This window comes from Tinamus guttatus, unplaced genomic scaffold, assembly GCF_059628265.1.
Source record: "Tinamus guttatus ecotype Peru unplaced genomic scaffold, ASM5962826v1 Tinamus_guttatus_pri_ptg000298l, whole genome shotgun sequence".
In the NCBI taxonomy this organism is placed as follows: Eukaryota; Metazoa; Chordata; class Aves; order Tinamiformes; family Tinamidae; genus Tinamus; species Tinamus guttatus.
The window spans coordinates 405,520-549,698 of record NW_028288832.1 but is presented as its reverse complement, the minus strand read 5'-3'; positions in this window follow the sequence as shown (position 1 = coordinate 549,698).

The window sequence follows — 144,179 nt, the reverse complement described above, 5'->3', positions numbered from 1 at the left end:
ACTACAAATAGAGAAGCTGCACTTTGGGAGCGCTCACTAGAAAGAGAAACAGCCCTGAAGACCCAGGAGCCGTAGGAAGCGCATACTCAAAAGATGCTGCTCTAGCAATGAGGGAGGATTCCAGTCTTCCACAAAACCAAGGGCAGATTTCATGTTTTCATTGCTGTTTTCCCCATGCCAACAAAAATGTGTCATAAATGCAAATATCAATAATATAACACATTTCTTTTGGTGTTTCTAGTAGCATGACTCTCTCTTGCAGAATGGATCGCTGTTTTGCTAGTACTTCTTGGTCTTCAAAAATATCACTTCCAAGATGCAATGATGCAATTGTACAATGTGAATGCACTGCTAGTACAATCACATTTTATTAGTCATATATGACTAGGCTTGACACAGGAATTACTGGGAAGAATTCCACAACCTGCGTCAGGCCAAAGGTCAGATCAGCTGACCATAATGGTCTATCCTGGCTTCAGAATATATTAATCAATGTTCTCATAGTACTTAGGCAATAAGAACAACAGTAGCCAAACTGCCTAAGTTTAACATTACATTCACAGCAATGCCAGAACTAGCTTTACCGCAAAATAGTACACAAATCAAATATCAAAAAAAAGTACAGAAGGTAGGGGCGCCAAAAGGCTTGTGGTGAGTCTGACACTAGTACTTCTCTCTCCCTTTATAAAAAGCTCTGGAAGGAAGGCAAAAATATTTTAAGCATCAAAGAGACTGATGAATAGAGGTGCCAGGATATTCAAATACACTTAGAGACAGTATTGTCAAGACTTGTTTTCTGAGCTACGATACTAAAGACAGTAGGAACCAGCAAAGAAAAGAACACTGTAAAAATGCAAATCTGCTAAATGTTGAATCTATTAATCCATAGCACACTTTCTTCTGAATCATACTTAGATGTACAGGCAACAAAAATTATTTATAATATTTGCATAATTTCAAACAGTCACTTCATAAATTATTTATTGGTTGTGGTCAAATGAATGTTAGTGCTTTCACAATTATCTTTTGTGTGAAAGGTTGAACAGTTTACAGAGGCATTTCAATGGCAACTGAAGATCTGTGAGTTTCATATAATATTATAGAGAAGAAATGGCAGGTAATTGTAGAGTTGTTATACATTGGCTCTTGAAAAGTGACAAAGCCAAAAGGATTATATTTAATTTGAAGTTATTTTTAAAATAATACTTACTTTAAAGTAGAATCTTAGTAACTCACATAAGGCCTCTGTGCTGGATGTTCAAGTACAATCAAAAAAAGGAGAATAAACTCGAAAGAATAAATCTTTACAGCAGGCCTGCTGTAAGTTTTTCAGTGAAAAGAGGCCAGATGTTTGTCACTTACTGTAAGATTATCAATCCTTTAGGCTGAATTATAGATAAATGAAATATTCACTATATTACTCTGTCTGAAAACTGTTGCAGTTCAAACGGCGCAGTGACCTGGTTCAGGGACGGCACAGCGACCACCCCCAAGCCACTCAGGCCATCAGCTAGTTGACACCAATGTGGTGGACGGCAAAATGGTGTTTATTGATGGGTAACAAGGTGTTATATAGCTAGGTTTACAACGTCACATCCGTCTGCTTACATCATAAACTAAACACTATTGGCTATTAGGGGCCCTATCTTTCCGTACAGCACGATATCTTCCGGCCGCCGGACCATAACTATCTGCAACAACTTCCCCCCTCCCTATGCATAACAAAACTAGCTAAAATACAACTATCTTATTCTTACTTATTCTTATTACTATCTTATTCTATTCTTATAGTTATACCAATCTTAAAATTACATATCATAAACTTGACATAAAACATAAGGCACAAAGAAGAAGGCGTGTAGAAGGTAGGGGATGACAGGTAATACCAGGGTGTAGGAATAGGGTGTACCTTGGGATAACTTGGGGGTAATACTGAGTGGATATATTCTTAAAGCCGTTGTCGGTGTTCTACTAACATGATGTTAATCTTCTCTAGCCGATTCTTGACAAACGGCATGAGCTTATTCAATATACAGGGTCCAAAGATTAGCGTCATCATGATCATTGTGATCGGCCCTATCAAGGTGGATATCAGGGTGGTTAACCACGGCAAACCAGTGAACAAATTTTCGTACCAGCTGCGTTTGGAACAGGGTTCAATGGGTGCTAGTTGGCAAGGCGTGGCACTGAAAACTGGTGGCCCTGTAGTTATTTTTGTACTAATTGCTCGAGATTGTTCGATCTGTTCAAGTACCCCATTTAAAGGGCTGGTGTGACTCTACCTGTCCTATAGTGACAAGCTGCAAAATTAAGATAACGCAAAGGCATCGTGGCCCCCTCTTGCGGAGGCTGTTTTGTTGTTTTCTGGATTCGGTCAGCGTGGAACTCACAGGCTCGGGCGGGACGCTTGTCACCGGGGCGTACGGGTTATGGGGGTGTCCGATGATCCGGTCCTGCGAACAGAAACTCACAATTTTCATTAGTTTTATTTTGAAGGTAACAGCCACCTGAATTGGGGTCAGATGCTCTTCCTTTGCAACATGCTTTATCATGTCTGCCCCCGCCGGTTTTTCTTTAATTCAGATGGGAATATTTTGGCTCTTAGTTCTGTTTACCTTCTTTTTCTCCTTCCTTAAGTTTTTGAAATGACCGCTCTGATCGGTTCTCGGCCCCTCACTCGGGCTTCCTCTTGGCCCCTCCCTCGGGCTTCTCTGATTAGTTCTCGGCCCCTCACTCGGGCTTCCCTGATTAGTTCTCAGCCCCTCACTCGGGCCTTCTCTCGGCCCCTCCCTCTGGCCTGCTCTCCGCCCCTCCCTCGGGCTTGCTCCCGGCCCCTCCCTCGGGCCTCCCTCAGCTGTCCGGTCAGGCTCATTGGTTCTCAGTGCCTCACTCGCGCGTCCCTCACCTGTCCGGTCACTCCCATTGGTTCTCGGCGCCTCACTCGCGCCGGGGGCACCCTCGCCCCGCCCTACCCCTTGCGGCTCGGCGCCATTTTGAGGGGCATAGGGTGGTGGCCTGGCCCAGACGTCACCATGCTCTGACTTCTTTTCAATGTTCCTAGCTTCCTCAGCTAGCTCGCTCCAAACAGATTTCGGCTGTTTCTGCTCCTCTGTAAGCGGGACGGGGTTCGGGGATGGAGGGGATGTATCACCCTCTTGCTGACCTTTAGGCTCAGCAGAATTGCCATCATCTGGGGGGTGCAAAGTCTGTGCGGCTGCCCCGACTCCCATTTTCGGGGTGGCTAACAAACAGTCCCTTATTGCCACCCAGGTCTCCTGCTCTTTTCTAGCTTTCTGCAAGGCTTGTACAACTTTTCCCCAAGCCTTAAGGTTTTTCCCACAACCTGAAGACATCATCTCCTCAGCTAACGCCTTAGTACATTTGTCCCACACTTCAGGGACACGCTTCAGGGACTTCAGAATATCCACCGGCTGGTCTATAACCTTAATTTTTAAAAGCCTCGCAACTGCGAGAGTAAAATCTTTTGGCTTACAATCAATCCCCCAATGCTTATGTAATTGCGATACGACCTTCACGAGGGCTTCCATCCTCCTTGTTGCTCTGGTAGCGTCCTCTTCACCGGGTTGGTCCACTTGCTCCGTCTGCCGTTCACCCGTCCAGGCGATGACTTCCCGGGTTTCGGCACCACTTGTTGCAGTTCAAACGGCGCAGCGACCTGGTTCAGGGACAGCACGGCGACCACCCCCAAGCCACTCGGGCCATCAGCTAGTTGACACCAATGTGGTGGACGGCAAAATGGCGTTTATTGATGGGTAACAAGGTGTTATATAGCTAGGTTTACAACGTCACATCCGTCTGCTTACATCATAGACTAAACACTATTGGCGATTAGGGGCCCTATCTTTCCGTACAGCACGATATCTTCCGGCCGCCGGACCATAACTATCTGCAACAGAAAACAGGACTTATATTTGCTTTATAAGAAGGAAAGAAAAGTTACTATTAGTTTATAGACCTCCTGCTGTGCAAATTCACCAGAGACCCTTAAGATTTTTGCATTCATGTGAGCTGGGCTCCAAATACAAAGGGGCATGACATGAGACGACTGCAGGTCTTGTTCGAGGTCACTGCTGCACCAGAGCTGCAGAGCTAGCAGCAGTCAGTCTCTTAGTGTCCCTAGGAATAATGGGGACACTTTTCCTTGCAAAGGGGACAGATTTGCTGCAAGACAGCTGGATGGAAGAGCACTGTACGCATCCAGAGTGCACCAGGGCAGAGAAACGGCTCACTGCTAAGCAGCTATATGCACAGGGCATGGGTCTGGTGGGTGCCTCCAACACTGCTACCCAACGACTATCTCACGGAGATACCCAGACTGGTAACACCTCTCACGCAATCTGTTTGTTACTGCCATTTGCTGATGCAGGTAAACATGCCCATACAAAATCAACTGATATATTTTTTTCAATATGTTTTGAAGTTACGAAGTTACGTTTACAGTTACGATGGTATAACAAAGGTATAAAATGCAGAGACTTACTTTCTTGTCTTCCTCTGTTGAGATTCCGATCTAATCAAATATGCAGTGAAAATCTTCTGTCTCCCTCTTATTCTGAAAAGAGGAAAAAAATGCTGAAATTTGCTAATGAGCGATTAAAATGGTTAATTTAATACACTAATGACTAACGATCACTGTAAGAAAGAGTATTTCGATTATACAATGCAGAAGATCCCTGCCCACATAAAGAAACTGTAAATGAGTATGAAGTAGGAATGAGCCTTAATTTCCCAGTACAGTAAAATGAAAGCAAGACACTCCATATATTGCTAATGAGCAGGCGACAGTTCATTTCAGTTACTCTCTTTTCATTAAAAACACTGCTTAAATCCTTCATAACCCATCCCATCTCACCACTACAAGCCAAAGAGGAACGACAAAACCTGATGACCACTTGGGGAGTGCTCCAGAGGGAAACTCAGCCCAACTCCAATTTTAAGTAACTCACAAAAGTCAACGGGAATAAGGTCCTAATTCTACTGCCTGTTGGAATAATATATCCAGATGCCTGTGAGCCTTCACAGCAAATGGCCTGGGAGCCAATACGCAAGTATAAAATATAAAGACGGGCAGAAATCTGAATAAGATATATGAATTCCAGTACATAGACAGGGAATATGCTTTTCCACTTCAGTTTTTATGGTGAATTTCCTAACTAACTATATCAGATTTGTGGAGCTGACTCATAATATCATGTGCTGTGGTAAGTTAGACACAGTTAGCTTGTTTAATAAGAAAGCTTACTTACTGCCAGCACATTAGATGTTGAGTTTATTCTAGGAGGAAAGCTCTGCTTCTAGTTAGATGATAAATTTTTAAAAAATTTTCTTTAACAAGATTATGTAGAGTTCTTGTTTAAAGCATTCTGTTTCTCTAAAAAAGTTCAAGATTAAGATATAATTTCATGAAAATGATTCCAAAAATGTTGAAAATGTATTTAGTATTAGAATACACATGCCATGTGTCCTTTTATGTGCAATAGATTTTATGTACTTTACACCAAATTGTACAATTAATTTGGACACATTTGGCAGGAAATAATGTTTTGTGTGTATGGGAATTAAGTAATGCAATGAATGTGGCAGCTGAGTCAGACCTTTGTAAATGAATTAGGAATGTTCCCTTTACTTTCCAGCAGGAGAAAGCAAAGATGTTTAATATTTTATGAGCATGAGTGTTTTAAACAGTTTGGAATGGTGAAACCAGTGATCAGAGCCTTTGTGAACATTGCGGCGCATCATAGCGATGGATTTGCTGTCAAAAAGGAATTGAACACAAGTTTTTCTTTGCTACCACTTGCTCTTAAGAGCGTAATGACTCATGCAACTGGCTTAACCAGATTTGTAAATCTTCATGGGTAGCAATTCTGCAATATTTATTTCAACTCCTAGCATCAATACATGAATCTCTCCTTTCCTCTATGTGTGTATGGGAAGACTTACTAATTGGGTGATCCTAACACATCTGGAGGAAAGACTCCATATTTTCTTTTCCTCAGCTGAAAACATCAGGGACAGACTGACTAGAAGTAACTAGTTTTCCAGTCCTAAAAGGCTCCAGAATCCAGTGAATATGGGGAGAAAGGAAGCTTTGCGAGGATACAAAGACACCAAGGTTGGCTGGAAAAATTCTATTTAAGATTCCATTTTCACTTCTGATTGAGCAGGTTATTCCAACTAATGGAATAACCTAGACCTAGGTTATTAATAGAATAACCTAGGACCAAGAGAAGGAAAATTATCTCCTATGAAAGAAAGAGTATATTATTCAAAATTTCCTTTTATTAGGTCATTTTATTAACTGTGAGGAAACAGAACTCCTTAATAAGGAGGAACAATGGGAGATATTAAGTACAACAGCATCAGTGTAGAGAGGATCAGGATATGGAGAAGTCAAGGAAGGAAATGCTGCAATCCTAAATAGCCACAGAATAGGCTGCTCTCTGGATTGTTTGAGAAAACAATCAGAATGACCATCTGTACATTTCCTTGCTCAAACACAAGTAAAGCTCCCGGACTTTTAAAAAATAAAACAGAAAAATAGTTATTTTAGAGTTTTTGAGAGTTTTTTTTTAAGGAAAGAGATGGCCTTTGATTTACAACAGACTAAAATTTTCCTTAAAATTACCAGAACTTTAACGTGGAAAGAAAAAAGTCTATGCCCATAAGTGCTTTTAAAATGGTTTATGTGTTTGTCCAAATATCTTGGAATAAAACCTAGAAATACTGCTCAGCTTCGTTCTCCACTGCCATGCAAATGCTACCAACTGTCTTTACTTGGCATTTTCCCAGCAAAAGACACATACTCCTCTGAACGCATTAGAATGAAAAAGAAGAAGCCGTAGTTGAAAGCTCATTACATCTTGCGAGATCTTCTTTTCTCAGTCATTCATTTCTGCTCACACGTGCTCCTGCTTAGCAGTCCACATTGTTCTCGACCTTGAGCAGAACCATCCTGATCTTTTTCTGCAGTTAGCTTGCACCATAAAAATACACACAAGCAAAAAACAGCAATTAACAACTTAAAATTTTCTTTACAGCACAAATCAATCAATAATGGCTGACATAACTGGCAGCATAAAATATGTTCTTCATGCAGCCTTTGAAATGAAAACTATTTTCTTCAGAAACTTCCAGCTTTAGTATAGTAGATTAGAGAGGCAAAACAGATTAAAGAGTGCAAAAGTCTAGTTCAGATCGCAGTATATGGCAACATATTATGCTTCCACTAGACTGATTCAGAGTGGTTTAGGTGGTTGATCTGGCAATCAGAAGCACTGTAGTCCTGGAAAAAAACCATATGCCTGTGGGTGATTTCATTTTTCCTTTTCATATAAAAAGCTGTATTGACTTATGTTTCTAGCAGACCACAGCATCTTCTGAGTCCTGAATAATACTGTACCATTAAATGTCCTTCTGTGACTACCCACATCACAGTCTCTAAAGGGAGGAATCATACTTGGCTGGTAACCCCTCAAGTGCTTTATTGGAGATGAAAATTTCTGTGATCTGTAGAGTCATAACAATCTCCCATGGGAAGCAGAGGTCAGACCTTGAGAAAAAAGGATGTTTGCCTGCCTAGGCTGAGCGATAAGGTGGCTGCTCAGCCCAGTTCACAGGCAGCCACCCCCGGAAACATGTTGAAGCCGGCTGCTTGGCTGGGCTTGTAGCCAGCTTAACCGCAGACGTCCTCCAAACTAGCTTTGGAGGTCAAACACCTGGAAATGAGGAAGAAGAGGAGGAAGGCAGGACCCTCGAATTGAGGGCTGGGACCCCCGACTGGTGTGCGCGCCTGTGCACCCGGGGGGGAGAAGAAACTCCTGACTTTGAGGCCTACACTGTCTCCATGGGAGCCGGTCAGCAACTCTCTCTCTCTGATCTGCCAGCTCGAGAGGATGTTCAGGTCCAGATCGGTAGGTATCACCTCGTGAGTAGTTATCCATACTTTGCTTCTTTTATGTGCTTTCACCTGAATAAATGCTCGATGTAGTCACCTCATTCTGGCGTGATTATTGCCGAATCCCGAGCCCATCTGGAACAAGCGCTCATCAATTTTCTGCAGTTAAGATTTGATATAGTTAAGATGCCTATTGAAAATCTCCCCACAGCAGCAGGGTGTGTAATATAGGCAGAGGGGAATATGTGTGTTCATATTTCATGTATATTTTCAGCTTGCTTTAGTTACCCGGTGGTTACTGGTCACTGAAAAGGCACCATACAGATTACTCACTTGATCTGACCACGTGAGCAATTCCAAAGTATCCCTTTTCTCTGCAACCAATTATTTAATTTTCATACTCTAAAGTTACTGCAAAGCAGACCTCCAAAGCCTCCTGTAAAATTGGTCAATGTGTTCCAATGATGTTGAGTCTCATGTAGTCAGAGATAATGATGCCACAGCAGTGTTGATGCTGTCCTACAGGTTTGCATATTTTTTTCATTGCTTTTACTGTCTTTCCACCTGTTTGTCAGGCCTACATGATGGTGGGGTGCTACATTAATAGTATTTTTCTGAAACACTGAGTTATAATACAAGTAGGGCAGGAACATCTGGTATTTGAACAGCATTTCCAAGATGCACATTCCTGGGCTTTACTACTATTCATGACAAACCAAAAGAAGAACCTGATGAAGACAGGAGAAAAAGGGAAGCTGAATGTGGAATTAGAAGGTGGTGAATTGTTACACACATGCATTACTCGTCTTTCCAGCGTTTTAGTGGGTTTGGGGTCAAGTCCTTTGTTAAGTAAGAGAGCAGAGAGATGAATTTGAGGAAAGGTGTACTCATCTGCATATCAGATCAATTGAAATAAAATTGTTTTCGTTCTTACAATGTTTTTTTTCCCATAAATCTCCATTTTCTTCTAATTCCTTAAGTCCACTGAGATACTGCTTTAATTATTCTGCCCTTTGCCATTACTGATCCATTAAACAGTGCCTAACTGGTTTTATAGATTATATAATATTGTGGTTTCTTAAATAGGATATATTCATTCTCAGTCTGATCCGAATTGCAGTGAAGCTGACAGAAAGACTCTCATTAGCTTCAGTGGACTTTCAACAGGGCACCATGCTTGACAGGAACTAAAAGCTGAACTGTAAATACTAGGTCTGGTCTGCAAAATGTGTTATGGCTTCTAAGTGTTCAAAATGTTCATGTTACAAAACCTGTGAGACAGGGGAACCTATGACAGCCTTAACAGTCACCAACTCTTTAGAGAAATAAGAAGAAACTGTAAGAAGAGAGGAAACTAAGAAATGATAGTGCATAAACGAATACCATGCTTCTTTTATGTTAATTTATGTAACTGATGTCTTTTAACTGCACTGACTTCCAAAAATAAATGAGAAAAGGATAAAAAACTGCTGCTATCAAAGTTGAATAACCTTGGTCCTTGATAAGCTAATGTCCAAATTGGCCCTAGTAAAATTTATAGCATTGCTGTATTAGTATAAGTATGCAGCTCCTGAGTGCGCATTTGAATATCTGACTGAGCGCTTGCTATTTCCTTCTCCATCAGCACATTCCCATCTCCAGACTGCATCACCTTCTGGCTGAAGATGCTCTGGTGCCCTTTGTTACAAGGTGGGATATAAATGTACGTCCATGAAAAGGTAAAAATATCACTGCGGATCATGTAGACATCCCCGAGCTAGCTTGCCTGAGTGCAACAGCAACGTAGCCATGGCAACATGTTTCTTCAGGTTTGTCATCTGAGGATTCACCAGCATCTTGGGCAAGTTTTGAAGCTCACGCTGAGCTTCGTGCTACCACCCAGTACACCATTGTCAGTCTCTGAGAAACTACCTGATAGTTAAACATATTAGCGCTGTTTGGACTATAATGTTCAGATACTCCATTTCTTACTGCATAGAAACAGAGAAGGCAGAATCTGTGCCTTTCCTGAGTGAAGCACACTTGTATTTTATTGTTAGTTTTATCTCATGAGAACTGTTTAATCCATAATCCATTTAGCATTGCAGAGTAGCAAGAGAAATTTTTTCAGTGACAGTTTGAAAGCACAATATTACCATAGACTGTTATCCCTGCTTTCTATGAAAATGATTATAGCTGATAGATCAAAATTGTTTGGATTCAAATTTCTCTCCTAACAGAATAAACCTTTTCTAATGGCTGAAAATAACTGGATCTCTGGTTTGTGAGTTGTCAACTCCCAAGTCAGGCAAGAAGTTCTCAGGCCATATCAGAGTATGGCAAAAGACATCTCTGTATCAGGAAGACCTCAGAGCATGATAGCAACTGCCATTCCTTCCTGTGTCAGCTGTGTTCTATCTCGTGCTTAACCATTAATGTTCCTCTTAAAGAGACACATCTTGGAAAAGGTCAGGGTGCCTAAGGATTATCTAAGCACTGATAATCTCAAACCATGCTGTAACTAGTTTACTGAATTACTTTCTTATCCAACTGAAGGACACCTGGAATTTCAAACCATGTTCTAGGGACATTTCCATCAGTTATATAAATTGTTCGGTACCACAGAGGAAAGCTCTGATAGAACAGAAACAGGAAATTTCTTGTCTCTAAAAAAACTGTAGCATGGAAACCTCTTTCATACTAACAGAGATTTTCTTTACTGTAAATAGCCAACAAGTAAACCCAAAATATAGAGTTATTTCAATTAATTATTTGGGAGTTATACAGGAATTATTTGATAAAATTCTGTAATGATCTTACACATACAATCATAATAGTCCATTTTTGGCTTTAAATTTAGGAATCTATAAATCTGCCATAGGCCAGTACCAGACCAACAGGCAGGTATGAAATCCAAGTGTAGTTCTACTCCTGTCCAGCTCGAGCGCGTCTCGCGCTGCAGCCTGGAGCTCTCCAGACCCCCCTTCTTGTGCTGTAGGCAGTGACAAAGGCTGTTTTAAGAGATGCAACATCAAGCCAAAGGAGTTCAGTGTCAGTTACTGAGTGATGTTTTCACGCTTCCTGTAGCATGTGTACGGTCTGAATATCATTATTGAAAATAACACGTTTACATGTTTTATTAGATTAACTGAGCCCCCTGAAATATTCAAATGACAGATTTAGGACTTTGTAGTTCTGAAACTGATGGGCTGCTTCTTCACTATAGTTATAGTTATAGTTATAGTGAGGAGGATGCACAGTCTAACAGTTATGTTATCCTTAATTTATAATTACTTTATTATGATAATTCAGTCCCTCATTTCTACGAAATGTCTTATATAGTCAGACATGAAGAGAGCTGAACACTATTTCTAGAGGCTAAAAAAAATAATTTCAACATTTTTTTAGCTCTAAAATGACTACATGTCTGTACTTGTGGAAAATATGATGCTCTTAAATGCGGATGCTTTATGGTCTGATTAAATTGCATCTAAGATACATCTTTTTCCTACAACTAACTTGATCCTGCTGTCCTTAGCAATACATACTGACAAAGAAATCAAAGCTAGTCTTCACCATTATATTGCCTTTTATGAAGCTGCTTTTTGTTCCAGGCGGTCCCATGCCACCTTATGAAGTCAGGAGTATAACCTCCTGAAAAACTATGTATTCTGCATGAAAAAAAAAATGAACAAGATAGAGTTACTAAAAAGGAGGTGTTAGCTGCAAATACGGATTTCAAGCACTTGGATTTGGTGTTCAACTTTGGTGTCATCTCTACTCAGAAATGAATCATTCACCCTCAGAAATGCCTATAGACTCTGAAAGCATTTTGAGATCTGTATTGTTGCTTAATGATTTTGCAAGACATTTTCACATTGTCTAGGGATTTTTTTTTCTTGTCCTTTAATACTGTATTGGAGATAGAAATTTCTGTGATCTGTAGAGTCATAAAAATCTCCCATGGGAAGCAGAGGCCAGACCTTGAGAAAAAAGATGTTTGCCTGCCTAGGCTGAGCAATAAGGAGCATGGATGCAGCTGCTCAGCCTGGTTCACAGGCAGCTCCCCCCAGAAACGTGTTGAAGCCGGACGCTTGGCTGGGCTTGTAGCCAACTTAACCGCAGATGTCCTCCAAACTAGCTTTGGAGGTCAAACACCCAGAAATGAGGAAGAAGAGGAGGAAGGCAGGACCCTCGAATTGAGGGCTGGGACCCCCGACTGGTATGCGCGCCTGCGCACCCAGAGGGGAGAGTTGCGCAACTAGAGGCGGAGTTCATCCGCCCTCCCCGGCCTTCCTCCTGGGTCATACTGACCCTACATGCTAGGATGCACCGGGCATAGAGAGGACAGTGTGGAGAGAGCGGGGTGGGGGGGGAAGGAGAAACTCCTAACTCTGAGGCCTACGCTGTCTCCGTGGGAGCTGGTCAGCAACTCTCTCTGATATGCCAGCTCGAGAGGATAGAGGTAGGTATCGCCTCGTGAGTAGTTATCCATACTTTGCTTCTTTAATGTGCTTTCACCTGAATAAATGCTCGATGTAGTCACCTCGTTCTGGCGTGATTATTGCCGAATCCCAAGCCCATCCGGAACAAATACTACAAGTAATAGCAGCATTAATAGTGGCTTAATATGTTATAAATCTTAAATTGTAAAAACATTCTCATACACCAATCAGGCAGGGTTCAAGCACATGTTATACATGATCAAAGCTCTCAAATATGTATATGTCTTTGCTTCTTTGCTTGGCTTTTGCTCATCAGAAAATGCAGAAGAGAATTTGTGGAGAGACAGATGAATACAAAATGTCATGTTTTTGGAAGGCATGAATCTGACTCTATTAAAACTTTTGATGATATACAGCAGTCTAGATCTTACTAGTGGAATTAAGAAGCTAAAGATATTTTCATTACTGTATTTCATCTCACTGCCAGTTCTGGAAAAGGTGATAATGGCACAAAGTAGGAAGCTATATGAAGGTTCATATGATACTTTTATCTGTAATTAACTTAAAATATATAGATTGAGCCAGGAATACATAAATTAAAACCAACGATGGTTTCTTTTACTGAAGAAAAAAATAATTTATTGGCTTCTCAAATGTGTCAGAAATGCATCTTGTGCATCTGCAGTAGAAAAAAAAAAGGAGGGAGAGCCAACTAAAGGGAAAAAAAAGAACTCCTCCAACAAGAACAAATATCAGAATAAATCTCTAGAAGAGAACAAATCTGGAGCAGCTTCAGTGCTGCTCTAACTCACGTCACCTGAAATAGTCCACCTGATGGGCTCGGTAACACTTCAGGCCTGCAAATCCTGAAGCATGGCCCGGCCCACAGGCAAGGGAACGGCACTGGCCCGCCCTGAGCTGGTCTTGCTAGCTCTATGCCGCTTTAAATCTACCTCCTGCACCCGCTTCATGAAAACCTGAAGCCGTCGTCAACTCTGAGGCACTTCTTCTCTGCGCGGCTTTACGTGCTTGAGGCAAAGCAGGAGGTGGCTTGTCCCGCATGGGCCCCCTGTCAGACTGCTCCACGCTGCCCCGCTCCATGCAGGTTCCGCGTCCCTTGGGCTGCACGGAGTCATGCGTGAGTGCGAGGCAGCCCTGCACCAAGGGGGACCGTGGGGAGCACTGCCGCCACCAGAGCAGCCTTCTTCCGCCCCGGATTTAACACAGTGATTAATCTAGAAAACAAAATGGGCTTAACAGATGGACATCCTCATTTTTGCTCTAATATGTCTCTCTATTAACTGTGAAAAACAGTCGGGAGATTTTAAAAATTAAGCACTCTTTATAACTGGAATATTAAATAAGTCTAATCATACTTTTTAGATGTGTTTATTTTCCCTAATACCTCTTTTTTTTTTCCCCTAGGAATGCTAATTTTCAGATTTAAAATGATTCTGGACCAGACCCAAATTATTTGGAGTATTTGCTACTGCAGTCATGTGCTATTTACTTTCTCAGATGTTATAGCTTGCTATTGTTTTCATGTATTGTTTCTTAAAAGATGCTCTCCCTCACTACATTTTGGTTCTGGGTACAGGCTGTGCTGACTATCTCCAACACTGAGGTCAGCTTTAGGTCAATGCAAATGTAATGATTTAAGCTGGACTCAGCCAAACTCTACAGTAGTTTCTCTTCCCACCTCTTTTCTGGAAAAATATAGGCTGAAAAATGTCTCTCTCCCCACTTATTACTTAAGTCCTTTGTTGAGGCTGACAAGATACTGCTATTTCTGACTGAATCATTTTTGAAGTGATACTTGGTTTTAAATCATTGTTTAAGAAAAAGAAAAAAAAAAAAAAAGAAAAGCACAATAACAAACACTTTCAGTCCTGTCACTTTAAACTAGTGGTGCTAGATATTTTGGGCTTATGGGCTTTCCTTGAATTCTTTGTCCAGCCCAGAGCTCCCATTTGCCTTAGCAAGAAGTCTGGATGCTAAATTGCCATTGCAAGGATGGCACCAGACTCACTGCTGCAAGAGTTGTATCAATACGGGTGTACTCCTGTATATATGAGACTGTAACGACAGATCCCTGTGACATCTAAGACTATTTTGACTGATTAGTGAGTACTTCCCAGGACCTGATCCAGGGGAAGTTTGCTAAGTTTCTGTATCCTTTAAGCAAAACAAACAAGCAAACAATATGCAAACACATAAGCAGCAAAGCTTAATAGCAGATGACATAACTAAAAATGCCCAACTTGCCTCTTCACTGCGTAGCATTGCAACAGCCTGAGCAAGGAGCATCACTACTTCTTGCTGCCTGCACAGCAAGGGGCATCTGGAGGAACTGCAATAAACTCAATCTCTTCTATTTTTATCCACAGTATTTGTGGTTATTTTGCATGAATTTTCATTTCTATGGGGTACTTAAGAGTGTCCAGTAAACATTCAAATTTCTAGTGTAAATGTTGGGGATTATTAAAGAATTTACAATACAAGAAATATTTCATGAATGCCAACTCTCTTTTTATGCTAATAGTTTAATGTGACGTCCTTCACTAATTATCTCTTTAATGTGTCAGATGAATGGCAAATGGATCTTTCTGCACATTCTGAGATCCCTGAATAGTATTGGTTAGTTGTAGTCAGCAGCTAAGTCTCACAGCATAGTTTCTGTCTCTTACTGGATAAAGTTGCTTTCTACATAAGTAATTTTACGTACAATTTTGATGCTCAGATTCAACAATCATATTCATTTGACTGTAAATACCTTTTTTGGAATAAATTTGATTGGTATACAGCATATATATTCAAAGGCGGAAAACTCACATTAAAAGCACTATTGCTATCACTTATTTGTATTAATACAAGCAAAACACACTTCTGGGCAGCCTTCCCCAAAGCTAGAGTCCTTCTCAGTTAACTGTAGCTCCACAGTTCAGAACATTAGTATTCCATGAGAGCTGCGTGATCCAGATGATACATTCATACTCATTTGGGTAAAATTTTTAATACCACTTCTACCTTTTCAATGATGAGCTTTTTCAAGCCTTGTTTAAAAGAATGAAAGTTACAGTATATGGCAAATATCATATTTTAGCTGAGGGCAAGAGAATGGTTCCATCCAAGTCTAGTAAGGGCTATACACAGCTGCTGGTTTTATTAGCATACTAAATTTGCAATTCATTGATAGAAGTTCAAGTTGCCTGTTGCACAGATAACAATAATATTTACCAAACTCTCCTTCATCACTTTCCAACTGAATTAAAATTCTTATTTTAGTTTCATGCTACTTGATCCGTAGTAACTGATTTAGAGTAAGGTTTCTATTTGAGAAAAAATTAAACATGATGTTTAGTTTAATGTAAAGTTAAATTATGCTTTAACTGCATTACTATATATGGGAAAAACATACATTACCTCTGGCTGTAACAGTTCCTGCCAGATTATTTTTCTTTACATTTCCTGTCAGTCCTGCCTACAATTGTGTCGAATATGAAGTAGATAGTTACATAGATAGAGAGCAGGATTTTTGTGAATGATATTTGGACTGCAGTTTTCTGAGGAGGAAAAGAGGACTTCTGCAAGTTAAAAATTGATATTCTTTCCATATAGCAAGATAGAATCTCTGGGGGGGAATTTTGGAGGGAAGTGGTGGTGTACATATTTATGTATCTATAAATAAAAGACTCTATGTACAATACAGCAAGTACAAAAAAAAAGGCTAAAGACCTTGAAATGACAAAATAATAGAGAACAGGAAGAGAAAAGGGAGAGGGAGGGGAAAAGAAGAGAACTTTTAAGGCTCCTTAGGAGGTTTGTGTTCTGTTTAGTGTTTTCGATAGGAGGGTGCTGCAGAGGTGAGCCTGACTGGGAGCAGCCCAGGCTGAGGTTGGTTTGACCATGATAAACTAGGGGTGAGATGACTGCAGTGGGAATTATCCAATGACAGCTACGTAGGATGCTAAAGTGGGAATGATTGTGCCTTATTTTTCACAACCTGCCTGTCCTTTGCAAATACAAAGTATAAAACAGAAGTACTGAAAAAGAGCCATTTTCCGTGGAAGAGGTATAAATTTTTTATGGAATAAGATTTGTAGTTGAAAAAAAATGTCATTGAAAAACACAGTAGGATGTATTTCAGCAACTCCATTTTTTTCCTTGTTTTTGGAAAATTTTTAATGTGCTTTTGACAGAGATTTAAAAACAAGGATCTTTTCCCAAACTGGTCTCTCTTTGTATAAAAGATATATAAAAAGATAGTATTGTACCTTAAAGATAAGGTACAATCTTTGAGAAAAATACTACTTTTGTTAGGGGAAGTGTAGCAAATAGAAAAGTGAGTAAAATTAACCCTGTGAAAAGAAATCAATCACAGGTTTGTGAAATTATTTGCTATGTATTTCTAATGTTGCTGATTTTAAAACAGATAATATCTTAATCTTCAAATAAAATCTTCTAATCTTTGGTGGGGGGGAACCATTAACTAGGACCTTGAAAACTTCAGGAAGTTTTAATTGACATCTTAATCTGGGCATTTCAGATATCTCTATAAATCTCGGTGAAAAAGTTATCCATGACCTTAACAATCATATTATTTTACTCTGCTGATGACCTTACTTAAATGAAACAAGTCTAACCACTAATTCTGATCAAACTCATTCAAAATCATTCTAGATTCCCATCTGCAAATGCAGTTAATGGGTTGCTGACAAATCTCAGCAATCTACATTATGGAAAACAATGTTGTTTGAGGTGTTATTTATTTTGTACAGTGAACAAATTGACAGTTTTGGCTGTTCAGGTAACTACAGATTAAAATTCCTTTACCGAGGGGAAAAAAAAAGCAGAACTGGAAGAAATAAAGAAATAAAGTGGCAATTCTATCTTTTAGCAACAACATGCAATATATTGCTTTGGCTCAACTTAAAGAATTATTAGATGCAGTGAATTCTTTCAGTTAATTCGCAAGATACTCTTAACAGACAAAGAACAATCAGAAAATATGATGAATTATTTTTTTTTATTCAAATTTGATGTTATACTGTCACAGACATTAAGTCAACAAGGAAGACTGGATATTTATATCTTCCTATGACTACAAGAAAGGATTTTATCAAGCCAGAGCTTTTGGGTTTGGTGGTGATACCTAAGTAAGTGCTCTAGATTATTCACTTTGTGGATGTGAGCATCAGTACTGAACAAACCAATAGGCAGTGACTGGGGTTGGATCCTGAAGATGTGGGATGTTTAACTAACTTCAAGCAGATCCAAACACAAGCATAACAGGCCCTTTATTTTAGGGTATCATATCCAGAGCGCTGAAAATTACCGGGTCTTGAATCAGGCTAGGACTGAACTGCTAAATATTTTTTCACAAACTCTTTGTGAAGTGTCTCATCTATCTATCCATCCATCCATCTATCTATCTAAATATCTAAATATGTATCTATCTAAATATCTATGTGAAACTGAGAGCTGGCTTTTCAAATTAGAGCCTAGCACTTTCCAAATGGCTATTGAAGAGGTAAACATGTCACGTGATCCTTTCTGGAATAGCCAGAGTAATCTGTGAAACCACCAGATTCTGCAGTGATTTGATGATTAGCAACTTTGCTGTCCCCCATCATCTGGGCTGGAGAAATTCATTAAGCCTTTGGGGTAATAAATAATAGGCTTTACTTGAGACCTCCCACAAACCACAATAAAAAAAGACAATTAAATCTCCAGTTCCACATTTTGCTTTGTTTACTGGGCCAGACCTTAACTGCTTAGTATTTTAGTAAGGTAAAGTGATAAAAAGAATTAGTCTTTCCTGGATATACGGGCAAAGACCTAAAAATGACCCTAGATGTACACACATCTAAATTCTCACTTATCGTTTGACCACAAAGCAACATGGTCTGAAAGGGAAAACACGATACAGCTACTAAAATGCATAAAGGGAAGAGCATAAATTGTACATTATTCTACATTAAATATTCATCAAAATACAGCAATACATTCAGCAAGAAAAGATGCTTAAATACTTTTGTTGCAGTAGAAAATTAGATAAAAATGGACCATTTGCATTTGCTTTTAACAAGAAATATCAAGGCTTTTCCTTTAAAAGGCCACTGACTTCTAAACAGCCCAGTGTGTCCTCTGGAAAGCAGAGGAGAAAGTCTCCTTACTGTAACTGTTTAAACTCTAGGGTCAGATGACTGATAGAGCACATTGTCTAGAGACTTTCACAATTCAGGTTAATGCTATCAAACCCTTTAATTACACCAATATACAGCTGATAAGGGGCCCTAATGGCCCTTTCATATCTGTATGGTAACAAGGACATACACCATATATGGGTGTAAGATTGATACCTATATGGCTTCCTTCAGATAACTTGACTTCCTGTCAAATGATGCATTGCAGAAGCTGCATCCAGCTCTTCATCTTCTTTCATTCAAGTGTTTCATGCTGCTCAGAAAAGTTCCAGCTATTTAGGAGTGTCTACAAACACAAAACTATAGCAAACTGACATTGTCAGGGAATTAAGAAATATGGCTTACTGAAGTGTATTTTTTTCAGCAATATACTAATCTTAAATCCTTTCTCAAAGTGTTAGCCAGTCTGCATGGGCTTTTGTTTCAGCTTTTCCAATTAGTTTCAAACTGGGGTAGAGAAAATAATGTTTCTAAGAATGTTAGCAGAAACAAGCGGCGGCTCCAATAGTGTAACATTAGCTGCACTGGTTACGTGGTCATGTAGTTCCTTAATGCACTATGTACTTATGTCAGCTCTGTTCTAATTCCATTCAGACAAACTCACAAAAGCAGTTTCAATCTGCTCTTCAGAACCATTTGGGGGAAAAAAATGGAAAGAACATGCACAGGATTAAAATACACCACATGAACATAAAGATAATAGTAGTATCTCCTACTTAGCATCTCCTACTCCTCCTGGGTGACAGGCATGCCACACGCCACTGGATATATTGATCACTGCTGATGCTTCCTTTTGCACCTCACTCAACAAAACTGGTGTGAAAAATGGCACGTCCTGGATCTTTAGACTTTAATCCAGCAAAACATGCTCAGCCTCAGCTCAATGGAGCTGTTTATGTTATTTTAATGAGCAACACTGATATGCTTAAAGTTAAATGTGTGCTAGAGTGCTCTACCGGTTGGGATCTTCAACAAGTGTAAAAGCAGACCTGACTCTGTGTACTGTTGTCATTGTGCAAATGCAACCATTTAGAGAAAATATCTGCAAAGATACGCGAAATGGAAGATCTCAGCCCCAGCTGAATGATTGTAAAGCTTCTTGCTGGTTGGGGAAGTAGCTGATGGCATGCACATGTAAAGTGAATTATTACTGTATTAAAAACTAATTTCCCCAAAACATTTGTTTCTCATCTGGCATCAAATAGAGTTTAATTGCAAGTTGTTTTATCTCATTTTCAAAAAGATGCACAGGAGGTTCCTAAACTTCCCATGTATACACATCTCATTATATCTCAGTAGGGTTCGTGTTTGTACTGCCTGCTCACAATTGGGAACACTTATTCTAATGTCTTTGTAACAAATTTTAGCACTGGACTTCTTTTGACAATAGAGTTGTAATCTTCATTACTTTGTTATGTAGGGCACTTCCAGAGGGTTATGTTAGGAAGAAAGATGTGAATTTCAGTATTTTCTTTGATTTAAGAAAATACAGCCCAACAATTTTGCTATTTTTACCTAATAAGCGAGAGAAACGAAGTTATCGGGTTCAAATCTTTCATTTCAGGTTCAATTACGGTTGGCTAACACCTGTTTACAGAACTGAACAGCAGAAGCATAAAATACAGATTATATATATGGATAAAAATTCAGCCTTCATGGGCTAGTTGCGTCTTTTTATGAATATTTTCTACTGCTAATATGAGAGGGGTATAGGCTTTATTTTTTAAGACAGTTTTGGATAGTATGCATGTTAATAATTTCAGGATTTGTGTCTGTTTAGCCCATTTACAGTGTCTTGCCAGGATTACTTATTTGCCTGTGGACCAGAATCATGAATTAAATCCCACATCAGGATTTGGGCTCCGATCCAACACTAATATTGCAATGTATTACAAGGAGAGCTGCACTGTTAGCAGAGCTGTGCTTTGGCTAAGATGATGAACTAAGGCATCTTCTGCTTGGCTCCGATGGCCAACCAAGGGGCAGTTAAAGACGTCAGAGCACTTTTCAGGAGGGCTGTGAGACAGATCCAGGGACACTGAACAGTGTCAGACTGACAGGAAACTCTGCCACATCAGTTCTGCCTCTTCCTGCATTGAATGCGGATGGTGCCTTGTGGAAAAGTACAGCAATATTGTACAACCGAAGCCCATACTGTAATGCACAGGCATCATCTGGAAGAATCTGATACTTTCCTTCCTTCCATCTCGAATTTCTCATAATAGGGAGCCTCAGCAGTGAGTGTTTCTCCTTCCCAAAGTCAGAGGTAGCAGCAGCCCAGACAGGCGAGTGTTGACTCCAGATGGGTTTCTGAGATATGTCTATGCAGAGCACAAGTGCTCCCTGACTTACTCTCAATTCCAGCACAGCATTCAATAGAAGGTGTTTGTTTAACAGAAGCTGAGGAGCCTTGGATCTGTTTGCTCTTGATTTCCTACCCCTGCTAGAGCATCCAGCCCGTATCTAGGCTTTTCCATTGCAGCGTGTAGTGCTGCTGCTACCGCTCTGGCGGCAGCAGAGGTCTGGGCTTTGCTGAGAATATTCTCATGCAGTTATGCTTTTCACAGGCTGCCCAAATTTTCTTGAGGAAGACAAACCGCAGCAGATATTTATATCTCAGATATTTATATCTGGGACAAAGGCTCTCCTCCAGCCCAAATGCTTTCTCCTCACCAAAATCAAAATGTTTGTTTCCAAAAGAGGTGTTAAAACTCCCCAAACTTCTCAAGAAAACTCACAAGTGTCTTGTATAATGGGAAGCACTAAACAGCCAAAGTGCAGGAACTAGGACTGACTGACTGCCCCAATAGCAGGCCCATTAGTCACCCAACTTATCCCAGACAAACCACTCCCTAGTCTCCAAACAAAAGGCTCCTAAGGAAGCTTCCAGAAAATTCCTACAGAAGGCAGTTTTGTTACCATGCTCCTATGGTTTGGAGATATAGACCTACTGAATACGAAACATGCAGTTTTCAATATATCCATTATCCTGAAAATCATTCATTTTCAGAATACTGCAGCAACTCAAAACCAGAGTTGCCATCCAGTGCTCTCCAAACAGCACTAAGTGCTTCATGAGTCACCAGGTGGTTCACAAACTGGTGCTGTGCTGCGTCAGGAAAACACCACAAAACCCACTCTAGGAAGGTCTTGTACTATCTAGGCTTTTCTTGAACTTTCCCGGAAAAACCCTTCTTTAACAGAAAACTGTGCAGGCCCCATGAAAGAAAATTCACTGGATCACGACTGTGAAAAAAAGAATTTGCCAAAGTTCCTTGAAATGAATGTATACTTTTTTTGTGTCACATTATCAATCCTCCTTATTACTGTCACCAGAGTTATCTGCACAGCCCATACATTTATTTTTTTTTCCTCCCTCATCCACTTGATACTGGAGCTGTTACCTATCACCCTTCTTCAAGTGAGGAGTAAGTGGCTGCCATTCTAGAGCCAGCTGGCAGCGATCAGGAGGAAAGGGCACTAGTCTTCCCCGTGGAAACTCCTCAGGCCATCCCATCTCAGAGGTGCGGTTTGAATTAAAGTTGTATGTTTGCTGTCATGTGTCAAAAATGATGGTGACATAAGACCATGTTGCTAATTAATTGCAGTCTGAAACACGTGTCAATCAAATGCATTTGAGGCTAGTAATCTTCTTGCTAGTCACTTTTTCAAACAACACCATGGTCCATCTGAATTATGTCTAAATTAACCTAAGCAAATCTGCATATAATTTTCTTCTAATCTAAGATAATAGTATTCTGTGTTCATCTATGCACAGCCCGATAACCTGCCCTAGTAACTAAAGAATCTTTTGAGCTTTCTCTTGGACTTCAGACTGAACCTAAATTAAACCTTAGGGTTTTGAAAAAGTTTAGATAATTCTCTTACCATAATTTTTTTTTATTCATGTATTTCTGTATATACCTGTCTGGAAAAAAACACAAAATTACCATTATAAAGGGTGATCTTTGTGCCTCTCCATACCCCGAAGGACACAGGAAGTTTTCAAATTTGCATGAAAAAGCACATGTTGGTGACTACTGAAATGGAAACTAAAGAACTTTTAGACTAATAAGATTTATTGTTCTGTGAGCTCTGCTATATTTCAACATAGAAATTATGAATTCTTATCCAAATTCTGCTTCTGGCTATTTAAGATTCACGCTTTACTAACAATGGAGGCCTCAGATGATCTATGAAGGAACCACGGGCCAAAATCTGAATACTTAGCTAGTTGCTATTAATGCATCTGGAAATAACTAAAAAAATAATGATTAGAAGGACATTAATTTGACAATATGCTGAGAAACACATGCAACTATGTCACTTTGATATCATTCTCAAAGTTCAATCAAGTTAATAAATATAGTACTTTACTAAAATTAATAAATACTTCTTTATGCTTCCTGTTAAACCTTCCCTTTTGTCAAAAGTAAAACATCTCCTACACAATACTGTTCCTACAGAACTACTGAAGTTTGACCTCTGAATCAGTGAAAAGAAAAACTGAAGAAATTAGATCTCTTTAAGTATGGCAAATACAGTAAGTACAGGCAAAGAGAATACAACCAGCACACCAACATTACAGGTAGAGATTCCTTTAGCTTTTCAATCAATCAATCAGAGCTATGAGTCAAACTCGGCTTAAGATGTGCTCCTTGCCTCCCATGGCCAAGATGGGCTCAAGACTTACCAATGGGTTTCTGAAGATATCAGACAGCATTTAGGCTCTGAAGTTAAATATTCTTCACTTCAGGATCTAGTTTATCCAAGCTAGAAAGACAAGTTGTATTTGACTTCAGGACCAATATGGCAGAAATCCCAGAGCTCTCCACCCATATGCTAGGAACATATGTGTTCACTCCAGCTACCCTCCCTTATTCTGATTCCATTCGGAAACAACTCCCTATTCCCCACTTACTCTCCCCAGGACTGAGCCAAAATCTATTAAAGTCTTCAGGAATGTTTTCACTGATTTCAACAAGCTTTGAATAGTGCCTTCCAGCTTCCAATCACTTCTGTCATCATTTCTTTACTGACCAGCAGCAGCTTGGTATTTGTTACACTGGCATCTTCAGGAAAGCTACTCCAGCTTGTCCAGCCCCCTAAAACAGATTTCTAGAGCACATGTCAACTTACAGATATTCTTGCTCATGACAACGAAACCTCGTAGTGGGTTATTTTGTTTATAAATTGAAGAGTGGGTCTGTTGGGCGGAGCAGGACATAACTCCACAGCATAGACATAATCACAGGGAGGTAACATCTGGTGCTTCAGAACAATAGTTCAAAAACTCTGCGACCTACCAATGGAGTAATTTCCAACATAGTTGAACATGTTTCCAACATTTCAATATTTATTTCCACAGCATCTCACTCACTGCACATGACTGTCCAATGAATACTTTGGTGTCCTGTGTTATACCATGGACCAAAGCAGAAAAATGACACTGATGCTGAAGACTAATACTGACTGAACATGGCTAAAATACGAGGGTCACACACTATGTAGAGGAAGGAGTTCCTAGAACTGTAAGACTCTCAGTAAAGACCCCATCCTGGTCCTAGAAACTTCAGCATGAGGAACTTTTGCAAGATCTCAGCTGCCTTGTTGGCAGTTTTACAGAATTATGTTGTGTTTACTGAGTAGCCTTTCCTACCCACACAAAAAATAGGATTTTGTCCATATTTTGTGACTAGACTCTGGAGTTGGATTGCAACATGCCCTGACAAACTAGTAAATGGCACATTTCACTAAGAACTGTGTTCAAAGTTATTGTATTCTCTTTTTCTGCTTAAAAAGGTGATACTAGTGAGTTTTTCTCCACAGTCCTTTCCAATGATTTGATAATTTACCATAACAGATAAACAAAGAAATTTTATTCCTCTTCATCCCTCAGAAATGTCTTCCCAGTACTCTAATATAATGGTTACTTTTGCAACAGCACTTGCTTTTCCCTGGCTAACAATGTCCAATAGTCCAGCTCACCTCTGTAGAGATGCTCCCCTGCAGTAGGAATGTGGGCGGCAGTTGCAACACAAGTCATGGCTAGCAGTGACAAGGTACTAAGCTTATGAAACCACACTGCAACAAGAGGAAACTTCCCTGTAACATTTACAGCAATGCTATTAAATCAGTTTCTGTTTCAAGAAGGGGCAGAATCTGTGAAGGTGATTAAAAATATTTTTTCCATGATGTGTATTTCAAAGATTTGGTACCTAGGCTTTAAAATTATCTTTATTAATAAGAAGCATAATATTTCCATAACTTACACTTGGAATCATTCCTGGGTTTTGGAAGCAAATTATTAAAATTGAGCATATGGAGGTCTTAAAGTAGAACCTTATGGGAGGGGGAAAAAAAAGAGTTGATCAAGTCTATTTTGTAGCATCTTAAAATAAAATGAATGCTGCAAACTCCTGGTGAAATAGGATTTGTTCTCCATGGAGTTCATTTCTATCCTCCATTTTCAAGTTTCTCTCATGGACTAAGTTGAAGACTGCATTGGAACTAAATTCTTTCACCTTTAAACAAGCATTTTTATTACATTTGCTGCTTTTTGTTTCATGTTGTTATTAGATTACTTCAGAGTATGGAAGATCTAGTTATTTTTATATGATGTTCAGGGAAGCACACAATGATGGTGCTATACACATTATTTTTATATCTTTTACCTACCCATAAGACAGAGGACATGATGTTGAGCATTCATCGCCAAACAGTTGGCTGTCTGGGCCATACCTCAGCCCATAAGCGACAGTTACTAATTTTAAGAGTTGTGAATTTGAAACCAGCATGAAGGCGTCAATGTGAGGCATCAGGTCCAGTTCCTCAAGCTATTGAGACACGCTCAGGTCCTAGTGTGTTCTGAGGATAATTGCATTACAAATGCTTCCTCTAAGCATATGTTCTAGGGTTTTTGTGTCTTTTTTTTTTTTTACAAGCTGTGAACATGTACTGATCTAATGCTGTATGATAATATCAATATTGCTAAGCACAGGCAAAAACTCAATAGTCTCCAAGGTTTGAATAAACACCTTCTTCTTCCCAAGCCCAGCTTATGTTCAGTCTGAGTCTTCCCTGTAAATGTTAATTAGACGTGCCTCCAGTGCAGGTTAGTCTACTCCAAGCAAACAGCTTCAAAGCCACCATGTTTTTCACTGTATAGCTTGTTTTACCTGTACTTCAACAAGGTAATATGTGATTTATTAAACGTGAGCAGTGTTTTCAATGAGAAAAAGGATTCCAAGGAAAGAAGGAAAGGGTAAGTACATTGCCAATAGTTTTACTAGCTCTGGCCTTTATTTTTATCTATGTACAGAGTCTTCAATAAGGCAATACATATCACATCTAACTTCTTTGAGTTAACACCTGCTCTATCAGTGATCCTGATGTATAATGGAAAACTTTGCACTTGACTGCTGTTATCTGACTAATGTGGCAAAATGCTTTTATGAGAGGCAGCAACTTGTGGGCTATGGCTTAAGCTTCTTCAAATAGGTGTGACTCCTTTGACTTCATTGAATCTACACAAGCCTACAACAACAGAAAACCCTGATAGTTTCTTTGCTTATTTTGAAAAAACTCCATAATCCGTTAGAAAATGGAGAATCCTGAATTCTTTATCCCTCTTAAAATCCTTATGAAGTCCACAGCAATTTAAAGAATACAGGGAGAGGCCTCTAACGTGCTTTAAGTGAACATTTATTTTACGAGAGCAAGATTGCAGTATGTGTTTTTGCCATACATTTCCCATTTCCTTAAAAAAGGCTCACATAAAAGGAAAAAAAGAAATTGGCAAATCAGCATGTCAGTATTTGATTGTTCACCTATGTTCATTTATATAACTGAAGCAAATCTTTATAGCATTTTTAAGGGTTCAGTTGTCAGTTACACAACTGTCAGTATATAAGTCTTGGTTGAATTTCAGTTGCGAATTTGCAATCCTGTGCATAATCAGATGTGCACAAACATTTGTGTTGTAGGACATAAATGAAATCCCCCCCGAAGCGGTTCTTTGTGTCATCTTTCCAATTTTAATTGATATCACAGCAATCTAAGAAAGACCACAGTGAATCAGCAGTGTTGACAACGTGCCAGGGTGTTTAGAAAATAGGCATAGCTAGGGAAGAAAACATGTCAAAATACATTTTGAACATATTGGAATATGTTATGAAATAAAATGTGTTTACCTTTTTGAATGACGGTGTTGGGTAGTGCTGGCAAGGCTGAGGAAGAGGAGGGGGTGGTGATGGAACCTTCGAACCGGACCAAGTTCCCATTATGTTATGCAAGGTGCAAATATGCAGCCAAGCAATGTGACACTATATGACAAATCACTTCTCTAATTCATTGGACTTGCCAAACAAATTAACTTCAGCAGATCTACTCTGGTGGTAGCAGCGGTGGGAACATTAGTGCAGTCAAAATGCCGGTGGCTGCTAAAGTTCTGCCATCACATAATTTAACCAGGCTTAGACGAGTTTAGACATCCAAGTGCTAAAGATACAGAAAGATAGTAACATCTGCTCCAAAGCAAAACACTCAATGATGTTACCACTGGTAGCAATGAACTAAGACATTTGGTGCGGTAAGAGAAAAAGCATTCTAGGTCTACATTTAAACATCTGAATACAGATATAAAAGAAGCCCATCCCGAGAAGTTCCACAAACTGATGAAAGGAATGATGTCCTGAAATACTTTCCAAAGAAAACACAGTTCTATCATTGCTGAGAACATTCTCCTCACACATGGTGTCTTCAAAAACATCCGAAGCATCACAGCTATTAAGCAAGTTGCTTGATTGTAGGAATAAACCATTCTGCTGATATTCTACTCATCTATAGTAAGATGCTACATTTACCATCAAAGCCAACACAGAATGAACAAGTTCATAAAATTCTTCTGTTTCAGGGTCTCTTTAAATAATTAACAATGTCAGCCATTTTATTGCCCAGATGACATTTTTTTTCTTTCTTTTAGATTAAGTAAACAATGAAAATATTTTAAGATTTTCTCATATTTTCCTGCAGCTTCCTCATGCGTTCATGGGCATAATTTGTCTAGACTGAATCTGGTATTGAAAGCTCCTAACCTTTTAATAAACTTTTGTCTTGTTATCTTCCCAGGTTCCTAATTCATCATCTGTCATATTCTGTAATCTGTTCCCTAATTTGGAGGGAACAATGTGAACAATGAAAGAAAAAATATCACTTTGATCTGAGAAACAGGCCCACACAGGGACTAAAAGATGACTCTGAGCAGCCAACAGAGAGAAGGACCAGTGGGTCCATCTTCAACATCAGATCTATGGCCAGGGGGCTCCACAAAATTCACTTTTACACATGTGAAAATCCTGAGTACTCCACTTATTTCATTGAATTTAAATATGGGCATGTATCATTGAAACCTGGGACCAAATGGGACCATTATCTGTATGATGGTGCATTACGGCTGTAGACTACAGGTATCAGTGGCCAACTTGCCCTATCTCTGACCAAGCACTCATTTAAATATTGAAGTACAAATAACCCAAGTAAGTAATGATATAATTATTCTAGATAAATTAAAAATGTTGCCTTCCCCCTTAGAGTAGCCTGAAAAGAGGACGATTCATTGGTTAAATTTAAATGGCACAATCAAAGAGTAGTTAATTCCCCAGCATGAGGTGCCTGGCGTGGACAATTACAGGGTTAGGACTGTTCAGTCTCTGCGCTGGCCCGACGGGTCCCAAGTCCCTCGATGGCTCGCAGTGTTTGTTGAATTGGCTATAGTCTGTACGTGGATATACCCTATTAGCCAAAAATAAGAGAGGGCTTCGTTGCCAGTTTTAATGTTCATATGTTGCAATCAGCAGGGTTTTTTTTTTCCTTTTTATATCAGTGTTTTGGAGGTTAATCTCCATTATCATCCTCTTAAACTCACTCTTATTCTTATCAGTTATATTTAGTGGCAGATTGCAAGCTTTCCTTATTATCTTGTTAAATCAGTAGGTGAAAGCCTTTCAAGGCATTTATTTTTAAACATCTTTTATTAATGTTAATATGCCAGATGGGACAAATTAAAATGGTTCTATTCTTCATGCTGCCACTACCCACAATTTTACCACATCATTTGCTGGTTAAGGAAGCCTATGAAAATGATAGATACAGAACTCCTGTAATAAAAGTTCAGAAAATGATAGCATACCCTGTCTAGATTTTTTTTTTCCTGTTAGATTTATATATAAAAAAGATTTCTACCATGCCTGTGCATAAAGCAACTTTGATTTTACCAGAGCTGAGAAGTCCAAAATTGTTTTGGTCAGAACATTTTGGCCATGTACCTTTTCTGTGCTCACGCTGGGGTCAACAGAAAGCTTAGGTACCTTTAATGTATGATTAAATTTCCTCACAGGGCAGCCTCGGTGAATTTGCTTGCTTGAGGGGCTGAGACTGTCTGTGATATGTTTTTTTATACTCAATCTCTAATGAAAGCCTTTACAGAAATGCTTGTAGTATTTTTAATGATGGTGGTTATGGGGCTATTTATTTATACACACCAAATCAGCTCACTAGCTCACTGATAGTGAGATTTTACTATTTTTCCTTCTGCTAAAATGTCCTTACACTGTGAACAGGCCTCCTCTAGGATTTCAGTGAGACTACTTTTACCATGAGGGATCATTTATCCCAACAATAGAGCAGACAAGTCCTTATATTTATGCTTTTCACTATCATTACTTCTTCCGAAATACTACTCTCTTTGCTATAAGACCGCAAACCTGGGTCTGGATACAGTCAAATCCATGTGATACAGATGTTTGGGTATTCTCTGTCAATAGTCAATTCATGATATTTCCTGCACTTGATCAAATTTTGCTTAGACAGAGACTGATAAGTTGAGGAGACACTTTAAATGAACATATGCCAAAACCACAGAGAAAAGAGCTCTTTCTGTGAATGGAGTGTGGATATTGTCTAGGGATTAAACAGTCATCTAATTTTACCATAAATCTACTTCTAATATTAAAAACAACTCAGTCTCTTTATCTCTCAGTACCAGCTAGAAGGATTTTAGTTTTCTCTATCCACTGCTACTTCAGCCTGCATACTGAATCTGATGTGCATGAAAATCACTTAGCATGAATATAATAGAAAATTAAAGTATTGCTGAATTATACTTAGCTGCTCGAATTCAAGAAGGCAATGTTAAAATTTGCCCATTTAAAACTTATCTGCATATTATAAATTGCTGTAAACAATTTATATTTTTATAACAAAACATAGCGTTGTTTAACTTATGTCCCGGCGATTTTAGGGCTGTTTTCCCCTCTAGTCTTCTTTGTAAGCAACAGTATGAAAAACAAAAGCTGCAACATTTGTTATCACTGGAAATAAACACACACTGTACATTTGCATATGCATGCATGTATACAGATAATTTTATATATATATATATATATGCATCATCTTCCTTTTGAGTGGTGAGGATTCTGACTAAACATAGGGAACAAATCAAAGTTGCAGAAAGCCACATATACAACAGCGTGACCTGAGTTTTGAATACCGAAGAGAGTGATTGTGCAAGATTCTGCATAGGGTTTGTATTTGCCATTAGGGCTGAAGATTGAAGCATGGAGAGCTGACTAGAAAATCAAAAGGTCCAGTCCTGGAAATGCCATCTATACTTACTACGATGCCATTAGCCAGAAGACACAGTGGCCTTCTCTGTCTTACAAGACAGAAGAAGAACTAATGGGGAGATACGCACTTATCCGGGTTAACCCAGTGAATGTTTTCAGAGCAGAGCATATCCCATTATTAAGTAAGAGAACAAAAAAAAAGAACTGCTATGAATAAAATAAAATAAAATAAAATAAAATAAAATAAAATAAAATAAAGTTTCTCTAGTATATCCAAATAAATGTTTCCCCACAATGCTTCTTTTAGTGTCAGGAAAGCCAATTTTGCTTTCCTTATTATTTTCTACTGTTTTCTTTCCATATTATTTCTTCCCATAAGAAACAGAAGGAGAACTAGGAGAGTATTCCAAAGTTATTTCTTTATGGCAGGGTAAAACTCACAAGTTCAGAAATGTTCACAATTATGCAGGAAGGCCACTCTAACCCTACCAGTTCCACAGGTCGGTCTGATTCATCTCAAAGCAACTATAGGAGGAAATGGAGTTTCTGCAGCTTCTAAAATTTGCTTGACAGGGCCAGATACTCTAACCCTACCAGTTCCACAGGTCGGTCTGATTCATCTCAAAGCAACTATAGGAGGAAATGGAGTTTCTGCAGCTTCTAAAATTTGCTTGACAGGGCCAGATAAACAGTTTTACATTTAACACTGGCTTATGCTCTCATTCATAGTCTATGGAGATGTTACTAGGTGCATCAATATCCAAAGTACATTTTGTTTAATTTAAAAAAAAAAAAAGTATAGTTCTTGTTAGGCTGCTAATTTTATACTTCTATGAGCAGGTAATATATGAATATGCATAATTTTACTTGCCTATTCCATCATTAGAGAACAAAATGATCTTGAAAGGTAAGCTATTGAACTTGTTTTTCCCTACTCTTTTATCCAGATTATGTATGAAATCTGCAAATATTTCTCACAGAGCATAGACAACTTCTTTAGGAATCATGGCATTTGTATATTAAATACATATATGATTTGATCCTGCAAATATATATGTGGCTACATAGAGCTTTCAGGTGGGAGGGGACCATTATGATCATCTAATCTGCCTACAGGTCATGATGTTTCACTTCTGGGTCCAACCACAAAACATAGACATTACCTGGTAAATATCTTTTCAAATACATCTGTTTTGGCTGAGAAACTTCACGTGATACTCAACATTTCATTTGCTATTCCAATGGAAAAGTAACTGAAAAAAAAAGCGCATCTTCTGTTCCAAACAGCTTGTAGTGCTACTGTGCCTCCGGGTGCTAGATTAAGGGGGCCCTCCTCCATTCCCTTTGGATGGACCTTACTTCTTGGCCTTCGATTTGTTAAACAAAGTAGACAAAGCTTCTTCAATCTTTTCACTGTAAGGCAGGTTGACGTACATTTATTTCTAAATGACAGCAGCAGAAATTAATGTTTCTTCTAGGAACCCTCCCACTGAGGCAGACACATCTCGGAATTCAGAGCCTCGGTGACTTGACTACTATGACAGTACAGATGACTTAGCTTGTTGCTGGCTGAGAAGATCTATCTTAATTAAGATAAAAATAGTAAATTGCCTAAATATTGAGCACATGTAGGAGAATATATGTCAATGACTAATACGTGCTTTTGAAAGACTGGATAAATGTTTAAAATGTTTCTTCAATTAAAATCAGCCCAAAGTCTTGAACCTATAAATAACATGATTAGGATGGGCTTTTGTTTTCTTTCTTTCCCCCCCCCCCCCCCCCAGTTGTGGATCTGCTTTATTTGGTGTGCTAATGTTTTCCTCTGACAAGTAGAAGTTTTGGACACCCAGCACAAGGCTGAATTGTAGGACTAGAGGAGACGAGCATTTACTGGAGACATTTTGTCTGTTTAAAAGCTTGAGGAGACAAACTATCCCTAGTGGTACCAATCCTGCAGGTTTATAGAGGAAAGACACCCTTGCAGGCCACAACATGAGAAACCCAATCCTACTCTCACATCAACAGAGCCTGGCACAATCCTTTTCATCCATTTAAGTCCATGTCTTACTTCATGCTTCACTGATATTAAAACCTCTTCTTCCCTTATCGCAGCAGGAGTCACACCATGTTCTCTGGTCAGACCACGTCAGCGCTGAGAAGCCCTGGTCTAGAGGAGAGGGCACCGTGATTTGGACGCGGGGTCCTATTCACCCTACGTACAATATAAATTCTGTGGGTAGGAGTCACAGTGTCATTTTTCAAGTGACTACAAGAGATAGAGCATTTCAGCTGACGTAGGGTTTACCTAGTGCAAACCTTTGTGGGGCTTCATAGAGCTATTCTAACACATATGATAATAAAATAGGAAATCAGTAGGAGGGCTATGAGTAGCTAATGTCTTCACTAGTGAGAGAATTAAGGAGAGAGATAGAGGTGGATGGAGTAGCGAGAATTATTATTATAAACATTCACCCACTTTTTCACATGTCCACTAATAATATATCAGAGAAATTCTTTCTAAATGTACTTGAAAGTGTGTGTAAGAAAAGAAGCTTGCACTGTTAAGTAGCATATTGCTCCCAAGCTTGTGAAACTCTTAGCTTCACAGCATGGCAGAGTTGTTTCCCTTATGTATAAATCCCACAGATATATTCAGTAGATGTCCACAATTTATACTCAAGAGATAAATGGGATTCTACCTAACGTTTGCATAGGAGTCCATTAAAACACAAAGGAACCGGGATAATCTTTGCTATTTGTACATGTATGTCATGAAAACCAAAGCGCTGCCCTGCATGCTTGTGATGACACAGTTGCTCTGCAAGTAACACACTGTCTAAAGCTGTGTTCATTTTTTTTCCCAGTTTCAGTTCGCACAATCATGAGTTTCATTTTGAGTTTCATATGAACTAAGAAACTCAAAGCAAAACTCAGCTGGAACAGTCTTTTCTTGGTTTATGGTGGAAGGTATGCAAAAACAGACACAGACATTTCCACTTGAAACTAACTTGTTCCAGGCTTGAATTAAATTTAGTTTAGATTGAAATGTAGCACTGAGGTTCAACGTAGCTTCTCAGTGAATCTAATCTTATTTTTTTCCTTTAATGAGGGCACTTCACTGATGACCTGGTAACACCCATATAAGGGCAAAATTCACTTGCGTAGCTTTGGAGTGTTTATTTAATATGACTGCTAGATAAAACAATAGATATGTGACAGAATTTTCCTATGTGCACATGGAGAAAAACCATGTCTGCTGTAAATGTATTGACTCTAGTTCCTCGTGTTCACTTTGAGAAATTGTGCCTTTTCCTGCACAATTCTGACTTCTGCCCTATGAAGTACTTGATCTCCACATGCAGAAAACCCAGAAAGAAAAAACACTAAATTTCATCAGCTCATTGTGCAAAAAGGATTTTCAAGTCATGACTGTGGCACAATGTTATGCTGCCAGCCCTCAGGATCCACACAGTAAACAAAGGAACAGAAGGTTGCTGTGCTACTGCTACCTTAATAAATTTGAGAAGCTGCCTAATTGTTTTATTACTTACTGCAGAGTATAATGACAAGTAATTATATTAGGTAGACATAATATATATCCTAAACACCAGTGCTCTCCAACTTATACTGTTACAAACATTAATGAAGAACTGCTAGCCTTTGTGTATTCAAATTCCAATTACAGGAGCACGTAATGCGACATTCAAACTTCACCCTTTACTGAAATGATATTCAAGGTCTCAGCTAGGAAGTAATTCTTGTAAGTAATTTTTTCCATAATATTTCTGATTTGCAATTACTTCATAAAACTGTGAGGCTTTTCCAATATATAGAATCAATACTCTAGATTCCGATCTAGATCTCAGCGCTATCAGTGCAATTACTCTCATTTTAGACCCATGCAAAATTCAGTGAAACACAAATCCTGCCTGCTAAGTGTATACATAGCAGCCAGGTAGAGATGTTAAGTGGGGAATAAAAACAACACATAGTCTAGATTTAATTACAATGTAAAGACAAGAAAATGCCTTAAAACCACAGACACATTTATGGCTTCCTGATTGCCATTGCTTTTTCTAGCTTTCCTCATTCCTCCATTCTGTTAGATTCTTTTACCCAAAAACTTTAAGCAGCGCTTTATATAGCCTGTATCTCAGCTTACTTTTAAGAACAAAAATAAATAAAATTTACAGAATAACCAGTCAAATTCAAGAAGAAAAGAATACTTGCTTCCTTTACTGTTTTCTTGGGACGACATCAAAGTTGATCTTTGTTTCTATGTTCGTTTTAACTTTCATCATATTCATATTCATTTTTTCACATTTGCAACTATAAAATATCAGGGTGCCACAAATGGCAACCCAGGGAGCAAGAGATTTAACACCGAATTTCCAGAGGAAAGGGGATGCCACCAAGGTCAGATGAAGACTCACATGTTAAGGCTCCTCCTGAAGAACTTGGCTCCTGGCATTGTAACTCTGAATCCAAATCACAGCTGTACCTAGTGATTACAACCATGCAAAAGAGGCATAGAAGGCATGGGGCTACTGCTCCTCAAACAAAGAGAACATCCACCTTTCCAGGCTAATGCATGTATCAGTTACTAAGAAACAGAAACAAAACAAAACAGAAAGAGGCTGTGCTCATAGGTATTGTGACAATGACACCAGTGACGAGAGCTGAGGTCAGGGGCCTGAACTGCAAGCAAGCGGAGGCTGGAAGTCGGTGGGGAGAGCACTGAGCATCTGACCGACGATTTAGCAACAGTTGGAGCAGGACAGCAGGATGAGCGATGGGCCAGGTACAACCGGGCAGATCGCCTGGGTGCATAAGCATGTACCAGAATGATGAGCTCCAATAAACCCTAAATAAACAATATCCATTAATCTTTAATTATCTTCTCTTGCTGATATAGTAAGAGAGATATATCAAGAAACTGCCTTTCACATGCATGCATTCATTAGGAATTCAAAGATTTAGTAGCTGGTGGTGATGTTAGGATAATTAGCAGGAAAAAAAATGGAAAAAATGAAGGTTGCTATAGCAACACATCCATCATGATCTACAGCATAAACACCCAGATTAATTTACAAGATGCCAGGTAGATATCTGCTTGGGTAACTGGGGCACAAACAGACACCACCTTATTTGCTTTTATTAAGGCTTAATCATCAACATTAGAGCTTTCAAAGAACATATGCTATCACTGACAATCACAGAGATGCTAGGTGCTTTTAGGGGCAAATCCACCAGCACAGGCTCTGTGCTTCTCTAGCTACTCTGCAGGGAAAGTGGGGGAAGAAGAATAGCTGCAGTAGCTAATATGGGTTCTCCAAGCAGTATGGGTCATATATTCTGCCTCGGTAGGAAGCAGCAGTTGCCCCGTGGATCTTGACTGCCTTTTGCCTTGACAAGCTGTTTGGAAAAGGGTGCCCTTTGGTGGCATTGGGTGACACAAAGAACCCCACAGAAAAACAAAGGTGGGAGATCTGGCATATGTTTTGTTGCCAAAGTAGAGCTGTCCCTCTAAAGAATCAGTTCAACAGAGTCAAGGCTTATGCACAAAATGTGAAGAAAACAGGCAAAACCAAATACTAGGGTGTCTCTGTCACTGTCAACGCTCGTGTCCCAACCTCTTGTTACCACTTGACAGCAAAGCCCTTCTGTTCCCATGGTGCATTTCCTGCGTTAGTCTATCCCCTTCTCAGAGAAAAGTGCATGATGGAGGACAGATTTTGATGAGTGTCAGACCTTCCTGAAGTAGCAACACCAAACGTGCCGAGCCATTCCCATGGTTCTGCACTTGCTAGAGAGAAGCTGATAAGACCAAGAGACAGATGATAATTAAATGTATTGCCTCAGGAAAGAATTATGTGTAAAGTTCCCCAGGACGGGTGTTTGGCAACAAACTGTATGTGCACTAGGGCCTGTAGATCATGTTCATCCCTCGTTTCATGCTCGGTTGCATGTTGGATCAATTACCCTCCTTCTAAATAAGGATGTGTGTTATTTCAAGAGTAGTCAGCATGGATTCACCAAGGGGAAATCTTGCTTGACTAACCTGATAGCCTTCTATGATGGAATGACCGGCTGGATAGATGAGGGGAGAGCGGTGGATGTCGTCTATCTTGACTTCACCAAGGCTTTTGACACCGTCCCTCACAACATCCTCCTGGGCAAGCTCCGGAAGTGTGGGATAGATGAGTGCACAGTGAGGTGGATTAGGAACTGGCTGGATGGCAGAGCTCAGAGGGTGGTGATCAGCGGTGCCGAGTCTAGTTGGAGGCCTGTAGCTAGCGGGGTCCCCCAGGGGCCAGTCCTCGGTCCAGTCCTGTTCAATTTATTCATCAATGACCTGGATGAAGGCATGGAGTGCTCTCTCAGCAAGTTTGCTGATGATACCAAACTGGGAGGAGTAGCCGATACCCCAGAGGGCTGCGCTGCCATCCAGAGGGACCTGGACAGACTGGACAACTGGGTGGTGAAAAACCTCATGTAATTCAACAAGGCCAAGTGCAAGGTCCTGCACCTGGGGAGGAATAACCCCAGACACCAGTACAGGCTGGGGACTGACCTTCTGGAGAGCAGCTCTGCAGAGAGGGACCTGGGTGTCATGGTGGATGACAAGGTGACCATAAGGCAGCAGTGTGCTCTTGTGGCCAAGAAGGCCAATGGGATCCTGGGGTGCATTAAGAAGAGCGTCTGCAGCAGGTCGAGGGAGGTGATCCTGCCCCTCTACTCAGCCCTGGTGAGGCCACATCTGGAGTATTGTGTCCAGTTCTGGGCCCCACAGTACAAGAGGGATGTGGAGCTGCTGGAGAGAGTCCAGCTCAGGGCTACAAGGATGATCAGGGGCCTGGAACATCTGCCGTATGAGGAGAGGCTGAGGGAGCTGGGCCTGTTCAGCCTGGAGAAGAGAAGGCTGAGAGGGGACCTGATCAGTGTCTATAAGCACCTCAAGGGAGGGAGTGAGGAGGATGGTGCTGGCCTCTTTTCAGTGGTGGCCACCGACAGAACTAGAGGTAATGGCCACAAACTGAAACACCAAAAGTTCCACAGGAACTTAAGGAAAAAATTCTTAACAGTGAGGGTGACAGAGCACTGGAACAGGCTGCCCAGAGAGGTTGTGGAGTCTCCTTCTCTGGAAATCTTCCAAACCTGCGTGGGCACAGTCCTGTGCCACGTGCTCTAGGTGACCCTGCGTGTGCAGGGGGGTTGGACTAGATGACCTCTAGAGGTCCCTCCCAACCTTAAGCATTCTATGATTCTATGATTTGCTAGCAGTCCCCACCACCATCCCACGCTGCCCCACGTCACTGCTTCCCCCATGCCCATGCAGCTGCTTGTGCAGCTGCGTGGCAAAGCAGATTGCAGAAGTGACACAGGTGCGCGTCTGGGGCTGCACAGAGCCGCCTGTGAGGCCAATGGCGGCGGTGGCACACGCAGGGCAACACACAGGCCTACACCTGCCCCCAGCACTACTGCCCTGGCTAACTCCAGCCGGGCCCGAGAGAGATGGGGCAAGACGCACACTATTCACAAATGGATCCAAGAAGGATAATTCCACCCAGCTTTACGCTTGTCCATTGTTCTGGTCACAACACCGAGCAAGGAACATGCACAGTCCTACCTTCAAGGGCTGGTGTTCTGAACACACACTCTCAAAAATTCTGGCTTTCCAGCCCACTAAAAGGCACCAGGGAATACTCCTGACCAGATAGGAAAGACATGGGGAAATGTACAAAGCAAGGACACTCCTTGAACAAATGAAAAATAAAATATCAGCTAGTAGAACATTGGTTTGATAAACATCATGTATCATGCTGAAAGACCTGAGAAGAATAAAACCCTACTACTCAGTCACTCAGTCAACACTGATACAGAGCACACAATTCTCCCTGTACTGACCCCACGCTCAGCACCACCAGGACAACTCGACCATATGGAACGAAACAGAATTTTAGTTCAATGGGCAAGGACTTGGCTCTGGTGAGAGCATCTCTGCTAGCTAGGACCCATCACTGCAATGCAACAGCTCCAAACATCAGACAACACATCCTCACCTGTGCTGCTGAAAAAACCCGACATGCACACAAGCCTCTTTTATAGAAATCTATAAACATCTCTATCTCTGGAGCATAAGCAGCTCACTGTATTATGCTGACCACAGTTTACTTTGACTGTCAATATATTGTATAGTACCTACTGGGTCTCTTTCTTCTGGCTATTCCAAATTAAATAAACCAAGACTCAACACGTCTTAAAACCACAATAGTTTATTTATAAGGAGAAAGACAAGCCATCAAACTTTCCACAGGAATTCAAAAAATTCATCAGGGAGTCAAAGTCTTTACTTTCTTTCCATTCATTTAATTTTGGTTTTGGCTTAACACTTAACAAAATATTCACTTCAAAAGAATATCCTTTGCATTTAAAGTAAACAATAGTTGTCATACAAAGACTTTTAATTTTTCTTCTCCTGCCCTTTACCATTTTCTTTCCTCATTCCAAAGCTCTGCTCAACTATCATGATGCCCATTCCAGGCCAGAAACAGAATCTGCTTTTCTAATTCAGCCTTTTTCATAACAACCAGTTCAAATCATTCCATTGCAACTACTTAACCTCTAAAGTTTCCTAAATGCTTTACTTTTTTAAATGAAATTTTCAATTAGGAAAAATTGAGGAATAGGAGAAAAACTAAATATAATTAAAATCTGATATGTTCTGGTCTGAAAAACAAAATGAATACAGCTCACAAAATAAACGAGTGCTTCTGAAGTCCTTGTTTTAATCTAAGTCTGGATAATAATATAAAAGTGTATTTGATAGTTTCTGTCTAATTAATAGGAGAACTTAGCCCACAAGACATCCCTACATCTCATTAGGAAACATTTTACTTAGCTCTTATTTATCATTTCACAAACACTGGGCCAATTTCATCTTTGGGGTAACTTTACTGAAGTCAATGAAGACAGCCAAATATCTAATTCACTGTAACAATTTGGCAAGTATACAAGTATTTGGCAAGAAAATATATATTCATCAAACAGTGCTATGTATATGATGAATTACAGAATTATGTGATGAACTGCCTTTATTATGCCAATAAAACTTTTAGAAATAACTTTTCTCTAAAACAAATTACACTTTTGGAGAATAAATGATATAGCTGTCTGGTAAAAAGGTATTTCTGACATCTGGTTCAAGGGACCTGTTTTATTATGGCTTTGGCATGCACATGAGCATGGCAATTTCAAAGTCATCTGGCAGAATATTTCCATCCTATGAAAGCAATTTAACTCCAAGTACACCAACAATTCGAATTCAACCCTTATAAAAGTCAGTAAAAGGCCTTAGGATTTCTCTGTTTGTGGTGTAGATGCCTAGGAATGCAACAGACTTCTGATACATCGTTTTTTTGCAATACTATTACAACTAACTGAGCACTGGATATTACAGCACTGATTGAAAGGATGTTACTTTCAAGTAAAGAATATAACAAAGTCAGTTTGGCTGAGCTATGCTATGCCACTGTAGGTTGAACTACTGCATTTTCTACGAGAAAATTAGGTCCTTAACATGTCTGTCACTATTCTTCAGAATCCAGATCTTGAACAGACTTCTTAGGCGTGAGTGAAAAAGCTGCTCTGAACTGAGAATGTACATGGAAAACTACCGACTGGGTTGTGGGGAAGGTCTTGCAAAGTTGCCATTCCTCCACCCTACACAAAACTGCACCACTATTGAAAACAGAGAAACTGTGGGCAAAGATATTTGCCTTTCCTGAAAGCTGACCTGTAGAACAGCAGCCTTCAAAAACTAAATGCACTAGTAAATACAGCAATAGAAACCTCTTCACATTTCTAAGTACTGTACTAATAAATCTTCTGTATCCAGAGAGATTACAAAATCTGTGGTTACTATTTTTAAAGAAGACACTAGTGAAAAGAAAACATATACATTATAAAGTATTAGAAGAGGTTTTCCTTCTTTAAGCACTTGACATAAATATTTGACAATATTTAATTCCATATCTCATGCTTTTAAATAGAATACCGTAATGCTCATTTGGTAAGCATGTAGGGACAAACTAATAATTTATTGTTTCAGCTTAATTTCATATCATAATTTGGGCTTTATTATGGGCTATATTTACTTAGTTTTAAATATTACATATTTAAATGTATTAGCATTATCTTGTATTCCTGAAAGGAGCAACTCACATATAAATGAAATGATGGACATTCCTGCCCTGGAACTAAGTCGGGTCCCAGTGAGTCTTTCCATTGACTTCTGAAGTCTTCTGGTGAGACCCTTCATGTCCCAACAGACAAAAACTTCATTTCCAGCCTCCACAGAGACAAATAATGGGTAACTGCAAAGCTCTATGCACAATAAATACATAAGAGATTTTCAGTAGAGTAACAAGACATTCCCTGGGACTATGAGTGCCAGATGAGTGCAGAATACACTATTTCCCATGAGGTATCATGCAACTCTTCAGAGAGACTGAGAATGACTTGCAGAGTGCTCATGGCTGGTGTGCAGGAGCCTGAGCAATGGGGTTTAGTTTGTGCGCCTGCTTGCAGGCCCTTCTGCTTTGCTTCTACAAGGCACAGCTAGCACAGAGCCTCCTTGGTGCCTGTCAACGCCATGGGCTCCAGTGAAGCAGGGAGCTGCGAACGCCTCCAGCAGAGAGGGAGGCTGTGAAATGTTGCAGTTTGAAAGCCGTAGTGGTAGTGGTGGTGGTGGGGGGGAAGGAGATATCAAATCAGTATCGGATTCACAAACAGTCTGTGGACTGTAGGTCCGATGGCCTTCCTAGGAGCGAATCGAGTTCCCAAATAGGGTGATCAACTATAAGCTCGACTCTGGCAGTATCGGATTCACGAACAGTCTGGGGACCGTAGGTCCGATGGCCTTCCTAGGAGCAAATCGAGTTCCCAAGTAGTGTGATCAACTATAAGCTCGACTCTGGCAGTATCAGATTCACGAACAGTCTGTCAACTGTAGGTCCGATCGCCTCCCCCCAAACAAGTAGTCATGTTCACAAACAGTATGATTTATTCAAATGCAACATTTACAAAGCAGGTTTCGGATGTCAGTACAGGAAATTCTCTACTACAGTGTGGGGTTTTTAGCTAGCTCTGATGTACAAATGTGCAATCATCACTCACCCCAGAAGATGGGAGAGGGCTCTTGGTCTCGAGTCTCCTCAGGCGGCGTCCCGATACAAGGGGAGGAAAGGGGGATCAGCGCATCGACTGATCCAGAATTTATGATGGATTCTTCCCTCTCACTTCTCAGTCTCCTCAGACAGCGTCCCAGCGGGAGGGGAGGGAAGGGGGCTCAGCCTGTCAACTGACCAAGGAGTTACGATGGATTCTTCCCCCTCTCCTTTACATCCTTAGTTCACCTTTTATACTTTTCTTTACATTCAGGTGGAGCTTGAGTGACTAGAGTCATACTTAATATTGTTATTGATTGGTGAAAAAGTTTCTCGCTTTCATTTAAAGGTACAGTCAACCGAAAATCTAGAGCGCATGCTCAGTGAGGGGTGGTCGTACCTCGGAGGCGGGTAACTTTTGGGATGGAGGTGTGTTTTGACATTATAACGAGCAAAGTTCAAGCAAAGTTCATCCAAAAGGAGTGATTTGTCACCTTTGCTGGCTCAGCACCGGACATGTTATTGTATATCTCCCATTAGACAGCCACTGTGCGGCTTAGCAGCAGCCCAGCACAGGGACTACAACAGAGTTTGGCCGCGGTGTCTTCACTCCTCTCCATCCTCCATTATTCCCCTTTGCAGCTGCGAGGAGGGCAGATTGTGTTGCCCAGGGAACCGTGGAGGAGCAGAGTCTGTGCGTACCAACCATCCTGGAAGTGGCAACTGTGTATCACCCCAAGCAAGCTTTGTAATGCCAAAACTTCTGTTAGTCCCTAGTTTTCCTCTCACTTCCTGCTTTCAAACAATTCTTCCACAGAGGCCACGCTTCACCTCTGGGCATGGGATTTGGGCTGCCGCTGTTTAAAGCCTGCCTTCAGGAAAACGGGGCTAGCTGCTACACAGATTACACAGAGATCTCCCTACCTAGCCCTCAGAGAGGTATGCATGAAAGCTACAGTGTCACAGCAACTTCTTATAGGAACTTCTGTTACAAAAGGTATTAAGATGCAATGTTCTCATCATGCTCAGGAAGTGATGTGGCTGTAGCTATGCAAACTCCTCCTAAAATTCCTGGATTAGAAAAGAAGCTACAAGGGTGCTGCTTGAGTAGAAGTAGCTTTTGTCCTCTCAGACCTTGCTCCTCAAAAGGCAGTTGATTCTTTTGGTTTTCCACAATGATTAGTTTAGTTTCTGTTATGTATTTTTGCTAGTGCAATCTAAAGCCCAAGTTCGCATAGTAAACAACTACTATAGCAAAATTCTTTACAAAACCAATATTCCCATATCAAGTGTATACAGCAAAGAAGTGCAGGTAGTTAAAAAGTAAAATGGCAGTAACTTAAACTGTCAGCCAGTAAACTTGATTTCAGCTTTAGAAGATATGGCTTGGGGTGAGATTTTTTTTTTATTTTTATTTTTATGAGAGGGTCCTGTTCTGGGGATAATAAGAAAGTAATAATAGTATTTTGTTGTGAGTATAATGTCTTTTAAATAGGTTGAAAATAAATGACTATTGTTTAAACATCATAAACTATGCTGACAATGCATAGAAAAGGAGAAGAAAAAAACAGAACCCCCCTAAAAGGGATAAAATTATTAGAATAAACAGGTCTCCCCCTAAATAGATCCTAACAGCAGGTTTGCTTGACAGAGCATGCGCCTGTGTTTGTACATTTTGTGGAGCCAGAACTCATGTACTGGGGTGTGATGCTGTTTCTAGGGCTGAACTGCAGCTTTACTAGGAGTCAAAATCAAAGGGCTCTACTTAGCTCTGTTGTTGAAAGACCCAGCAGAAGCCAGGCTGCAACCTGGCTCCTGGTTGTAAGACATAACCCAGGTGGTGGCTGCTCTTGGCTGGGAGCTGACCAGAAACAAACTGGAACAGCTCTATGAAGCTCTATCGACAGAGATCAGTGCTTCCCTCTCTCCTCACCCTGTTTGCTGACTCCTTTTTTTTGTCCTTTGGGGAGGAAGGACTAGTGTCTACACATTTGCAGCCCTTCTTTAGCACCTGCTAAACGCTGGACACCTTCCCAGCCCCAAGGGAGCGCTGGACACAGCCAAACTTCCTGCTCTACACAATCGAATCGAGCAAGGATTCCCCTCACTCTTAAAGATCGACACTTTTAAAAATTCAGCTTGAACACTACATTTTATGTACAAGTGATTAAATGTTAAATCTAGTTTGGAGCGCTTTGTTCTTTCCTCTAACTGCTAATTATTAAGATGTTTATCTGTAAGGAGACAAACAGCTTCTGACTCAGTCATACCTCATCTTTTTCTTCTTGCTGACTGAAATCTTAATTCCATGTTTATGATGTTTGAAATTTTAGCTAATGGCATACTGTAACTGCAGACTATGACTCTGTGGAATAATTTGAAAAATAATAACAGAGAAGAAAAATTGCATGTTATCTAGGGCAGATAATATGCATTTCACCCACTTGTAAAGTACCTAGCAAGTTACTGAGGTATTCAAATAAATAAATGATAATAATAATAATAATGATAATAATAATGTCAATAATGAGATACGAGTTTCTTTAAGCATGGATATATATATATTGAATTGAGATAGGATGCAAATGACATTCTTTTGCAGTTTGCAATTTTGGTATTTTACGTATGCAGTCCCTCTTTTCAGCAATAGTGCTTTTACAATAGTGGTTCTATAGTCCCCTTGTCAATAGGTGACTCACGGTGTCTTCTTTATTTTCTTTGACATTTAACTACTGCTTTACAGTTTCCTACTGAAAGGATTTCCTGCTCTAACGAAGGACATACAAGTAATGACGTTCTGGCACTTGATACTGGCAAAAAGTTAAAAAACAAAATCTACATATTAGACACTCAGACCCAAGGATGCAGGAAGGCCCAAGGACTTGGTTTACTTTAGCTGGTCTTCCCTTGCAAGGATTCTGCTCTTTATAGACATGCGCTGGGTATGTGAAGGTGCCAGTAGTATTTGCAATTTGTAATTCCATGTGCTATATATTAACCAGTTGGCTGTAATGAGACATTATCTTCTCTCTACATTGTCTCCCTAAGCCAAACATTGCAGAAAATGTAAAACGATCAAATGTCTTTAGCAGATTTGTGCCAGTTGCTTGCCCATTATCTGCTAAAACTACTCATGGGCAGCAATAGTCTTGCCAAAACCTTGGGAGACCTACCACTTTTGGCACTGGGAAAAAAAGAGATGGGGAAAAAAAAAAAAAAAAAAAAAAAAAAAAAGGGCTTATATCTGGCTTTGGTATATCCAAAGCAGAATCTTGAATTTTCTCCAGGAGTCACTGGGAACAGTTGTAGACAGATACACCACAGTGGTTAATCTGGCATTTTCCATAAGCAGTAAAATCAAACAACAAAACAAAGCAAGCAAACAAACAAAAATAACCTCCAAAAAGCAGCAGTGAGGAAAAGATGAGAAGCCTTTGGAGAACCACTGAATTTTTTATCTGAGCTTTCCAGTGCTTTTCCCTCTAATGTCCGTAATAATCCAGAATAAAGGGCACTTATACTAGCCCATGAAATATAATATTCATTAATATACCATATGATGGATGCCACACTGGACAAATCAACAATAAAGCAATACCTTTGAAAAATTTAAAATATAATTTATATTGTTACGTATTGTTTCCAAACATGGATCAGTATTGTATCAATAAATTAAGAAAAAATATTTGAGAAAGCAAAGGGAAAAAATAGGAAGATGTTTTTTAAGCCTATAAAAACAAACTGAACAGAATAACTGAAAGCACTGTTGACATGTACGAAAGAAGCATTTCTTAACAGGAAACTGTAAAACTCAGTGAGTCAGAAACTTTGTCATGGGACTTAGGTTTTGCATATATATCATTATTTTGTATGTAAAACAGCCTTGTAAAACAACATAAAATACCCACAGTTTCACCTAATAAGTAACATGCTTATTCAAATCTTGAATTAGCACACTGGCCATCTTTCTGTACTGTAAACCTTACTAAACATACTGTATCAAGTGATTACAGAAGGTCTCAAATGAAATGACTTTGCTATACTTAATCCATACTGAACTTGTATTCATATTATGCAATCATTCAACATTTGGCACAGAAGCGGTGGTAGCCTTTGAAAGAATTTAAGGATTAAAAATATGAAGACTGAACTGCCCACATTTTTTTTTTTTGTAAAAGAACACTGGAAATATATTTCCAGCATAAAATAAAATCGAATCCTTGCCTGCCCCCAATATAAGCTCCAGTCTGACACAGAGCAAGGGACTTATTAACTGGAATGGAAAATATCTGGCAATTGCTTCATTTTCCATCAAGTATTGTCACCTTGGCTAGCTGCACGCTATAAGGAATGTGAACTGCCCTAAAGAGCATAGCCTAAGAAAAACAAATAATCAAATTTTGCCTCCTTCACAATTCCCATTAATTTTAGCAAAATTTCTTATGAATATTTCTGAGGCCATGATCAGCCTACACAGCATTCATACACTGTATTAAATACAAGCAGGTATGGAAAAAAAACACTGAAGCATAATTTTGAAAAAACACTTCACAAAAAAAGGAGGCTAGAGACACAGTGAAGCTGAAATGTGCTTTGAGGTGAAGGGAGAAGCCGGGACCAGGAGCTCTGGGGACAGACGTCAGCAGATGGGCTACCTGCAAGTTTATGGGCATGGGCCTGATTTGAAGACCGTAGCTCACACCCAGGCAGAAAATGTTGGATGTAGAAGCAGGCAGGAAGAGATTCAATTACCAGCTCTACCTTTTTGTCTCTAGATATTCCTAATGTTCAGTCAGGAAACTGCCAGGACCACTGTTCTGCTTCAGTGGCTTTCTTCAGTGGGAAGAAAGCCGTGAAGGCAAACTTGACCTTTCTGGGAGCTTGGAGGGGATTGCAAAGCACAGACTCTCGCCACTCGCGCGAGCGGACATGAGGAGGATGTCACTGCCTTCCAAACGTAGCTTCCTCCTTTCCCTGATGCTGCACCTCAAACTTCAGGTGACTTTCCTGTAAATATCCGCAAATCTATACACGGTTGTCCTACAAGTTCTTTATTAAAACTTTCTTCTTAGAGAATGCATGCTAGAAAACCTCCGCTCTCTTAACAGTGGAGTTAGTCAGTGAGCTGCACCTGGGTCAATCCGTGCTGCGCCCTTGCTCCTCTGCACTCAGCTTGTGCCTCTCTGAAGCCACATGTTGTTGCAGCAAGGTTGCTGCAGCTGGGATGGACTGCGGGTATGAGCAAGGCAGGGTTTATAGGAATATGCAATATGTTTTATTAGACAAACTACTTTTGCTGAAAAGAGAGGGCACACAAGCCTTTGATGTCTTTTCTTCCCTAACTGTATTAGATGGTCTAATAAACAACATTTCTTCCTACAAATGTCACCTCATTTGCCTTCATCTGCTCCCCTGCTGGTCTAAAGCATGGTTGCCTCCCATACAGCCATAACACAAACAAAACTACTACCAAAAAATAAGACAAAGACTCTCTCCAAACATAGAATTGAGATACTAGCACCTTGCCAGCAGTGGCAACACTATAATGTAATGTAATGACTGGATCAACAGTAACACTGTTAAATGCTTCCTTTAATGAGCCTATACCTCAGTTACTTTAGCTCCAACTCCAGTTACTATTTGCTCAATGAATTATTGATTTTTGAGGCATGCTCAGGTGCTTCCATAAAATTATGTTGACATAACCACAGTCTAAAAACAATCAGACATGGACAGGAAAAAAAGCAGATGTGCTTAATGCTCTTACCGTAGTTTGGTAACAGAAGTTTAAACTGACCTTCTTAAAAGAATCAATGGGATAAATAATGCTCAATCCCTTCTCCAGTTTTTCCTTACAAATCATCTAGTTTCCCTTAGAAAGTTAATTATCTTTGTTAATTATTTTTGAATTCATAGATTGTACCGAACTCACTGAATTTAACACTTTTCAATCCGTTCGCGTGGGTATTGCCACCAGACTGAAGGTTGCCCCTACGGCAGGACCTCTGGCCTAGCTCCAGCCTCGTGCCAGAACGCAGGGCCCAAGAGGGGAAGCGCATGCAAGAAGTCCCCGTGCCCTGTGCATGTGGAGAAACTACTGAAATGGTCCTGACCCACAGGCTGTTCCCAACCAGCACAACTCCACACAGTTCACCAGTTTACTTAGTGCCTTCCTGACTGCTCCAAAGCAAGCTGTGCAGAAAACAAGGCAGAATCTGTTGTCACATCTATGGGCATGCCCCACAGATGAGCAACAGGGCAACCAGCATGCTCTTATTTCTGAGGGTAAAGAGTTATTTCCAGTTTTCCTACTTATCGACTCCAGGTTCTCTTAAAAAATTTGCAAGATATAGGAACTCCGGCGAATGCAAACAGAACGGATGCGATTCCACTGCTCACAAACGGCATGCAGATAGTGAGGATGCCTGGAGCTAAATATAGAAGAACCGAGCTCTGACTCTATCTTGTTGTCCACCTCTGTCCTCACAGATTAGAGGCACCGAGGCCGCCACATTTGCTTTCGCTCTGCTCACTGAGGGCCCAATTCTGCCACTCAGCCTCATGTTAAATAGCACCTTACTCAGTGAACAGCCATAGTGATTTAAAAGCAGTGGTTATGCTGAAAAAAACAGAAAAGAAATACACATTTTAGAAAAATTGCTTCACATAAAGACACGACTTTTGAAAGAATGTAAGAGTCTCAGAGAGCTCTTGGATGGATCGGAATAATCACTCATTCACTGAGGGAATTGGGATTTTCTCTTCTGGCCTGATTCTTTATAACCAGTATTCTCACTAAATCCTGCCTTTTTGCAAAGCTTCCCCAAACCTTACTAAGGCAAAGCCAAAACTCCTCTTGACTGTAATAGGTTCAGGCCATATTTCCTGAGAATACTACATAACATAGCACAGGCAAATTGGGCCTCAAAAGAAATTAAAAGTGCCGCTCATAAATCAAAGAGCAGTCCTACTTGGAGGCTCAGGGCCCTCACGGTGCGGAGGCCAGGCGAGGTCGGCACGCACCTTCCTTGCAGCTCACAGAAAGCTGCCGAGCAGCTGCCGGAGCCCAGGGCTGCTTTCACTTCCCTTCAAGTCCTGCCTGGCCATTCAGCCTCTTTGCGGGCATTAGAGCTGTGGTACAGAAGTAAGAGCACTGAGATTGACTTTTTGCCCAGTCTTGAATGCACCTAAGGAGCAGGCAGCATTTTTCTAACTGAAAGAGGAAGATTTATTTGGGGAACGAAAAAGAAATCTGACTATATCTTGTTTTCTTCTTTTTTTTTTTTTTGGTGTCCTCTCTGAAGAACCATGGTCTGAGGAATATCCTACTTTGCTGAGTACTGTGCTGAGAATAGTCTAAGCAACCCCTTCTACTCAGTCCAGTTTTTCCACCAGACTGATACATGCATTTTTTTACAATGCTGATGTGATGCATGTCAGTAAGGATATTGAGAAACAAGGTAACTTTTTCATATGAAATTAAGGCCCCGATCTGCTCATTCATATTTGATTTTAACAGGACTTAGAAAGTGACAATAGAGTTAGACTCCTAAATATGTCTCTGATCCTAAGTGACTTCAGAGATACTCCCCGGGATAATGTAGCAGGAAAACTCAGCAAAGCCTTTATAAAAATTTCTAGCATTTAAAAGATGAAGGAGAAACACTAGTGGTGCCACAATCTATACTGCTAAGCTAAAAATGAGTGGACTGTAATCTAAGAGAGTCTCAAGAAAACAGAAGGGTAGAAGCAAAAGGGCAAATGGACAGAGACAAGGGCTTATCCTCTCCCATCATCCAGCACAAGGATGAGTGCCATCCAGCCCTTCAAGGAAGGAAAAAATAGACCTTGAAAGAAAGATTTATTCAAAACCAATTCCGCCTCCCTCAGAAATGGGATACTTTCCTCTGCAAGTTCCTTATTTATGTAGGTTTAGAAATTAATGTAGATATAAATTTACAAAAGAGGACCAGGATCTGTCCCCTAGATTGCATATTTACATGCTCATAGGCTAAAAGACATCCCAAGAGCTCAGGAGGGCTCCCTGGCTCCCACATTTGTGCGTTTGCTGCCTCAGGGCTGGAGTCCCTGTGCTGGGCCAAGCCCTGGGTTCTCCCTCCTGCCCTCTTCCTGTCCTGCTTCAGGCTTGGTTGCTGTGAAGGAGAAGCCAATGTGCAACGCTGAACAACTCTCTTAACCAGGGTTAAGACAATAAAAGCCTGTAACACATGGCTTAATGTATCTTCAGCATATCTTTCTACTGAAGACAGGCTCCTTGCTATTGCTTTTCCTTTCACGCTCTGAGCTCATTTCCAGCAGTTAGTCAAGTCTGCGTTTTAAGTGTCACCACTTTGAACTTAATTCTGGTAAAGAAGTTGGGCAAATGACTCCTTTGTGCCTCTGCCTTTGTTTACTAACACAGTAGAGAGCTCCTCATTTTTTTCTGTCCTTGGGGAGTTGCAAGCAAACGGCATGAGCACCCTGCTTTGAGAAGGATCTCTTTCCCCTGCCTGACTAGTTGCGCCACAAGGACACAGAAAATCACAGAAAAGTCCATGCCTGAGACAGAATAAAGTTTCTCTCCTATTTTGAGTTCAGAGACTATATTTGTCAGGACTCCCAATGTACCAAAACCAGGTGGAATTCTCCTTTCATCCTCCCCAGCACTCTCTGCCCCTTGCTGTAAAAGAGTATAAAGTGAAACCCAAATTCATGAGGTGGGGCTGTCCTGTTTTTAAGAAATGTGTTTTAAGACCTGTAATCAGTCCCTTACTCTGTTACTATGATCTGAACCAAGCTATTTCATCTCTCCCTGGCTCATTTTCCCAACTGAGAAACACAGATAATCAGCTGCCTTTTCTCCTCCTTGCATCACTCCTATTTGTCTCTCCAAACTGCTAGAAGCCCTTCCTGGTAGAAAGGATAAGTCTTCTGTTTGCCTAGCAAAGGCAGGACCCAGTTTTCAAATGTTTCTCTCTATTATAGCACTATTGATGGCATACATTTCAGGGCAGATTTTATTTATTTATACATAATTATTCTATTTTTTGCACAAATACTACTATTTATGCAAAATAATACTAAGAGTGACTCCTCAGGATCTGGTTCACTATTACTCTTCTGTTCTCCCAACCTAAAGCTCAGGAAAAATGGAGCACATAACATCGTTGTGCCTTCAGCTTGCAAATGAGCCAATCCCCCCTTCTGAAACAATAAGTATTGCTAATAAGCCTGAACATATAAAATGCTTCCCCATAGAGACATGGTAGGTTATTGTACAATAAAAACATTATATAAAACCAACAAAAATACTTTAATAGAAACCACCCGTTTAAAACAGAGAGAGTAAAATCCATATGTCAGCCACATTTAAGTCCTAAACCCATCAAAGAGATAAATGTACAGAAGCAGGCAGTTAAGGAATGAGCTTAACTCACACTGAAGTCACTGGGAATGTTTCCACTGAGCAAACATTAGCTTGTACACTCCGGGCAGCACCATCCCTACTGCGTGAAGGTCCTATCAGATGTACCAAGTTTAACTATCAGTAGCTCTTGGGACTAAGAGGATCATGCAGCATGTATGACATCTCGTAACAACTGATACAAAGTTGTGTGAGTCCCCTGTAGGCTGCAGAGATCTTTAGTACTCCAGACTTTTTATGAGTGAGCAATCTTATCTAAGAAATTAAAATGATACAGTAGAAAGGGATCATAGTAAGAGGGAACCTTGCTAGGGGTTAGAGGAGAGTTGCAAAATACCTGTGCAGCCACATAACATGATAAGGGAACTGCAGGATAACTCACTGACTAGTGCTGGAAAAGCAAACTGGGGCTTGGATGCAATATGAAACAGAAGAGTTCACAGTCGGCTATAGACTGGGAGGGTAAAAGTTCATTTTAGTGCACTCGGTTTGAAAAGTTTGACACAATTACCGTATGGCACTCGAACTGTAGCCAGCAACTACTATGTCCTTCACGTGGCAAGTTTCAGTACTTCTTTTTGCACCCAGAACAATGAGCCGATACTGCTGAACCATGGCTTATGTTGCAGAGAAAACTACCATGAGGAGAACAGTTGCCAACCTTTACACACAGATCCCCAACCCGGGAGGTTATTTGGCACATAGATTTCAGTGACAGGGCAGGATGTGAGAAGGTGCCATTCTCAAAATTATACTCACAGTGAGGAGGTAGAGCTTGAAAGTGATTAGCTGCTGGAAGATTAATCACAACCATTAGAAAGAGGTTTAATAATTCATGGTGGAGCTTAAATGTAGTATTTGCACAAAGGAAGGCACTGAAGCTATAACATGATTATGCTTCTTGATTTGCTTCAAAAGCTTTCTGATGAGCAGAGTTGTTTCTGTTAGATCCATAACTGCTTGGAAAGCTCCCAGAAATGGAAATGACTTCCTAGTTTGTACTTTACCTTCCCACTAACTGCTCCCCTCATACGCATCACACACAAACACAAAAATGAGCAAAAAATAAGGCTGACTTTTAGGATGTTTGAATGACTGGACAGGGTTTTTTGTGGTCTGTTACGTAAGCAGAAAAATGTGATATTCAGGTGTCGATTTACATATTTTCTTCCTCTTCTCTGCTCTCGCCCATTAAGCTCAGGTTTCCTAAGAGCCCCCAGAAATGGCAAGGAATGGCCTGGGGTGGCTTGAAATCACCAGCACGATTATCGCGCTGAGTTTGTAGGTATACACATGCCGGGTCCGGGCCCTGGGGCCTGCCAAAGCAGCCAGGGGCGTGTTGCGGAGTGTGGCATCCCGCGCGGCCCAGCGTAGCCAGGGCCAGCACCCCAACACCGTCCTGCAGACAGGGCACTTCCTGTTCCTCCTGCAGCGGGGGCTCTGCAGGGGCCGCCTCGGGGGGGTTCCAGCAGCTTCTGCCCAACAGCCTCAGTGCTGTTGCTGTGGCCATTAGGGAACACTTACACTTCCTATTTAATGGGGAAGAGCTGAAGTGCTAAGTGGCTTGGCTTTTCTGCATTTCTTACTCAATTTTCTATAAGCAACAAGTTAATTCATAATCTGTTCAACAAAATGCACTCGGAACCACGAACAGATGGTCTCTAATCCTTGCATTATCAAACAGCAGGGCTTGTTGGAGGGGCTGCTGTTTGGTACTGTTTTTTTTTCTTTTGGGGGAGACTGACGTAGACTTGAGCAACTCCTCAACTCCTGCTGAGCTTTCTGCAACTGATGTTGCACAGTATATATAAACCTATGTATCACCAAGACAGACTGATTTAGGAAGAGCAAGGAGGAATCTTTCAACTCCTCTAAAACAAGCTTCCAACTAAAATGTACCTCAAATAATCAGAGCATAAGGCTTGGATTGTGTTATTTCCTAGCACTTTTTTGTTAAACTGGGATAAAAGCAAAAGAGCATCTACTATAAATTAATTTAGGATCCTGCTTAGCAGTTCTAAAAAAATCTCTAACGGAAATAATATTATTTCTGTTATGTGTTTGAAATACAAAACAAAAGGTGTCATTTAGAGCCGAGGTCCTATAACATAGCTGCAGTTTTTTGGCCAAAAGGCACCACTGCTAGTTTTTAGTATTAATGTGTCTCTTCAACAACTGTTCTTAGGGATACTTCATCATTGGGGTCCAGAGTGTAACGTGTGACAACTCCTGCATGCCTTAACTCCCTCCGATGGCCCCTAAGATTCGCCCTGTGTTGGATCCCATTAACATGACACAAGCTAGCCTGAACTGCAGCACGAAGCTTGTGCTTTTTGCCTGGGAAATGGAGCAGGTTCAAGGCGAAGCACAAAGTCACGGCGTGGCAGTGGGAATGGGAGCCTAGCAAGGGTGTTTGGCAGGACCCTGCTGCAGGAAAAGCACAAGGCTTTTGCTTTACAGATTACAGAGCCTGCCCAGGCTGTGCCTTCCATGAGCACCACGCTGGACCCTCGATCAGTGCACAGATCCGGCCCAGGCAGGGCATTCCAGCCTCGGGGAGACAGAGTTTTCCCCAGAAATTTAGCTTTTTTGCTCCTCAGATGTTCCTGACTGGGCCGGTGAATGCCCTGTGGTTGTTCATTCTGCTTCCGACAGAAAGAACATATATTCCTATGTTTAAGGCAAATTGTTTACTAAGAGAAAGAGGTCGAAGCTGTTATTACGGTAAGGCCTCTTCCCTGGGAGGCAGCTGATCGAAAACAAGCGGCTGGGAACCACTGGGTTCATCGAGTTTCGAATTTTGCTTTCTCTGCTCCTTCACTCCAACTACCCAGCGACCATCTTTTTTTCCCTCTGTTTCTCTTTTCATTTCTGGCAAATTTAATCCCAGAAATTGAGCTCAGTCTTCTCCAGCATTAAAGAAGGCAAAATAAAAAATGTTTCTTCAGACTGAGCAGGGGATGGAGCGCAATGAGTGACAGGCTATGGCTTTGTCCTATTTTAAAAAGATGGGAAGAGAGCTTGCAAAAATGGCATTTGGGGGAAGCAGAGGAAACAAAAGGCAGAGGTCAGCACAGGCTGGGCCACAGCAGCACCCGAGCACCTGCCTCCTGCCCGCAAAGCCTCCAGCAAACGGATGGAGAGCAGCTGCGGGGAGGCGACAGGAGTGGCTTGCCTTACTCCTGCCTCAAGCCTGTCATTCTCTTGTTGTCTTTGATTTGGATTATTATTTTGTGTCTCCTTTGCATTTAAGGGACACTGCTCAGAGAAAGCTGGTGGTTCAAGGCGGGAGCAGTAAAAAAGCAGCAGCAGGTGCCCTGCTGCTAGTTTTGCTTTTTCTTGGGAAAGGTTGGGCTGCATGTGCTCAGCTTCTCAGTTTCAAACCTGACAGAAGGAAATCAAAAGATTTTTTCAGCTTGCTAAAATGCAGCCAGCCAATGGTTTCCTTTCCAAAATATTCCTAGATATTATTACCAAATGTTCAGACTTTGCATTCCTGACAAACAGGAAATATATGCTGCACTAATAGGATGTCAATCAGAAAGATAACACCAATTTTGTCGTTTCTAAATCAACCCCACCACCTACTGAGCCTTTGATCATCCCAAACAATTAATCTAAGAGATACATGATTAAGAAATAAATACTTCCCAGAGAACCTGAGAGCTACAGTACATATTAGCAAGCTCTGATCTTGCTTTCAGCAATCACAAATCAATCATAGACAAAGAGAAATACAAGAAGGCTGCAAATAGAGGCTGCTGACCAACAGATTCATTTCAATAGCAGTGCATTAAAATATAGCACTAAATATTAACTGATCTGACCAGCCACTATGTTTTAGGTATGTACATTTTTTTTTTCAGAAACTGGTGGTAGAAAGCTATTTTGCATCTGTATTTATTAAGGTAGTTTTCTGCTGCAGAGAACATTTTGAAATGTTGACTTGGAAAATCTGAATTGTGAATGAAAATCCTAAGTTTGCCTTTCCCAGAGAAGAGGAAAACAGCACTATTCCATCAGAAAGCAAAAAAATGGCATTTCAGAACTGCCTAAACTCCTCCAGGTTATCAACTTCATGTTTTTGTTATGTTGCTGTAACTGTTTATAAAACAATCTATGCATGCTACATATTATAAAATTGAATTTTCCTTCTAATCATTCACACTGTAATCTCTTACATAAGGGTCTGCTGATGACCGCTTCTCAGTATGCACTGAGGAGTGAAAGGCATGGCCTCAGCCCAAACTAAACACAAAGCACCACGAACTGCAGAAAGGCTGCCCAGAAAGCTCCCGAGAGCCTCGCAGAGCCTTCGGCCATCACCAGCCCTGGCACGGGCATGGCCCCTCGTGTCCCCAGCTCCCCTGCAGGCTGCAGCACTTGGTGTGGTGGGAGCATAATGTCACCTGCAGACATGTTCCATGCAAGGGCTGCAGAGACTGAACTGAATTTTCCCTGAAATGGATCCATTTAGTAGCAGGGAGAAGGCCTGACTGTCACTTTAAGTAACCACTCAAAGTTTAGCTACTTGCTGAAGCCCATCCAGACCGCTAAGACGAAAGGGAATACAAACTCTCAGTCCTTTTGAAAGATTTCTGTTATTTTCTTATTTCACCTGATTTGGAAATGCTGAGAGCAAAGAATTTCTTAAGCTCTTCTGATTCCAGTGCCAGCCCAGACTACTAGGACATGCAGAAGAGACACATCCATATCTCAGAAAATAAATAAGACCTGGACAGCTTTTATTTTATTAGATCTTGTCTTCAAATACTAGTTTTCACAGTTCCCTACTATGTAACAGATCTTAGGATTGCTGTAAGCAATACACTGAGGTCCAAATGTATTTAGGCCTTCCTATTAAAATCAATTAAATAGAAGTTGTGTATTTAAGTACAGTTGAGGATCTGAAACTTACTTCTACTTGAACTCTATTTTAGTAGGGAGCCTGTGTCAGTGCTGAACTTGGTCCTAGACCTAGTGCTGGGGCTAATGAGGAGCTCTCCAGCTCTTACTGAAATGAATGGGTACTTTGGGGCTCCACAACTTGCAGAACTGGGCTCTGAAAAGGAAGGAACATATAACTCACCGGATGGTTGGCTGTTTCTGTAATCTCAGGAAATATGATTATGTATGAATTGTAAAGATGAAATAATAGCATCCTTTTTCCTGGAATTTATAATATGCTGGACCAGTCCACTTGTTAAAATATATGTAAGATTTTAAAGAATCAAAAGTTGATGGTATGAGGCTGTTTACAACATGTGCTAGAAGACAGCACAGTGTGGCTATAAACACACTGTGTTTTTCATGATGCTCCTTCAATACCCGCTCACAAATGAACATGATCATGTAACTGGAATGCTGGAAAAAGGAAGGCAAAGGAGTGTTTTAATTGCAAGCCCCAGGCAGTCACGTCAGCAAGTTACTGAAAACTACAGGCTTATTAGGAGGCAATTCCCTATGAAACAACATGCTTGCCAGTTCTTTCCCATGTGCTAGATCCTTCCTGGCTTTGCCAGCTACTAAAACTGCATTAAACTCAGAGAAAAGTTTTTTCCCCTCCCCTCTCCTCTCCATAAGGGGAAAGTTATTTTTCCTGTCTTTGAGTCACACTGATAATATATTTCCCTGCAGCTTTAGAGGAGCATTAAAACAACGTTACATACATGTGTGTGTCCAGTTTCCAACGTGTAGTTACTGAAGTTAGGGTTTAGCAGAACAAAATTTCTACCTTCTCTGGATTTGTTATTTTATTGAGTCTCATTACTTTTGGGGACCTTCTCCCTTTCGCTGGTGTCCATTTTACTTCTACTATCTAAACAATAACAAAAAACCTGTCTAAACATCAATGTGTCTGAATGCAACTTTTCTGTTTGCTACTTATATGACCACCATATTTCTGGTAGTGGAAGTGCTATACATATTTATGTGATGAAAATTACTTGCAAGATAAATTTAATAAAATTGCTGATAGGCTCGAGCACTTACTTAGCAGAGACATTAGCCAGGAAAGGGTACAGATTCATGTCCATAACGTAAAGGACTTGGTACATAATATTTACTAGTATTCATCTAATCCTATGGTATGATCCACTTTCAGGATATTGACTTTCTGTTAAAAAGCTTTTAACAGAAATTACAAGTGATTAATGAAATATATGACAAACAGACTATTGCTGAAAATATTAAGGTGGCTTTTAAATAACATTTTTTCTTGATGTAGCCCTTAGCTAGACAGTTTCAACCACCACTTATTTTTCTGTACTTTTATTTGATAACTGGAACCCAGTGGAGGAGCATATGGACACACAGGAACTGAAATAGTTTGTCTTCATTATCTGGTAGACCTGTGCAAGCCTGAAGCTCTCAAGAAAAACCACAAGAGTGCACAAACTGGCAACTGCGGGTTTGTCTGTTCTCTATTGATTCTATTTCTGGAAAAAAACATGAACCAATGTGTGAATCATGTGACTACTGAACTGAGCAAGTACCAACCAGCAGATAAAGCTGCTCCGAGACCTTTGTAGCCTGGTTTTGGTTAGTACCTCAAAACCTTTTGCTGTTTGCTTCTTAACCATTTGCTTTATTTTTTTTACTTTGAGGCTGGAGGGTGGAAAACAGCCCGCTAAGATCCCTGAGGAGGTTTGGGGACTGCAAACGTAATTTCTAGAATTACTAACGTACTATTTTGTAATTTTTAAATATTACCATTCTGTAATTTTATCTAAATTTGTATAAGCATTTCATTTATTCTTTCTGCACTACATATTGCTCTGTCAGCAATGCTGTGTTTATTGAATAGCAATAGCAAATGCTTTACAAATCCAGACACGCTGCAAGGGGACAGAATTTTGGGACTGTATTTCAGAAAGTCCTTGAATCATCTTAGCATTAGTTATGCACAAAGTACTCCAAGTGCAGGTTTTGGAGACCATTGCTGGTGCACTCAAATTTCGGAATGTTTCTTACCAAGTGATTATTTATGCTTTTTTGGGGGAGGCAGAAAAGAAATTCTGTTCATGTTATCTGTCCTGCTATTAGTGGATTCAGAATGCCAGTTTTCAGTTCAGCAAAATCCTTCTAATAGAAAAACACCAAAGATTCATTGCAGAAATTGCATAATGCTATCCCTTGCTCCAATAAATCAACTTTGGTTGAAGGCTCTAATGAGTGCACCACAACTTCCTAACTGTTTTATAGAAGTGCTTCTTAAATGCACCGTCTTCTACTTCCTGCCTTCATTTTTCTTCCATTCAGCCCTGCCTACTGTTTGGAAAATCTCCATCTGTGTTCATAAATCAGGGATCTTAGTCTTCAAGACCCCATATATTCCTTTCTCTCTCTGTCTTCCTTAAGCTGACATTCCCATTATAAGTAAGGTGCTTTTGCTCTGATCCTTTTCAAGAGCTTGAGCCATTAACTACACATCTATTGTCTCTTTTTTTTTTCCTTTCATTTAATTTTTCTAAGTACATAAATACTGAAATAAGTATAAATACAAATATAATTTTTCATTTCTAATCCCTACTGGGGTCCTACACAGTCTAACATTTATCCTCTGCAATGACTCTCACAAAGATTTTTGACAACCCCCGCACCTTAAGCTCTGAACTCCTTCAAACCAGTAGCTGGTTTTGACATAACTGGTCATCTCAAAATATTAGCCTCTGGTATCTTTCATGTCTCATTCTTCTAATTCAGGCAATCACCGAAAAGATAGGCTTTCTATTCTATCTTTAATTTCTGTATGTATCATACTTGTGCCAGCATTCCCCTTATTTCAATTACTTGGTACTCACAGAAATCCATGAGGAGCAGGAGCCAGGGCTGGAGTGAATGAAGCAGTTTGGACGAAATCACTTCCACCTGCCTTGCAGTCTAAATCATATATATATATATATATATATATATATTTCAAATTCTGTTAATAAGCCTTATTCTTCCTTTTTATTTAAATCATAGACAAGTAAACTGTTGTATTTTTGGTATGTTATTCAGTGGAGTTATTAATTAGCTTTGAGAACTGCATCACTATGATGAAAATACAGATTTGCAAGTATATAATTCTCATTTGCACAACGCTGTCAGTTGAGGTGATTTATGTTGAACAGGTATTTTTAGGGTATCTGTGGACACAACAATTAATGGATAACGACATGCCCTTAGATTTCTAGGAGCTTCTTTCACACAGATCTTAGTGTTTATTATGATTCTTCAAAATCCTGTGCCTTGAACAAGTAATTCTGCTTTGTGAAAGATTCAGGACTCTAAATAGGCAATCAGAGAAAGCATCAAATCCACTCGTTCACAAGAGACAGAAAGGAGAAAAATAATATAGAAAGACAAAGAACGTACCGCCAATTTACATGTGCTTCAAACACCCCTGATTCCCTGCTACTCAGTTAAAAGAAAAAATATTTTTACCTCTAAAACTTCTCACTCACATGTACTGTCCTTAAGGCTGTCACTCAGCAGAAGGAAACACATGTCTCAAGAGTACTTTCGCGCTTTTCACATTTTTATCAAAGGAAAATATGTTGCACATTCTCCTGACTTTCCCAGATTTTCAAATGAAGTTTATTCTAGTTTCTTAAAAACTTTCAAAGTTCCTTGTTTCTCCATCTCACAGTATGGAGCGCTGCCATGGAAGGTTGTGTGCTCTTTAGGAAGGACAGGCTGGGAAGGCGAGGCGGTGGAGTTGCTCTTTATGTGAGAGAGCAACTGGAATGCATGGAGCTCAACCTGGGAGTGGAAGATGAGGGAGTTGAGAGCTTGTGGGTAAGGGTTAAAGGGCAGGCTAAAGTGGGAGACACTGTGGTGGGTGTCTGCTACAGGCCACCTGACCAGGATGAGGAGGTTGATGAGGCCTTCTATAGTCAGTTGGATGTTGCCTCACAGTCTCAGGCTCTGGTTCTCATGGGGGACTTCAACTACTCTGACATCAACTGGAAGGACAACACAGCCAGGCACAAACAGTCCTGGAGGTTTATGCAGAGCGTCGACGATATCTTTCTGATGCAGGTTGTGGAGGAGCCGACGAGGAGAGGTGGGTTACTGGACTTCGTGGACTTGTAGGAGATGTGAAGGTGGGGGGTAGCCTTGGCTGCAGTGACCATGAGTTGGTGGAGTTCACGATCCAACGAGGAGGAGGCAGGGCTGTAAGTAGCCTTGCAACCATGGACTTCAGGAGGGCCAACTTTAGCCTCTTCAGAGACCTCCTCGAAAGAATCCCATGGGCTAGAGCTCTAGAAGGAAGGGGGGCCCAAGAGAGCTGGTTAGTTTTCAAGCGGCACTTCCTCCACGCCCAGCAACAGTGCATCCCTGTGTGTAAGAAGTCAGGCAGAGGGGGCAGGAGGCCTGCGTGGATGAGCAAGGAGCTTGTGGCAATGCTCAAGCAGAAGGTGGTGGTATATAGAATGTGGAAAAAAGGACAGGCCCCCTGGGAGAAATACAGGAGTGTTGTCAGGGAATGCAGAGATGCGACAAGGAAAGCTAAGGCGCGGTTGGAACGCAATCTGGCAAGGGATGTTAAAAATAACAACAAAAACTTCTTCAAATATATTAAAAGCAAAAGGAAGATCAGGGAAAACGTCGGTCTGCTGGTGAACGGGGTAGGCACCCTGCTTACGAAAAACAGAAAAAGCAGAGTTGCTGAATGCCTTCTTTGCTTCGGTGTTTACCAAGGGCAGCCCTTTAGAGCCCCAGGCCCTAGGGACAAGAGAAGAAGCCTGGAGAGAGGAAGACTCGCCCTGGGTAGAGGAAGATTGGGTCAGAGAGCACCTAAGGAAACTCGATACCCACAAATCCATGGGCCCTGATGGGATGCACCCCAGAGTGCTGCAGGAGCTGGCAGATGTCATAGCTAAGCCACTCTCCATCATCTTTGAAAGATCCTGGAGAACAGGGGAGGTGCTGGAGGACTAGAAGAAAGCCAATGTCACGCCAGTCTTCAAAAAAGGCAAGAAGGAGGACCCAGGCAACTACAGGCCAGTGAGCCTCACCTCCGTCCCCAGAAAAGTGATGGAACGGCTCATACTGCCTGTTGTCTCCAGGCACATGGAGGACAAGAAGGTGCTCAAGAGTAGTCAGCATGGATTCACCAAGGGGAAATCATGCTTGACTAACCTGATAGCCTTCTATAATGGAATGACCGGCTGGATAGATGAGGGGAGAGCGGTGGATGTCGTCTATCTTGACTTCACCAAGGCTTTTGACACCGTCCCTCACAACATCCTCTTGGGCAAGCTCCAGAAGTGTGGGATAGATGAATGGACAGTGAGGTGGATTAGGAATTGGCTGGATGGTAGAGCTCAGAGGGTGGTGATCAGCAGTGCAGAGTCTAGTTGGAGGCCTGTAGCTAGTGGTGTCCCCCAGGGGTCAGTCCTCGGTCCAGTCCTGTTCAATTTATTCATCAATGACCTGGATGAAGGCACAGAGTGCTCCCTCAGTAAGTTTGCTGATGATACCAAACTGGGAGGAGTAGCCGATACCCCAGAGGGCTGCGCTGCCATCCAGAGGGACCTGGACAGACTGGACAACTGGGCGGTGAAAAACCTCATGCAATTCAACAAGGCCAAGTGCAAGGTTCTGCACCTGGGGAGGAATAACCCCAGACACCAGTACAGGCTGGGGACTGACCTTCTGGAGAGCAGCTCTGCAGAGAGGGACCTGGGTGTCATGGTGGACAACAAGTTGACCATGAGGCAGCAGTGTGCCCTCGTGTACAATAAGGCCAATGGCATCCTCAGGTGCGTCAAGAAGAGTGTCTCCAGCAGGTCGAAGGAGGTGATCCTGCCCCTCTACTCAGCCCTGGTGAGGCCACATCTGGAGTATTGTGTCCGGTTCTGGGCTCCACAGTACAAGAGGGATGTGGAGCTGCTGGAGAGAGTCCAGCGCAGGGCTACAAGGATGATCAGGGGCCTGGAACATCTGCCCTATGAGGAGAGGCTGAGGGAGCTGGGCCTGTTCAGCCTGGAGAAGAGAAGGCTGAGAGGGGACCTGATCAGTGTCTATAAGCACCTCAAGGGAGGCAGTGAGGAGGATGGTGCTGGTCTCTTCAGTGGTGGCCACAGACAGAACTAGAGGTAATGGCCACAACCTGAAGCATCAAAAGTTCCGCATGAACTTAAGGAAAAAAATTTTAACAGTGAGGGTGACAGAGCACTGGAACAGGCTGCCCAGAGAGGTTGTGGAGTCTCCTTCTCTGGAGATCTTCAAAACCCGCTTGGATGCAGTCCTGTGCCACGTGCTCTAGGTGACCCTGCGTGTGCAGGGGGGTTGGACTAAATGACCTCTAGAGGTCCCTTCCAACCTTAAGCATTCTATGATTTTATTATTCTATGATATAATCATTATCATAAAGGATGAGAGGGGGAAAAAAGCAGAAACGGTTGATTGATAGTATAATAGGATTAGAGATGGATGGAAGAAATGTGTGAATTGTCAGGGTATATATCACTGTGTGTTTCTGGGCTCTAGCAATGTATAAAGATAGTCAAACCACCTACAATTCCACTACTTTACAATTTATTTGGCAGAAGCAAAAAGGGATAGAGCAGTTCTGCCCATTTGGATAAATTCTTAGGTGCCTCTAGCTAGCTGACTGTGTCTGTTATCACAGAAGTTGAAAAAAAAAAGATCAAAAAAAAAAAAAAAAGCTAACAACCTTTACTATGACTGACCTCATCCCCAAAAAGGTTATTTTTTTTTGTTTTGTTATTGTTTTGCAAAAGTGCATCTAATTCCACAATGGCTAAAGAAACTCATTCTGAAGGCTGATTGGCCAAAATACTTGTATTCTTTCCAGAAGGTCGTTAGTTCCTTTTGCAATTCAGGTTCTTTCTGTTCAGGAGTGTTTGCAGTATTTGCCAGCGCTTTTCTAACTCTGCTGAAAAAACTTCACAGCTGGCGACTGGCTGTCACAGGGTTTTCCAACTGAAAGTTTATCATAACCTCATAGCCCTCTCTTTTTTTAAATTTGGGTTAGGTCTAGAGGAGCTAGTAAGAAATACTGAGAGAGAGAGCAGCTTGATGCAACAGACCAAGGTAGCAGAGAGGAAACTAATGCTGAAACTGCAAACAGGAAAACACTTTAGATATTGGGATAGACTGAAAGTGTTAAAACTGATAAGACATGGAATGTGGGAAGAGCTAGATCTCAGTCAAGACAGGTGTATGCTCTCTGGAAAGGAGAAAACCAAGATACTGCTTCCACAAAAGAGGGTGAAAAGGGGTCTCTTCCTTCCTTTCCTGCAGAAAACTAGATAATTATTCTGATTATCATTTAGACTTGTCAGGAAATGAGTCGGAGGATGTTTGCTGGTCTCTCACTTTTTTTTTTTCACAATAAGAGTCAGAAAGAAGATCCTCTCTGCTTTGCAGGCTATCACTCTCTAGAGCAATTAGTCCACAGCATGTAACTTCAAAGCCCTTTAAGGTAGTTTGTACATTTAAAAAGATCATGCCAAAATAATAATAATAAAAAAGGTAACCAACTGTATTTCAAGAATCAGACTCATGACTAGATTTCTGTGATTCAGCTGTAAACACTGATATCACTTAGGTTTTATAAAGCAGGAATGTACTATCTGAACTCAGTGTCACCTTCCAGACAGGCTTTTATACATAAAGTTTAAATTGAAATGCATTTACTTTAAAAGTCAACAGGACTTTAGATTTTAGCCTCTTGCTCTGTCTTTGCAGGAGGCAGTTCAGTCCTTCTAACAGACACCATTCTGCACATCTGTGTCACTGCCAGAACTGCATGTGTAAATGGGGCACACACCTGTGCATGTAAGCGTGCATGGAATTCACCTTAGCTGTTTGCACACTTTGACCATGCAGAGTGATTTTTGTGTATTTGTATGCTTCAGAGCTGACTTTACTGCACTTTTTAGATCTCGAGCATTCACTTAGAAAGCCACGCTAGTTCCTCAGCAAGAAAATCTAAGCAAACTTCCCTAAGTCATTGAAGCTTCACCAATCTACACTAGCCAAGTAGTTGATGCAAATACTTTTCTTGCAAACTTGTGACATTTGTCATGTAAATCACACAGGCAGCCTGACATCCCAGTGTAGCAAACTGGAAGATCATTGTTTAAGCTATAATCACATTCCAGAAAGAAAAAAGGAAGTACAAAAATAACACAGAAATGGAAGCAGTTACCCATCTAACAAATCCTACCAGAAAGGGGCCGGTAGCCCAATGTAGTTCCCATGCTACAAGAGCACTATGTAGCAAGCCGTGGGCTCTTCCCCTGCCTCAGCTCTCTGGATGATGTGATTTGTAAACTTAGGCACAATCAGTAGAATTATGACTGCTGAGTCTTATTTTAGATGGGCAGTTTTCATATTCAACATGTTTTTAAATGAAAGCAATTTTTAACCAGTCCTGTAAAAATAGTACTGCAGAGTATTAGCATCTGTCGTGTATTATGAGAATGTATTTATAAATCATGTAAAATAACAAATGCTTTCAAGTATTTGACTGACCGCAGGCAATTAGGAAAATCCCAGACTTGTGCAGCGGAGCACTGGGGAGTTGGGAAGGGGATGGTTTGCCTCACTGCACTGCAGTGGGGTTGAACTTCTTGTACCAGATCCATACCCTGTCAGAGCACTTCAGGAGGAAAAACTGGATGACGCCAGGGCAGCAGGACAGAAGGTGAATGACATCATAGAGCCACTGAAACCCTCAACTGCTTCACTGCGATATCTAAGCTCCTGGAGCAACCCCGTGCTAGACTTAGGGGCTTTGACCACCTCTCTGTGCAACATTTAAAACGCTTAGATCATTTTCATAACAGCACCTAAAAGCCTGATCACTGTAATGCTGCATCAAAGCAGCTGGATTACCTCTGCACGGTACCAAAGAGCTTACCAAAAGCTCGGACCTGAGTGTGCCAGCAGTGACAGCAGCTGCTCTGTTTGAAACAAATTCCGATCGCAAATTCGCTTCCAGATTTTCTTTTCCTCAGTATCTGAAAGAATTTAGTGGTGATACACAAAAAAACAGTGAGGTGAGCATAGCAGTAGTACAAGGCTCTAGCAGAGACAGGGGTTAAACAAAATATTTTTCAAATATGACACATTTCAGAAAGTATAAAGCAAGAGATAAGAAATTGAAAGACTACGTGATCCTCTCTTTATTCATGTCTGCAAAGACTCAAAGCAATACAAACAGGGGAGTGAAGGAGAAATATTTATGTCAGAGATGTAATACTGGGAGGAATTTGGAGCCTAATAAGAGCACCATTTTTGTGAGATTGTCAAGGGCGAGAAATATCAAGGACAGTAGTGCAGGAGTGGCAGTCTGAGGTTAGTAAAGTCCAGACGAGAATATTCAAGCAGCAGCAGAGAGGGAAAACAACAGCTGGCATAAGCCATCATCATATGTCTTGATCTTCACCAGGGACAGGTGGTCACAACAATTCCACACCCTTTTCTCCATATGATGCTTTGGAGCCTGATATAAGTATCTAGGCTTGGAATGCTGCTTTAATATGCAGTTTCTTAGATATTGGTGCTCTATTTTTGGAAGGGCCCAGTTCCCATAGTGCGAGCGCCTCTCGGACTCACATCAATTCTGCAGGGAAATACTAAGTAAGATATTATGGATGGGATGCTTTCCACCTCCAGCAGGAGCATGTCTCATGCCTTGCACTTTGGTATCTCCTAGCAGCTGGCCACAGAGCAATGGTGCAGGCTTCATGGAGCCTGCTTACTTTATCAACCTCAAGAGGAGCACAGTGACTGCAGCTGCTGCCCGAGTGGAGGGAGAGTGGGATTATGCTGGGAGACAAATGTGGTCTGGATGGAAGGAGTGGATGGAAGCCTTGAGATTCCTTCTCAGGCCAGCTATATTTCTTAGGTACTGTCCAACCCTTCTGCGGGTCGCATCGACATGTACCTGCCCCATTCAGTGAGCTGCAGCATCATCATCTGTATCTGTCGCAAGAAGAATCATCGACCTGGCACAAAGCATCCCATGAGACACATATCTGGCCTGTTGGGTGCTCGGGCTCTGCCCTTCACTGTGCTGGCTTCACTGCTTGAAGCAGGAATGTCCTAGAAGGGCAGGGGCAGCAAGCGCAATGCTGAGGCCCATGAGGAAGATACACACTTAAAACAAAAAAAAAACAAACCTGCTAGAAAAGCTTGTGTCAAATGAGCAATGATTCATTCTCATATTGAATTAGGCTCAAATGCTTTCCAAACAGCACAAAAAGACAGCCTGTCCTGGACACACTGCCTAGAGGTTATTCTCCATCAGCATATGCAGGCATGCATGGTATCACTTAACAGGAATCACTGAGATTTACAAATGAGGAACAACAGATTTTGGAAACTATAATTGTGGTTATTGGGCAACACTGTCTAGCCCATAGCTCAAAACTTGACACTTACTGACTTTAATACGGTTGTGTAATCCATCGAGATAGGAAAGAAAACCCTGCTGCAAATCCACGTGCAGCACTTCACATGTGGGTACGAAATGGCACGCGGGTGCCCAAACACGTTTCTGACTTCATACTAGCAGAGAGCATTTTTCCATCTTAATGCAGAACAAAGCCCTGGGGTGAAAATCCTGGCTCCGCTGCAGTAAGTGGACATTTCAGCACTGATGACAGTGGGACCAGGTTATGCTCACAAATCGCTTAATAAAGGTCAAAGAAACAGGATATGGGCACAGAAAATGTTACAGTTAGAGGGCTGAGAAAGCCAGTCTGCTTTAGTAGACTTGTCTTCCCTGATGGCTGAAACGGAAGTATAACAAGGCAAGAGGAAAAATATGTACAAGCCTCTAAAGCTGAATTCATAGATTTGAGAGGCATGTTTTAGATGAAAATCTCAGCTGCTTTAACACAGCTCTACTTGGTGGAAACTTGTTCATGCTCCTAATGTTTCCAATCCAATATTACTCTTATTAAAATGTGTATGCTAACTTATGGCTGTGCTAAAGCATTTTTAGATTAAATGCTACTTTTTCTTTTTCAGAAGTGAAAAGAAACACACAATTATCCACAGTTCAGGGTGACAATAAAGTCACAAACAGAATTAAGAAGTGCTAAATTCTTGTCTAGCGTCTAAACTGCTTGCTGGGCCACATAAGCCTTTAGCAGAAATCACTGTTAGTTATTTTCATTTGTAGCCGCAATAATGGATTACTAATTGTTTTATTTCATGTTATAATAATAAAAGCATTTGACCAACCAATTGACCAACAGAAATAAAGGACCAGCCTGAGAAATCAAGCATCTGCTCAGGCCTTACAAAATTCACAGTCAGAAAGTCTATCAGTCACAAATTCACCATCTAGTAGTTCTGAGAGGAACTCCTACCTGTATTATAACAAAGACATCTCTGCAGGTTAGACCACAAAGCTAAACACTATTACCCTCAGCCAGCAAAAGCCTGAAAGCATCAGGGATAGATTTTAAGATGATGAGCCACTTCATAACCAAATTATACAGCCAACCTCTCATGGTGCCCATGCTTGGGAGGGCTGAACAGGAAGCCGTGCACGCCGAGGCCAGGCAGTGAGATGCTACGGCGTCCTGCCCAAGCGGCGGGTCACACCAACCATCCAGCCAGCTACCAGACTGTATCGTGTATGAAAGAGCCTGTGCCTCTTCATCCAACCATCCCTGCAGATGGACTGACCATAAAATCATGTGCAAATGGAACAAGTAATTTTTTTTCTGAGATTTCCAAAGAGTGGTTATAAAAGGAAGCAATCAATCAGCTGTATATTAGAAGGTATAGATCTTCAAATATGGAAGATAAAACTCAAGAAGAGGTTAAAACCATGCACCAATTAGAAAAGACAAAATCTAATTAACTTCGTGACACACTTACCAACCAGTTAAGACTAGCTTTACAAAATAAAACCAACGTGTGGGAAAAGATCCCAGTAACTTCAAATAGCAAATACACTGCAGAAAATGTGTATTTTTGTAGATGAATCATGAACAAAGAGAACTGAATGAAATACTCAAGGTGTACATAGTAAGAAATGCTGTGCCTGTGATCTACCACTTCCACAGAGGAAGTGAGCAGGCATGCCCTCTCCCCTTCCCTATCTGCGAGCCCCAGCTCCACTTTACAAGCATCTCCACTGAAACCACAAAACTCTCCCATTCCAGGGGAACTCTGGGTTTCTATTTCTTGCAGTAGACAAAATACTTAGCAAGGAATAAGCTAAGACTCTCAAACTAATTGTACTTGAACCCAAACCTCAAGAAACACTATGTTAATTTATGGTAACTTCTACTAACTATTTTCAAATCCCACAACACTGTTGCTGTAGCCAAGACTAACCTCACTTTATTTGGAAGGCCCAATGAAGACATTTACAAAGATTGATTTCTCAAGACAGCCAGAGCTAACCAGAGACGAAAGTTTTGTTTCAAAGTGCTTCTGGTTGAAGACACATCTGCAAGGTCTGGGTAGCTGATAGCAGCATTAGGAAAGAGAACAGTACTGAAGCGATTTTAGCCATGGCTGGGGGCATAGGGAATTTTGTGCAAGAGGCTTTCTTAAGTTGCATTCAGATGGAAGTAATGTTAGTGGTGAGTCAAGAGTTCTTTGGATGACTAGAGGCTTGTGCAACTTAATCTCCCACTATATATATGCACACATATATATACATATATGTATTTATATATTTATATTTATAAGTAAGGCAGACAGAGCCATTTGTTGTTTTGACTTTCCTAGCCTCTTCTTGCTCTAGGTTGTATTCTATTTTCCTTTACCCTGGTAAAAATCTGAAGTGACTCCATCAAAGCAAAATAAATCACAGTCAGATAAAACAGAGGTGACTTTAGAAACAGGTCCGACTTATTATAAGGAACTATTTTTGAAATAAAAGTAGCAAGGTAGCAATCCATACCGCAATCACTTCACAAGGAACTGAGTATTTCACAATGTTTTACACAACAGAGAAGACACAATGTAGCTTCCAGAGATGATCTCTATTAGTCTTTGAAAGTAATTTCAAAGCCATAGCTTCTAAAGCTCCCTCCTCCACCTTACTAAAAGGCCTTTTGGCAGCTACCGTGATCACTATAGAACATTGTTCTTCATTCTCCCATAGCAGAAAACCAAGGAGCACTGCATCATAAATAGCTTATTGGATTAAAAACAAGATGACCAGGTTGACTTAGATTCTGTAAAGACTTTAGAGAAACACTTATCCAAATTAAGAAGTGAGGTTGAATAAAATGAGTTAACTAGGTTCATACTTTGCAGAAGGGACTCAGCATACATGCTTTATTTAGTCACTAAGATAAACTAAGCAGTTCAGAGCAAATTAAACCTGTCTTCTTCCACTACCAAATACTAGCAATGTTTGGTAAACAACATTGAGAAGGCTCCCACAGAATATATGTACTATTCCTACATCAGAAGAGAAAGTTATCTGCTGCTCGAAGAAAAGCAAATGCAAGCATTTGCTCCACCTCCATTTCCAAAAAAAGAAAAATACTGAATTATTTTAATATTTGATAATGTTTTTATTGAGGAGATTAAAACAAGAGTGTGGGATTCCTGAAGGCCAGTGGTCATGCTGTGAGCAAGCCAGATAAGGGCAGAAGGGCGCCAGACCTAGATGAAAGGGCAGAAGGGCGCCAGGCCTAGCTGAAAGGGTGGAAGGACTGCTGACTAAGAGATAAGGAGATCTTGCGGAGAGTCAGATAAGGAGGCAAAGAGTTGAGACAAACAAGTAGAGGGGGACGGTCGTTAAATGTGAGGACACGTGGGCACTGTTAGTTAGCCTCTGTTAGTTAGCCTATCACACTGTATAGTTAGACGCATGGACGCGGGGTCTTGACCAATCATTGTAAAGAAGCGCTCGCGTGTACGGGGAAATCTTGCATAGAATTTCGTTGACGCAAATAAGAGCTAACCTATCCTGAGCTCAAGCTTTGCAATATGCATGAACCTAATTAAGCTATGTATAAAAGTGCACACTGAGTGTTCAATAAACGAGTCTTGTCGATGACCATATGGTGTCGCAGTCTCCCTTTCTCCTACACAAGAGACTTTAGGATGGTTACCATGTTTAATTATCTCCTACAATTTTTAATAGAATCTTCATAACTAATTGACCCTCAAAAAACCCAAAGATGTGCAATACTTCTATAATTCATGATTTTAAAAAGAAAAGGAAGTAATTTTTCAAGACTATAAAAATATATATTGCAGCCATACTGCTGCAGATAGAGTGGAAGATTTTTAGATATGAGAGGGAAGGGGAGACAGAATTAGCCAACAATAATATTATGATTAATGGAGGAGTAACTGGGAAAATTAATTTTCTTCCCCTCCCACTCTCCATATTGATCTTACCATCCTGTGACATTTTTTCTATGCTTTTGCTTGGTACCTTTCCCCCTAATACAATTGTTACCTGACTTACTTACTTTAGAAATGAGTTGGTGAAAGGCTGAAAACTTAGGAGATTCACCTCTGTTATGCCTAGTCTTTTAAATATTACTTATTTATCTGTGATGTAATGACTAACCTTAAAAAATGCAGAGGTCATTTGGTATAGTGCTTTCATTTAAGAATGAATGTTAGAATATATGTGGAATGTCACTTAACATCTCTAATGTCCCTTATGTTTAATAATCAATTATAAAGGACATTAAAAATTTTAATTAATGTAATTACTGTATGCATAACTTTTCCCCTTTTTTTCAGTGGCTTTCTGGAGCAGCTTCCAAAACCCCATAGACTGGTCCTTATACAGTCTGATAACACTGCTTCAGGAGACAAAGCTTAGTGAATAAATACACACACACAAAAAGGAAAATGATTATAATAGGCCCTTATACACTCCGCTATCTGGAAAACAAAATGTGTATAAAGTGAATGAGAGGGGTCATATTTTACACTTAATTTCTACAAGTCTGAATGAAATTTCACAAAGTGAGAGGCACTGTAGGAACAGATCCATAGGAATTCAATATAAAAATGCTCATGATATTACAATTTCACATCGTCTAATCTCCCACTGAGTCCATACTCATATATATAGTTTAGCGACACCGCTACATTATCAACATATGTCTCTTAATTCTTTGCATGTTGGTAGCTCCACTGAAGTCTTTGGACTTAATGACGATAAAGAAGAGTAAATACAGAATCCAAGAAATTCATTATAAATGTCACACTACGATGCAGCTGCTTAACACTGCATTTCTTACAGTTAAATAAAAGCAGCTCTTCCACAGCTCCCTGGCAACACCAAGACATAGCTGCGTATGCACCTGCAGTTGGACCACATCGAGCCTGACTGTGACTTCCTTAAAGCCTCAGATATTGCAGGCAAAAAAGGAGCAAATACATGGTGACTGCAAACCCACAAAAACAGGGTGAGCTGAAACACTCCTTTTAGCCACATCAGGACTGCCGGTGGGACGGACATGCAACAAGAAACGGAACAGCCAACTGGCAGAACAGGCCTGCACAGACATCCACCCCCCGATGAAAACCCTAATCACAGAGCTGGAGGTTCCTGACCCTTTCTGCTGCCTCCCCTTGGCCCACTGAGTCATCTTTTCATGGCCAGTGGAACAGCCTTGGCAGAAGCTGATGAGTACGCTGTTCCTTCCCACCGCAAATTGCCTGTAATTTGACAGCTAAGCCACCCTCCGGCTGCAAACCTCTGAGGTGGAGAAATTAATTGAATCTGGGTCTCCCATATGTTGAGCAAGGGCCCTAATCACTGAGCTAGCCTATAATGGAGAGCCTACCATCTCCTCCTGCACTTGTATTTGTAAAGCAATTAGCGAACCTCACTGTTGCTTTTTAAAGAAAAGGCGGCATTATCTCTATTCAGGAAAAATTTGGGGACTTTGAAGCCTGAATGGAGGCAACATCTACCTGGTAGCAGTGATAAAGACTGCTAAATCCCAGAGTAGAGCAGCTTTGAAGATACCCATGTCCTCTCCTGGTCTCTCCTGGCTATGTTTAAGCACCTCCCAGAGAGGGGGCTGCCTTTCCTACCTGCAGGATGCTTTGGCAAGGAGCTATTGCTTCACTCGGAGGATGCCCCTATAGGAGTGAGCATTCAAAACCAGGCAAACGCACTCACTCAGCTTCGCAGACCAAAGCTTTTTCTCAGGCCCGGGGCCTGGGTGTTGGCTAGTGGCTTTAGTCGCAGGGCCTGGGACGCCAGCACTGTGGCCACACACACTGCGGAGAGGAGGTGAGCTGCACCACGCAGCCTTCGCTGGGGTGCCGGGAACAGATACTCTGCACACTGATCTAATACCTGTGCTGCTTTGGTTATAGGTGACAGATTTCCATTTCACACAGCTGAGGATCAGCCAACTATTAACTTAAGGCTGGGAATGCTGTTAGCTGTGAAGATCCTAGTCTGTTTACCTGCTGACAGATTTTCAAGTGTTTGGGAAAGATGGAGGGGCCCTGTTTGTGCTTCAGCTCCGAAAGGTCCAGGTGAAACAGACTGCATACTATGATCACACCATAGCAAATGAGACACTGCTTCTCAAAAAGACTATGTGGGAGCACTGAAGTGCAGATGTCTGGGTATCACACTGAAATTCTAAATTTATATATATATATATACACACATCACCAACAAAGTAGGAAAACCTACATGAAAAACAAATAACTCTGCTAATTTTGCTTAAAAGACATTTCTAATATTCCAAACATGAGTGTTTTATGGAATTTATTGTGTTTTCCACAAGCGTTAAATGTTTGCTTTATTACAAAACTAGGTGATATTCTAACTGTAAACAAAATGGGAAACAGTAACATTTATTTTCTTTGGTTTTAAATATATAAACTCTCAGCTTAAACACTCAGCCACATCTCCCAAAACACACCGGAGGTTTGTAACTCTTCAGCAAGAAATAAGCTGGGGTAAAGGAAAAAGGCCATGGGATAATTATACCTAATAGTGCTTCAGCATCAGCCCTCTCCCTTATGGAGCCCAGTTACACACGTGAGCAGAGGTCTGTGTTTGCACTCGCACCACTGTTCTGCCTATCCGCTTAGCTCAACCAGCCTGGGGACCCCAAACTATGCAGCATGGGTAAACAACTATTAATAATGATTAATTTAGCTTTTGGACAAATGCACATTTGCCCATCTCTAAATGCAGAGCTTATGGGGTCAGAATATGACATATTTTAATGATCTCATCAGTACTCATTGCAAAAAAGCCTACATCCAAAGTGTAGTTTCTGGCACTGAGTAGTAGTGCAGTGTACAGCAATTGTATGAGAAAATTTTCACAAAGGGCCTTTTTAAAGTACTTTTGTTTCATCAGTCAGCTAAACCAAAAGGACATCAATATCATATACAGTATTTTCCTGGATAAATTTATTTCATTCCTCATACCATTCCTCTACAATCCAGGGACTACTAATATTGCAGCTGCAGACAAAGTTACAATGTACCAGATTCCTTTGCAAATAAAAAGTTCAGTGGTATCTTTAAATTAGTAATCCTAGCCTTGATTATATGCAAAAATGCACAGCAGAGAAAAGAAAATAGTTCTTGGAGTATTTTGCTGTTGACATTGTTCATTTCAGGCATTTATCCATAAATCAATGTTTAAATACAGGGGTTATAAACACACACCATGTTTTCTCCTTGGTAGTTTAAAGGTTTAATTCTTCACTAACCTAAACACTGAAATGGGAAAAGTAAACAAGGAGGGAAGAAAAAGCCCCAAAACAAGCAAACAAACAAAAAAAACAAACTTCAGAGCCATCCCTATAAAGCTCTAACATTATGCACAGTAATTGTATTCTGTAGCCCAGTTTCATGTTAATAGTGATGATACCAGATAAAGAAATGCAACCATTTTCTTGAGTCATGACCAGAACATGTTCCGGACGGCCAATGTATATTATAACTACACTTAGGTTGCCATATATACATATGAAAGATGGAAAACACAACATCTGGCATTTCCTACTCTGCCTACACAAGTGATACAAGTATAGATGAACACTGTACACGAAGTGCAGACCGCACTGCACTGATGGATGCACTCTGTACCCACACTTGCATATTCTGCTCCCATCCTTTCTAAAAACACCACTAGACCACAGAGAGATGGTGCAAAGAAAAATCCTTTTTCATCATTACTTTACTCTGCTTTCTGCTTGCCCTTATGATTTATTGTTAATTTTAGCAGACATTCAGATATAACTTCAATGCAAACTTTAAGCAAGCCCTTTACAGCTATAAAGCTTAGCCATTAACAACAAGCACGAGAAAGTAAAATCTCAACAGCTTTCTAGATTGCCCTTTACACAAGACAAACTGTAAAATGATACAATCCAATAACAACCTAAGAACTGATCCAAGTGGTGAGAGTGCAGACATGGTTTTGTGTTCTGTAATGTGTGCCTGAAAGGAGAATATGGTTAAAAACATTGGCGGCATTGAGTTACCGGAATAGCTGGCACTTCCAGGAATGAGAGCATTCCTAATAAATCTGTGGACGCTGCATTTACCGCAACAACAGCAGGTTTTCTTACATTCACGTTACAGACCATCAAAATAGGCTTTTTTTTTTCTTTTTAATCAAGCTTCTGTAAACTCTGACGGTGGAACAGGGCTGCCAGACAGCGTGAGGCAAAAGAGCAATCTGAAACATCATCTTGGAAAAGCCACAGAAAGAGCATTTGTGTGTTTAGGAGACGCAGTTGCCAAATGTAATTTTGTTAAAGAATTGAAGGAGTGCAAAAAATATAGGCCCTAATGACACGGTCATGTGCTTGCTACCTTCCAAAACTAACAGTACCTGCAGCGAATCCTAATTTCCTCCAAGCTCTGCTTTAGTTTCTTGATTGTAGTGAAAACATACAATCTGAATGGGAAGGTTTTTTTTTTTTTTTCCCCTTTACTGTTCATTTACCAGTTTTTATAATCTTCTTGTGGATTAACACTAATACTAGTATGCAAAAGTATCTTTCCACAGGATGTAATCTGCTTAAAGACTGAATGGTTTTGGCCTATGGCAAAGGTTGAAAAGATAGTGCAGCCTTCCTTGGACTCTCACATCTGGCTAGTACTCACAGAAAAAAAAAATCCCCAAAGACTAGCTGCCTTATTTTGTTACTAAATATTGCACACTTAAAAGTCACCTCATTTTAGACCTTTACAAATATGTAGGACTGCCTGCTAGAGTTGTACGTTTAGGTTGTTATTGCCAAAAATCAAAACAGAACTTTCACTGTAACCAGTTAAAACGCCACCTCTCTCTATAAATCCTGGTTACGTTCTGATCCTGGGCAGTAAGGGGCAAATGCTCATGCTGCATCTGGGCTGAACGTATGTAGGATACAACCACAAGAGTGTTTGGCCCTGTGTTTTTGGCACAGATATGTCATTACCTACATGGTAAGAACACACAGTGCCATCCCAAGCCCCTTTGCCACAGCAGGGGTAGCTTGACTAGGGAAGCTTCAGCCTGCACTAGGGACACGTTCACCTTCTTTCCCACATGTTCACGCGGAGGCTCCTGCCGCAGACGCTACCTGACGCGGGGCGGCTGTGAGCCCAGGGGCCGGGGCAGCCTCCCTGGCTCAGCCACGTGCTGCAGCCCACACTGTCAGGGCTGCCCTTGCATGCGGGGCTACGACGGCACCAGCCCGGAGCAGCCGTTGAGCTCTGCTCTCAACCGCCTGCTCTGTGCACATCCCTCAATACCTAAATTCTGTAACTGTGATGAATACGCATTTGTCATCCTGCTATTCCAATGGTGTTACTGAGTCAGTTTAAGACCACAAACAGTAAAGCCCTGTTTTAATGACCAACAGCAGACATAAAAATTATGCTGTTCTAGCTGCCTGTGGTTGCTGTTCCCGCTGCTGAATAAATGGCTCTATCTTCAAAAGATCTGGTTGACCTGCTGATTTGAAACCGCTTCCCATCAGCAGTTAACAGTGGACCCCCAGCTGAGATTAAAGATGGCTCTGCGTGGAAAAGAGGGCTTTTTAACAGGCAGAAGGCAGGAGCATCTCCACTGTGGAAGGGGAATCACAGAGCATCCAGGCTGCCGCTATCTGGCAGCAGTTAATTAGGGCCTGATCCAGCATCCAGCAAGATCCTGGGAAGCTCAATTAGAGGAAGCGCTGGATTGGTCCCTTGGTATCGCCTGCTACATTTTGTTTTAAAAAAAGACATAGAGCATGCTAATCTTTCAGCTATATTAATTTACTATATTCTCTTGAATGGAACTATTAGATGAACCTTCCCATCTTGTTTTATTTTTGATAATGCATAGAGCTCCCACCTACCTTCTATGGAACAAAAATTGACTCCGCATAGGCCCTTCAGAAAATGAAATGACCCTGGCGGAAATAAATCCAGGACCACAGTAGCAGGGATGAACTCTGTGCCTTCTGTAAAGTTTATAGTCTAACCCACGTGTAACTTTAATCTCCCCAGAATACTTGCCATCAGTACCACTCTCTTCTGATACGGTCAACTTTTAGTGGGTTGAGTTAATTCAGATTCCAATGGACCTGTTGCTATAGAGGACAGGTAGTAGTAAAAGGAATAAATATATTTTCCTTTTTGTGAACATTTCTGTGAAATACATTGGTTTAAATTTTGCACTTTTAAGAACTAGTTGACAAACATTAAAAATAGTTTCACATTAATGGAATTTTTTCAAAACATGCAACCTTAAAGCTAGGCACAAGTAACCTGCTGCAAATAAATGAGTATTCTGTGTCTGCTTCAGTCAGAGGTTACAATTAGAGGAGTTGCAAACATGAGTTTTCCATTTGGTTGAAAATACCTGGTACAAGACCTAAATGCATGCATGTTTGTGCATGCGTGTGTGAGAAAATCTTTTATTTTTTGTGGCAGTCACCTATGTCCACTTTATGGCATCCTTGACTACTGGAATGAATTAGTAACGGAAACTTCAAAAGTTGCCACCAAACCACTGGCCTGATTTACTTTCAAGTTTTGTGTTTATTTTTATTTCATGCGCTTTTTATTTATGGAATGCTATAAATATACTAGCTTAGACATTAATTAAAAAAATACTTAATGAATCAGAGTTTTTTGCAGAGCTTGTGTGTTAATTCATAAAGTTATAGGAATGGGCACACCAATGGCGTCAGCTCAACTTCAGCCCTAAAATGTACTATGAAGAAAAATACTGTTATGAATGTTCAGGCCTGTCAGAAAGCCACTAATGGGCTGCTGTGATTGCCTCTCTGATCTTGGGAAGTATTGGGCTACTGTTAGCAGAAGAATTCTGACAGAAGGACACTCATTTAGTGTAGGATTTAGGCACACGGACTAGACTTCACTGAATGTACAGCTGCTTGTTTCCAGGGGAAGGAAAAGTTCCTCTGGAAAAGAAGAAAGGAGAAAGAATCTCTCCTGAAAATACAGAGGAAGCAGCTTTAAAAGTTCATGCCCATCATCTTGCAGTAGCCCTGCTCTGTAAACACTGAAGGGAGTTCCAGGTAGTACTTGTTTCTGCAATTCTGACCTCCTTGCAACATGTCTCCATTTTTTTTTTTAAGTTGAAGAGTTTCAAATCTCCTGCAGTGGATAGAATAGGATTTGCCTATACACTGGAAATACATAGAAGCACACAGAAAAATAATATATGTTTTCTTAAAAAAGAGGGAAGCAGAGAAGATGACCACACAGATCAATCTCTCTCTCTCTCTCTTTCTTTTTTTTTTCCCCAATGCAGAAGATGCTAGTAAAGAGGCTAGGTAGAGTATATAGTTCTCATGCAATATAAGCGCACACAGTCACTGTTTTCAAGTTGCATTCATCTTGTATAATGAAGCTCATACTCATGGATCATACTCTGCCTGTCTTAGTTCCTGCATATCTATGCACCTTTGCCACCAAAGTCACTGGAGCACTTATCAGCAGGTATCACACTTCTCCTATTCCTGAGACATATCAGCTCAGCAATTAAGGCCTTAAAATGCACAAAATTATTAATATCACTAACTGAGAAAGATAAGAATAAAATCCTTGACCCATCAAAATCAAATGGCATTTTGCCATTGAGAGTGGGTGGGTGAGAAAGGATGTCAGCTACTGCTTTGTGCAGAAATGAGAAAAGACTACTCTCGCTCCCAAATTTCACACAAGGAATGGAAGAATGGGAGAGGAACGGGACTCGCTATAGACCTGGAGCATATCTAACATGAACAGCTGAGTACAGATCCTCGTGGTTAATGCAGACTGAAATATGCAGAGATTTTAGTAGCATGTTTCTAAACAATCCTCCCTGAGACTGTAGAAATTATGCTATATAGAATATAATTCAGCTAAATTGGAATGGGTTTTCACGAGGCTGGGAAGCCAAAACTGCCACCGACCAAATACCACTTTCTTGCCCCAAAACTACAGCTAGGGCATCTCAGGGAACAATTATTGTGGGGCTTGGAGGAATGCGGAAGTAAGGCAAAACTGTTTTGCTCTAACCTCTTTCTCAGATATTGCTCCACCATTCTGCTGAAACTTCATCTGTATCTGTTCACATGGTCAAAAGCACAATAAACATGAGCCAAGCAGGGAAACAGAAAGCTCCTCAAAATAGGATCTTATAATGGTAAGTATTAGGCAATCTTTACCATGTGAGCCACAGCCGTTCCCTCCTAGAGCAAGAACTATCTTATTTGTTCTCCTTTCTTAGGAAGGCTTCAGTTGGCAACAAGCTCTGAGATCAGCACACTTGAGCTCTGCTGGACCTGGTGGTGGTCCAGCAGAGTATTAATACCATAGCTGAGAGAGCTCCACTGAAAATGCCTGGCCCTTGCTCTCCTCACGCAGCAACAACCACCACCACTGGTGCATTTCCTTCCTGAGAGCACTGCCTTAGGATAGACCAGGGAGGAGTTGAAAGGGGAGGTCTTTTCAGCAGGGTAACCAAACTCTCCACTCAGATGAGGCATGGAAAAATAAGTGAGATACCCATGCAGCATTCCCCTGAGGCAGCTTTGCTCGAAGTTTAGCAGTTTTGTCATGAAGCCTGTTTTTATAAATGCCCTCATGTAGGTGCTGTATTCCCAGTGCTGGTAAGGTATGCGCTGCATAGTGTTCATCTCACTTCTCAGAAATGAAAAACACTAAGCCTGAGACTTGTACTTCAGCTTGATGTAATTCCTTAAGGAAAGTGAGGCTCAGAAGCAGGAGCAAAGGACCAGTGGGATGTTCCTCCATGTATGCTAGTGCACGGAGCGAGCAAAAGTTGCTGACACTGGAATTCCTCTACATTTTTGAGCTTGGGCTGATACAACTGGGGCCCATTTTGGCCCTGAGCAGTCGAAATTTAATATGCTTCATAGGAACTCAGCTTAACGGTTTGGTTTGGTTGTTTTAGACTTAACTCAGACTTAACAACCAAGAGGAAGTCTGACAGACCATGTTTAGAAGACATTATTCCCACAAATCACCTTCTTATCAATTTTATTATGCTACTGCTCAGTCTTATATGATCATTTTTCTTGTCATCCTTATTTTCTATGATATAGATTTTGATAAGTATAGATTTTGTTGAAATGCTAACACATATAGGCTAAGGCTAATGCCTTAGCTAAGCTAAACTCAGCTAAGACACAATATGTGAAGAGATAGTAACCTCAGAATGACATTCCCAAGATTCAGCCTCGTATAACAGGAATAAATGTATCAAATGTATTGAAATACGTTGTATTGGAGATGAAAATTTCTGTGATCTGTAGAGTCATAAAAATCTCCCATGGGAAGCAGAGGCCAGACCTTGAGGAAAAAGATGTTTGCCTGCCTAGGCTGAGCAATAAGGAGCATGGATGCAGCTGCTCAGCCCGGTACACAGGCAGCCACCTCCAGAAACCTGTTGAAGCCGGCCGCTCGACTCGGCTTGCAGCCAACTTAACCGCAGATGTCCTCCAAACTAGCTTTGGAGGCCAAACACCCAGAAATGAGGAAGAAGAGGAGGAAGGCAGGACCCTCGAATTGAGGGCTGGGACCCCCGACTGGTATGCGCACCTGCACACCCAGGGGGGAGAGTTGCGCAACTAAAGGTGGAGTTTGTCCGCCCCCCCCGGCCTGCCTCCTGGGTCGTACTGACCCTGCGTGCCAGGATGCACTGAGCATAAAGCGGACAGTGAGGAAAGAGCGAGGGGGAAGGAGAAACTCCTAACTCTGAGGCCTACACTGTCTCCGTGGGAGCCAGTCAGCAACTCTCTCTCTCTGATCTGCCAGCTCGAGAGGATGTTCGGGTCCAGATCGGCAGGTATTGCCTCGTGAGTAGTAATCCATACTTTGCTTCTTTTATGTGCTTTCAGCTGAATAAATGCTCAATGTAGTCACCTTGTTCTGGCATGATTATTGCCGAATCCCGAGCCCATCTGGAACATAATTGGCGACGAGGGTGGGATTTGGCAATTAAACAGTGGAACTCACTAGGGGAGTGCACAACTAGGTGAGTTCGTCCCACTGTATAGAAATCGTTTTTGTGCTGTTTGTGTCTGTGATCTTTATTGGCTATTGAAATAGTGGAACTCACTAGTAGGGTGCATAGCTAGGTGAGGTCGTGCCATTGGATAGAAATTGTGTTTGTGCTATTTGCGGTCTTTATTGTGTGTGCGACATGCGGTGGTTCTTTTTCGGGAGAGCTGCAGGCAGCACTGGCGACTGTAGCGAGGCTGCGCCTCTGAGGGAATGCCCTGAATGGGGGCCAGAACTGTGGAACACTCTGTGGAACCGATGGGAGACCTGCACGCAGGTATCTCCAGAACCATGGACCCAGAAGGACCCCATGGCGGTGTTACAGTATTGGGGTCGGTTTGGGGAGACTGACCATACTAAGAACTCGGTCCGACTGGAACATGCTGGTCGGATGGGAGGTGCTCTGCTGCGTGCATGTAAGATTCTAGCGGGGCAGCTAAAGGAGGAACAGGAGAAAAATCAGCTCCTCCAAGAGCAGTTACAGGCAGACTGAGCCACCCAGGTGGTGCAGAGGCAGGCTCTGCTGGAGATGAATGATCAGAGGGAGCTCCTGGAGGAGAAATGTGCTAAATGGGCGGCACACTATGTGGTATGAGTGGTAAAGAACAGGCGAGGGAGAAAAGCAGGGCAGAAGGGGAGCCAGGTGCGGACTATTATCACCGACCCTGACTGGGACCCGGAAACTTGGGATGGGGATATTTGGGAATCAGACGATGTGAAAATGTTGCAGTTTGAAAGCCGTAGTGGTAGTGGTGGTGGTGGGGGGAAAGGAGCTATCAAATCAGTATCGGATTCACAAACAGAATGTGGACTGTAGGTCCGATCGCCTTCCTAGGAGCAAATCGAGTTCCCAAATAGGGTGATCAACTATAAGCTCGACTCTGGCAGTATCAGATTCACGAACAGTCTGTCAACTGTAGGTCCGATTGCCTCACCCCAAACAAGTAGTCGAGTTCACAAACAGTATGATTTATTCGAATGCAACATTTACAAAGCAGGTTTCGTACAAATGTACAAATGTGCAATCATCACTCACCCCAGAAGATGGGAGAGGGCTCTTGGTCTCGAGTCTCCTCAGGCGGCGTCCCGATACAAGGGGAGGAAAGGGGGATCGGCGCATCAACTGATCCAGAATTTATGATGGATTCTTCCCTCTCACTTCTTGGTCTCTTCAGGCAGCGTCCCAGCGCAAGGGGAGGGGAGGGGGCTCAGCCTGTCGACTGACCCAGGAGTTACGATGGTTTCTTCCCTCCAGACTTTTCATCCTTAGTTCACCTTTTATACTTTTCTTTACATTCAGGTGGAGCTTGAGTGACTAGAGTCATACTTAATATTGTTATTGATTGGTGAAAAAGTTTCTCGCTTTTATTTAAAGGTACAGTCAACCGAAAATCTAGAGCGCATGCTCAGTGAGGGGTGGTTGTACCTTGGAGGTGGGTAACTTTTGGGATGGAGGTGTGGTTTTCACATTATAATGAGCAAAGTTCAAGCAAAGTTCATCATTTGCCACCCTTGCTGGCTCAGCACCGGACATGTTATCGTATATCTCCCATTAGACAGCTACTGTGCAGCTTATCATCAGCCCAGCACAGGGAGTGCAACAGAGTTTGGCCGCGGTGTCTTCACTCCGCTCCATCCTCCGTTACTCCCCTTTGCAGCTGCGAGGAGGGCAGATTGCGTTGCCCAGGGAACCGTGGAGGAGCAGAGTCCGTGCATACCAACCATCCTGGAAGTGGCAACTGTGTAGCACCCCAAGCAGGCCTGTGTAATGCCAAAACTTCTGTTAGGCCCTAGTTTTCCTCTCAGTTCCTGCTTTCAAACGATTCTTCCACAAACACTTCTTCCACAGACGAGGAAGTCTTCATACCGGAGGAGAAGGGCCCATCGGAGGACGAACCAAAAAGGCGAGCTGCCCCGGTAATACAAAGGAAAGCTGTGCTGCCAGGGCCAGGACAAGTGGTGCGACAGGATGAACTAACCGATTTTACCCCTGAAGATATTAAGAATATGCCAGGGAAATATAAACAACAACCCGAGGAGAAACCACAGTCCTGGATGGTAAGATTAATGGAAGAACGAATGTTAACGAATGTTAATGAATGTTAACGAATGACATGTATGTACAGTCCGCCCTGCGAAGAGGGTCTCGCTTACCGCCACACTATTGACGGAAATTGGCCCCCATCCAGCTCCTCCTGGGTAACTACAAGACAAGCATGCCAGATGCTTAAGGCAGAGGCCATGAAGATTGATATAGAATGCGGAAGTCCAGAGCTCTACCTACAACAGCCGTTGTTACCCGGGATGTGAAATAAGTTGTTGGAGGGATGCCCAGGAGTGTGGCGCCCCTATCTGTCGAGGGTCACTCGAATGTTGAGGCACACTCCACAAATCAGAGTGAGCAGCACTTTAATATGAAGGTGGTTTAACTTGTGGCGAGTGCCGAAGCCTTCTCCACAAGCCGGAGTGAACAACACCTCTCTGGGAAGTGAAGTCAACTCCACCCTGCTGTTGTCTGTAGCAGGGCTTTATACCGGTGCAGGTGGGCATGTGCTGAGGAGCAGCACTCATTGGCTACAGGCTCCCAGCTGATTGGTTCTCCTCCAGGTGTTCGGTTGCTAGGCGTCGGTCCAGTTCCCCACAAACTCCACTTTCCTATATATTCTTACTAAGGCCCCAACACCTATCTAACTCCAGTTCTGACGTCAAAACAAGGAAACCCTACTGAGAACATAACTGAAAAGTTGCAACAGATGGGGGACCTTCCAGGACTGGCGTTACAGGTGGATGGAAAAGGCGGCGGTGAGAAAAGAGGGCTGAGTGGGAACGTGGGGTGGGAATCCAGGGAGGGAGCTCGGCTCTTCCATCTGCTTTTACAGAAGGGCATTGATAGACAGGAAATTGATGGGAAACCAGCAGAAGTATTACGCCAACTAGCACGCTGATATAAGGTCCGTGCAGTCCAGACAGCCAAGCAACACTCAGGAAGAATGTCTGAGGTTGATGGATCACGGGTGCTGTACCCGTGGGAGGATTTAGAGCAAACTGTTAAGATTCATAGAATCATAGAATCATAGAATGCTTAAAGTTGGAAGGGACCTCTAGAGGTCATCTAGTCCAACCCCCCTGCACACACAAGGTCACCTAGAGCACGTGGCACAGGACTGCATCCAAGCGGGTTTTGAAGATCTCCAGAGAAGGAGACTCCATAACCTCTCTGGGCAGCCTGTTCCAGCGCTCTGTCACCCTCACTGTTAAAAAACTTTTCCTTAAGTTCCTGTGGAACTTTTGGTGCTTCAGGTTGTGGCCATTACCTGTAGTTCTGTTGGTGGCCACCACTGAAAAGAGGCCAGCACCATCCTCCTCACTGCCTCCCTTGAGGTACTTATAGACACTGATCAGATGCCCTCTCAGCCTTCTCTCCTTCAGGCTGAACAGGCCCAGCTCCCTCAGTCTCTCCTCATAGGGCAGATGTTCCAGGCCCCTGATCATCCTTGTGGCCCTGAGCTGGACTGTACTTGTATTGTGATGCTTGTACTTGTACTGTGGAGCCCAGAACCGGACACAATACTCCAGATGCGGCCTCACCAGGGCTGAGTAGAGGGGCAGGATCACCTCCCTCGACCTGCTGGAGATACTCTTCTTAATGCACCCCAGGATCCCATTGGCCTCCTTGGCCACGAGGGCACACTGCTACCTCATGGTCAACTTGTCGTCCACCATGACACCCAGGTCTTTCTCCGCAGAGCTGCTCTCCAGAAGGTCGGTCCCCAGCCTGTACTGGTGTCTGGGGTTATTCCTCCCCAGGTGCAGAACCTTGCACTCGGCCTTGTTGAATTGCATGAGGTTTTTCACCGCTCAGTTGTCCAGTCTGTCCAGGTCCCTCTGGATGGCAGCACAGCCCTCTGGGGTATCAGCTACTCCTCCCAGTTTCGTATCATCAGCAAACTTGCTGAGGGAGCACTCTGTGCCTTCATCCAGGTCATTGATGAATAAATTGAACAGGACTGGACCGAGGACTGGCCCCTGGGGGACCCCGCTAGCTACAGGCCTCCAACTAGAGTCGGCACCGCTGATCACCACCCTCTGAGCTCTGCCATCCAGCCGATTCCTAATCCACCTCACTGTGCACTCATCTATCCCACACTTCTGGAGCTTGCCCAGGAGGATGTTTGTGAGGAACGGTGTCAAAAGCCTTGGTGAAGTCGAGATAGACGACATCCAATGCTCTCCCCTCATCTATCCAGCCGGTCATTCCATCATAGAAGGCTATCAGGTCAGTCAAGCATGATTTCCCCTTGGTGAATCCATGCTGACTACTCTTGAGCACCTTCTTGTCATCCATGTGCCTGGAGACAACGGCCAGTATGAGCCATTCCATCACTTTTCCGGGGACGGAGGTGAGGCTCACTGGCCTGTAGTTGCCTGGGTCCTCCTCCTTGCCTTTTTTGAAGACTGGCATGACATTGGCCTTCTTACAGTCCTCTGGCACCTCCCCTGTTCTCCAGGATCTTTCAAAGATGATGGAGAGTGGCTTAGCTATGACATCTGCCAGCTCCTGCAGCACTCTGGGGTGCATCCCATCAGGGCCCATGGATTTGTGGGTATCGAGTTTCCTTAGGTGCTCTCTGACCCAATCTTCCTCTACCCAGGGCGAGTCTTCCTCTCTCCAGGCTTCTTCTCTTGTCCCTAGGGCCTGGGGCTCTAAAGGGCTGCCCTTGGTAAACACCGAAGCAAAGAAGGCATTCAGCATCTCTGCTTTTTCTGTGTTTTTCGTAAGCAGGGTGCCCATCTCGTCCGCCAGTGGACCCACATTTTCCCTGATCTTCCTTTTGCTGTTAATATATTTGAAGAAGTTTTTGTTGTTATTTTTAACGTCCCTTGCCAGATTGCGTTCCAACCGCGCCTTAGCTTTCCTTGTCGCATCTCTGCATTCCCTGACTACGTTCCTGTATTTCTGCCAGGGGGCCTGTCCTTTTTTCCACATTCTATATACCGCCGCCTTCTGCTTGAGCATTGCCACAAGCTCCTTGCTCATCCACGCAGGTCTCCTGCCCCCTCTGCCTGACTTCTTGCACACAGGGATGCACTGTTGCTGGGCGTGGAGGAAGTGCCGCTTGAAAACTAACCAGCTCTCTTGGGCCCCCCTTCCTTTTAGAGCTCTAGCCCATGGGATTCTTTCGAGGAGGTCTCTGAAGAGGCTAAAGTTGGCCCTCCTGAAGTCCATGGTTGCAAGGCTACTTACAGCCCTGCCACCTCCTCATTGGATCGTGAACTCCACCAACTCATGGTCACTGCAGCCGACGCTACCCCCCACCTTCACATCTCCTACAAGTCCCTCCCTATTTGATAGCACGAGGTCCAGTAGCCCACCTCTCCTCGTTGGCTCCTCCACAACCTGCGTCAAAAAGTTATCGTCGACACTCTGCAGGAACCTCCAGCACTGTTTGTGCCTGGCTGTGTTGTCCTTCCAGTTGATGTCAGGGAAGTTGAAGTCCCCCATGAGAACCAGGGCCTGTGACTTGTGAGGCAATATCCAGCTGACTGTAGAAGGCCTCATCAACCTCCTCGTCCTGGTCAGGTGGCCTGTAGCAGACACCCACCACAGTGTCTCTCACATTAGCCTGCCCTTTAACCCTTACCCACAAGCTCTCAACTCCCTCATCATCCACCCCCAGGTTGAGTTCCATGGATTCCAGTTGCTCTCTCACATAAAGAGCAACTCCACCACCTCGCCTTCCCAGCCTATCCTTCCTAAAGAGCACATAGCCTTCCATGGCAGCGCTCCAGTCGTGCGAGCTATCCCACCACGTCTCTGTGATTCCAATGAGATCATGACGCTGGGACCACACACAGATCTCCAGTTCGTCCTGCTTATTCCCCATGCTATGTGAGTTGGTGTACAGGCATTTCAGGAAAGTAACCGAGCCTGCAGGCTTCCCAGGAGGGATGAAAGAGGACCCTCTGTGATCATTTCCTTTCCTCACTTCCCCACTAGCATACTCCCGCTGGACGCCATCTGACCTAGGCTGCGTGGTACTGTTCGCCGTGTCTGTGTGACACTCCGCTTCCCCCTTCTCATCTAGTTTAAATGCCTCCTAACCAGGTTGCCCAGCCTTTTGGCAGAGAGACGTGTGCCCCTCTTGCTGAGATGGATCCCATCATTCCCCACTAGGTGGTGGTCATAAAACAGAGTCCCATGGTCATAGAAGCCAAAACCCTGTTGCCAAGCCCAGTGGCGCAGCCAGTTGTTAATCTGCCATATCTGCCTTCTCCTCCTTGAATCCATTCCCCTCGTTGACAGGATAGAGGAGAACGCTACCTGGGCTTCCGTACCTTTGATGGCCATCCCTAGAGCTCTGAAGTCTCGCTTGATATCCCTCTGTTTCCCCATGGCATCATTAGTGCCCACATGAAACAGTACCAGTGGGTAATAGTCAGACTCCTGGACAAGCCTTGGGAGCCTTTCTGTGACATCCTTTATTCGGGCCCCTGGCAAGCAGCAGACCTTTCTGGATGAGGGGTCTGGTCTACAGATCACTGCCTCTGTGCCCTGTAGCATGGAGTGACCCACAACGATCACCCGCCGCTTCTTCCGGGTGCTCCTTTTCTTCTTAAAGGGAGCAGCCTCACACCGTGGACCTGACTGCCTCTCTGTAGACAGCTCCCTAGATGGGCCTTGGTTCATGACCTCCTCTAACTGGTCCCCAAGTTCCAGGGCCTCGTACCTGTTGGATGTGGTCACAGATGGAGGTGAGGTGGGCCGTAGAAGGGTTCTCCTGCCACCTTGAATAGGGACCTGTTTCCATTGTTGTTCGTCCCTCGATACTGTTAATTCTGCCCCCTCTGCCCTATGGCAAGAGGGTACTGGATTTACAGACTGAATCAGGGAGTTCTCAGAGTGGCTTTCTGTAGAGGGATGGCTAGAGAGCCGCGTACATGGCTGCCCAGCAGGCCTGCTCAATTCCAGCCTTCAGGTTTCAGTGAAAGAACAAAGGGAGTGCTAACTAGGAGATAAGAAAGTAGACCAAGGTCAGAGGGAATAAAAGAGCTGTTGAACTAAAAGGATGAGCTAAACAAGTAAGGGGGGCTGTAAGGGTCTGAGTTAGATCATTGTCTACCAATTAGGAGCCTGTGTAATTACATCACTAATTGTTAAGAATCATATAAATGTACTGCATGAAAAGCTAATGAACGAAGTCAGTTCCAGCTTCTATGAAGTTGCTGTCTGGCATTCCTGACCCGCTCCAAGCTGCAACAAGTGGCGCCCGAACAGGGACCAGATTCCGAACAGGGACTGGTACAGGGACCTGGCACAACGGTGCGGGATTCCGGAGGACGACGTACGGGTGCAGCCGAGTGATCCGACCAAGAAGGGGACCGGAGCGGGTAAGCCGGCCGTGATTGCGCACACGGGAAGACAGCGTGGGGTAACGGTTAGAAGCAGAATTCCCAGTGCACGTGTACATGGAGCGAGAAGCTGCTGAACAACTGCTACTGGAATTATTAGCAAAAAGGGAAGCAGCAGTGAGCACGAAGAAGCTGTATGAGTTGATTAAGTGGGCAAGGGAGAAAGGACATTTAAAGGAGCCACAATTTGTTTTTAGTATAACAGAGTGGCGTGAGATAGGGAACTCATTATGGGAAGCCACTCTGGAGGGCAACAAAGCTGCCAAAGAACTGGGTCAAACTTGGCGCGAGGTGGCGAATCAGCTCAAGTGTATGCAGGCTGAAAAGAAAATGGTAGCAGCCGCGACGCAGATGCTGCAAGGGGAGGAATCAACTCCTGAGGGATCAGCAGTGCAGAAGGGCCCCCTTGGACGAGGCGCCACTGCAGTCCCAAAGAGCACCGCCAAGGAGTTGATCGATAGCGTTCTCGGAGGTGGGTCGTCGCAACTTCAGCGTCCCTTGGAGTCATCACCTCCACCACCGGAACCTGCGCCAGCCGAATCGACCGCGACTCCCGAATCGCCACAGCAGCCATCGGCGCCATCACTCCCGGCAGGGGCAGCTGGAAATAGACCACAGGAGCAACCACCAGAGCGAAGCCGGGACCGACCCTCTGATAAGCTGTTCCGAGAAGCCTCTAGAGCGCTGGTTCAAGCCCAGGCAGATGGGCGAGCCACAGATGGGGGGTGGTCGGGGGCTTCTGGGGGGCTTTCGGGTCCGCGGGTTTCCTCTTCGCGTTGGTCTGGGGTTATCAGGGATGCAATTCTGGAGGGTCAATGGGAGCCGGCTATGAGGGTAGCGTGCCCGGTAACCTTTGAGCCGGATGGTCAAGGGGGGGCAGCGGGTAAATGGGATCCGTTTGACTGGAAAATTCTGAGTCAATTGAGGGATACGGTCGTGCGTTGGGGGATCAAAGGCGAGCCCTCCAGACAAATGCTATCCTACATTTTTAACAGCGATATGCTTCTTCCTAGTGACTGTCAACAAATCGCAAAATTAATCTTGACACCAGGTCAGTTACTGTTATGGGAAAGACAGTGGGCAGCTCACGCGGCACGGGAATGCGCTGTGCCGCGGGGGCAGGATGATCCGTTGTTTAATTTACGGCCCGAAACGGTCATCGGACAGGGAAACTTCGCGGATGTGGGGGTGCAGATGCAGTATCCTCCTATTCTTTTGAGGCTCGTGACACAGACCGCCTTATCAGCGTTTATGTCCTTACCAGAGGAAAAGAAGGGGCCGTCTTTTGTAAATGTTAAACAGGGTGTAAACGAGCCTTTTGGTCCCCTGTGGGTGCCCAGCAGGTGGACGAAGGTAGCAGAGGGGCCAACGCCACCCACGCAAGATAAAGACATTTCTGGTGCTGATTCTCGTGGGCCTTAATGTCTGTGAGTGGGAGGCTTCGGTACTCCACCCACGGCTGTTCGACCCTCGGCAAAATATCTGGGTAACATTGGCCAGAGAGCTAAATACTACACAATTTTGTGCTAGCTTAGCGACACCCAGCACACCCTTTGTGACCTGTTTGGTAGGGGTCCCACTTAACGATAGCGAAGCGGTGGTTTTTGCGGCTCACTATGATGATAGTTGTAAGAACGCAAGTAGCAGCTGGTGTGACTATAAGAACATGTCTGTCGTGATGTCGCAGTTCGACCAGTGGGTTAACGGTGAGCTGGATATGGATAACCCCCCACAGGAGTTTGAGCTACTAGATTCTCTTAATGCTACTGCTTGCATTTTTTTAAATACTAGCGCCACGGCAGTACCACTGCCTTATCCACTCCGCTTATCCAATAACACCACCCCTGTAAACCCGATTGGAAACAGGTTAAGTTGGGAAAACTGGTGCGCCGGGTCAGTCCCTGAGGTTAAAGGTAATGCTCTGCCTCGTAAACTTCCTCCCGGATATTTCCTTATATGTGGAAATCGAGCCTGGGCTGGCATTCCAGCCCAGCCCATGGGAGAACCTTGCACAATCGGTTGCCTTAGTATGATATGGCCCCACGGGCCTCCTGGGAGCCGGAAAATAGCAGTTAGGCGACGAAGAAGTACAAAGGTTGCTATAAGCAGTGATTGCATTGATGATGTTGATTTATGGAATGATTGGGAGGTGATAGTGGCGTCTTTCTTCGGTCCTGGGGTGTCAGCCGCCCGAGCCCACAGGAATATTGAACATCTTGCATGCTGGGCAGTCAAGCAGGCAAACGCAACCAGTATGGTGCTTAGCGAATTGTCAGATGATTTAACCCAGGTACAACACGCTGTATTACAAAACCGTGCCGCTATTGATTTCCTGCTTCTTGCTCACGGACATGGGTGTCAGGACTTTGACGGCATGTGCTGTATGGACTTGAAGGATCATTCAGCGGCGATACATCAACAGCTCCACGACCTGACCAAGCATACAGAGAAAGTAACAAAGGATGTGGGATTCTTCGGTCTAGATGGACTAACGGACTGGTTAGGAATTGGGGGATGGATAAAATCGTTGATGAAATCGTTGTTAATGTTGTTACTATGGGGACTGTTGTTTCTAATTGGCTTAATGATTGCTTGTACCTGTTTGCGCGCTTTAATGTCACGATTATTAACTGCTTTTTCACGCAATCCGAATCTGACGCCTCAAGGCTGGCTTGCTTCCCGGGGTCACCTAATCTAAAGAAAAGGGGGGATTTGATTTCTCTTTTAAAGTGGAGGTTGAAGAATTGTAATGCTTTAGACGAGGATAGCAACCGCTAGTAGGGCTAGTATTTCTATTTGCTATGTTCCTCTTTATCATGTGTTTCATCCTATGTATATTGATGCTGACATGAGGTATGGTTGAAGGCTGGAAACTTGTACGATCCGTAGAATCATAAAACTGTTGTACAAAACAGAACCTAAGACCTTGAGAAAGAAGATGTTTGCCTGCCCGGGTTGAGAGATAAGGAGTGCGGAGGCGGCTGCCCAGTCAGGCTCAGAGCCGACCTACTCCAAAAGCAGCTGAAGGCGGCTGCTCAACCGGGCTTGTAGCCAACTTAACTGCAAACATCCTCTAAATTAGTTTGAAGGTCAAACACCCGAGAGGGAGGAGATGAGAAAGGCAAGACCCTCAGACTGACGGTTGCGACCACTTACTGGTATGCGCACCTGCACGACCAGAAGGGAAGGTTATGTGACTGAAGGTGGAGTTTGTCCACCCGCCCCGGTCTGCCTGCTGGCACGTACTGGCCCTACGTGACAGGATGCACCGGGCTTAAACAGATAAAGCAGAGCGTAAAGGGGGGGGGCGGTGAGACTCCTAACACTGAGACCCACGTTGTCTCTGCGGGGACGCCTGCCGAGTTGGGAGTCTGTCAGCAACCCTCTAATCTGCTAACTCAAGAGAATACTCAGTCTCAGTATCCTGCCGACGAGTGTTACCTCAAGAGTAATTATCTATGCTTGGTTTCTGAAATCGGATGGGTGACAGAGAAAATGGGAGAGGCCTTAGCTGGAAGCAACCTCACATACATCAGATGTAGCAGGCAAACAGCTGGTACCCTAGCGGTGGGAAGTGTGAGCCTGCAGAAGAACATCATGAGAGGAAGAAGTGTCCTGTACTACTAAGCAGGCCTTGCTGGTACAAAAGAAAAAGGGGGAATTGTAGAGGGATGGCTAGAGAGCCGCGTACATGGCTGCCCAGCAGGCCTGCTCAATTCCAGCCTTCAGGTTTCAGTGAAAGAACAAAGGGAGTGCTAACTAGGAGATAAGAAAGTAGACCAAGGTCAGAGGGAATAAAAGAGCTGTTGAACTAAAAGGATGAGCTAAACAAGTAAGGGGGGCTGTAAGGGTCTGAGTTAGATCATTGTCTACCAATTAGGAGCCTGTGTAATTACATCACTAATTGTTAAGAATCATATAAATGTACTGCATGAAAAGCTAATGAACGAAGTCAGTTCCAGCTTCTATGAAGTTGCTGTCTGGCATTCCTGACCCGCTCCAAGCTGCAACAGCTTTCCTGGGAAGACTGCAGAATGCAGCTCCACCAGTCTATTTCTCTTTCATATTCCCTGATGGCCCTCAGCCTTTCTACCTCCTCCTTTAGCTCCACCACCAGGCTGAGCAGGTCATCCACCTGCTCACACCTAAGGCAGGCTGTGTTTTTGCTACTCCCTGGTATCATGGAGAGGCTCAGGCATTCCCCACAGCCAGAAACCTGGACCACCACATGTTTCTGTAGTGGTTCAGTCTGTGTCGCCACAGTCTTCCTGGTGGAAGATCTCTGCCGAGTGGCGACCATGGCTTCACCTGATCTCCCACTGCTGGAAGAGTCTGTGGAGGGGATTCTTTTCCACACCTGGGAGGAGACTCCCTGACCCCTGCCTGCACTAACTGCCACACCACACCGAGGTCACCACCGACGCTCCCTGGGGGCAGCTTTTAAATTCCCGCCTGCCCTGCTGGCTCCACCCCCGCTGAGTCAGAGCCGCTTCTGGCCCCGGAGCTCAGCACTGCCCGCACCAGGGTCGGCGCTGGGGCTGCCTCTCGCTCTGTTGTTCGCCTCTAGACAAGGAGCTCCGGCACGAGTGTCCGCTCCAGAGCCCTTCCCTTCTAGATCAGACCGAAGGAGACAGTTGGAGACAGTTTCTCCCCCTCAGGAGGAGCCAGAATATATGGAACAAGAATAGGGGGGTGGCCAAACTCCAGTGTCTGAAGGGTTCCAATGTAACATCACTCACCGAGATGATCGTTGGTTCGTTACACGTGACATTTATTGTTCGGAACAAAATAGACAAATGGTTCGTGCCTTGGTGGACACAGGAGCGGAGGTCACAGTAGTGCACGGGAACCCAGAAAAGTGCAAGGGGGAAGTAATCCCTGTTTGGGGTTTGGGTGACCAGCCTGTCAAGGGAAAACTTGTGACTGACTGCCATCAAGTCATATAGCGGATTCTTGAAGCTGCTGAGGTGCTGCGACCAGGGAAGGTCCAGGTGAGCCAATCCATCAGAGTGCTCAACAATAGAGGGTTGACCAAAGAGTGGACGCCCCTTACCCTGATGAGAGGGATCCCCCGTGTGAATCGTGCGGTAGCCACCTCGACTGTAGCATATGAATCTGGAGCGAACTCTAGTCTCTTCTCTGCTAGGGAAGGGTTGGTATTAAACCATAGAGGAATATTTGAATGGGATCCCGGGGGAGGACTTCTTGAAAATTAAGGCAAACCCACCCACCCCCGCTTCCCCCCTCCCGCCTTGCCCTGAGAGTGGACCAGATGTTCCGGGGGAGGAGGAGGATTGAGAGCTGTACTCTGACTTGTATCCTTGCAGAGAGACTAGGGACATAACTTCAGTATAGAATACAAGAATGAAGCGACAGCCAAGCTCCAGTATGAGGGGCATGGAAGGGCCAGCGACCCCGTGTAGAGATCTTTATGTATGCTGCAAGCACTGGGAATTGAACAAAATATTGTGTCCCTTGTTCTTAGTTGTACCCAGGCCCAGACGTGGGTGCAGAGTGTTGTTGCAGGTATATTGAGAGATGGAGACAACGGATTCATCTCCACCGAGATCTGAAAAAATTGTGTGGGATGCGACCACAGAGAAAGAGCGACAGCTTTGAGCGTGATGGAGACCTGTGAACTTCACCCATGACCAGGGTCTCCGCGCAGTCATCACCTACGTACTGACCCTGGCAAATGTCACCATCGAGAAGGTTTATCTGTGCTCTACTCGCCCCCACCCCCACCTCCGAAGATGATGCCCTTAAGGCGAGCAATGTTTCCTTTGATACCAAAGAGGGCGGATGCCATTTTGGGATCAATTCACAGAGTAATAATAAAACCATATTAGCTTATGGAGGGAAAGGATGTGTGTGTTCTAGAACAACTTGTAAATACATGCTAAGTAATAAAAGTTATAATCAGACTGCGTTCAATGACTCTAATACGTGTCCTCACAATGTAGTTGTTATTAGAGGCTGTGATTTTGTGTATGTTACCCATGTTTAATGAGAATCTGTGTGTGTGTCGCCATAAAAGCGGCTTGCTACTGCATGAGGCAAGTGAGACACTACCTTGATGACCAGCTGAAGTCTAAGCACCTCCTACCACAGTCAAGGGCAAGACTGGGTTGGCCTATGTGTTTGCCACCAAGAAGAACCTCGAGCTCCACTGTTGGCTGCAACCCATTAGGCATTGAGCGGTGGGGACACATGCCATGCCAGACCTTGATGTGAGTGATGGCCACCTCTCTCTCTGAGGGCCATCTAGGAGGTGAGTGTAGGCCAAACGGCCTGCTGCTGGCATGAGTGACAGCTAGCGTAATTAACTTGTGACTAAGTACACAGAACTTGCCTGAAAATTGCTTATGCTAACTCTGCTAACTTGCACGTAGGCCCGCTGGACTGCTTACGCCACCCTGCACAGTAGGGCAATTTACCGTTTTACAGACCAGGTTCAAAAAAAAAAAAAAAAAAAAGAGATGCAAGAATGTCATTGTTCGAAGGCATTGGCTCCAGGGATCGCTGCCGCACAAGCATTGACCACGCTACACAGACTGGGATGCTGGCTAGCAAAGTCCAGCAGTGCTACAATGACAGCTTTGCCATCATTGTTGGTAGACCTACACTTGGCTCGGCACGCAACCTTGCTGCAATGGCTGTGCTTCTGCTTATGCATGGCCACAGGTGTGAGGAGGCAGGGGGCACGTGCTGCATGACTCTAAGGGACCACGCCACGTCTATGCATGCCCAGGTCCGGACGTTACAGGATCTAATTCATCCATTGAGAGTGTATGGTGATTGGACTCCATTCGGACAATGGACGTGGGGTAGGCCATGGCTACAGAAACTGTTATTAGCTCTGTTATTTCTATTTGTAATATTATCATATGCTGTATCCCCTGCATAATGATGCTGACACGAGGCATGGTTGAGACTGCTATGAAAATGTTATCTGTTTGGATGCTTGACTACGATAGATTGACCTCTAGAGATCGTGGGGTGGTATGTATAGGAGGTGGGAATCTTTATGATTGTTTATGATCTCTACAGATCATGGGGTGGCATGTATTGGAGATGGAAATTTCTGTGATCTGTAGAGTCATAAAAATCTCCTGTAAGAAGAAGAGGCTAGACCTTGAGAAAGAAGATGTTTGCCTGCCTAGGCTGAGCGATAAGGAGCACGGATGCAGCTGCTCAGCCCGGTTCACAGGCAGCCCCGCTGGAAACCTGTTGAAGCCGGCCGCTCGACTCGGCTTGTCGCCAACTTAACCGCAGATGTCCTCCAAACTAGCTTTGGAGGCCAAACACCCGGAAATGAGGAAGAAAAGGAGGAAGGCAGGACCCTCGAATTGAGGACTGGGACCCCAGACTGGTATGCGCGCCTGCGCACCCGGGGAGGAGAGTTGCGCAACTAGAGGCAGAGTTTGTCCGCCCCCCCGGCCTGCCTCCTGGTTCGGACTGACCCTATGTGCCAGGATGCACCGGGCATAAAGTGGACAGTGAAGAGAGAGCAGGGGAAGGAGAAACTCCAAACTCTGACGCCTACGCAGTCTCCGCGGGAGCCAGTCAGCAATTCTCTGATCTGCCAGCTCGAGAGGATGTTCGGGTCCAGATCGGTAGGTATCACCTTGTGAGTAGTTATCCATACTTTGCTTCTTTTATGTGCTTTCACCTGAATAAATGCTCGATGTAGTCACCTCGTTCTGGCGTGATTATTGCCGAATCCCGAGCCCATCCGGAACATATGTGATGGGTGATATTTATTTATTTACAAATAACGCAGCGACTTGGGGACTCTCAATGGCTGGAGTCCACAAGCACTTACGGGCTTAGGCTCAGCTGAGCTACCTGCATTAGCAGAGCTAATAATGGGTAAATGGATGCAGTGTTCAGGTCTAAATTCACAATGGTGCAATATAAACAAGCAGAGTGTAGCTAAACAGGTAGGCAATAGGTCATTTGTTTCCAGTGGTTACTGGAGAAACACCAACAGTAGCACTGTTATATCAGGCAGGATATTTAGGGTATTGAGATCCTCTGTTCTGCAAATACTTTATGAAAGTATCTTTGCATTTCTCAGTGCTTAATATATTTGTTTTCACAACATTTTGATGACACGGAGGCATGGTATTCTTCTCACTTCATGGACAGCAATCTCTTATACAGAAGACTTAAGACTAGATTCAGTGAAAGAGTCTCCTCCAATGCTGCCTAAATTTGGATGTAGGTACGCAATCTGTGTTTTACCTTTACTTTCAAATCTCAGAGAACACCTGGAGCAGAGTTCGAGCGTTTCAAGTTATAAAATTGAGTAACGCTTGAGTTACTGGACCAGCTACCCCAAAGCAGGTGCCAACAGTTGAATAGTGCCGTATTTTAGGAGCGCTCTTCAGCTGAGTGTTTGCATGAGAGGGTTCTTCGTGGCTCTATCTTTAGCTGGCCCTGACAACTGGCCCTGAGCAAACCCGTGCTTAGGAGCTTTAAAGCTCTGCTCCTAGTGCCCAAACGTGTGCCCTGTCTGCAGGCCATTCACACTCAACCTTCTGACTCATTCTCACTGCACTTTGCCATTGACTACATTCTCCTAAATGCACAATAAACTGTAGATCAAATACTTTGTGGGACAAATTTAATCAGTCAGACTGTAATCAAACATTGCAGATAACATGTAGCAGTTTATTCTAAAGTAAATGGAGAGAAGTATGCCCCTTGCCAAGAAGGCAACTTAGGCGACATGAACTGACTGTTATTATTACAGATGTATGTAGAGACCACCTGGTACTAAGCAGACCTGCTGGAAATCTGGGTTTTCAATTACCAAGAAAAGCCCTTTCCTTTTGAAGTATCACTTGGTCCAAATCACACTAAATTTTTTTTTTTAATTTGAACAATGAAACAAAGTAGTGACAAAGTAGCTCTGCAGAGCTTGCAGCTGCTCAGTAAAATTTAGTATTCTTATCAGTTTCACTAGGGCTAAAATTGGACATGGACTTCAACACATGTGGGGCTACCAACCAGCTCAACAAGAGGACCAAATGATTTCAGGATCTGAAGTTCTGGTTTAGCTCTGGACACTCTCATAGGGCACTAGACCTGTCATTTTAGGGAAGTCCACCAAGCATCTCTCAGGACTGGGGACCTACCAAGCTGGTGATGTAGCAATTTTCCGGATGTCTAAGCAACAGTATGATAAAAATGCTACATGGATTAAGGCAAAGTTCAATTTAATCTGAGATAGTTTGAATTGAGCAACGTAGGTTCAATGAGCTAGCATTTTCTGATAAAATTTTGCTTTCTCAGGAAATAGCTAGCTCTGTTAATGCCAGTTTGAAAATTAAGGCTCAGAGATGGCTTTCCAAGATCAAAAAGAAGATGTGATTTAAGACCACGAACTGAATGATGGTTCTATTCCTCTCATCCTTAAACCTAACCTAGTTATTTAAATACAACCCCAGGTTTTCTCTTTGATTCCTACCTTTAGGCATTTGAAGGCAGACAAAAGCCAAGGGTCAAAGCCACTAGCCACAACTTTATATAGCTGCTGTGCTGCCTTTCGGCTTCAATTGCCTCGGCGCGTCGAGCGAGCACGGCCGCCACCACCCGGGAACCCGGGCCAAATGAGCACAGACACCAATATGGTGGATGCAGCAAAGGGCGTTTATTGCAGGTACATCCGAACTTATATAGGGCGCCTGTGTGCGGAAGCGCGCCCCGTAGCCAATAGCGTTAACATCGCCTTATACGGGCACGTGCCCATCTCCCCTGCACGTGCCCATCTCCCCTATTCTTTCCGCACAGCACGAGATCTTCCGACCGCCGTACCCTACATCTCCCCCTCCCCTAGACATCCTATGTCAACGTAAATGTCCCATGTTAACCCAAACATCCTATGTTAACCTAAACATCACTACTTTGAACGAGCTGCCACAAAACCTGCAACAATAGGATAACACACAAGTGCGGTGGCCTTTTCTCATCGCGTCTACGAGGGTTTCGCTCCTCCGGCTTCCTCGTCTCCTCCAGACGGGCGTACGGGTTGCGAGGACGTCCCACAATTCGGTCCTGTAAGAGAAGACTTGCAGCCGCTATTAGTCACAGCTGCATAACCCCTTCCCTGGGTTACCAGGTCCCAGCCGGGTTCCCAAACCCCCTGTTCCGGGAATCTGACCAGAACTGGAGGTCCGTCCTCCACAGCCGCGACCGCCCAATGTTTATCTGGTTGCTTCACCACGGGGATTCCTTGGGGATGTCCTTCCCCCTCCCCAAGAACCCTAATCTTCTCTTTGAGTGTTTGGTTCGCTCTCTCAACTATAGCCTGCCCCTGACTGTTGTATGGGATTCCATGTACCAGACGGATCCCCCACTTCTCGGCCCAGTCCTGTGTGGACTGAGCTGTGAAGCAAGAGCCGTTGTCTGTCTTGATGGTGTGTGGAACACCTACCCAGGCAATGACAGTAGTCCAGTGTTGCTGTGTGGCACGTGCAGTCACCTTGCGGTGCTGCATAGCCATGATTATCCCACTGTGCGTATCCACCGTGACGGCCAGTCATAGTTGCGGCTTCAAGAGAGGGCAGAGGGTAAAGTCAGACTGCCATATTTGATTCGCCTGCAGCCCTTGTGGGTTGACTCCTGCTCCCCAAAGGCTTGACCGCTGGCAGTACGGGCAAGCTGCCACCACGTCTCTAGCCGCCGCTAGTGGGATCCCGCAATGCTTTGCTAACGCTTTGGCTCCTATATGTAGGTACTCGTGCACCTCTCGGGCACGTGCAGCAGTCCAAACCCCTTTTGCAGCCTCATCAGCTTTCTGATTACCTTCTTGGTAGTATCCCGCTAGGGAGTCATGGCTTCTTACATGCACAATGGAGGCCGTGGCCGTTCTATACTAACACTTCCTCCAGCATGATTGCTATTGGGGTTCCTGCCCATCCGGGGGTGGCCATGTTAAGCAGTAGCTTATAAACAAACATTGAGTCAGTAACTATGTTCACATGCTGTCCCGGCCAGATTCTCAAAGCATGAGCGACCGCAGTAGCTTCCAGATATTGTACACTACTGCCCGGTACGGTAATCCTGACCCTTTCCCAGGTAATATCACGCCATACTACAACAGCTGAGTCAGTCGTGGAGGAGGCATCGGTGAAGACCGTAAGGCCCTCCCTCGGCTCGCTCAACACTCGTGGGGTGCACCGTAGTGCAACGAGTGGCAGGTGCCGGTATAGTTCCAAGGCGGGGCCGTATTTCACCTCCCCAGGGTACCCTTCTATGGCCACGAGCAGACTGCTCTGCTCTTGCATCGCTTCATCCCATAATTCCTTTTTAATTGGCACCCACACCGCAGTCGGTTCAACGCCAAAATGTCTGATGCATGCGGCCCTGCCTTTAATGATTAGCTTAGCCATCGCCGTTAAATAGGACATGTAGGCTGTTGTCAGTTGTTTGGACAAGATCCACCATAGGGCATGTGGTCTCTCGGGGTTCCCTTGTCCTAACAGCCCCACGGCTCCCCTTCTTGTTACATTTAGGTATAGCTCAACAGGGCGCGCCGGATCCCACCTGCAAAGGTGGCTTTCAGAGGCTAGGCTTTCGATCTTTTTTAGGGCCTCGATAGCTGCGGGCGTCAGTTCCCGCTTCTCCCATGGGTGCTGGCCCTTCAGCAGTTCGAACAACAGTGTCATGAGGTCGGTAGGTATGCCAACCAAGGCGCGCAACCATTGAATCGCCCCTACCAACTTCTGAACATCATGCAAGGTTCTCACCTCCAGGTCAAGTTTGATCGGCTGTGGACGGACGGTTTCAGGAAGGATTTGTGTCCCTAAGTAAGACACCGAACCACCTCTCTGCGTCTTTGCCTCCTGAATATACAGCCCTTCCTGCTGTAGATAATCAACCACCTCCTTTTCCAGTTTGTCAGTAGCCTGCTGCGTGGCTGTAGCCAGCAGCAAATCGTCCATGTAATGGATGATCACCGCCCCGGGGTGGCGGTCACGAATGGGTTGCAATGCTTGGGCCACTAACCTCTGGCAAATAGTTGGGGAGTTTTTCATCCCCTGAGGGAGCACCTTCCACTGATATCTCTGCGCTGGCTCTCTCAGGTTCGCAGCTGGGACTGTAAAGGCAAATTTCTCACAGTCCTGAGGGGCCAGTGGGATCGAGAAGAAACAGTCTTTGATGTCCATTACCACGACCGGCCATCCTCGAGGGATCGCCGCGGGTAGTGGAAGCCCCGGCTGAAGAGCCCCCATGTCCTTCATTCTCTTATTTACCTCTCTTAAGTCGTGTAGCAATCTAAACTTACTTTTATCCTTCTTTAGAATGACAAAGATAGGCGTATTCCACGGGCTCAGGCTCGGCTCTAAATGTCCTTGATCCAATTCGCGTTGTATAATGGTCCGTGCGGCCACCAGCTTCTCTTGAGTTAAGGGCCACTGCTCTACCCACACCGGCTCCTCTGTTTTCCATTTCAAGGGAATGGCCTTGTTAGGGCTCAGCAGGTAAGCAGTGGCCCCTACGCTAAATTTGTCAGGCGAATGCCGAGTTGAGCCAATACATCACGCCCGATTAGGGATTCCTGTATTGTCACTATGAATGGGCGGACAATCGCTTGCATGGGGGGCCTTCCCGGGTCCTCTAATTCACACGCCAGAGGCACAGCACTGCATCGCGCGTCCGTTGTTCCCCCCACCCCATCTAGCAAGCCCGCTGGGGATGCCGGCCAGGTGGTCAGCCAGTTGCTTTCTGGTATGCACGTTACATCTGCCCCTGTATCAATTAACATTGTGAGCTCTAATATCCTTGGGGTCACCAGCGGGGGGCCGTGAAGGCGCACCTTAACACGGGGTCTCTGCTGGCAGCCTAGGACCAGGGCCACCTGGCTTTGTTCTCCTCTTGTTGTCCTTGTCCTCCCTCCCCAGGGTGCCCCGTCGGATACGCCCTGGGGCTCTGCTTCCACCCTTCTTGGGGGGGGGGGGCGGGGCGCGCACTCGCGGAGAAGGGCAGCCCCCCCTCGCCCCTCCCAGCCCAGAGTTTCCCTGCGACCTCCGGCAGTCTCGGGCCCGATGCCCTTGATCCCCACAGGCCCAACACGGTCCGGGAGGAGAGCCTGCCGGCGAGCGTTCCATTGGACACTGCGCCCTGATATGGCCTGTCCGACCACATCTGAAGCACACTGCATCCTCCGCTACCCCTATGCGGGCAGCCATTGCCGCCTGTACTACTTGTTTCACTACCGCTTTAGGGAGTGCCTGTTGCTGTTCGAGCACGTGCCTGATTACTTGTCCCAGGGACGCGCCCTTGGGTAGGACACGCATGGCCTCTCTGGTTTGCTCATTGCCCTGTTGTTTGATGCATTCCAGCATAATTGCAGGCTTCGCATCATGTGGCATGGGTGCGGACTCGAGTGCCGCAGTCAGTCAGTCACAAAACTTTTCGAACGGTTCGGTAAGGCCTTGCTTGATCTTTGTCCAAGGTTCAGGTGCCTGCTGCAGCTTCCCTACATCATCATAAGCCCTCCTAGAACTTTCTGCAGAGGCGTGTATTTCTCTTGGCCGCAGGTGCATCGCCTGCAATTGGGGGGTCGCCTGATTGGGGTCGACCCCCCTTAGCCTTTCTAGTGTCGAATTCCGCAACGGATGCTGAGGGTCATTAAGTGCCTCAGCCATCATCTGTTGCAGCCTTGTGGTCCACGCGTCTTTCCACAACACTGCCATTGTCGGAGGGAGGATCATACGCGACAAGGCGCGTAGGTCCCATGGCGTTAGCGCACTCGCGTGAACCGTATCCAGCAGTGCCTGTGTAATGGCATGTTTTATCCCATGCTCTTCTATGCTCTTTGCCAGCTGCTGGATGACCCTGGTCTCTAGGGGCACCCATTCCATGCCACCCCCTGGGGCCACCCGCACCGGCAGGACCTGTGGCATTTGGAATTTAAGCCCGCCCAGCGCGCATTCGGTAGCCACAAGCTTCCAATTCGTGAGCGGCAGCTCACCTGGTGTAGTCGAACTCTTACGTTGCAACTCTTGCAAACCTTTCCGCTGTATGCCTACCTCCCTCTCGATCCTAGAGAGGAGTTGGAAGAGTTCTGCCATCGCGCCCCCAGGTCCTTCCTTGTTCTGAGCTATCTTTTCCTCCCTTCCTCTTTTCCCCATCCTGGGGACCGCCCCCTCCTCCGGCCTCCACCCCAAACGCTGAAACTTGGCCGTCAGCTCCCCCACGGAGTCCCCCCCCCCGGAGGAGGAGTCGTCTGACCCCTCCCCCGCCTCCTCTTTCAGCATCGGCGAAGGCGCTGGCCGTCTCCCAGCGGCGCCATGAACCCTCTGGGGGGCCCTCCGAGGCGGTTCATCCTCTTCTGGAGGGTATGAGGTCGCAGGAGCATCCCTGGAACCCAATCTCTGGGGTCGTCCACTACTATCGGCATCGGTGGGGCTGTCGGGACTAGACGTTCCCCTTGATTTACGTGGCCGCCACCTCCCGGATCGTGCTCAGCAGGGGACTGGTCTAACCGCCGCTCCGCGACCTGCAGTTCCTCCCAAGGGTACGCAGGGGGCCTCCCCTCCCCATCCCTGGCTGCCGGATAGACTTGTGGCGCTTCTTCCGCCCCCCTCATTCTCGGCTCTCCGGCCCCGGAATCCCTTCCACCGGCCTCTTCCCTTTCCTTGACCACGTGTCTCGGAGCCCCCGCAGTATCGGTCACGCCCACTGCCGCCCGCGCTGTTTCCCAGGACTCGCTCTCTTCCCGAGTTCTTTGTAAAAGTTGCCTGATAGTTCCCCAAGTCTTCAATTCTTTTGCCGATTTACTACTCATACTGTACTCCGCTAGTGCAGTAGTACAGTCTGCCCAATGCTGGGGAAACACAACATCCCCGGCATTGTGAATCGCCCCCTCTTTCAGGAGCCGCTCGATGCAGCACTTAACTGCGCTAGGTTTCACAGAAACATCCCATTCCCGAGCACACACTAACACGACCTTCACAGTCGCCTCCATGGAGTCCTCGCCGCTTCCCCGGCCGCCCCGTCTTTCAGGAGCCGCCCGCCGAATCACGTCGGGGTCACCACTTGCTGCCTTTCGGCTTCAATTGCCTCGACGCGTCGAGCGAGCACGGCCGCCACCACCCGGGAACCCAGGCCAAATGAGCACAGACACCAATATGGTGAATGCAGCAAAGGGCGTTTATTGCAGGTACATCCGAACTTATATAGGGCGCCTGTGTGCGGAAGCGCGCCCCGTAGCCAATAGCGTTAACATCGCCTTATACGGGCACGTGCCCATCTCCCCTGCACGTGCCCATCTCCCCTATTCTTTCCGCACAGCACGAGATCTTCCGACCGCCGTACCCTACACTGCTGTATCAGACAATGCTCACAGAGCTAAAAGTAGACATTATTAGTTATGCTGTTCTCTTCAGAGAGAACCTCCTCCACTGTGAAGATTAAGGGTACTTAGGAAAAAACTTCTATCCATAAGATTTTTTCCTTTTCCCATAGCTACAAAGTTTACCACCAAAATTCTGCATCTTATATTTCAAAATAGCCACCTTTTTTTTCTCTATTACACATGCCACAAATGCAATCAATTAAGCCTTTAAAATTAATAGCTATTTTAATACTTTTTAACCTAATTATGCCTAAACTAAACTTTTAAACCCGACTTTCTGTAATTTTGATTCCCAGTGAGAAAATTTTCACTCTCATCTACTCAAACAAACATTCAGGGACATCTACAGCATCACAGAACCAGAACTTCTGAAGGAAAAGCCATGCCAGTCACTCTTGATCTTCTCATGCCTGGCATCGACAAGACTCCTGCCTAATATTGAGGAAACTCATTCCCTTTAATATTCTTCTCTACCTAATTATGCCTGATGCTACCCAAGGACAAATGTATTTTTTCTTTCTTCAGAGCTCACAATTGCCAGTCTCCTTTCAGTGTAACTCTGGCCCCATATCAGGCAGCATAAACATCACAAACCAAAAGTCAACGTTATCATCATTAATTTTATTTTTCTTTATACAGCTGCACATCTAAGTTCCTCATAAATCCCCTTGACAAGGTAAGTAGTGGAACAGCTACACTGAACATTTTAGTAATAGCATGCATTTCAGGTGCTTCGAGAGAGTAGGCTCTACTCTGTTCTGGCTGGGATTCTTCACTCAACAAATTGCTGAGCATGATAAACTGTTATATAAAAACATCTTCAGTTAAATAATGCCAAGTGAAATGAAGCCCATGAAAGCATTTGGAGAAGGATTAGAATGACACAAAAAGACTCAAGACAGATCAGCACTGACATATTCTAGCTTGAATTTCTTGCACAATGAAGCATTCTTGGAACTTACTTTCACAACCTGATAAGCATTTCTAATCAATAATTAAAATCAACAAGGATTACAAATATATATTGAAGTGGTGCATTTCCTGCTAAATCCTTCATACCTTAGAAATTATATTTTGGTTTCAAGTGTAATTCAAGTTTATTTAACGAGATGAGCAGAATGAAAACTTTTTTTATAGCTACACAGTACACAGTGTTAGAAAGAATTTTTTTCACAATGCTCTTCTAAATTTGCTGTTTTTTTTCTGACATTCACTATATCTTATACTTTGCATATTCTGCATATAGACTGGCAATACTGTTAAACTGTCCTCACACCTGTATTATTTTTAGAAGTACCACAGAGAAGCGGATTCAGTCAGATTTAAGCAAGAGGTTCATACTGGCCAACAGTCCAGCAGAAGGCTTTATTTCACTGGAATAAAATTGTACCCAGACTTTTCTTGTACAGTTTTCAAAAATATAAAGTTACCTTTCAAACACTGTAGCTGCAGTAACTATGGGAGATACACTGATTGGGCACATACTTTCAAGAGCCTCTGTTTTTAAAAATGCCTTTCTCTAATATGGTGGTTTATTTTCCAAGGTGCTCTGCTGTTAAAGGAAAGAGAAAACTGAGGCAAAGAGAAAACTTTTTGGAACAGAAGTTTAGATCAGAAGAGAAGCTGCTTAACCCCTCAGATAGCTCAGATGACCTCAATCATTCTTATTTCTATCAAGCAGTGGCTATCTGCTGTAGTTGTGACCACTGTGACACCATTCTGAATTTTTAGAATAATATAACAAAAAAAAAGAGTGAAAATGGTATTTCTAAGCACACACATATTAAATCTTTGTGCTACACACACAGGAGAGTGGAATGAAGGTCACACAGACAAACTACCTTCTGGCATTTCCTAACTCTGAATCACTGGCTTTTGTGGGCATCTCTACAGATGTTTTAATGTCATTTTTATGTGCTTACAAACATAGCTTTGTAGAAATCTGCTTACTGAAGGGATGTGTGATAGTAACTTGTGTGTTCCATATAGACATGGATAGAGAGTAATGCCAAGAGAAAATCTGCAACAGTTTGATGAAAAGGTGAGGAAGCCTAAGTCACTAATGTATGATGCACAGTGGTTAGATCACATGGTTCATACACCTGTCATAGAATCATAGAATCATGGAATGCTTAAGGTTGGAAGTGACCTCTACAGGTCATCTAGTCCAACCCCCCTGCACACGCAGGGTCACCTAGAGCACGTGGCACAGGACTGCGTCCAAGCGGGTTTTGAAGATCTCCAGAGAAGGAGACGCCACAACCTCACTGACCAATATACTGCATATATCACCTATATTCCGGGGAAGTATTTTGGAAACATTTTATTAAGTTTAAAAATATTGCTGGTAGCATATTTCCTAACCTCTCCCAGTAAAATTAATGCACAATTAATGCAAAACAAGTCCAGTTTTACAGGCCTCAAGTTCAGAAAGGAAAAATATGAGTAATGAACATCTAAAACATCTACAAATGACCTAACTCAGCTTTTCTCTACAAATAATGCTGGAACTTCAAGCTTCTTTGCTTCTGAGTAAGCTTCAGAAACAGACATTTAAACATAGCCATTCAGCACAGACCCTCTTCAAGAGTATATTACAGCTACAGCAAGTTTTGATAGGTTGACTGCACAAAAGCTGCATGGTAAAATTATCTGCACATTCCCATAAATCACTTTGTTACTAGTGCCCACTCTTAGCAGTCTAAGGAATAGCTGTGCCCTATATTTTAAACACTCCTGAATCTGAAGAAACTATGTTCAAAGTTGCAAGTTCATTTTTTACTGTCCTTAAAGACCATCTTAAAACTAGCCAGCTTTACCGAAGGGTGTCAATTACCACTGCTTACTACAATTTGCAATAATTACAGTTTGTTTAGTGAGATGGTTCTTAATTGCAGACACCACTGAAAGAACAATCCAGTAAAAAATAGAGTTTGTGCAATCATTCTTTTTAAGGCAGAGGAAGAAACTGGTGAGGAGGAAATTAGTTTAGATAACTTATTTTGGAGCATTTTCAAAACAGCCCTGAAGCTTTATCTTCTTGGTATAAATCAGTAGTGACCCCCCCCCCCCGACAACAGAGTTATACTACAGCAAAAACCAATGGATATGAGAAAAAAATGGAGCTGTTGTTTTCAAATCAAAAAACATTAATCACCTTTGCTATATTGCGTGCTATGCAGCTCTACTTACATGGACGTAAATGAGACAGACTGTCCCCAGCATCGGTCAGGATGGCCATGTGTCAAAGTTGATCATGTGTCCTGAGAGGCCATTTTTCAGCAGAGTACTCCTACATAGACAGATTCAACAGGAGACTTCAGTAAATCCTCAACAATTTTCTTGCTGTAAAGCTAAGTGATATGCTACTACACGCAGTGACTAGGAAGCATAATGCTTGACTTACTTACCTAATAAAACCTAAGCAATGGCTCACTTTTCAAATAACAGCTACCTGTGGTGAGATCTTCATGACTAACCAACCTATCTGATCAAAGTTATCTCAAAAACCTAATCAGTAGTGAGGTATGGCATTTTCTCATTCAGTCATCTTTTTTTTGAATCATTTCCTGTTGATGGAAATGAGGTTGACAGTCCTCAGAAGCAGAAAACTGTTGATACTTGCTTGATGATGATATTCAGAATTTGGGAGGGTGGAACTGGGTGAGAAAATCACTAAATGTATGTTAAATAGATCAGCTTTCCAGAATTAATTTCCTACTTAAGCATTTGGATACAATTCTGTGTTTTATCAAGATATATCTCAAGTTGCTAATAAATCTAAAAACAACCAAAATAAGCAAAGGCCACTCTGTAAAGTGTGCATAGTTGCCTAGCTGTAGCTTTAGAAATTCTGAAATTAAACAATTCCAGTCACAAAACATAAACCATTACACGCAGACATTAGACGTGAACTTCTACTAAGCAAGAGCCTTGACCTGGTAGGGACCAAACTCACTAGAAAGGCAGTTCAGAGACATTTTGCTATTGGTTTCCCTATTAAAACTGGCCGGCACCATCAATTACGAAGTGGGCATCTGTTACTTGACAAATCAACTACGGAGACTTAGTTTCCAACTAGCTTCCCCTAAAGTTATCAGTAACACCTCGTGAATAATTTCACAGGTAGGAGAAGCCTTCTTACCTCTTCCACTTATATCACTTTGAACATGTATTTTAGCAATAGTGGAAAGAAAACATCCATAGCCTAACAAACACAGCTAAACAACACTGAGTGAAATGCCTAATAGCTATTCCCTTAAATAAATAGTATTTGGAAAACACAGTTGTGGAAAATTGGATCCTACCCTAACTCTCTGGCTTTAAACATTCAGTAACAGCTCACTCAGGAAATTTATTTTCCCCTCCATCAGTAGAAAGTTTTTATACCATTTGCTAACTGTGGATCAGCTCACGCTGGAGTAGTGGAACTCTTCACCATTTGACTAGTGGGCCATACCTATCCTGAAACACCAGGGAAATGGTCCGCTCCAAGAACTTGGGTGTGCTGGGAGGTTGTTAGTGCTTTTGTAGTAAAACTGAAGGAACAGCACAAAGAGGCCAGGACCACAGACTGTGGTTTACACAATTTTACAATTGTGTAAAATCGGTGCATTAACAGTGAAGGGAGATTTAGCGTGCTGGAAGGCCCCCTTCACCAGCAAAGGTATTTCCCCTCATGCTTCTTATTGCCAGAACACCTTGGAAAAGCCTGTCCCATCACCTAGGCCTCCTCTGAACTTTATCCAATTAGTTCCCCTTAAAAATGCTTGAAGATCTCTATTATATGGTGACCCCTATACATTCAGTGAGTCTACACACATTTAATCCAAAAAAAAAGGTTGCCATGGCCCAGTTCTGCATTACGAAATAATTTACCCAGACCTCAACAGCTTTTTGTGGGAATTTCCAAAATTATTCACTGCCGATCACATTATTCCGTGTAGAAAATTGATTAAGCTTCATGCAACGCTGCTAGTGGAAAAAGGGTTTTTAATGCTATTGTGAACTATCTGTGTGGTAGCAAAAGAACATGTTAGCCACTGGATAAATTTTGAGGTGACTATGAGAAATGGTGCTAGAGCACAGAAATATGAATGCACAAGATATAGACCTTGTTAGTTTAAATTCTTTTATCCCTACCTATTGAATTGCTTGTGTGCAATTTTCAGCAATGCTAAAAGAAAATCTAAGGCTGAGGCAGAAAAAAAAGTTCAGTATTGTTGCATAGCTGGTTTTGATTAGAGATGGCAGCAATTTAAAATGAGATGCATATTCCAGAAGAAAAGACAATTTTACTCAGGGAAAATACACGTGATACATGAATAAGATTTTCGACTAGTGACGGGCAAATCTACTGAAAAATGTAAATGCTTATTACAAGCATTTTTAAACCTTTGGAGATCTCCTCAATTTCCCTCTTCCTCCCGAGCGACAGTATGGGGATTTTCAGGTAGATTTTTTTTTCTGCTCTTCCTACCCCCACAGCATCTCTGATTATAGATGATCATTTATGCCAATATACATAGAACAAATATTGAAAAGGCTGCTAAGATGATTCAGAAGGAGCAAAAGATTACCCTAGCAATACAAAAGGGGCTATGGGATGTTTCGAGCTTTCTTTTTCTTTCTTTTTTCTTTTTTTCTGGCCTCCTGCTTATAAGGAGTTCCTGAAACTGGCACCAAGGCCTATGCATAGGTCCTGCTGCATGAACCACTTTTGAAAAGATGGCTGCTTTAAAAAGCAATGGGGTCAGAAGCTGGTGGATTCTCAGCTGCTAGAGTCAATTTGTTCTGGCAAATCCTAGCCCTTTTGGACCAATGCAACTATTTCCCACAATGATATCACTGGGTATTGTTATCACCTTAAAATTACTGTAAATCTCTATTTATGTACTTCAGCCCACACGAGCCAACGGGCAGGGGAACGTGGGGCTTCAGCAGCAGACGAAATCTCACTTTGCTGGCAGTCCCCGCAGCCATAAGTGCGCGCGGAGCTCAGCGGCAGCTGTGTTGCTACAGTAGCACAGTGCTGAGCCCCAGCAAATACATCCTGCCTTCTCAGCAAGGCTTATGAGCTTGGGCTCGCTGCCTGCAAACTGTAGCTCCATGGTTTCTGGTTGGAAGCCAGTTTGCATCTGCCTGGCTCTGAGTGCAGGAAGAACAAACTTGGGCTTGCTTGCAAAACAACTTGTCCATGTACTGCATATCAACCCAACAGGGACAAAACCTAAACGCAATGGTATGGGCCTAGTGTAGCCCCCTTGAAATCAGCTGAAGATCTGACCTTGTGGACACAGAAAAGAAAAACACTGAAATGTCCAAGTATCATGAAGAAATTTTTCTCTCAGTGGATGCTGTAAACTTGTTTAACTTACAGGTTAACCCTTCCATTATCTGATTATTTTGCTACATTCCTCCTCTCCTCCCCTCCCCACCTTCTTCCATATCTGGGAATATGTTACATTCACTCTGCACTCCCACTAAATGTCAAGTTGCTGCAAGTCGAATAGCTCTGGCACTTACACCCACATACACCTGTTTCCTGACCAACGGATACATGATGTGTTGACTTACACCACTGCTAACTCTTGATTGAATTTAGCCATGTTTTGTATTTACTTATTCATTTTTAAAGGCACTCCAGGGTCAATATAAATACGTGTGCTCTCCTGCAGTGTTGTCACTTTGTTTAAGCCACAGAAGTTATTTTGGATTTATCCTGAAATCCACGAGAGAAGAAACGGGTAGTTTTGCAGAAGCTGTCAGGGTTCACATGACACGCTGCAGCTCCCCGATGAAGTGCGATGTTCATGATTCAATAAATCATGAACGAGAGACTGGAAAAGAACGGTGATGTTTCCGAACACCTGCTTGCCTGTAGGGGTCTAGCTTGGCCAGCTCAGGTATGTCCAACGAAAAGTTGGTGGGATTTGAAAAGAAAAGAAAAGAAAAGAAAAGAAAAGAAAAGAAAAGAAAAGAAAAGAAAAGAAAAGAAAAGAGAAAAGAAAAAAGAAAAGAAAAGAAAAGAAAAGAAAAGAAAAGAAAAGAAAAGAAAAGAAAAGAAAAGAAAAGAAAAGAAAAGAAAAGAAAAGAAAAGAAAAAAAGGAAATAGATGATTGTAACAATATAGACATGCTAATGTGAAGAAATGCAGACTGTGGAACATCCACTGGGCTGGCCATAGAATCATACAATCATTATGGTTGGAAAAGAACTTCAATATCATCAAGTCCAACCACAAGCCCCTCACCACCCTGCCTGTTAAACCATGTCCTTAAGCGCCTCATCTACATGTTTCTTGAACACTGCCAGAGACAGTCACTCCACCACTTCCCTGGGCAGCCTGTTCCAGTGCTTCACCACTCCTTCCGTGTAGAAATTCTTCCTAATGTCTAACCTGAACCTCCCCTGGTGCAACTTGAGGCCATTTCCTCAAGTTCTATATGTAGTTATTCTGCAGAAGAGATCGACCCCCTCCTCAGCACAACCTCATTTCAGGTAGTTGTAGAGAGCGATAAGGTCTCCCCTGAGCCTCCTCTTCTCCAGGCTAAATAATCCCAGCTCTCTCAGCCGCTCCTCACAAGGTCTGTGCTCCAGCCCCTTCACCAGCTTCGTTGCCCTTCTCTGGACATGCTCCAGCGCCTCCATGTCCATGAAGCAGGGCAATTTTCCCAGGGAAAATTGTGGGCACAATTTTCCATTCATATGAGCATTAGGTTTCTGGAATGGATCAGAGTGCAATCTATTTAAAAATAATTTTCCAATCAAGCTATATCCCAGAGATGGAAGATAGGTCTATATTTAAAGAAAACAATTTGATATTCATGAGTGCATAAAATATAGTAGTTCCTGAAATGTATTTTAAACTCAGTTGGTAAACTTCAGCTTGCAGTCCCTGTTAAACCAGGAAAAGGGATATTTTATCTTTCCCCAAAAATGTAATTCCATATGAACTCTGTATATAGAAATATGTATGTATACAAACACAAACACACACATTTACCAGTGGATGCATATACCGAATGCAGGTCACCAAAGCTTTGCCAAAGTCTACACAGTGATGGCTCCTACCGATTCATCTATATTGCTCTCCAAGACATTTAATTACTTCTTACATCTCTTCTGAAAGAGATCAACAGCTATCATGGTCATCAGTGTGAATGAGATTCACCTGATCCCAAAAGATTATTTTCTGTGGTGAGAGACCAAAATGCTACCTCATTACAAAGAGATAATGATAGACTGGAAAGGCCATATCCCTAGCTGTGTCTCAATGACCTTTGAGCCCTCAGGAGGAACTGTTAATGGCAGAGAAGCTCTTTACTCCCCTCACAAGTCTGGATACAGCCAAGGTGGGAGAGCAGCCTCTGGCACAGATTAGAGCAGTCTCAGAATTTCCCAAAATTCTAGCAGCTGCGTGACCACGTAGACATTGCTTTTCCCCCTTGGATCAAAAGAGCATGTCATATGCGACACGCAGATGTGCTTCCCACAGCGTACTCATAGTGCCTCATGGGAGTAGGAGGGGCGGAAGCAGCTAGAGTAGCCTCAGGCCCTTAATGGTTCCCCATGCAGAGCTCCCCTCTGCCTGATTATATCTATTTCTAATCCCTTCGTTGCTGGGTCCAAATACCTAAATTATGTCATTAAGCCTGGTGCCAGCTAAACATATGCACAAAAGCTAACTTCAGTCCAGAAAGCCTCTCCAGGTTTCTCTCTACAGTCATTAGTTATCCTTTGGGCCACTGAGCACACACCAGAGTCACCCTGCAGAGGAGCTCCTCTTTCTTCATTGCTTTGGGAGGGACCCTAGCAGAATTGCCCTCTTACAGGCTATGCTTATCCTTTGTGAGTATCCTTTGAAAGTTTTGTTGCCAAGCAGTCAAATGCAAGGGGTATCATGACAGGTTATGTTTGTTGGCACATTCAGAAAAAAAACAGTAGTGAAACTGGAAAGCTATTCTATACCATTTCATGCAGGGATCTTTGAACAAAATAGTGATTCAGCTCCACAGACCTTGAAAAGAGAATACTAAAGGACTAAAATTAAACACAAAAATAAATACACAGATTAGGAACAAAACAGCAAAAAAGAGATTTTTATAAATTCCATGAAAATAATAGTATGGTTTATAAAAAAAAAATGCTAGGCTGTAGTGACTCTTTGCATAAGCCCATGTGACAAGCGATGTCTGGTTGTAATAGATATGTGGTATAGTCTTACTACGTTCATACACTACATTGACTAACAAGAGATTTAAGCGTTTTAATGTGACCCTGAGTTAGTAACACTCACTGAGAGACCGAGTAAATTTTGTTTCATTTAAATGCCACATGAATGTGATCACACAGGTTTTTAGCCCCCTTGAAGCACGAGGTGCATCCGTCTGGAAAACAGGGTGGGGGCAGCGAGGGCATCCCGCTGTCCACACGTGCGCACAGTCCTCAAGGATTTCGTTTTGCTCTTCTGGAAACGAGCTGGGATGGGAGATGTAATTTTGAGCAAAGGCTCAAGGCTTGTCCTTCTTGCATTGGGGCAAGCTGGGAGTTGAATGCAACAGAAATACAAACAGTGGCAGCGGGGGCAATTTATAGACCTGTTAGCATTACCTAATACATTTGTGACAAGGTCATAACGTTGATACTGACTACTTGTGCCTGATGGTAAATACATGGATGCTCTTCTTCTACACAAGATAGAGTGCCAGCAGCAAATATAACACACTGCAGAAATCCTGGTGTATGATGCAGCCACAGAGTCTCTTGGTAGTGTACTTTTGGATGTTCTTTAACAAATTATAAATTACAAATGTTTTAAAGAAATTACAAAATACCTCTCCTGCTTCTGATTTCACTGTTGCAATTTCATTTGGGTTCAGTTCAATTATACTTGGCATGACAAACTTTGCAAGTGTTTCAAGTGTGTAAAAACACATGGACACTTTGGATATCTTTCAGGAGTAGGTTTCCACTTAGGACAGGACTGTGCAATTTGTTTGGGGTTTCATACCTACAGAAAATTAATAGTACCCACTCCTGCTCCAGGTCAAGTATATGTGCAGTATTACTTTCATACTGGCAATATGCTTTACCTTTGGCATTGCACATTGACCCTTTTCTATCCTGCAATCTGATCCTACTTAATCCAAGTTTTATCCTGCTATGAGAAACTGAGAAACAGATAGAGTTGTCTCAAATTCTTGGCTATACTTGGTTGTTCCGGCTACAACTTTGTTGTCTGTCAGAGATCTGACAACCCAATTGTCAGCACCAATGTGCCAGGCATAATTGCCAAAGGAGAAGTAAAGCACGACTCATGATTCTCCTAATGATAACATTCAATTTTGCAAAATGGTCATTTTACCCAACACTGTCCTAATACCATATGCTCTGATATTTCTGTATGATGAAAAACCTATTTTCTCCTTTACTATAGTTTAAATACTCAGTAAATCTTTTCATAGCTCAGAGATCCCTCTTCTTACAGTTAGGTAAATTCTCTTTGTTTGTTTCCCCCCACTCACTTCAATAATACAATTTTCAGTATGCCTCTTTCCTAGACATAGGAAAAAACATCGTATCTTGATCTAAGTTCCTTTTCATGTAGGAGTAGATGAAACACAGTCCTGCTGCCACTCACTGAAGCTAAGGGGGGCACCATGGGGACCAGGGCAAGAATACTTGTCCCTCAGGAGGAAAACCTGTCCCATGATTTTAAACCTGTCCTCTGTTCTCCATGTCGGTAGACCCCAGGCCATTCTACAACGAGAGTGAGAGGAAAAGAGTAGCTAAGCCACAGCTACATTAAATGCTTGTCAGGCATAAAAACAAACAAACAAGAAAAGCAGAAAACCCTGACATTTAGAACCTTGTATCATACCAAGGCAGTGTTTGTAGATGATTCTGTGTTAGCAGGTTACAAACAATATCGTCATGCAACACAGGGATTTTTTGCTGATATATAGTTTTAAACAATGAAAAGAGAACACAAGAATTATTCAGTGAAAACTGAGACTTGTGTTTATCCTACAGGAATGAGAAGAAGATAATATTCCCTAAACTAATACACAGTTTTGAATCAGAGCATATCAGACTACCTCCTAAAATTTAAGTCTCAGTGTAATAATTATATCATCCTTTTTCCCAAGCAGGCAACCTAGACAGAAAAAGTTGATTAGACTGCTTTCTAGTCAGACAATGAATCAGTGGCACAGCAGGAATACAACTCTGTAGTCTTGAGATCCATGTACACACTCTGGTAATTGGATCAAACTCCAGGAAAAACATCCAGAAAATGAAAGAGAAATAAGTTAGGTCTTAACTCCCTGCATGTCTGTCAGCTGTATAAACCTCAAGTGCATTTCCTAAAATTAGCCTTGTAATTGTTAGCCATGCAATTTTATTTCATCCTTTTCATGCTTTGTGAGCGTCTGTGCTTTGCTTACAACACGCTTGCCAAATGGATCTTTAGGCAAAACAAAATGAGAACAATACTATAAACCACTTAAGCCATCCAAAACACTGAGTGAACAACAGAAAGCATTCCAGGATCCATTCGTACTAGACCCTTCTTGTTTCACATCTGGGATTACATGTAGCGCAGACAGCGTTGTAGCAGTTCGAGTTAATGTTCTCTGCACCTCAAAAAATACATCTATTTTCTCCCCCAAAATACTTATGGGATCCACGGACATCTCCAGTGAAATGTCATGGCTTATGGAAAGAAAATCCAAATAAATTGAAAAGTATACAAAATATCCTTTTGGGGGTGTCTTTATCCTTCTCCTTTCTTTTGTTTTCTTTTCTTTTTAACCAGAAAATCCCATTGCCAGCTAAAGCATTTCCCTCGCTTTCACAGCTGCCACACAACCTGGCAGCGCTCTCATTCTCATCTTTCACAGTGAGATTCCTTTGAATCCGAAGTGATGGAAAAGCACCTTTACACCAGGGGTTTGACACTCCATGAAACTGAACCCCAGCAGCAGGTCATTCATTCATATAAAACTAGTCTTTATGGGGTATGCTGGAGAATCCTGTGCTTTCAAATGACCTTTCACCTCACTATCTTCACCGATTCTGGCGCTATCCAAAGACATGACATCGTGAAGGAAGAATGACATTTTGAAAAACAGTGTCTTCCCTCTCTGTCCACCTCTCCGCCCACCCCCCAAACTTTTCCAATTGTATAGGAAAAATATTTTCCTTTTCGAACCAGAGCGGAAACTGTGGAAAAAAAAACATACTTTGGTTACCACCCTCTGTCTAGACATAGACCAAATTGAAGATAATAGATAATCATTTAAGAGTCGACATAGACTTAGCAATTTGGTGGCCTGAAAAGCATGTATGTTTGCACTATCACTTAGGACAAGCCTTGTACATTTTGCTGACTGCTACAACCAATTCCTTATTTAAGGATAATATAGCATGGGCTCAACCCATACGTGAACAAATATGGGGCCATAAAAGCAGAATGAGAGTAATTGATCCCCATTCTGGAGACACTTCACAAGTTACAGGCTGTCCGACTCTAAGAAAGGCAGTTTCATGACCTCCTTCGCTGACCTGACCACATGCAACACAACTCCAAGCAAGTACAGCATCAAAAAAGGCGAGGGTTGTTCTTACCAAATCTTAGGAGACCGAGGACTAGATCTACAAGGCAGAGCTACATATCACAGTGCTGAGGAGTGTAGCACCTAATATCGCACATTGAACCACCACATGGAATTTGTAATATCCAGATTTGGATATTTTTTGATAACAGCTGCTAAAGCAGAAGGTCACAACACGCTTGCTGGCTGCTCAGGGCTCAGGATGTGGAAGACCTCATTTCAGTTTCCTACGCTGTCTGATGAGATTTAAACCATATCTTCCACCCCCAGAAAACTCCCTCACCACCAGCATGATTTTCTAACCACCGGGAAATTGGCTAAATGTTAGGGACAACATCTCTTCCTCTCGCTGGGGATTGTGTGGAGTTGAGGCTACAGATGAAATTTGAGAGTGAGTCAAATATCAGACTTATTTGGGGAGATAAATAGGGAAAGCATTAGCAGTGAGCTAATGCTTGCACTTCCACCATGTTTCCTGATTCACTCAGAAGCAGAACTCAAATTCTTTGAGAGACCTTTACTGATAAAAGTACAGATGTTTTGAGACTTGCCTCTAGGTCAAAAGCTAATAAGCAGAAGTTCTGAGCATGTAAAAATTGGATGAAAATGCTTAATTGTATTCAGACATCAAGTTCTCTCAGTATATATATCTCCTCATAAACTAAGCAGCCAAGTAACAGAGAAAGGCATTCCATCCCTAAATAGATTCCCTAGGCATTATAGCAGCTTTTAATCCCATGTCACTCCTGCAGAGAACAGTGAATGAAGCTATTTTTCAATATATCCAATAGATGCATCCTGTTCCTCCTTATTTCTGACTGTCTTCCCAGGAGTGCTCTGGTGAGAGGAAGAATGGAGGAGAGACTCCTAGGATATAGCTACAAAGCAGAATCATTATTGCTTTGTGTCCCAACAGCTCTGTGGTTGAAGAAGTGGAGCTGTCTCCATGAATATTATCCAACCCCAAATATTTTTTTTCTCAGTGTAATTGGGTATATTGATCTGGTTTTCAAGGTATAGCACTAGTAAATATGGTATCTAGGTGTAAAACAAAGGCATAGTATCACATAACATCTCTTCTAATTGACTTTCCTTGACCCTCCTTTCTCTCATTTTGCATCTTTTATTCTCTTTCTTCCTCTTCTCCCACATGTCATTTTGTGCTACTCTTACATCTGTCCAAAACAGTCAAGTTCTCATATCCTTATTTTTGTGGGAAATTCTTCATTAAGAGGTAAATCTTGCAATAAATTCTAAAGATGATTAGCCTTAGTCTCGTTCTGATTGCTTAATTAACCCTTTCAGTCTTTGCTACTAGATCCAAGTCCTTGCACCCCATGCTTTATTACTGTTCTTTGAGGGGAGATGCAGGTTTTGGGGGGCGAAACGACTAGTTTGAAGATATTTTGCTGACTTGGTGGCTGCTGAAAGCATGTTATCAGTAAACGATAGGGCCAATTTTCAGTTTACTGAAGCTCAGTTTCATCTTGCCTCATTTGAGCTTGGACAAATGACTTTTACTCACAGAATCACAGAACAGTTGAGGTTGGAAGGAGCCCAGAACTGGACACAGTTCTCAAGATGTGGCCTCACCAGTGCTGAGCACAGGGGAACGATCATCTCCCTCAGCCTACCAGTGATGCCTTGGTGATGCAGTCCAGGATGCTTTTGGCACCTTTGACACAATGACACTCTGCTCTCTCATGTACAACTCGTGTCCACCAGCACTCCCAGGTCCTTTTCTGCAAAGCTGATTTCCAGCTCTTTGCCCCCCGGCATGTACCACTGCATGGGATTATTCCTCCCTAGCTGCAGGACTCTGCATTATTGCAAAAATTTCATGAAATTCCTGCCAGTCCCTTTCTCCAGCCCGTTAAGGCCCTTCTGAATGTGAGCCCACTCTGCTGGTGCATCACCCACTCCCCTGAGTCTTGTACTGTCTGCAAACCTGCTGGGAGCGCATTCCAGCCCTTCCCCAGGTCATTAGCGAAGATACTAAACAGTGCTGGACCCAGTAACAAGCACTGGGGGACACCGCTGCTTACTGGCCTCCAGCTATACTTTGTGCCATTGCTCACAGCTCTTTCTTTACAGCCGAACAGTTGCAGACGGTTTTCTATTCACCTCACTGCTCATTTTATCTAGTTTTCAACAGCTTGTTCATAAGAATGTTATAGTGTCAAAAAGCCTTACTTCAGATAAAAAATATCCTCTGCTCTCCCCTTTTCCACCAAGCTAATCATCTTATCATAGATGGCATCAGGTTGGCATTCACATGTCTTTAGTGGGATTCATTTACTGTACATAGGCATTTCTTTTGAGAAGGGGAAAGTTTCCTCTATATTCCAAAAACACAAGAGAATACGAGACTGCATTAGAAAGCACAGCATTTCTGGAAGCAAGGTGGTTATACAGTCTGACCGTTCTTCACCTGAATAGCTGCAGTGAGTGAAAGCTACGTTAGAGCCACGGCGTTCCCCTGCAAGCTACGGCAGGCAGCACAGCAGCACGCCCTCAGAACCAGTAACACCAAGATGCCGACACCTCAGAAGCAGAAATCTATATATCATGGCAAGAGCGGCTATGAATCAACAAACATCAGAGGCCTAACTATCTCTAAAATAGCCTAGAATTCAGGCTTCAAATAGATACTACTAGGACTCCTGTCCCTGTGGAAGTGATGGTTGCATATGGTGACCCTAGCAATGGCATTCCCAAAGTGTCTTTTAAATTACCAATTCCCTAAATGAAAAAAGACCTCACTGATAGAAACAATGAATGAAATTTGGTGAAGACAGCTGATTATGTAGTTCACATTTCAAAATTATTTTAAGCCTTCATTTTGCAGCATCTGGGGTAGTCATCTGATCTCATTTTAGCACTGAATACTTGTGGAAGTCCCTTGCTGTTCACAAGATTCAGAGAGTTGATTGTGGCTGATATTGCTCTAATCTTTTAAAAACATATTCTACAAGATACTAATGAGCTGGGGTTGTCTATTGTGCTGCTGAGATAAAGCAAGCACACAGAACTAAGAGCAAAGGAGAAAAGATGACTGTGAATTGATGTTATTCATTTTGCATAAATGACAAAAGATGCATTTAACTTTTTTTTTTTTCCTTTCAGGATACTGTTCACCAAAAAAAATGTTGATGTCAAATCAAGAGGTAGCATTCAGTCCCTATTAAATTATAGGTCGGAATGAGAGATTTAATACTCTACTATGGAACATAAATTTTTCAAAACAGAAAATACAGGATTTACCAAACAAATCAAACTATGAACAGCCACGTCCTATCTCTGGCAACAGCTAAAGGAAAGGAAACTATTTCACAGTCCACCAACCTAGCAATACAAGCAGTTCAGAGGAGGTCAGCAGTAAAACCAGTTCCTCCTTTTGACCATCACTTTACATTTCGAATAAGAAGGTTTCCTATATGTAACCTGGAGAACTGTTGACTGCATAGTTACTTAATAATGTTTTCAATCTGGCCTTTAGCATACAATATATACAGCAACAGTGAATTCTGTGGATTAAAGCACAGGGTTCACCCTGCATATACAATTGCTATTGTGAAGCAGTTCTCCATTTTAGCTTGATGGAGCACTCCTAACATGCCAGAAGCTCAAGCCTTGTCTTTATCACCAAGACAGCCTTAATAAAAATGGGGCAATGAGCAGTTTCATACAGCTAGCATGTTACAGATCATGCAATGCTCCTACTCTGAGAAAAAATAATAGATTAAGAAATCAAGACAGTGGTTTTAGATGGTGCTTGACTGGCTCTAAATGGGATTTTAATGGAGATGAACAAACTATAGAGGAAAATGTTTGTTTTGCCAGGACTTGTGAAGAGACCTTAAGCAATGAATCTGCAATTCTCACTGTATCTGCACTGAAAAGCTTCCATCCTGTAAAAAGAGGATATGCATCTTACTTGCACTAGAGAAGAGCAAACTTTCTGCAGCATTTTCACAGATTAATTACTCATTAACAGGGGGGGTGCTCCCAGCTGTATTTCCTATTGTTTTGCTTTCCTTAATTGTTTATCACAAGCAGATACCTCTAATTTCAATGTGAACTTAGAACCTTCAGACTTTTGCAGCTTCCTGGTACTGCCTGCTTTGTGTTAAATAAAACGTATGCTTTAAAAATTACAGTAAAATAAGGGTTGTGTTAATATCATCTTGCTTTGCTATGGTTCCTATTCAAGCAGAGACAAAAGAGAATGGTTGCTTTAGGTAAGTCTCTTTCCATTTTCACACAATGTTCATTCATTCTGTGCTCTACCAGATGTGCTGTTTCATTTCCAAACAGGTTCCCATCTGTCCAGAAGGCTGGAGTTTGAAGGATCTCATTATTGCGAGGATGGACTACTATTTATTCTGCCCATTTTGAGTAAAAGGTAGAAAAGGCTGAAAGCAGGAAAGGAAGTAGAAATAATATATATATATATATTATAGTCTTTTAAATATTTGAAAAATGAATGTAGAGGACTGTGAGCAATATTATAGGAAGACCTCAAACAATATATGAAATTAGGTGTTTGGTCTGAATTCAATGAAAGATAATGAAGGGTTTTGATATGATAATCCCACTTAAATGATTATGAGGGGGGGCATATATGTGTGTGAGCTGTGAGGGGAGGAGGGGTGTTAGAATAAGCTATCCAGCCAGTTCTACTCTCAGTAAAGTGTCAGATTGACTGCTTTGCTAAAGATAAATTTTTCATGTTCCAAATATTCTGAGAGAAAATAAACTATACTAATAGCAAGATGCATAGTGATTTGCACATTATCCAAGCCATTGAGTTATTCCTGACTGTCCCTATTCTAGTTCTTGATTTGCAGGCCAGCTACACTCTGCAGCTGGAGCAAATTATAACAGAAGTGCTGACGTGACCACAAGTTGACAAAAGGACATGATTTCTAGTAGCAGAAAAGCAACTAGATTTTATGAAATTGTATCTAATAATGTTGTTTAACTCATGGATCTTGCATCTGACGTCTACTTTTTATCCAGTCCTTTCAGCAGCCCTTTGTTAGCAGTCACTCAGAAGAGGAAATAAAATGTAGCCATTGAAATAAAAATTGCTCTACACTTTTTAATAGCTCAGCTGCAAGCTCTATTGTTTTATTTAATGGATTGTACAACTGAAGTCTTTCCTCATGACTATGCTCATTTGGCTTCCTAGTTTCCAAACTAAACTACAGTATCTTGGGATTCCAAAGTAATGGATTGAGAGAGAGATGAAAGGATAAAATGGTCTTATATTTACAGAATACAAACTCCAAGAAGCTTCACAAAAGGAATTAGAACATTGGCAGAGAGTCAGGATTTCTGCATTTTAAGTTTTGACATTGAGTTGTTCTGTGCCCTTGGTTATTAAACTCAACTCCTCCAGGTCTCAATTTACCAGTCTGCAAATGGGTGTAATAATATCTGTCTGTCTGTCTGTCTGTCTATCTATCTATTCAAAAGACATGTAGTGACTGTGAATATTTGCACTTTGAGTGCCTCAGATAACACAGAGTCATGGACAAGCAAAGTATTATTTCATTAAATTTCTAAATCACACAGGAAGAACTCTCCTATCGCCAGTATTTGTGATCTTGTACAGTTGAAGAAACAGGATGCAAAAGCAAAATGGATAGGGAAAGCATCAGATTACTGTTCTCCAGCCATTTACCATAGGTACAGATCTGAATTGCTCTGACAGATCTCTGCCTCATTGTATAGCTTCCCACACCTATTTTTCCTATGATGCTTTCCTAGGGGCCTGTCCTTCACGATTTGTACAAATCCCAGCACCATGAATCTCAGTTCCAAATCAGGCTCTGCAGCAGTCTAAAAGGAGTACCAAGAATAATGTTGTACGAGGGGTAGCATGTGATGAAAAAGCTTATTTTCTGTGACCACATTAGAGGAAAGCTCAATGTAAATATCCCCAAAGCTTTTGTAAGCCAAAAGGATTCTGCAACACTACTGGGAAGAGTGAAATCACCGCATCACTGCTAAAATATACAGACCCTTAGATCTCAAATTTACAAACAGTCATTCAACATTTGTAAAGTCCTTTTCAGTTCAGTAACCCAAAGCAGTCTAAAAGGTAATTGACAGGTAATATGAACTTTGTGTGACAATGAAGTAATAAAACCAGAGTGAATCACTCATCACTTCCAATATCTTCTGAATTGTCTTCAAATATTATGAACCTGAATGAATCTCCGGGCATCTCTCTAGTCTTTTGAGACTGTTATTCAGAGTGTGTCCTGCATATGCTCTTTAAAGAATTTGGGGAAAGCTTTCTTTCTGCTGTTGTCCCAAATGTACTTGTGCCTTGTAGGCATGTTCAGTGCAATGGAAAAATAAAAAGGCCATATTAAATAATCAATTCCTAAGAAGGCTTTCAGCCATGGAAGATATGCAATGTACACTGCAGTTGAAACAGATCATACAGTATAACCTGTTAAGGATGTAATTGAGATACATGTAATCATTAACCTTGGAACAGACTGGGAATCAGTTAATGAATCAAATCAATACCCTCTCCACTGATCCATAATAATTTGAAAGAAATGAAAAATTTAACAGTTGCTGTATGTGAGGTTATCATGGGCTGCAATTAGCTAGCCTCCAGGAGATTATGTTACCTAGTTACCAGAGGGTAAGTGTAATTTCTGTAGATCTTTTGGAAAGATTGTTATAATGACAGGTGCCAGACAATGAAATGGGTCATAAAGAGACTTTAGGTGCTGGCTGAAGCTGGGTCAGCTTTCTGTCCCTTCAAGCAGCATATCCTTCTTGTGACATTTGGCACTTACAGTTAATGCTGCAGTATGATGAAGACATTTCGATACACTCTTAACTGAGCGTAGTTGTTGCAAATAATAATAATGAAATGTTACCTCTGTTTTAAGTGCTGCTACCTGTCTAGAACTCACTATTTAGTGCTTATTCCAGGGGGAAATGCAGGCTATATTGTATGCTTAAAGCTGCACGGTTTTCTCAGAGAGACGGCGAAGTTTCTAAATTTCTGGGCACGCGAGAAAGATATACTGGCCAAGGGAATAAATACAAATGAGAAACAAGTTTCAAAAATACATGTGGAATATATGTGCCTAGATGGCAAATGTTAACGAGCCTATTTTATAACACTAAATAGGGTAGAGGAAGGAAAAAACTATTGTTTGCCTCCACAGCATGTACTCAGTGATACCCATGCACAGTAGGATAGTTAGTTAGCTACCACATGCAAAGCAGAAAGCAGATGGTATGGTTGACATAGATCACAGGAACGTGAGTATCTGTTAGCTTGCATGTCTTTGTATGTTCATGTGTAAATCAGCAAGGAGTTTGACATTGACATACTCCATCAAGTCTAGTTTATAAGGAACAAGTAGCGCAACATTCTGTGCATCTGGCAACATAACTAGATCTGTCAATCTGTGGATACTGCTGACATTGTACTATTAGCGTCACTTCCATCTGTTTTGTTTATATAGAGCTTGATTTACTTTCACCATGTGAATTGGTAGCAGGTAGAAATGTCCAAAAGTCTCTGGTTCCAATTAAACCTGCAGTGCAGCACGTTGCACATTATCAGAAAGGGGGGCATTACTGTGACGATTGATACCTGCTTCTCCTTCTGATAGTATCAACGTACACTATGCAATGCAGAGCAATGTGAATAAATCATGAAAAAATATTTCATAAAAAAAATCAGTCCTTGTTCATTTTTCTGTCCTCTGGGACAAATAGATGGTATTTGAGATAGAAGAGTGTTCTGGTAATTCAGTGTCAGGTTAGTCCATCCTATGTTGAACTTTTCCTCCTCTTTCCACCTGCTTGGTGTCACTCACTGCTCTAAATGATACCGTCACGACACTGAGTCTGCCAGATAGCTTCGCCCTGCTTTTCGCTTGCAAAACCAGGAAACTTTTTTCCTCCTCTCAGTTGTCCCATGTGCAAACTGATAATCAGGACTACTCTAGCAATGTGCTGCCTGAAAGAGTCAAGAGCAGGAGTCCACTGCATCCACTGCTGACATCAGCTACCTCCAGAGCAGATGAAAACAAACGGTGCAACGGAAAGAAAGTGAAAAACTACAGTGCAACCAAAATTTTAAAGGGAATTGTATGGATATATTACAATATTAGTCATCTTGGAATTTGAGCAGGAACTGAAGGTTAAATAAACTTCATTACAAAACTGTAGGACCTTTTCCGCCCATGCATAGTCAGGTCTACGCTGTTACATCTCATATAAAGAAACTTGTCATAATCCTATTTAAGAGAACTGGTTAATTTGTTACTCTGAGGGCAGGGTGACATATGCTGAACCAAAACCTGTTGTCTGTAGCACCTCATCTTTAAGTACCATCCTGTTCAATTCTATATTCAGAATTATCCAGTACATTCTTAGGAATTCAGCCATGTAACAAGGTGGCTATTGGAAACCCTGCAATACTATTTGATTTAGGGCAGAGGAAAACAATGCTTTCAATGTTGCAAAGATGAATTCAAGAGTAACTATTATGAAATTGCAACCAAGATTCCTAGTGTTATTTTTTAACAGGTCTTGAGCAGGAATATTCAGACCTGATTTTCTGCAGCTCTTGTATTTAAAGTAAATGGTAGGCAGTTGCCCGGGGATATTCTGCAACACAGAACAGGGAAGATAGAAGAAGAATGAAACGAAATAAGAGCATCGTCTATTTTGATGTAATAAAAAAGAATGATTCAGGTCCTGTTTGCCTGTGTTTAGACCACAATTCCTCAAGTTATCTAGAAGAAACCAAGGCTTGCAAACCTCTGTGATAGCATTCCCTTGCTTACTGATTTGATGCACTTGGCTTAATAGAATAACCTTTAGAATGCCATCATAATAGAATTCAATCAGAATTACCCAACATCTCCCATAAGCAAACCATGATGTCATCCAGACCAACTCGTTCAGCCAAGCACATATAGACCATACCTTTACCTTTACCCTAACAGACAATATTAAAAAGACTTTTGATGCTCTACTGCCATAGTTCAACCAAACAACATTAAGGCAAAGATCCTGGCCTTCCTCCTCTATCCTTAGAGGAAAGAACCAACAATATTTTTTAATATGGTACAGACTTTCTAAATCCTCAGGCTTTAGACACAGCTATACTGGAAGAATAGCATCTAATATGTTGACTAAGAATTCATAGAGTAAATTATGATTCCAGGTCCAATGGTTTCAAATGTCAATGGGAAATTATCACCATGTGAAAAAGTAAAACAAAACAACAAAAATGAACGCTAAAAAACAAGGCGCTCAACTAGCTCTGCTACAATCCTACGTCAATCATCATGACTGTTCAGGCTGAAGTCTTCCATGGCTGTGACAAATTTGAGACCTTTTATTTAAGTACAATATGCTGACCAAACAGGAATAACACATTAAGCACTGGAAGCTTAACAAGATTTAACTTATTCGAAATGCTTAATTTTCTAACTCCTGCCTTTGAAGGCACCCAGAGCTCCCACTGTCTCAGTATCAGGCAGTGCAATGTGGCATGACAAGATTGGGACAATATTTCCTTATGGCTGTCAGGTATCACATCAGGCAGGATTCTGATTTCCTTGGGATTCTTCATTTAGTCATTATTTCACTTCAGTTTTTTAACAGAAACTGTTCGGTGGGAAGGACAGTCACTGCTCTGACTGTCAGGGCGTAACACATTTAGTAAATGCTCTCTCCATCTCTCCACAACCAGTTGTAACAGGATGGAGAGAGAAAGTAGACAATAGGTAGCTTTACTCCATAGTCTTGTTACTGATAACGCATAGTCTGGTGGCAAAATTTCTTACTCCTATGTATATATCTCACCATATCCCAATTGCCATCGGGAGAACAGAGCATGCAGAAGGGAAGATAAGAGAGAATAATACAATTTAAAGGGGACCTTTTGCATTAGCTTAATCCCTTATTTGCACATATACATGTGCAGTGTGTTTACAATCAAGGTAGAATTTTGCATGTTACATGTTATTTTTTTTCTTTACACAAATCACACACTTGGTAAGTTTATGAGAAGACAGGCAGTCGGTTGTTTCTGTCATTTCCAGTATGAGGCCTAAAGAGAGCATTTCAAGAACGGTTTTTCACATATATGAAAAAAGGCAAGCTCAAACACCTAAGAATACTTAGATATTGCAAACAGGTTAACTCTTAAGACATACTCTACAAAGCTGGATGTCCATGCTATGGAAGACTAGATAGTTAATGAGACACTTGATGAAAGATCTCACAGTTGGGTTAGGACAGCAACCTGGGATGAAGGTTCAGGATCAGAACTTTGACCCTGGCTCTTCTACTCATTGCTTTTCTCTACACAGAAATACACAGCAGCTCTCATACACTGCTTTCCATTAGCAGATCTGGAAGCGCTTTAAAAACACAGTCAGTAATGACCTGCTGGGACAAATATATCCTCACACTGCTGTCAGGGAAATGAAGAAACAGGTCACTGATTATGCCAGTAGCAGAACTATGAATGAAGCTGGGAACTTCTGAGAACAGGTTCAATACCTGATACCCTATGCTTAACTTGAAGTTAGACATGTACCATCCTTATCCTACGCCCCAAGTATCTACTGTGCAAAGGATGTCTGAGCTAGACATTCTTCAGGCATATCAGGGAGTTGTCAAAACAGGTTGGGGACATGCTCAAGGTGTGAATCCAAGTCCTAGACTAGTTCAAGCAGAGACTATAGGCAATAGGGCAAGAGTCATATACATGACTATTTATATCTGCTTCTTACATGACTACAAATTTAGATGACATCTAGAAATGTAGCATCTCCTCAGTTATTATATTATATACATATACCTACACACTACACATTATGTATCATATATTATGTCATATTATATTACATTATATTATATGTCCTATCTACTGAGCTTAGCTGAGTCACAAAGCAGGAACCAGTCTACTGCAACCAGATTGGTTCTCCAACCAAAATCTTTCTATGTGGTATTTGATTTGACTCATGTATTTTTGGATGCAAGACCTTAAGGCCTGTTCTTTTGGGAGACGTTAGATAATTTGATTAAATTCTACTGAAATGGAATTCCTTTAAACTCATTTATATACAAAATCATCACTTTCTGAAAAGCAGATTAAGGTAACTTAGCTAGGGCACCTAGCTCTAGAGGCATTCAGTGCTTATGGAAAAATTGATACATTTTGCCTTTGAAATCCCATGCATCCCATTTAAAAAGGAAATATTAATACTCATATCTACATCTCTGAGTAGTAAATTATTAGCAGAACTGTTTGAGGCCCTAAGATAAAAGGTAATATAGGAACCTAGCAAAATAGTTTTATTGTGTATTACAGCAAAGATAAGTACTCATAATCTACTCCAAGTGGAACTAGCACAGAGTTATTATTTTTCATAATTTAATAATAGTGATGTAGAGCATATGGCCAAAAAAGGCAAGGAAAACAGTTTTTATAAAAACAGAGCTCTTTAGATGTACAATATTGAGTATGCTGTAAGAAGAGATGTGTATTCTTGTGGTTTCTAAAGCAGGAACTCTAGGACTGTGTTTATTCATCTAGTATTTACCCCTACTAGAAGCTTCAACATGCCACTAACCTGCATAAAACAAGTTATTACAGTACATCTTAATTTGGAATGGATTCTTGTCCTTCCAGTCATTACTGAAACTGTGAGAATTGCCACCTTCATATATCTAACTGACATAAAAGCCAAGATAAATTTTAATTCTCACTATGTAGAGTTTGAAACACCGTTTTCCCTTTTTGATCACTTTTTTTTTTTTTTTTTAACGGAGTTTTGGATTTTGAAAAGTCACTCTAGTGATTTCCCTACAAATCTCATGAGATACCATAGCAGTCTCTGAGTTATAATGTGTCTTGACTTAGAAGTCTGGTTAAAACATGAAAGTGAAATGTCCACAGTTGAAATTCCAGATGATATCCTGATGAACTCTATTCTTGATCTACCATTAGGGATATAACAATGAGTGGCTGGATTATGATAATAACCTCTTCAGTCACAAGATCCCATATTTAAAAGGGTCTTTAATGTTTTCAATTTTCTGTTTTATAACACTAAGAAGATAAGGCTTTGTAAAAGCAGAAGGGTGGCCCAGGACTCCCTCTCTAACCAGGTGGACTTTGTGTGCAGGGCTTTAACATATTCACAACGTGTGTGTGTCATATGAGTGTGAGTTACTTCTCATCTATACCCACTTGCACTTCCTTCCTAATAGCAAGTTGTTCCAAAATATCTTGTCAGCAGCCCTTTTCCTGCTGCTTCAAGAAAAAAAAAATCACAGAATCCATGGTCAATTGCTTCATTTTGCCCAGTGAACCAAACTTGCTTGTTTTGTCCTTACAAGCCTCACTATCCTTCCTGCTTGTGAATGAAGCTCACATCAGCACAGTGCAACGTGACTTCATTCAGCAGCAGCAGTTGCAGAACCATCCAGGAAGGGAGGTTTGGACATTCAGAGGAGGACTGTGCAAATATTTGGCTTCTAGGATTTAGGAAGAGGAAAAGAAAATTCATTTTTTGCTGGCAATATTTTCATTTTAACATGATTTTTTTTAATTTAGTTTTCTACACCAAAAAAAAGGAAAATGTTTTATTTGGATTAAACAAAACACATCACTTGACCAACAGATGATGTCATCTATTTTTAAATTTAAACTCACTTAAAATGTAATTTATCTACTTTTTTAAAAAATATATTATTTCCAAGCAAAAACTTGGGTTAGTTCATTTTGAAAATATACAGGTGTTTCCAGATTCCCTTCTTATTCTTTTTCACTCTTTGAACAAAACATCATTATAATGTCTCCCTAGTCTGCATCTGCTGCAATGCCATCCCACTGCTTTCTGCTACCACTGCTCGGTGCATCACAGGGCATCAACATTCAAGCAAAATAATTTTACTCACAGCTAACTTAAAGACTTACCAAATTCAACTAGTTCACTGGAAAATATATTTCATTGCTCCAGTCTATTTTTTTTTCTCTCAAAGCTTCTTCATGTTGGATTCATCCTATAAACACCTTCCTATCTTTTCTCCCTTTGCTGTTTTAGTCATTCAACTCCCTTTATATTTTTCTTTCCACTTCACATTTCTCTTTCGATTTGAAATGATCATACTCTTCCCACAGCAAATTCATGGAATTAAATGACACATTTCGTACTAGTTGCCTCACGCCACTATGTCTGCTGAGGCTACACAGCTCCAGTGCATGTAGGTGTCCCATCCTATGATTAACCCTGTGACTCCAGTGTGACTCAGAGGCCTCAGCCTGGGAGGTTTCGTGCCTAAGGTTGCCCTCATCTCTCTACTGAGAGCAGCGGCTGGGGAAAACAGCTTCCTTCCAAATGCTTTTTTTTTTTTTCTTCCTCCACATAGTGATTTCTAAGGTATTACTGCACCGTAGCCTATGATATTTATTTTAAGGCTGGACCACTCAAATGAGCTCTTTTCCTACTCTGTTTTAGACAGAGCTTACACTACAGTGTCATGTGGTCACGTGTTCCACTAATTTGGCTTCCCAACTAATCACCCACCAGGCGGGATGAATTCAGTGGTGAGTGCTGGGATTGCTATTTTACTTTCTGATTTGTCATTTTGCTCTTTTAATAGTTAATATATTAGAACCGCCTTCACCAGGCAAATGCAGAACACTAATTTGAAAGTCTCATCATGGAGAAAGTCTGCTAATATAGACTTCCTTATAGCCATACCAGCTCTCACCACAGAGCTTCTGACAGCTACCTCAGGCCTGCTACTGCCAGCCTTGTCCAGCCATTCTTCCTTTCAGGTGGATCTTGATTGAAGGAGAAAGGCATTAATATTGTTCAAATAATGCACAAAAAATAATGTACCTGGGAAAAATAGATGTCCTATTTCTTTTGCTTTTGTGCTTTTTTTTATGGATTCTGTATAATTTCTCTTTCTTGTATATTTGTCGAGGTTACTATTAATGCATTTAAAATTATTATATTTATTGGACAAGCAATAGCTCAAGAAATCACTTAAACCAAAAATGTTTGACTATTGAAATTAAACTATCATGTAACCCAGTTTCAGTGTTTCAAATACCTATACAAATCATATTAGAACTAGTACAGTGAGGAAATATACACTTGAAACAGCTAAGACTACGTTTTCCCTAACTTATGTTTTAACTAATATATCTATATAAAAAAAATAAAACCTATAAATTAACTTTGAATAAGAGACCACAGCACAGGATATCTGTCAATCTCATGAGCAATGCAATACAGGAGCAGAGTCGCTAAAAGGTTACGTTCTCAGCTCTGGCTTTTTCCTCAGAACTATAATGCTGGAATCAGAAGCCATTTTGTGTTGGTCTTACCAGCACAGAGCCTTTATAGCTGAGGTGAGACTCCACGTCAGCTTTCTAACACATCCTGTCATTTAAACTGCATTGCATTTCAGTAGGCTTTTGCAGTCACCTTAAAAGCAACAAGACACCCCATTTTACCATGCCATCTATTTTCCAAGCATAAGTACAGTGGCTTTCTTAGTTGGTTTTATAAGTAAAAGTTTTCCAATTCTACTAAAATCACTGACACTTTGAAAACTCTTCCTGTTTCCAATAATATGTCAGAGTAGAAAATTCTGGCAGAGAGAAAAACACTGGGGGGTGGGGAGAGGAAAAAGAGATGGTGCAAACTGAAATAGCTTGTCTTGATTATTCTGAACTTTAATTTTTTCATTCTGTAATAACTTTTTTTCCCCCAAAAAAAGTTGCTTTAATTTATAAAAAATGAATGGTCTTGTTTTGAAAGTAACAAAAAAACCTTCAAAAATCATCTCATTTTTGAAATTTTAATGGTTTCCCTATACCATTTTAAACAGGAAACATGTTGCTTGTCTGAAAACAGATTTGAATTTAACAAATTGCCATTTTTCTCACTCCCCAAAATGTTTAATCAAATAATCTCCCAAATGTCTCTAACTGCGTAATGTCATTACACAGGCACTAAGCCACTTTAGGCTTCCTTTGCTTGAAAGGGAATCCAGCGCTAGTCACTCCAAACCCTACCAAAGGATTCGGTTCCCAGACGGAGTCACGTACTGGGATAGAGGACCAAAAGAATGATCCAAGTGACAGATTCTGCCCTGCAAATCCTAAAGTGCAGAATGGGGAAGTTAGGCCTTGTTTATTATTCTGTCTTTCCCCACCTTCTGGCTGCAGACACAATACAAGCCAGTGGAATAACATCATAAACCATCATACGTGCGCCTCGCTTCAAAGCAGGGCTGTCCCAGAGAACAAGAGCCATTTGCACCTAGGCTCTTCAGGCACACTGACTGACTTGCTATTTGCCACTCTTACATAACTGCACCATTGCCTGGTACTAAATTCACCCTCAAATTGTGAGGAGGGAGGTACAGTAGAAAATGACACTCACTGGTGGCAGCAAGTCATAAAATTTGAAGGAACCTTCATTTACTCATTCTACAATGTGACGTATGTGGGTTATGTTATTGATACATTTTATTTGTTTCTTCTATTTTTAGTTCTCTCTCTCTCTCTCTCTCTCTCTGCTGTTATATAACTCCTTAATCCCCTTCCAGATGATCTGTTTCTGTGAGAAGCATATCATCCTAAGAAAGAGGCAGTTGGCATGAGTGCTGGTTTCCTCCCGCCTTCCTCAGGCTGAAGTCAAGTTCATTCTGGGTCATCACGGGAGTTGCAAAGAAAGGGTTATGAGCAAGGACCTACAGGACTTATATGACAAGGGCATTGTCATCTTTCCCACTTGAGTTCTAAGTGGTCTTCAGTTTACTAAGACAAATGACCTGGTCTGCCTTGTAAAAGTGAGACTCAATTTATTGCAGCTGTTGCTTGATTTCAGCTTTCAGTACTGTACTGCCAGTAGTGCTTTGAATCTCTTCTAGCCAAAGGTCCACAGAAAAGGAAGGGCAGTAGGGAATATGCTATTTTGTACTGTATTAATATTTTTGACAGGTGACTATCACGTCAGTAACACATCCTTGTCCAAACTATTCTGGGCATTTACAACTGAGAGGCAGTTGGCCAAGTTCAGCAGCACTGTGCACAGAAACTGAGATCATGAGGAACACATGCACAGAGAGCGAGGTTTAAGAAGAAATGCTTAGAAAGGGGCATGCACCAAGCAGCTACCTAACATGAAATATATATATATATGTATATATATATAAATGTTTCCTCTCTGACTATATTTTACAATAAAGAGCTGGCTCTCCTACATACTTTCAAGAGAAAGATTAGGACTGAAATCTTAGCAGAAGACTTGCAATCCCAAAAGGACACGCTTGTACTGCTGAGGTAGGATTTCAGACAGGATCTTGCTCTTGTAAAAGGATCCTCACTTTCATAGATGCCATTCTTGGGCACCCATTCTACCAAAAGCACCTAATCCAGATTCAAACCTTATATTTCTGAGTCACTAACAAGAGAGTTCAGATTCACTTTTTAAGTAATATCTTGTTTCTTGAGCAAATACAGGCATTTAAGTACTATTCTGACTCTCTTGTAGAGCTTGCAAGCTTTCTCATTTTGCTTGCTCTCTGCTTCCCCTCATTGAGAAATTCGCAAAAAGCAGGTAAAAAAATCAAGTCCAACCCTAAATTCGGAATAATTGGCCAGCCTCCAAGCATTTCTCATCAAGGTCAGGATTTCAGTTCTGGACAGCAAACCTGACAAGTAAGTCTCCATGATGACAGATAAAGAATTTGAGAGTCATTTACCAATATATATTTTTTGATATAAACAAAAGAGGTCGTGCCTTTCTAGTTGATACAGGCATTCACTCCAGTTACCATCTCGTGTGTGAAAAGGTTACCACGAAGAATATATAGATAAGAATACTCATGCTATTGCCAGGGGTACTGGAGTAGTTGAGGTTATATTTGATCTTTTGTTGCCCATCATACTTCATACTTTTCATCTATGCCATGCCACATCACACTAACATTATAGAGTAAACTATCCTAGCATCTTGACCTAGCTGTCACTATCCCTCTGCTCTTGTCCACTCAGCCGCTGACAGAGAAACTTTGCAGAGTGCCCATAGGCAGGAATCTTTTCAGACAATTCTTTTTGAGGCTATTTATAGAGCAAATGGGTACAAAAATAGCTCCAGTGCTGACATGTATTTTTCTTCTCTAGGTTAGGAGCTGACCTGTCCTTTCCTGCAGTGTTCTCTGCTAGCTGACACTTCCTGAACTGCCTCCATCTAACTGGAGCACAATTCCTGGACTGCAACATAAGTTTTACTTAAAGGCAGGTGGAAAGTGTATTTTAGGCCTGGCAGACACGGCCATGGCAGAAAGCTCTATGTACCTCATGCTGCAGGCCAGTGACTTGCTGCTCTACCAATGAAACACTTCATAGCTGTTATCTCTCTTAGCAGATAAAGGCAAAGGACAGCACTTCATAGGGACATCTATGCCACTAAGCTGTTATTTTTCTATTTACTTCTAGAGGCAACTGCTCATTTGAATATTAACTCCTCTGTGGATTGTTTTAAAGATTTCCCAACCTCCCTCTGAATTAAAGGCTGTTTATGGAGTTCACTTTTGAATGGGTATGAAATGGCTATGAAGGAAGGATTCAGAGGTGAAAAAAAAATGTGTCTCAATAAATACATCCAGACAAATTTTCTATTCAGGAAAGATTTGCTGGGAGACAGCAAATCCTGCTTTACTTTTTGCTGACTGTATTTGCATGGTCCTTACTGAGTGGTGCTGGCTGAAGCAAAATATTACATATTATGCTGGAGGTCTCCAATTTCTCCACAACCCTCTTGAACTTGGGATGCAGAAGCAGACGCAGTATTCTGCACTGGATGTCCTAGCCACACACTCGTCCTAATGTAACTCCATAGAAAGCTTGTAAGAGGGCACTGCTGGCTGATATTCAACTTGGCACTCCTTGTAACCCCCCACGTCCCTTTCAACATGATAAAAAAGAAATCGGAATGGTCCCTATGCTGGCAACACTGACAAAATTCAAAGAAATGAAATGATCCAGTGATATTTTTCCTACAGTTAAATGTTTAACATGTCTCACTGGAAATGTGTGTGCGGTCCCACCATCATGATGTCATTGGAATCGCAGAGACATGGTGGGATAACTCACACGACTGGAGCGCTGCCATGGGAGGCTATGTGCTCTTTAGGAAGGACAGGCTGGGAAGGCGAGGTGGTGGAGTTGCTCTTTATGTGAGAGAGCAACTGGAATGCATGGAGCTAAACCTGGGAGTGGAGGATGAGTGAGTTGAGAGCTTGTGGATAAGGGTTAAAGGGCAGGCTAATGTGGGAGACACTGTGGTGGGTGTCTGCTACAGGCCACCTGACCAGGATGAGGAAGTTGATGAGGCTTTCTATAGTCAGCTGGATGTTGCCTCACAGTCTCAGGCTCTGGTTCTCATGGGGATTTTCAACTACCCTGACATCAACTGGAAGGACAACACAGCCAGGCACAAACAGTCCTGGAGGTTCCTGCAGTCAGGGAATGCAGAGATGCGACAAGGAAAGCTAAGGCACGTTTGGAACGCAATCTGGCAAGGGATGTTAAAAACAACAAGAAAAACTTCTTCAAATATATTAACAGCAAAAGAAAGATCAGGGAAAACGTGGGTCCGCTGGTGAACGGGGTAGGCACCCTGGTTACGAAAAGCACAGAAAAAGCAGAGATGCTGAATGCCTTCTTTGCTTCGGTGTTTACCAAGGACAGCCCTAGGGACAAGAGAAGAAGCCTGGAGAGAGGAAGACTTGCCCTGGGTAGAGGAAGATTGGGTCACAGAGCACCTAAGGAACCTCGATACCCACAAATCCATGGGCCCTGATGGGATGCACCCCAGAGTGCTGCAGGAGCTGGCAGATGTCATAGCTAAACCGCTCTCTACCATCTTTGAAAGATCCTGGAGAACGGGGGAGGTGCCGGAGGACTGGAAGAAAGCCAATGTCATGCCAGTCCTCAAAAAGGCAAGAAGGAGGACCCAGGCAACTACAGGCCAGTAAGCCTCACCTCCGTCCCCAGAAAAGTGATGGAACGGCTCATACTGGCTGTTGTCTCCAGGCACATGGAGGACAAGAAGGTGCTCAAGAGTAGTCAGCATGGATTCACCAAGGGGAAATCATGCTTGACTAACCTGATAGCCTTCTATGATGGAATGAATAGCTGGATAGATGAGGGGAGAGCGGTGGATGTCGTCTATCTTGACTTCACCAAGGCTTTTGACACCGTCCCTCACAACATCCTCCTGGGCAAGCTCTGGAAGTGTGGGATAGATGAGTGGACAGTGAGGTGGATTAGGAACTGGCTGGATGGTAGAGCTCAGAGGGTGGTGATCAGCGGTGCCGAGTCTAGTTGGAGGCCTGTAGCTAGCAGTGTCCCCCAGGGGTCAGTCCTTGGTCCAGTCCTGTTCAATTTATTCCTCAATGACCTGGATGAAGGCACAGAGTGCTCCCTCAGCAAGTTTGCTGAAGATATGAAACTGGGAGGAGTAGCCGATACCCCAGAGGGCTGTGCTGCCATCCAGAGGGACCTGGACAGACTGGACAAATGGATGGTGAAAAACCTCATGCAATTCAACAAGGCCAAGTGCAAGGTCCTGCACCTGGGGAGGAATAACCCCAGACACCAGTACAGGCTGGGGACTGACCTTCTGGAGAGCAGCTCTGCAGAGAGGGACCTGGGTGTCATGGTGGACGACAAGTTGACCATGAGGCAGCAGTGTGCCCTCGTGGCCAAGAAGGCCAATGGGATCCTGGGGTGCATCAAGAAGAGCGTCTCCAGCAGGTCGAGGGAGGTGATCCTGCCCCTCTACTCAGCCCTGGTGAGGCCCCATCTGGAGTATTGTGTCCAGTTCTGGACTCCACAGTACAAGAGGGATGTGGAGCTGCTGGAGACAGTCCAGTGCAGGGCTACAAGGATGATCAGGGGCCTGGAACATCTGCCCTATGAGGAGAGGCTGAGGGAGCTGGGCCTGTTCAGCCTGGAGAAGAGAAGGCTGAGAGGGGATCTGATCAGTGTCTATAAGTACCTCAAGGGAGGCAGTGAGGAGGATGGTGCTGGTCTCTTTTCAGTGGTGGCCACCAACAGAACTAGAGGAAACGGCCGGAAACTGAAGCATCAAAAGTTCCGCATGAACTTAAGGAAAAATTTCTTAACAGTGAGGGTGACAGAGCACTGGAACAGGCTGCCCAGAGAGGTTGTGGAGTCTCCTTCTCTGGAGATCTTCCAAACCCGCTTGGATGCAGTCCTGTGCCACGTGCTCTAGGTGACCCTGCGTGTGCAGGGGGGTTGGACTAAATGACCTCTAGAGGTCCCTTCCAACCTTAAGCATTCTATGATTCTATGATTCTATGATAACTATAATAGAGTGCTAAGATCTTTCCTGAAGAGCTGTCATGAACAGCAACAAACCAGTACAGATTTGAAGGTAATTAGATGTTTAACTCCTGCATAAATGAAGGGATACACAGGTCAGTAGCTACTTGTAACTGACTTTATAATGAGACAATTTGAACAAGGGCTTAATTTATCTGAACCCTAAAATCATTCTATTTCATAGTTTGTACCACATGAAAATGCTAAGAACAAATTTCTTTTTTCATCTAATGAACAAAATTCAGTCAAAAGAGCAAACAACTTCCAATGCTTGTCAAGTTTCTGTGTTAGGTCCCAGTTTTGAAAACATTGGCTTGTATGAAGAAGCCTTGTTCATCAGCTAGCTGCTTGGCTTTGGTGTAACTGGTGAGGTAAGAAAGGGTCTGTTGCCTATAAGCACATAGTGGCAGAGAGATAGCTAGCAGCATGTAAATGATAGCTGTAAGGATGCATTCATACATGCTAGGGTATATCTTAGGCTATAACATGTAAACCAGGTCATGCTCTCATTTTCAGAACCTCTCTGGAGCTGACTTTTTTTTTAGGATTATGAAATATTTGGAAAACATGCTGTTTTTCTTTTTTCTTATTTTCTTCTGATCTCCATAATCTTCTGTACCCTGTGCAAGACTGAAGGGAGAACACTGAGCCTCAGTGTGAGAGAGGCTGGTTTTAAGCAGTGTTTTTGACTCTGGCTGATAGTGGAAACAAAAGCAGTTGGCACCAATCCTTTCCTCTAAGGCTAAATATGACTAGTAGTTCACATTTCCTTATCTACAAGCAATTTATGACTGTTTCATTCGATATGTGCTAAAATGTGTTGCAAGTTATAGTAAAGATATGCTCAGGCATATTTATATTTTTTATTCTTTTTTAACATATTATGAGTACCACTTGATTTTAAAAAGGAAAACAAGAATCCTGCCAAGTCTCCAGGCAATCTCTAACACTCACATCATACACAGTTATGTTAATGTTAAATATCACCTGCTAACTCGTGGTATATATACCTATACTCGAGGTATGTATAACTAAAAAAACAACCAAGTGTTGAACAAGAAGTCGATGTAATCTATGATATGCCTCACTGGTGAAGTAATTAATTGGAAATTCTCCTCGGGCCAGATTTTAGAATGTATAAAATAGTATTTTTTCCTCTTGCATATTCGGATCAAAAGGTGCATACTTTAAACTATGAGACAGTCCAGTGAGCAGATAATCACCTTTTAAGCAGGTATGATGTATGACTATTATTTAAGAATAGATTATCCTTTCTTGGCACAAATATAAACTTCTTCTCAAAGTCCAGAGAGCTGGATGAAAAATAAAAATGTAAAAGTACAATTGTGGCTATTTTTTTTTTTAAAGAGGAGTTGTACCCAGAGTGCAGAGGGGAAGTGAACAGGGTTTGTGCCTGTTGAATACCTGCTGAAGGAAAAATGACTGTGCACAATTTGGCTCTTGTACCTCTCATTGTGGAAATAGGGAGAATCAGGATATCAGAATGGGATGATTCCTTGGGAAGGGATCTACTTCTTTGGGCATCCAGGCAAAAATTTCATCATGGTTCTGGGAGAAAGAGAGAGAAAAAATGCTTAATATCATAGTGCGTAATAAAGAAAAAAGATGGAAGAAGAGAAAGGATAGAGGTATGTGGGAAAAATGGTAGGACCTGAGAGCACTATGGACTAAAATGGATTGTCATATTAGAAAGGCTGGAGATGGAGGAAGCCTAAGTTGTGTGTCTATAAAGCGTATATGCTGGAGTTGTGAAAAGGGAGAGGAAGATGAGCTTTTTAAAGGAACAGGTAAAAGAAAAAAAAATCTGGAAATGGGGAACTGTGTATTGTTGATGAGTTCAAATATGAGTGCTGTAGTTCCAGTGCTGGGCTTTGTGTGTGAGACTGATTTAGTGTGGTCTTTGGCCTGCTTGCGCTTAGTCTTTGTCCGCAGGTCATATTATTAAGAGCTGTCTAAATAGAGTTCCTTAGGTTCAGCACCTAAACTCTCAAATATTGAAATATGCAAAATAGCGGCACTTAATGACTCAGTTTCAAAAATTGCCATTCCTTTCTGACGAGGACTCAGACTTTAAGCATTTTATCCAGGTAGTTAATTATATGCAGGTTTTTTTTCATATTCATTTTAATGCTGTATTCAATCTAGAGGCATCTTGGTGGCATCTGGTGACTCATAAAATTTAGTTTAAGCAGGGAGTTGAAGTAACCTGAACGTAGGAGTATTTCATTTATGTACTAAAGTCAAATGCAGGTCAGGTTATGCTCTCAGTTAAATTTAACCTTGGATAAGTTATAAATGTGAGATATCCCTTTCTTAAATCAGTAATATACAGTGCACTTTTTAGTTTCAACAAGCTGTGGTGTTTTCTATTGTGCTAATACATAAGAAAAACTTTCTTTCTCTGGCTTACATATACTTTAGGGCTTCTGCTAACAGAAATTGAACTTGATGCCTAAAATTCGTCTACTGAAGGGCCCTTCACTTATAATTTCTCACTCCTAGATGGAATAAAAACCAGCCATGTTTGGGGAAACCCCGGGTATGTGCTGTTTCTCTCTATGTCCCAAGGTTGGAAGAAAGGGAATTCTGTAGCTGAATGGAATTGCAGTTAATGTCAAAGTGAAAACTTGAAAAGAAATGGGTGATTTATGTGCTGTTCTCTAGGTCGTAAGCGCAAAAATGGATATTTTAGCAATGGGCAAGACTACTGAGGCAATTGAAATCCCAGTTCTACTGCTGTCAAAGGCATCAAGTTGATATGAAGGTCCTGAATCAGCAAGATAGGCATTTGCTGTTTGCACACCTGGATGCTGTAGATCTTCCCAGTGCATAGTGTATTGAAGTGAATCCCTGTCCTTGCAGTTAATGTACAAGTAGGGGGAGAGAATTGCATATTCAAGTTGAAATGTTGTGAGAGGGGCTTCCAGAATAATTTCAAAGGAGGTCACAAGTTTGCTTGAACTGGCCCTCACTTAGATAAAAGATGCTGCTGCTTACATTTATGCGCTGCATAAGTCAAAACTATCAGGCTGAGATAAATCAGAAAGTAGACACATCTAGTTACTGAAAAAAAAACCCTCATTATTTTAAAATAACCACTATTTGTCAAAAAGGTATATCTTTCTTGCTCCTCTTGTGGAAATTAAAAGAATCATTATTATCCTCAATACTGCAGAGTATTAAAATACTTGATTTCTAGAAAATTCAAGGAATTAGTCGAAGTACCTGGTGCTAATTTTGTTTACTATCTTCAAATATCATCATCTCTACAATACATGCCAGTTAAAATGTTACATTAATTTTGTACATGTTCTTTTAACTGATCAGTTGTGCCATTTTTAAAATGTGAATTGCAGCAGTCGATCAGGGCAGATGACAACATTTGGAGCCCACCACACAGAATTCAAGTTTTAAGCAGAGATATTCTGGAATATACTTTGCAAGCGGAATGCCGCAAATGATGTGGGTGATGTGATGAACCAGAATACCTGATTTTTATGAGATCCATATGGTCGTCCCTTTTTTTCACAAGGTGTCTATTTTTTTTCATTAGTTGGATCTCTTCACTTTGCTTGGGCAAACCTTTGAAGTTCAAAGTGTGTCACATTCTATGTGTCAGATGCATGACGGGTGGGAGAAGTAGGGGTTTCAACTTCAAAGAGCAGTCCAAAGAAAGACTGGTTGGGGGAGAACAACAGAAATTCAACAGAAAAAAGCTCATTCTCCCTGAGGGAGGCAGAAAACTTTTCCAAGGGAGAGTTCTCTTTCATCTCTTTTTAATCTGTGGGCAGAAAAATTGTATCCAAAGAAATATCAGTGAAAACAAAGGTTCAGACAACAACTTATGGTAAGTGATACAGTTTAAACTGTAATTTTAGACAGCCTACCAAATGTTTCAGATTCTGTAGTTCTTATGCATATGCAACTCCTCATAAAATAAGAGGAAATGTTATACGAAAAACTGTAAGACCAGATCCTGTTATTTGGGAAATGCATTTTTCTTTGTAATTTTTTTCATTGGCAGTCAGTGTACCCTGTATTAATCTTATTCCTAGAGCATGATCTTTGAAGTATTACATGAAATGTAATCATTACTGAACAACAAATAAATAAAGACTGAGTATGAACCCACAAACATAACTAGATAGGCACCATTTCTGCCAAAATGCTTATTCCTGATCTTCATCTCTGTGAGCAAATTGATCTGACTGTAGGGACTATAAAATGATTTGAGATCGCCAAACTCATTTTATGTGTTTGATCTACATGCCAAGAAATCAGAAGCTAGTCAACATAATTTTCTTCTAATCTTTCAGTCACTTTTCCCCCCAAAGTTGTACCTAAGAAGGTTGTAATGAGCTTCTAAAACCCAAACCATGCTGATAATTCAAACCACTGAATTTCAATTTAGTGATTTCAATAGATAATGTCTTCTAAATTCCTTTTATAGATATTCTTAAACATCATTTAGATTAATGTGGATGTCTCATCAAGTACCCTTGCCTATAGGAGTTGATATCTAAACTTCATGTGTATGAACAGTCTGGTCTAGATTCTCAGCTTGCGTATTTTGGATCATAGAATCATAGAATCATAGAATGCTTAAGGTTGGAAGGGACCTCTAGAGGTCATCTAGTCCAACCCCCCTGCACATGCAGGGTCACCTAGAGCACGTGGCACAGGACTGCATCCAAGCGGGTTTTGAAGATCTCCAGAGAAGGAGACTCCACAACCTCTCTGGGCAGCCTGTTCCAGTGCTCTGTCACCCTCACTGTCAAGAAATTTTTCCTTAAGTTCATGCGGAAGTTTTGGTGCTTCAGTTTCCGGCCATTATCTCTAGTTCTGTTGGTGGCCACCACTGAAAAGAGGCCAGCACCATCCTCCTCACTGCCTCCCTTGAGGTACTTATAGACACTGATCAGATCCCCTCTCAGCCTTCTCTTCCCCAGGCTGAACAGGCCCAGCTCCCTCAGCCTCTCCTCATAGGGCAGATGTTCCAGGCCCCTGATCATCCTGGTAGCCCTGTGCTGCTGATCGATCTCAGTGTCCACAAGGCCATTTGTGCAGATTGAACTGAGCATTAGGCTGCCCTGAAATGCTGAAAACTGCATATGTTTGCTCAGACAAATCTAACTTGCACCTTGTTTATCCTCTTCTTTTTTTTAATCTACCACTTTGAAATGAGGACCCAAATAAGTGACTGATTTGCTTTCGGTTGTTGGGTTGTGTGGGATTCAATGTTGTTCTTAATCATGTCAGCTCTTGGTCCCCCTTCACTTGTGCTACAGTCATGCTTTGACTTAGGCATGTTTAGCTTGTGAGGACTGTCAGAGCCCCAGCCTGTGACCAAGCTGTGTATGATGATTGTGCATACGTGGTGAACACAGCAGCTGCAAATGTACAAATATATCAAAATGTTAAAAATACTGCGCTCATTTGTTGACTTTCAAAGAGTCTGTTTCAATAACAGCGAAATATCAGTATAGAGTTTGAAATGAAGATAATTAAACATGTCCTAATTTCTGATTGTAACTGATGATAGATAATAAGGGGATGGTTTGAGTTTCAGATCAAGGTTTAGGTATAGGTTTGTATTTGTTCAAGCATTTCCTCCATGTTATCAGACCCTAAGCAAAATGGTTTAGGTTTCTCTTTTTCTTTTTTTCTTCTTCAACTGCATCAATGCTGGTCTCAGAAACAGCCTCGAGTGACGTTGTTTTCAGCCACCTTCTGTCCTTCTACTCCTTTCAGGGTCTCCTGAGCCAGTCCTGAAGTGTATTAACCTTGCAGGTGTGTTTGGGTATGTGGGGTCCTTCAGTGCTTTGGGGGTTGCTTCTTGCTTGAGGTCTTCTGTACAGTCTTGCAGTTTGTATGGCAAATGCATATCTCCAAAGTGGCCTAAGGATTTCTTTTAGCATATGTTAACTTGTGTGAATAACTGATGTGTTGCCAGCCTGGGAAATACCAAGTTCCAAAGCACTTGCTTAGATATGTTCACTTGCAATGTGTAGATCAGAAACCAATAGTTATTGACCAGGAACCTTGGAGCATTTTAGTGAATTGCTCGCCATGGGCTGCTATTTCAGGACAAATTCTACTCTACTGCATGTGTGTTCCTTTTATTAACGATCTCAAAGGCTGTGACAGCATGATGCTTCTAGATCAAGGATCCCCCTGTTCAAATAGTGGAGATACAGCTCAAGAAACAGTTATGGGAGGTTAACAAACAGTGCAGTAACTCATTGTATATTATCACTAAGTTGCTGAGCCAGCTTTGCATTTGAACGGCAGAAAGGGGCACAACCTGAACCTGAGCTTTTCAGCACTGACACCTAAAATGAATAATGTATATGCATAGTAATAATATATGCATTTAGAATTATAGGAGTGCACATTTTGAAAAAGCAAGTCCACAAATTTTAATTGTGTAACACAATTTTTTTTAAGAAGATTTATAGAAACATATAATGAGTCAACTTTGTTTTGGAGGCATTTATTTTTGCAGCAATTCAACAGCTTTGATTTTTCTGTGGATTATGTGTTTCTAAATATAAAACCACTGCAAGTATTCTTGTATTACTGAACTTATAGCTACGTTCTTATTGTTGTTAGCAGCCTTGATTTCTCATTTCTTTCAAGAGTTAAAAATAATGAAAATGTGTGCACACAGTTGAGGTAAGACTTTGATAAAAATGGCATAAGGATGAAAACTCAGTCCCATGATACATCCGGATTTGGTGTAAGACTGTGGGGTTATGTTTATTTCATGATTGCTCTGTCATGAAATAATTTTGAGAAATCAGCTGTATGCTGTAGTAGTTTTCATTGTGCTCTAATCTTCTGTGTGTGAACTCCTCACCTCCTGTTTGATATAGTCTGGTAAAAAAGCGACTTAAAAATGTGTCTTAGGACATATAAAAATATGTCCTAAGCTTAGGACACCAATATTAATTTTAAATGCAATAAGATCAAATAATTATTTTTCTGTTGATCAGCACTAATAAGAGTAACAGAAAAAGGAGAAGTGTGAATGGAGTTACTGACGTGTCTCAGAGGTGTTTGGGTTTGCCTAAAGTATGTGTGTACTATGTCTTTGCTGTGAGATTACTTGAGGAATATTAAAAAAAAATCTACATCCTATGCTTGGTACAAAATCATATATTTTGTTAAAAAGATTTTGTATTGCAGCTCAGCAGAATCTAAAGTGAAAATACTGTTGCTCTGGATGGCACTTCAACTTAGGAGTTAGGAAGATTGAGGGGTTTATTGAAACAGCTGGCAAATCAGCAGGAAAATGCTGATTTTAAAAAATTATTATTTTTCCAGAGAATCAGATCTATTAAGCAACGTTATTATGGATGTAGACAAAAAAACGCATTAAAATAGCGTTAAGTGTGAAGCAAAAAATTGAGAAAACCAACAATTTTGACTTAAATCTGGCCTGAGTCAGAGGTGTGCTGCCTTCTCATGCATGGTGAATTATTGAAGGTCAGTACCTTTGTGGTCCTTTGTAAATATGCTGCAATACTGATTTTATTTGAGCCACTCTGATACAGTTCATTCAGAAAATATATCTTGAAGCACTGCAGTGAATGTAGCTTTGAAAAGTATTTATATTTAGCTGACCAATATAGTGTGTGATAATTTTGAAATGTTTGTTGCATGTCCCCTTTCCAGTATCAGTAGTCATAATGGAGAACAGGCAAAGTTTAGAATTGATTCAATTTTTTATACACTTCTAAGGACAAATAAAATTTGGGTGAGTTGCACAGAATTTGATAATTGCACAGTTTTATGATGCTGAGTAATTTTTCTTTTGGATTGGAGGAAGGGCTTATTTATGTTATACTCTACCTGAATCCCTTTTGTTTTTTTTTTCCGTGCTCGGTATCAGTAATATGCCACTGAAAAATATGAAGAGATCTTTTTTTTGTTTTTATTTATTTCTTGCCAAACACAGTGAACAGTTCAAAGACCCACAGCCCAGTCTCAGGATTCAATACATTGGAACAGACAGTGCTATTGGAATACATTCTCTCCTAATGTTTTGAAAGGTCTTTGACTTCTATCTGA